At 48.6% G+C, this 134774-nt stretch overlaps 28 protein-coding genes across 28 annotated transcripts; 14 read left to right on the top strand and 14 right to left on the bottom strand.

The window, feature by feature from the left end:
• Nucleotides 1–28567: 28567 nt before the first annotated feature.
• CkaCkLH20_11861 (chaperone protein) lies at nt 28568–29218 on the bottom strand (the record flags this gene model as incomplete). The annotated part of the gene is made up of 1 exon (XM_038894575.1): nt 28568–29218. The coding sequence occupies one exon, from the start codon at nt 29216–29218 to the stop codon at nt 28568–28570; it is 651 nt and encodes a 216-aa protein (XP_038740220.1).
• A 565-nt stretch (nt 29219–29783) lies between these two features.
• On the top strand, nt 29784–42789 carry CkaCkLH20_11860 (uncharacterized protein; the record flags this gene model as incomplete). Its single annotated transcript, XM_038894574.1, has 4 exons — nt 29784–31624; nt 33600–35526; nt 41402–41603; nt 41654–42789. The coding sequence occupies 4 exons, from the start codon at nt 29784–29786 to the stop codon at nt 42787–42789; spliced, it is 5106 nt and encodes a 1701-aa protein (XP_038740219.1).
• A 218-nt stretch (nt 42790–43007) lies between these two features.
• CkaCkLH20_11859 (Glutamyl-tRNA(Gln) amidotransferase subunit A-like protein) lies at nt 43008–47208 on the bottom strand (the record flags this gene model as incomplete). Its single annotated transcript, XM_038894573.1, has 3 exons — nt 43008–45024; nt 45876–47031; nt 47094–47208. The coding sequence occupies 3 exons, from the start codon at nt 47206–47208 to the stop codon at nt 43008–43010; spliced, it is 3288 nt and encodes a 1095-aa protein (XP_038740218.1).
• Nucleotides 47209–50085: 2877 nt separating this feature from the next.
• Nucleotides 50086–50988, bottom strand: CkaCkLH20_11858 (uncharacterized protein; the record flags this gene model as incomplete). The annotated part of the gene is made up of 1 exon (XM_038894572.1): nt 50086–50988. One exon carries the CDS (start codon nt 50986–50988, stop codon nt 50086–50088), a length of 903 nt encoding a protein of 300 aa, XP_038740217.1.
• A 1328-nt stretch (nt 50989–52316) lies between these two features.
• Nucleotides 52317–54470, top strand: CkaCkLH20_11857 (uncharacterized protein; the record flags this gene model as incomplete). The annotated part of the gene is made up of 1 exon (XM_038894571.1): nt 52317–54470. One exon carries the CDS (start codon nt 52317–52319, stop codon nt 54468–54470), a length of 2154 nt encoding a protein of 717 aa, XP_038740216.1.
• A 1703-nt stretch (nt 54471–56173) lies between these two features.
• Nucleotides 56174–60857, top strand: CkaCkLH20_11856 (nonselective cation channel; the record flags this gene model as incomplete). The annotated part of the gene is made up of 5 exons (XM_038894570.1): nt 56174–56373; nt 56432–56460; nt 56516–56617; nt 56672–58219; nt 59839–60857. The coding sequence occupies 5 exons, from the start codon at nt 56174–56176 to the stop codon at nt 60855–60857; spliced, it is 2898 nt and encodes a 965-aa protein (XP_038740215.1).
• Nucleotides 60858–61435: 578 nt separating this feature from the next.
• CkaCkLH20_11855 (xylosidase arabinofuranosidase) lies at nt 61436–64884 on the top strand (the record flags this gene model as incomplete). The annotated part of the gene is made up of 5 exons (XM_038894569.1): nt 61436–62117; nt 62184–62642; nt 63754–63901; nt 63967–64713; nt 64773–64884. 5 exons carry the CDS (start codon nt 61436–61438, stop codon nt 64882–64884), a joined length of 2148 nt encoding a protein of 715 aa, XP_038740214.1.
• A 672-nt stretch (nt 64885–65556) lies between these two features.
• Nucleotides 65557–67217, top strand: CkaCkLH20_11854 (putative FAD dependent oxidoreductase; the record flags this gene model as incomplete). Its single annotated transcript, XM_038894568.1, has 6 exons — nt 65557–66075; nt 66142–66304; nt 66358–66547; nt 66615–66797; nt 66857–67049; nt 67104–67217. The coding sequence occupies 6 exons, from the start codon at nt 65557–65559 to the stop codon at nt 67215–67217; spliced, it is 1362 nt and encodes a 453-aa protein (XP_038740213.1).
• Nucleotides 67218–67317: 100 nt separating this feature from the next.
• CkaCkLH20_11853 (uncharacterized protein) lies at nt 67318–68389 on the bottom strand (the record flags this gene model as incomplete). The annotated part of the gene is made up of 2 exons (XM_038894567.1): nt 67318–67792; nt 67845–68389. 2 exons carry the CDS (start codon nt 68387–68389, stop codon nt 67318–67320), a joined length of 1020 nt encoding a protein of 339 aa, XP_038740212.1.
• A 456-nt stretch (nt 68390–68845) lies between these two features.
• Nucleotides 68846–75346, bottom strand: CkaCkLH20_11852 (major facilitator superfamily transporter; the record flags this gene model as incomplete). Its single annotated transcript, XM_038894566.1, has 11 exons — nt 68846–69332; nt 69381–69530; nt 69583–69760; nt 69813–69914; nt 70049–70115; nt 73626–74323; nt 74391–74620; nt 74708–74851; nt 74926–75011; nt 75062–75088; nt 75155–75346. 11 exons carry the CDS (start codon nt 75344–75346, stop codon nt 68846–68848), a joined length of 2361 nt encoding a protein of 786 aa, XP_038740211.1.
• A 1243-nt stretch (nt 75347–76589) lies between these two features.
• On the top strand, nt 76590–79957 carry CkaCkLH20_11851 (male sterility protein; the record flags this gene model as incomplete). Its single annotated transcript, XM_038894565.1, has 6 exons — nt 76590–76823; nt 76876–77621; nt 77680–78697; nt 78757–79443; nt 79496–79850; nt 79902–79957. The coding sequence occupies 6 exons, from the start codon at nt 76590–76592 to the stop codon at nt 79955–79957; spliced, it is 3096 nt and encodes a 1031-aa protein (XP_038740210.1).
• Nucleotides 79958–80453: 496 nt separating this feature from the next.
• Nucleotides 80454–81004, bottom strand: CkaCkLH20_11850 (uncharacterized protein; the record flags this gene model as incomplete). The annotated part of the gene is made up of 2 exons (XM_038894564.1): nt 80454–80665; nt 80737–81004. 2 exons carry the CDS (start codon nt 81002–81004, stop codon nt 80454–80456), a joined length of 480 nt encoding a protein of 159 aa, XP_038740209.1.
• Nucleotides 81005–83144: 2140 nt separating this feature from the next.
• CkaCkLH20_11849 (uncharacterized protein) lies at nt 83145–84002 on the top strand (the record flags this gene model as incomplete). The annotated part of the gene is made up of 1 exon (XM_038894563.1): nt 83145–84002. One exon carries the CDS (start codon nt 83145–83147, stop codon nt 84000–84002), a length of 858 nt encoding a protein of 285 aa, XP_038740208.1.
• Nucleotides 84003–84382: 380 nt separating this feature from the next.
• Nucleotides 84383–85931, bottom strand: CkaCkLH20_11848 (major facilitator superfamily transporter; the record flags this gene model as incomplete). The annotated part of the gene is made up of 5 exons (XM_038894562.1): nt 84383–84505; nt 84557–84841; nt 84905–85161; nt 85211–85680; nt 85741–85931. 5 exons carry the CDS (start codon nt 85929–85931, stop codon nt 84383–84385), a joined length of 1326 nt encoding a protein of 441 aa, XP_038740207.1.
• A 568-nt stretch (nt 85932–86499) lies between these two features.
• CkaCkLH20_11847 (l-carnitine dehydratase bile acid-inducible protein f) lies at nt 86500–87678 on the bottom strand (the record flags this gene model as incomplete). Its single annotated transcript, XM_038894561.1, has 1 exon — nt 86500–87678. The coding sequence occupies one exon, from the start codon at nt 87676–87678 to the stop codon at nt 86500–86502; it is 1179 nt and encodes a 392-aa protein (XP_038740206.1).
• An 814-nt stretch (nt 87679–88492) lies between these two features.
• On the top strand, nt 88493–89695 carry CkaCkLH20_11846 (uncharacterized protein; the record flags this gene model as incomplete). Its single annotated transcript, XM_038894560.1, has 1 exon — nt 88493–89695. The coding sequence occupies one exon, from the start codon at nt 88493–88495 to the stop codon at nt 89693–89695; it is 1203 nt and encodes a 400-aa protein (XP_038740205.1).
• A 1652-nt stretch (nt 89696–91347) lies between these two features.
• CkaCkLH20_11845 (uncharacterized protein) lies at nt 91348–91770 on the bottom strand (the record flags this gene model as incomplete). The annotated part of the gene is made up of 1 exon (XM_038894559.1): nt 91348–91770. One exon carries the CDS (start codon nt 91768–91770, stop codon nt 91348–91350), a length of 423 nt encoding a protein of 140 aa, XP_038740204.1.
• Nucleotides 91771–92629: 859 nt separating this feature from the next.
• Nucleotides 92630–93666, top strand: CkaCkLH20_11844 (uncharacterized protein; the record flags this gene model as incomplete). The annotated part of the gene is made up of 2 exons (XM_038894558.1): nt 92630–92999; nt 93059–93666. 2 exons carry the CDS (start codon nt 92630–92632, stop codon nt 93664–93666), a joined length of 978 nt encoding a protein of 325 aa, XP_038740203.1.
• Nucleotides 93667–94898: 1232 nt separating this feature from the next.
• On the top strand, nt 94899–95889 carry CkaCkLH20_11843 (uncharacterized protein; the record flags this gene model as incomplete). Its single annotated transcript, XM_038894557.1, has 5 exons — nt 94899–95102; nt 95149–95278; nt 95338–95536; nt 95593–95749; nt 95809–95889. The coding sequence occupies 5 exons, from the start codon at nt 94899–94901 to the stop codon at nt 95887–95889; spliced, it is 771 nt and encodes a 256-aa protein (XP_038740202.1).
• Nucleotides 95890–96275: 386 nt separating this feature from the next.
• On the bottom strand, nt 96276–98250 carry CkaCkLH20_11842 (bilirubin oxidase; the record flags this gene model as incomplete). The annotated part of the gene is made up of 4 exons (XM_038894556.1): nt 96276–97103; nt 97163–97549; nt 97606–97951; nt 98003–98250. The coding sequence occupies 4 exons, from the start codon at nt 98248–98250 to the stop codon at nt 96276–96278; spliced, it is 1809 nt and encodes a 602-aa protein (XP_038740201.1).
• A 3834-nt stretch (nt 98251–102084) lies between these two features.
• CkaCkLH20_11841 (uncharacterized protein) lies at nt 102085–103693 on the top strand (the record flags this gene model as incomplete). Its single annotated transcript, XM_038894555.1, has 4 exons — nt 102085–102345; nt 102413–102732; nt 102784–102997; nt 103055–103693. The coding sequence occupies 4 exons, from the start codon at nt 102085–102087 to the stop codon at nt 103691–103693; spliced, it is 1434 nt and encodes a 477-aa protein (XP_038740200.1).
• A 451-nt stretch (nt 103694–104144) lies between these two features.
• CkaCkLH20_11840 (endo-beta-xylanase) lies at nt 104145–105005 on the bottom strand (the record flags this gene model as incomplete). The annotated part of the gene is made up of 4 exons (XM_038894554.1): nt 104145–104306; nt 104364–104567; nt 104645–104687; nt 104743–105005. 4 exons carry the CDS (start codon nt 105003–105005, stop codon nt 104145–104147), a joined length of 672 nt encoding a protein of 223 aa, XP_038740199.1.
• A 2648-nt stretch (nt 105006–107653) lies between these two features.
• Nucleotides 107654–108358, top strand: CkaCkLH20_11839 (uncharacterized protein; the record flags this gene model as incomplete). Its single annotated transcript, XM_038894553.1, has 2 exons — nt 107654–107714; nt 107775–108358. The coding sequence occupies 2 exons, from the start codon at nt 107654–107656 to the stop codon at nt 108356–108358; spliced, it is 645 nt and encodes a 214-aa protein (XP_038740198.1).
• A 2679-nt stretch (nt 108359–111037) lies between these two features.
• Nucleotides 111038–111405, bottom strand: CkaCkLH20_11838 (serine endopeptidase; the record flags this gene model as incomplete). The annotated part of the gene is made up of 2 exons (XM_038894552.1): nt 111038–111253; nt 111301–111405. The coding sequence occupies 2 exons, from the start codon at nt 111403–111405 to the stop codon at nt 111038–111040; spliced, it is 321 nt and encodes a 106-aa protein (XP_038740197.1).
• A 1065-nt stretch (nt 111406–112470) lies between these two features.
• On the top strand, nt 112471–113415 carry CkaCkLH20_11837 (arylamine n-acetyltransferase 1; the record flags this gene model as incomplete). Its single annotated transcript, XM_038894551.1, has 2 exons — nt 112471–112799; nt 112851–113415. 2 exons carry the CDS (start codon nt 112471–112473, stop codon nt 113413–113415), a joined length of 894 nt encoding a protein of 297 aa, XP_038740196.1.
• Nucleotides 113416–113532: 117 nt separating this feature from the next.
• CkaCkLH20_11836 (uncharacterized protein) lies at nt 113533–115200 on the bottom strand (the record flags this gene model as incomplete). The annotated part of the gene is made up of 5 exons (XM_038894550.1): nt 113533–113587; nt 113642–113802; nt 113857–114255; nt 114307–114556; nt 114749–115200. 5 exons carry the CDS (start codon nt 115198–115200, stop codon nt 113533–113535), a joined length of 1317 nt encoding a protein of 438 aa, XP_038740195.1.
• Nucleotides 115201–117101: 1901 nt separating this feature from the next.
• CkaCkLH20_11835 (C6 zinc finger domain-containing protein) lies at nt 117102–118354 on the top strand (the record flags this gene model as incomplete). The annotated part of the gene is made up of 3 exons (XM_038894549.1): nt 117102–117891; nt 117949–118137; nt 118305–118354. The coding sequence occupies 3 exons, from the start codon at nt 117102–117104 to the stop codon at nt 118352–118354; spliced, it is 1029 nt and encodes a 342-aa protein (XP_038740194.1).
• A 10375-nt stretch (nt 118355–128729) lies between these two features.
• CkaCkLH20_11834 (uncharacterized protein) lies at nt 128730–130121 on the bottom strand (the record flags this gene model as incomplete). The annotated part of the gene is made up of 1 exon (XM_038894548.1): nt 128730–130121. The coding sequence occupies one exon, from the start codon at nt 130119–130121 to the stop codon at nt 128730–128732; it is 1392 nt and encodes a 463-aa protein (XP_038740193.1).
• Between the last annotated feature and the right edge of the window lie 4653 nt (nt 130122–134774).

Raw genomic sequence — 134774 nt, 5'->3', positions numbered from 1 at the left:
TTTAGACTATCTAATCTATTATTTATTAAGTTCCTTTAATATTATAAAGTAGGTAAGGTTCTTATAATTAGTATAGACTTTAACTTTATACTTTATTCCTAATAGTTAAGGTCTCTATTCCTTAAATACTTTAATAATTACTATAAGTTCCTTATTATAAATTTAGTAGTTAAGTTTTAAGCTATATAGCTTATATAAGAAGAAGGTATATAGGTATAGCTATCCTTTATTATCTTATTAGCCTAGCTATCCTCCTATAGTATAGTCTGAGGAGTTGGTCTCTACTTTAAATAGTTTCTTAGGATTAGGTATAATAAGTATAGGTTCTAATATAACTTATTACTTAATCTTATTAAAGGCTTATTCTTATTTATCTTCCTATTACTAGGGGATGTCTTTCTTTAAGAGTCTTATAAGAGGGTTATTTTTATCTAAGTATCCTTCTAGAAATTATTAATAGTAGTTTATATATCTAATAAAGGATTATATATCCTTAACGTTCTAGGGTATTAGCTAGTTTTATACTACTATAATTTTATCTTTTAATATTTTGAGGATTCTAGGGGCTATTATAAAGCCTAGGAATTTAACTTCTTAGGTATAGAATTTACTCTTTTCTAGTTCCACTAGGAGTTTAGCTTCTTAGAGTTTCTATAGCACTTAATATATATACTTCTTATGGTCTTTTAGCGTCTTTAAGAAGATTAGGATATTATTAAGATAAACTATAATAAATATATCTAGGTATTCTTATAGGATATAATTAATTATTATTTAGAATATTATAGGTATGTTAGTAAGTCTAAAGGGTATTACTAGGTATTTATAATATCCTTAGCGTATTTAAAATGCTATTTTCTATTCTTTACCTAATTTCATATATATTAGGTTATAGGCTCCTTTTAAGTTAAGTACTATAAACTACTAGGCTCTATATAGTAGGTCTCTAAGTTTTAAGATAAGTAGTAGTAGGTAGTAGTTCTTAATTATGATATTATTAAGTTTTCTATAGTTAATATAGAGTTATAGTTTGCTATTCTTTTTAGGTATAAATAGGATTAGATATCCTACTAGTAATATAGAGGGTCTAATATATCCCTTCTATAGGTTTTCTTTAAGGTAAGCGTTAAGTACTTCTATTTCTTTCTAATTAAGTCTATAGATTACTTCTAGCTTTAGCTCCTTTCCTTTTTTTAGGGGTATCTTATAGTTATAGTTACTATATTCTAGTAGTCCTATTTTAAGTTCTTTAGCAAATAGCTTCTAGTATTACTAGTATTCTTCTAGAATAGATAGAAGTTAATCTTCCTTATTAATATCTATTACTAATAACGTCCTAGCGTTTATATCCTTAATTTATAGGTATGCTAAAAATCTCTTTACTTTAGGAGTTCTAAAAGGTTTATTTAAGGCACCTCTTCTAGGCTACTACTTAGTAACTAAATCCTAGTCCTAATAGAGTTAGCTAGTTCTCTAATCTATCTATAGGTTACTATTATATAACTATAGTCTTCTAAGGATGATATTATATTTATCTCCTATCTCTATAATATTAAAGTTTAGTTGCTTATTTTAGCTATAGATCTGTATAGGGAGGTGCGCTATCTCTACTATAATACGTCCTCTACTGTACTAGACTTATTCTCCTTTAATAGTGCTAAGTTTATAGTAGTCTTTTATTGCTTTCTTCTTCTAAGTTATTTTTTATTTATTTACTATTTATAGTAATATAAAGTTTCTTTAGGCTCTATTATCTATTATTATAATAGCTAGTCTTCTATTAAGTTATATCTAAACTTAGATATACTTATATTGTTAAGCTAGGTATACCCTAGTTATACTATATAGGGACTTTATCTTATCTACCTATTATTATCCCTTGGTTTTAGTAGGCGATCCTAGTTTTTTAACTAGTTATCTCTATAGTAGGTAATCTATTTCCCTTTGCGTTATGCTTTCTAGAGCTAGCTCTCCTTATACTTTACTATAGGGGGGGTTGCTCTATTCTAGCTAAGTTACTATACTTTAGCTTTATTTTCTCTATAGATTATATATTTATTTTATTAGTAATCTTACTGTTACGACCCGTTGGGCTTAGCTACTAACACAACCCCGCCAGGCTCTCGGCGGCTAACGTGGATATATGTAACCTAGTGACATAAGGACGGTTAGGGATCCTCAGAAAGGAAGAACTATAGTGTAAGTCACGTGACGATAAGATAAGGATTATTTTGGATTAAAATAATCTAGATAGACTTAGGGGCTAAAACGATTATTCTTAATTAGAATGATCTAGCTCAACCTAAGGTATAAAGAGCATGTACTAGGAAAAGGACTTGTATATAGGATGGACTTAAGCTTGGCTTAAGGACAGACTTCTATAGCTCTTTAGTAATTAACTTATAATTATTACTTATAATACTTTTAGCTATACTTAAGTAATAATTACTCTATAACTCTTATTAAGGCTTTAACTAATTACTAAGACCTTTAAAGACCTATAATTACTTAACTAGACCTATAGAATAACTTAATACTATTTATAGTTCTTAATCCCTAACTTACTATTAATATAAACCTACTATTAGTTAGCTAGCTATAATACTTTAATTGCTCCTATTTAGTAAGTTACCCTTTAAAAACTACTAATAGTATTATAATATCTTTATAACTCTCTAGAAAGACCCCTAGCACTGGATCCTCCTCTGGCGCTAGGAAGGCCCCCGTTAAGAAGAACCTTGCTTAAGAACTTAGGGATTAGAGAATAAAAGACAATAGCAATAGTGATGATAATAATACGCTTAAGGAACAGCTTAAATGAGCTAACTATAATATCTAATAGATATAGGAAATATTTAATGCTAATGCCTGCGCTACTGAAGAACTTTAGGCTGCTATATGCCTATCTAACTAGTGCACCTAAGAGCTTAAATAGTAGAACTATACTCTTTAAGCTACTGCTAATATTATTACTACCCCTATTATAGAAGGATGAGAGAAGCTTTAACTTAACTCTCCTAATCCTTTTGATGGATCCTTAGGATAGCTTAAGGGATTCCTTATCTAAATTAAGAACTACTAGAATTTCTATTATAGTAACTTTAAGAATAGAACTAAGAAGGTTATCTATATGTCTACCTTCCTTAAGGGATAAGCCCTCTAGTGGTTTGAACCCTTCCTTAAAGAGTACCTTAATAAGGAAATACTTAACTACTATTCTACTGAAGTTAGAGATATTTTTAGTAGCTTCTAGGGCTTTAAGTCCGCCCTAAAGTCTCTATTCTAAGACCCTAATGAGAAATGATAAGCTGAATGAGACTTGCTTTGCCTTAAATAGACTAAGTTAGCTAAGGACTATGCTATAGAATTCCAATAGATCTATGCCTAGCTGGACTTAACTAATAAAGGTAAGATCTTTATATTCTATAATAACCTTAAGGATAAAGTTAAGGATAAAATCATTAAGGTTAATAGACCTAAGGACTTCCTCTAGTATATTAAGCTTACTATTAAGATTAATAACTAACTATATAAGTAACGTAAGGAGAAAGGTAAATAATAATAACCTACTAACTCTAGCTGTAAGTACTAGTAGCAGCCTAGATACCATAATAATAATTAACGTAATAAACGTAATAGCACTGCCTATAGACACTATAGCGGACCTATAGATCTCAGTGCGGCCTAGCGTAATAATAATAATAAGGGTAATAGCTAGAAGAAGAATATTAAGTGCTATAACTATAATAAGAATAGATACCTTATAAAAGAATATAAAGCACCTAAAAAAGAACGCTTCTAGTTAGTACTTAAGAAAAGATAAGTTAGTGCTGCTATTAAGGTAATCCCTTATAAATAACTTAGTTAGACTACTTACTTTAATAATAACTATAGAGTTCACTTAGACTCTAAGGAATATATAGGATGGTACCCTAAGAACCCTAGCAGAATGGGATATAATACTACTAGAGTAAAGAATATTAGTGGACCCCTAAATTAATAAACTATTGCTATAGGATATAGAAGTAATAGCAAACTTAAGCGTAAAGCTTAAGAACAACTTAATAGCCTCCTAGAATATAGGGCCCTTAAAGAAAACGGATAGTTTGAGATATCTAAATATATTAGCCTTAAATAAGAACTAACCTATAACTTAGATAAGCCTCATAACGTTGTATAATAACGTGCTTAGACGGTAGCTATCTATAGGCGTAAACCTAGCATTAATAATACTAGCTCTAAAGAGGACTCTAATGATGAAACCACTAGGGCTAGTAAATACCTTTAGTACTAGAAAATTGATCCCATAAAGGACGAATAGACACTTAAATTCTTTAGCACCTTAGGAGAATAGCGTAATAGAAACTATAAACCAGAGTTTAGGCTAGATAACTACCTATATTTATATATAGAAAGTAACTACTACTAATACCTCTACTAGCTGTAGTGCTTCTTTAATAACTATAAGGAATATCTTAGAGATAAGTATATATATTAATTCTACCCTAGAAGGTATAACTAAGAACCTATTAAGAAGGTCTATTAAATTAACTAAATATATAGATAGGAACTTAAGCTATTTAATAGATAAATTGTAACCTTTGGACTAAGCTAAGAATACCCTATGAGATGCCTCTATAACATCAATATAAGCTAGTAAGATTGCTAATAAGATAAATATATAATCCATAGAGAAAATAAAGCTATAGCATAGCGACTTAGCCAGAATAGAGCAACCCCCCCTATAGTAAAGTATAAGGAGAGCTGGCTCTAGAAGGCATAACGTAAAGGGAAATGGATTACCTACTATAGAGATAACTAGTTAAAAAACTAAGATTGCCTACTAAAACTAAGGGATAATAATAGGCAGATAAGATAAGGTCCCTATATAGTATAACTAGGGCATACCTAGCTTAATAATATAAGTATATCTAAGTTTAGATATAACTTAATAGAAGACCAGCTACCGCAATAATAGACAGTAGAGCCTAAGGTAACTTCATATTACCTAGTATAGTAAATAGATAATAGATAACTTAGTAAAGAAAAGCAGAAGGAAACTACTATAAACTCAGCACCGTTAAAGGAGAATAAGTCTAGTACGGCAGAGGACGCATTACAGCGGAGATAGCATACCTCCCTATATAGATCTATAGCTAGAATAAGCGACTAAACTTCAATATTATAGAGATAGGAGATAAGTATGATGTTATCCTTAGAAGACTATAGTTATATAATAGCAACCTATAGATAGATTAGAGAACTAGCTAACTCTATTAGGACCAGGATTTAGTCACTAAGTAGTAGCCTAGAAGAGGTGCCTTAAATGAACCTCTTAGAACTCCTAAAGTAAAGAGATTTTTAGTATACCTATAAATTAAGGATATAAACGCTAGGACGTTATTAGCAATAGATATTAATAAGGAAGATTGACTTCTGTCTATCCTAGAAGAATACTAGTAATACTAGAAACTATTTGCTAAAGAACTTAAAATAGGACTGCTAGAATATAGCAACTATAACTATAAGATACCCCTAAGAGAAGGGAAGGAGCCAAAGCTAGAAGCAATCTATGGACTTAATTAGAAAGAAATAGAAGCACTTGACGCTTACCTTGAAGAAAACCTATAGAAGGGATATATTAGACCCTCCACATCACCAGCAGGATATTTAATCCTATTTGTGCCTAAAAAGAATGGCAAACTATAACTCTATGTTAACTATAGAAAACTTAATGATATTACGATTAAGAACTACTACCTACTACTGCTTATCTTAGAACTTAGAGATCTACTATATGGAGCCTAGTGGTTTATAGCACTCAACTTAAAAGGAGCCTACAACCTAATACGCATAAAATCAGGTGAAGAATGGAAAATAGCGTTCTAAATACGCTAAGGATACTATAAGTACCTAGTAATGCCCTTTGGACTTACTAATATACCCGTAATATTCTAGATAATAATTAATTACGTCCTATAAGAATACCTAAATATGTTTGTTATAGTTTATCTTAACGATATCCTGATCTTCTTGAAGACGCTGGAAGACCATAAGAAGCATATATATTAAGTGCTATGGAAACTCTAAGAAGCCAAACTCCTAGTGGAACTAGAAAAGAGCAAATTCCATACCTAAGAAGTTAAATTCCTAGGCTTTATAATAGCCCCTAGAATCCTCAAAATATTAAAAGATAAAATTATAATAGTATAAGACTAGCTAATACCCTAGAACGTTAAGGACGTATAATCCTTTATTAGATATATAAACTACTACTAATGATTCCTAGAAGGATACTTAGATAAGAATGACCCTCTCATGAGGCTCTTAAAGAAAGATACCCTATAGCAATAGGAAGAAGAGCAAGAATAAGCCTTTAATAAGATTAAGCAATAAGTTATATTGGAACCTATACTTATTATACTTAACCCTAAGAAACTATTTAAAGTTGAGACTAACTCCTTAGACTACGCTATAGGAGGATAGCTAGGCCAATGAGACGACAAAGGACAGCTACGCCTATATGCCTTCTTCTCACATAAGCTATATAGCCTAGAACTTAACTATTAAATCCATAATAAAGAACTTATAGCAATTATTAAAGCATTTAAGGAATAGAGACCTTAACTATTAGGAATAAAGTATAAAGTTAAAGTCTATACTAATTATAAGAATCTTACCTACTTTATAATATTAAAGGAACTTAATAAATAATAGATTAGATAGTCTAAATTCCTCTTAGAATTTAACTTTAAAATTATCTACTAGAAAGGCAAAGAAAACGGAAGAGCAGACGCTCTCAGCAGGAGACCGGACCATAAAGTACAGGTACCTAAGGAAACCCAAGTTATCCTCAAGAAGGATAAGGAAGGAGACCTTGTGCTAGCAGTCAGACTCTTGATAATGGCCAGAAGAGATAGTACCAGTACGACTGGAAGAATGTCTCCTGAAGCTATTAGGGAGGTATACTCTGCACCTGCATATGGCCACTAAGGCGTAACTAAGATATAGAAACGCATTAGATAATACTATAATAAAACGGCTATATAATAAGAAGTATCTTTAGCGATTAGGGACTATAAGGTCTACGCAAAAAGCAAACCTAGCTAATACTAGCCTTATAGTAAGATATAGCTGCTCCTAGTACTATAAACCGTATGGGAATCTATCTTATTAGACTTCATTACTAAGTTACCTAAGTCCTAAGAACTAATAACTAAGGTCTACTATAATAGCATCCTAGTTATTATTAATAGACTTATAAAGTACTTATACTTTATCCTATATATAGAGTCTAGCACTATAGAAGACCTCACCTATAAGTTTCTATAAGTAATTATTAGCTAATATAGAATGCTAAAGGAAATTATATCTAATAGAGATAAGTTATTTACTTCTAAGTTTTAGAGATTACTAATCTTATAGCTTAGATCTAACTATAAGATATCTACTACTTTTTATCCACAAACTAATAGCTAGATAGAATAAATTAATTAGATTATAAAGACCTATTTATACTACTATATTAACTACTAATAAGATAATTAGGTTTAACTACTACCTATAGCCCAGTTCGCCTATAATAGCGCAATAGGAGAAAGTATAAAAGAATCACTATTCTATCTAAACTATAGATTTAACCTAATAGCCTATAGAGAACTATAATAAGGCCTAGCAGCTCTAAAAGCTATAGTAGATATTAATAAACTTAAGGAAATCTAGTAAGAGCTACCTAGAGAACTTAAATTTATATATAAATAAATATATAAATATGCCAACACCTTAAGAGTTAAGGGACTAACTCTATAGGAGGGAGATAGTATATACCTTCTCTACTAAAACATTAAGATAAAATAACTAAGTGATAAGTTAGACTTTAAGAAACTTAGACCTTTTAAGATCATAAAGAAGGTATCTAATATTAACTTTAAACTTATACTACTAGATACTATAAAGTATTATCTAGTCTTTTATATTTCACTTCTCAAAAAAGCACTAATAGGTTTATATATAGAAGACCATATCATTATAGAACCACTAGAACTAGAATATAAAGTTAAATAAATTATTAACCACTATAAAAACAACGGAAATACAGAATACCTTATTAAATAGAAGGGGTATAGATATAAAGACAACTTATAGGAACCCATCAAGAACCTCCAGTACTCCCAGCAGCTGCTATAGGAGTATCACCAAGTAAGGGACCTAAGTCCATAAACTCCTCCCTAATCCCAAACTCAGTCCAGGAAGGGTCATTCTCAACACCTCTAGCCTAAAGATCCTCTATAACGTATCGCTCATAAGCATCCAATATAGGAAGAACGTCATTAGCCTCCTTAAGTTCCTATATCCCCTAAGCAAACGTCTCTATATAACGCTCCTTAATTAACTTCTAAGTTATATAAATATAAGCTAAATAACTAGCTATATTAGCTACCTCTAATTATACCTAAGTAAGCTTCTTATAGAGCGCTAATAGAGCATTACTAGCTTACTCCTCCTTTTCCTCCTACTTATAACGCTAATTACTAAGATGCTTTACTATAATAAGTTAGAAGTAGCCTATAAAGAAAGATATAATAGGACTTATAGCTTAATATAATAACTAGCCTATTATAAGGACGCTTTAAATTCTTATACTTATAATAGACCTTTAAACCCTCTACTATATAATAAGGACGCTTTGCCTAGAAATAGTAAGTATAGGGCATAATATTAGAAGAACTAAAGTACTTAAATACGTTATTATAAGTAGAATAAAGAATAGATTTTAAATCTTTTAATTTTTAAATATAACCTAATATAGTATTAGTATTATAGAGATTAAGAAGTATAATTAATACCTCCCCAACCTAAGAGATACTACCTACTTATATTAGTCTAAAGGACTAGACCTTTAAAGAGGGGACCTAATATTATAACCTATTAGGTATAACTAATAAAGGACGCCCTATTAGGATACTAAGTAGTTATAATAATATATTTATATATAGGATCATAGGAACACATAAGGATCCCTTAGGAATAGAAGAACTATAGTATAGGTTACATAATAATAAGATAAGAGATTAGATCCATATAATCAAGATATAGCATCCATATTCCAGAAAGACAGAAGCCATATATCAAGGATATAGGAGCCATATAGGGCATATACAGCACCCAGCAATAGGACTACCTAGGACCTATATATAGGATAGACTTGAGTCTACTTAAGGACAAACTTCTATAGCTCTTTAGCAATTAACTTATAATTCTCACTTAAGACTTTTAGCTATACCTAAGTGATAATTACTCTATAACTCTTATTAAGGACTTAACTAATTACTAAGCCCTTTAAAGACCTATAATTACTCAACTAGACCTATAGAATAATAAATAACTATTACTATTATTATTACCTAACTTACTATTAATATAAACCCCACTATTAGTTAGCTGGCTATAACAGTATAATACCCTATAGGGGAAGTAGCTATTTATAATATTAATCTAGGTGGGAGGAGACCTATAGGATACTACTATATAGCTATTAGATATAAATAGGACTAATATAATAGGGTATTTAGATTAATATAGGTAGTCCTTAAGTATATAGTCTATAGTTAGGACTAAAGTATAGCTTATCCATATAGATAATAAGTATTAATAATAATATATAAGGAGAGGTTAATTATTTATACTTACCTTTAGGTTATTATAGGGGAGATATCTATACTAACTATAGAGGGTAAAGTTTTAGATATTAATTAGATAGTAAAAGTTAGGCTTTTTAGAGGGCTAAAGCTTATACTAGGGAAACTAGATATAGATCTAGAGGTTAATAGCCTTAATAAAGTTAAGCTATTTATTACTATAGAAAATAGCGTTATATAAATAGATAAAGTTAGCTTAGTTAGTAAACTACTAAACGTTAAGAAGGTAATACTTAGTAAGGTTACTAAAGTTAAAGGTATTACTTACTACCCTAAAAGGAGAGACCTTTAGAAATTACTCCTTTTTAATAGTAATAGTATTAAGGAAATTAATAAACGTCTTAAGTATCTTATAGTTAGGGTTATTATAAGAGAGAATATTAAGCTTAATTAGTATAAAATAGATAGAATAAAGTATTATTTCTTTAGCTAGCTTTTAGTTAGTTAATAGCTTAAGATTTACTATAGTAGTAGATATCTTATCTAAGAGGTAGTTAGTAGTTCTTAGGGAAGAAAGCTTTAGATACTTCTCTAGTAGTTAGGAGTAGTTAGTATATATAAAAGTAAGAGTAGCTAGCTTAGCTAGATAATAAAGATGGTTTTAAGGGATATAAAGAAGGAAGAGTAAGTAGTTTTTTCCTATTAGTAATATAGAAGTAAAAGAAGAAAAGGGGCTAGATATTAAATTACTAGCTAGAAGGAGGAGCCTTAAGAGCTACTTAGCCTTAAAAGAGAAGGAGTAGCTTAAAAAGAGGGAAAAAAATAATAAAGATAAAATAGCCTTAATAAGAGGTTAAATAAAGGGGGTAGTAACTAAAAAGTAATTAGGTAATATAGTATAAAAGGAAAGAGAAAAACTAGAATTATAACCTATTTAGTTATTTAGAAGAGAATATAATCCCTTAGTGCTTTTACTACTATAAGTATTAAGCTTTATTTTTAAAATCCTACTTACCTATTATAAGTATTAACTAATTAACTATATATCTAGACGCTTTAAATACTTTATATTAGCTATAAGATATTTAGAATAATAGATTCTTCTTTTTTTATAAAATTATTCTTTTATTACTTTTTTACCCCTCTTTATTTTCTCTTATTTTAAGTATTAAAGCTAAATATATTAAGAGGTTAATAACTATAAAACTCTACTTATTTAAAATCTATAATTATAACCTTACTATTTTCTCTCTTATATATAATATTATATAGCTCTATATCTCTATAAAGGATATATAGCTTATAGATTTCTTTATAAGCTATAGTAACCTTCTTAATTATATTAGCCTTAGTAGTTTATTAAATAGTCTTAAATAGAGGTAGTTTAGCTTAACTAAGAAATAAGAAGTATATAAAGATATTATTATTATAATAATAGGATAGGACTAGATCTACTCTATTAAGGTATATAGATATATATATCCCCTAAATAAGCTATAGTTAGTTATAAACGTTATTCTTATATTAAAGGCGTTTAAAATTAATTATCTTAATGCTTTTAGTAATAAGGGTATAGCTATAAGATAATAACTATACCTTAAAGAGTACTTTAATCTAACTAGATAAATAGAGCAGTATAGTATCTAAATTATAGCTATAGTTTTATACTAGCTAAATATAAATAAGCTAGAGGAATTACTCTTATTTAATATATTAATATCTATAATCTTAGAAATTTAGATAGGCTTTATCTATTAGTATACTATATACTAATCCTTAGAGGTATTTTAGAGTATAGTATAGGTAGTTTTATATCTTATATTACTTCCTTTAGCCTTCTTTTCTATCTTAACGTTAGCTCTATTTACTAGCTAAGTCTAGCCCTATTAATTAAGTAATATCTACTTAATTAGATTAATTTAGAGTTAATAAAGGCTAAGTATCTTCTTTATTATCCTTACTATTATCTTAGTAACTTATATTAGTATTAGGTTACTTATAGTAAGAGTATATCTAAATTAGAGAGTACTTAAAACTTTATTATTATTTTAGCTTATAGGGAGAGGTATAAACTTCCTTATATATAGATTTAGGGATATTTCTTAATATATTATTAAATTCTATAGCCTAAGTATTAAGGACTATAGCTATATTATACTAGGACCCCCTATTACGCTAACGTTTAGAATGCTAGAGGAGGTATACTCTAGATATATAATTTTAGTACTAGATATATCTATATTTAGATAGTCTTATTTAATATAGGTTCTAGCACCTACTAAACGTACCTAGGGTTATAGTTTCTAGACTAGCTATTAACTACTATAGATAATATAATATTACTCTAGCGCTTCTAACCTACGCTATTATCCTTAGAGAAGGTTACGTTAAATATTACTATAAGCCTAAATACACTACTATTATAACTATAATAGTTAAAATACTAAAGTAATAGCTAGTATCTTACTAACCTTAACACTCCTATATCTATAAATATGTCTTTCGTTAGGCTGCCCTAGTAAATTCGTTATAGTAATTATTTCATCTTAAGCAACCTAACTTAAGCTTAACTAGAGGTAGCAATAAGGTTAGTAGGGGTATCCTTATCTAGGGGATTATATACTTATTATATAGATATAGGGTTTCTTCCTATAGCTATTTATTCGTTATAACTACTCATTAATATATATATAACGACCCCTACCTATCTAACTGCTGCTTAATATCTTTTACTTTATAAATTAACGTTAACTCTTCTTCCTACGCCTAAATAGACTCTACTAAAGCGTTTAACTCCTTAGTACGCTCCTAATTATACTAAATAAATAATATATTAGGTACCTAGTACTTCTTATTATGAAAATAGGCTGCATAATTTAATAACTCTAGGTTTTACATAAGAAATTTATTACATAAAGCTTAGATAATAGTTACCTATAAATACGTCCCCCTCACTTAAATAGAGACTAATATAATAAAGATTAAGTATTAAGAGAGTGTTCTTATATAGTTAGAGCAGCTATAGTATCTTAATAATTATATATTTTACTCTAATTAGAGTTAAGGCTCAAAGATAAAGGGCCTAAAACTACATATTGGGACTTAGTTAGTTAGGAAGTTATAAAGATAAACTAGCTGTAATCGTTAATTCTAATAGTAAACTAAATATATTAAGGAAACGCTGAAAGTCAGCATAATAACGGCGCGGAATAGGGCGTTGCGTTTTATACTATTAGTAGTAGCGGCCTTTACTATATCTAGGTTAAGAGGAGCGATAACCTAAACCTAGCAAAACCTCATATTATTGCCCAAACAGCGCTTTAATACTAGATTAGTCATAAGTTTACAGATAAATAGATTGACAAGTTCCTTATTAAAAAAGGTATAGTACCTAATTGGGCGGCTAGAATAGGCTAACTTACCTATTCGTCCTATAACTAGAACTATCTTAGTCTTAAGAACCCTTAAGCTAATTAAAGGCAAAGCCGTTACTTATAAAGTAGGAGCTTAGAAGACCTATAGGTCTAACTACGCTTTTCGTTATAAAAGCTACTAGAGCTAATAATAGCAGATAGAAAGGATAGAGATGAGGATAGAAGGGAAAGAGAAGAGGAGAGGAGGGAAATATAGGAAGATAGGAAGACGTTTATACGGCTTTTAATAAGATAGAGCAGGCTCTATAATATAGGAAACGAGCACGGAAAATGAAAACTAGTTTTTCACATTTAAGAATATTCCTAATTGCCCTTATATATAATATCTTATATTTATATTGAGAATTGCTATTTAGTATAGCCTGTTGAACTTAATGGACAGTCTGATGGAGATCTTGGGGAACCTACCTTTTGCAAGCGATATACCTTTTCTTGCTATTGAACGTCCCTAGCTACTATTTGCTACTTTTCTATTAAATAGGCGCCTTTTGCTTATAATTTCTACCCTTAGCTAGCTAAACGCTTTTAACTATAAAACTACTTGCTTACCCTTCTGTTTTAAATCCTACTTATAGTGGGTGGAGTGGGATATCTAGTTCTCACTTATTATTTAAATTATAGTAGCGCACTAAAAAACTACTAATTAACGCTAAGAAAGAGAGAATAATATAAACTAAGTAAACGCCCTTATACTTATAATTGTAAGTAGTTAGGATTAAGGTTTTATAGTCCCTACTAGGTATACCCTTAAGAGTTAGAATAAACTCCTTGCTATTATGTGTAATTATCTCTAGTAGTTTGTTTTAAATAAGACTAGTCGCTATAAAGCTCTAAAATATAGAGGAACTAATATTTATACTAATAGCTATTTTAAGTATATAGAAAAATAGGTATAGGGTTGTGGCCTAGCTAGAATAATAAGCTGCACTAACGGCCCTAGTAATAAAAGTCTAGGCATTTAGGACTAATCTATAGCCTAAACTACTAATAATAAGGGTGCTTACCTAGAGAGTAGGAGGTGCCTTAATCCCCTAGGAAATAAATAGTCTAGAGGCTACTATTATTATAGCTTAGCTAAGCTACATAGACTATCTATAAGCATTATATTAAGAGATAAGAATGCTAGATATAATTAAGCTAGGTAATAGGTATACTAAAATAGGTAGTATAGCTATTTTAGTATAGAGAGGGCTATATCCTTTAATAGTAATAAAGTATAATGGAATATAGTAAAGCTGCCTATATAACTGATTTTAGTTAGTAGTAGGTCTCTTTTAAGATATAAGACTTATAATAAGGCCCTAAAGAAGTCTAAGAATATATATAATAATCGCTATTTAATTAGAGAATAGAATAACTTTTAGGAATAGCTTAGTTATAAACCTCTACTTAAAGATACCTATTAATAAAATACTTATAATGCTGAGGATTATTAGGAGAAGTATTAGAGGACTGGTCTATGAGAATTAGTTGCCACCCTAGGATACTCTAAGTAAGAGGGAAATAATAGAGAGAGTAAAGAGAATTATTCCTTTTTAATTTAGCTAAATAAGACTATAGTGGAAACTGATCTCTAAGGGCGTAATTAGTAATAAAAGTAGTATAGTAATAAGGTAATAGCTATAGACTAGAAAATTTAGATAGAATATCTACCTCTAAGTTGTTTATTATGCAATTGCACTACTAATAATAGGTCCTATAAGTAAGCTAATAGCTTAGGCTATTTGTCTTTTACTAGGTTAGTCTTTTAAACTTTAACTACTATTTAGAGGAAACTAATATAATACTATAGAGTTTAGGCTGGGATTAAAGGGGAACGATATTAGTAAAGATAACTAAAGTTAGGATATATATACCTCCTAAACTAATACCCTAAATAATATAGCCTATAATAAGGAGGCTAATCTATAATAATATATAGTATAATCTAGTACTAGATGTGAAAAGGATTATACTAATAAATATAATAATTAGCTATCTAAATAATTTATTAGTAGAACTTATAAGAGGTATATATATAGCGTAGCTAATAAGGTAGGAGGTATTAACCTAAAAAGCTTAAGTTAATATGCTACTAATATCTTAAATAATAGTCTAGACGTTATAAGAATAAATTCTATTTTACGTAGTATATATAAATCCTTATAGTAAGCGTTATAACTATAACGTTTATCTCTAAAGCTATAACTAGAGAGAGAAATGAGAGGGTGCCTATAATTATAAGTTCTTAGTGGGAGGCTTTCTACTCTTTATATTATAGATGTTTAAGTTGCTAAATTCCCTCTATGCTATTTAGAGGGGTTAAAGAAAGAGCTATACTTAGTATAGGAGAGTTAAGGATGTGTACTATGTTGTCGTTACTAATACTACTGTGCGGTGGTGCGCATTAATATAAGAGATAATATATTCTATATATATATCTAACTATAACTAACGTTATTAATAATAATGCATCCTTAGTGTTATTATTAAGATCTTCTACTTACCTTCCTTATATAGTAATATTATAGGAAGCACTTTAAAGCTAGCTAATATAGCCTCTTACTCTATTTCTAAGTAGAAATAAGGTCTAACTTTTAATAAGGAGAGAGGTATCTTAAGATAAGTGGTAACTTATCCTCTATAACGTCCTTAAAGTAGTCTAGCCTCCTTTAATATAGTACTATTAATGCCTATTAAGTTTTATATAAAAGGCACTAACGACTAGTAGTAAGATATAGTATATAAGAATAGAATTATATATTAAAGCTAGTTATTTATAGTAGTTTAGAATAATTTAAAGAGTATCTCTTAATTATAATTATACTAGACTTCTAACCTACTATACTGCTCTATATATATATCTAGGGTTAAAGCCTTAGCTATAAAAGATTTTTAATTACACTAGTATAGATAATTTCTATATATATATACTTATTAAAGTTTACTAAATTATAAGCCGGTCTAAAGTTATAGGTATAGTTTATATATAGCGTAAAAATCTTATTTATTATAGAAATGAGGTAGTAGGCTTTATTAATATCTACTGCCTTCTACTGTTTCCCTAAAAGCCTTATAACTTTTGCTATAGTTCTTAGAGGTAATTAGTAGTAGATTAGCTCTAAGAGATAAAAAATAAAGTTATACGGCTTAATATATTAGAAGTTAGGTGAACGTAAGCTATAGGGCTATTATTTAAAAAAGGCTATAAGTAATTAATAAGCCTCTTTTAGAGTAAAGGAGTTAGAGGTTATTATAATATAAAATATAATCTTTAGGGGAAGAAGATTAAGAATAGGTTGCTCCTTAATATAAAAAGCTTCCCTAATAAGATATAACGCTACTTTATCTATAGGGATGATATTAAGTTTAGCCTAGCGTTAGCTATCTATAATATAAAGGATGCTAGAAGTAAAACCTATAATAAAGCTACTAAACGCTACTTTACTATTAATCTATCCTAGTATGGGATATATCTAAGATGTATAGATAATACTAGGACGGACGATAGTTAATAGCACTAAGCTATACTATTAGATAAGGAGATGCTCTACTAGGCATTTAGATAGGCTATAGATATTTAGGTGCCTAGTAAGTTTTATTACTTCTAACTTATTTAGCTTGCTATCTATAAGGTCTTTATAAATTTGCTTAGCTAAAGCTAGCAGCACTAGTAGGCTTTTATTAATAGGCTTAGTGCTTAGGGCTATAGAGTACACTATGCTAGTAGTAATAAGCCTCTAAAGAGATTTATAGGTAAGTGCTAAATAAAGATATTTAGCGCACTTAGAATATTAGAGTGTATAGCCTTAGTAAGACTTTTATTAAACTTAATGTAGCTAGCTATATGGATAATATGGGTAATATGTTCTAAGATCTATATATAGTCCTTATCGTTAAGACTATAGTTCTCTAGGCTAAGGTTACCTTTAAAGACCTTAATAGCTTCTTACTAATTCTTAGGAAGTAGAGAGAAGTAGTTTAATTTAGTAGTAGACTTAAAGAATTACTCTCATCCGCTAAGGCTATTATAGCCTCTAATAACTAGAGCGACTTTAGTAAAGGTAAAGGTATCTTACTAATAGAAGAGCTCCTTAACTACTACTTTTCCTAAGAAACCAGTAGCTCCTATAATAAGAACAGTATTTAGGCCCTAAGACGATATCTTTATAGGAGAGGTTGCTAATTTTATGGGAAAGAATAAGAAGAAAGAGAGCTTTAGGAGCTTTGTCACTAATAGGCTTAAGTTAAAGCAAGACCACAGCTCTCTAGCACTTTATACTCTTAAGAGTCCTATTACGCTGAGCTAGAAGTATATATAGAACGTTGTATAAACTTACTGTTCTTAAAATAGCAGTCAATACTAACACAAAGTCCCTAATGAGACTACTAGAGAAGTTAATTTGTTAGTAATAGTTTCCTAGGAAATAATTAACCCTCTAGTCTATAGGCCCATCTACGCCGTACTGATCTAGGGTTAAACTCGTTGAGCTGTACTAAATAAAGTATTAGTTAGAATAGGGGAGGCACTTTCCTAATTTTATTAATTAATGTAGCTGTGAAGCTGCTTGAGGTTATATTTCTAAAAAAGGAAAGGATCTTATATAGGTTATCTTTGAAATTTAATAACCTTGAGATAAGACTTGCCGCTATCTCCACACTCCCCCTTAATGGCCAACTAAGAGTCCCCTCCTCAGTTGTAAACGGTTGATAAGGGTCTCCCACCTTAGCTAGTGTATTTAGTTCTAGCTGTCTCTTCCTTTAAGAAGCATTCTTGCTCTTTATTTATAACTCTAACTATCAACTCAATACCTCTCAACAACAGCTACACAAGGCCTCTTTACAACATATCCACATATAACTATCACCTTAAACTACACTAGCTCATATCAAACCACAATTCAGAGACCAACCAGGTCACTATAGCGCAGGAAATAGAGGATAATAAGACTACCACAGAGTTTTACAATTCACTCAACAAAGACAAAAAGAACTACCTATAAGAGATTAAGCGTCTTGCCGCAGAAAACCGCTACTTACATAGTACTCATACTAAGCTTAAAAATCAATTAGACAACATCTCAACCTATATCACAGATCACAACAAGGAGATTGAGATAAACACCGCCCTACAGTTTGAGATCAAGTCTATAATAGCTCATCAGCAGGAGCAAAAGCATAAGGCATTCAGCAGTTTTCACAAGTTACTTCATAGCCAGAGAAACTTAGAGGATCTTAAGCGTTCAGGTAAATTAATTCAAGGAGTTCTAAGTCATCTATTATCCATACCTAATTAAGAACTAACAACTTTAGAAGAAAAGATTGCTAGAACGTAGTTCAATGCCCTTCCCCTAGGACAGCTCTACAGAGTTTAGAGGAGCTAACAAGAACATCATGTCTAGTAGTGCTGATAATCATATGTCAGACGAATGCCAGATATATGACAGAGGGCGTAATGAGGATACGGATGATGAGGAGACCGACAACCGATATGGATACTCAGTGTAGGGCTTAGCTAGCATACCGTATGCTACAGTAAGGTACTGATTGCCTTGTTTTCTACTCGTTCAGTGCTCCGATTACGCTGTACCCACATGCTGACCTCCCGTATCCACATGCTGACCTCCCTGTACCTGCGGACTTCCGATGCTGAGTTCTCCGGGCTACCTAGCGACACCCGCATGCCCTCTAGCAACGTAAGCAATGAACACTTCAAGATGCACGCGGTCCAGGTCGTCGACATATTCTCTTTTCATATAGATATACACATCATCCTCCCACAACAACCTCTAGTAATAAAGCTGTGCTAACCTCATCTACAATAGTCGCTTGTCATACTGAACCAGGATCTTGCCCAGCTTAGCGTCAACTCCCTGCTCATTCAACCAAATATCACCGCGATATGGCCGTTGGTGCTCAGGATCTGCCTTCGATGCCAATACTTGCGAGATGCCTTCTGTGAAAGCGCGACACCATTGGGCCTCCTCAGGCGTATCCCAGTGCAGCTCGAACCTCACTAGAGTAGACCCTAACGGCATGGCGCAGGCTTCCTGCAGTTCCAACATGCGACCGCCTCCATGTATCACAAGCGCATACATTCGTTCTCGTCCTGGCAATGTCTGGGCCGACTTCAATACACCGTACAGTCCCAAGAGCAAACCATCGCAGTCTAGCACCACCCACTGGGAAACAGAAGTGAAGTACAATCTGGCCATCTCACGCCAAGAGGTCAGCTCCTTCCAGTACGTGAGCGGTCTGTCCTGCAATTGGACAGGGCACATCTCCTCAAGGGCCCCAGGGTTCTTTACAATAAACTCTAAAGCCGGTACCAACCTCAGATCTAGGAGAGTTTTCTCGTCACAGTTAGATAGGTCGTGCACAATCAACGCAACCTCCAATCCAAGATACTAGCTAAGGACGAGGATTATTTCACTCGCACTCAGGAGGCTGACAATGTTGAAGGAGCATATGGGCTCCAGATGGTCTGTCTCAAAGAAGAAGCAAAAGGAGACGGAAACGTCATTTAGGAGCGTTACAGCTCTAGCGAAAGCTTTATTAGCTACGCAGAAACGCAGCTGCTCCTCGCTGATGTGGGCAAACCGCCAGGTAGCGCGGGCTAGTTCATCAATCAACCGCAACTTGATCTCAGTCACCACGCCTGCCTCTGCCGCTGCGCCGCCACGCATAGCGTACAGCAAGTCTGGATAGCTGCAATCGTTGACGTCGACGACCGAACCATCCCAGAGAACCAGCCGCCCCCCAATAACGGACTGGCATCCAAGTCCATATCGCCTAGCTAGGAGGAGATCCCAACCTGCCGTAGTGAAATGACCCCCTGCGCCAACCCCGAAGCAATCGCCGTGGGGCACCGCTTTACGGTGTCGTGCCAGGGTTAAGGCAAGCGGGCCCAGCAGACTACCAGGTCCGACGAAGAGCACATCATTTATGATACGCTTCTCCGTCATCCGCCCCAGATTGAGCATGACCCCTGCACAAGCAGCACCGTTGTGGTACCCATGGCCGCCACTCTTGACAGAGATTGGAACCCGGCCATGCAGCTTGAGGTCGTTGAATAGTCTTAGGGTCTCACAAACGCCCCATTCGCTGAGGGGGGAAACGATGAGTGAGGGGATCTCAGCTGCTCGATCGTGCATGGCGGCCTCTGGTGGGCAGCGCCCATGGGTTTTCTGGGCTTGGATACCACGCTGGTTGAGATGACGGAGAAGCGTGTCAAGATCTCCATCATGAGGACCCAACGAGGGCCTGGCAAACGCTTCAGCGGATGTAGGGCTCTGCTGGACTGGCTGATGGGCGACAGACCGGTCAAGCTGCCGTGGCGCCATGATTGACGACAGAAACGACACGGAGAATTGAAGGTTCTGGAATGGCAGCATTTTGCGGCCCAAGAAAGTGACTATCTGCGAGCTTGATGGAAAAATAATGTTTGATACAGTTCAACGGCTGTTCCTGATGGTGACTGCAGTTCGCGTCGTTTTTCACCATTCTTATATAGCACCCTAACCGTGTTTGCGTCGCCTATTTTGGTTTGCGCTCAACGGACAGTAGCATGAAGCCCAGTTGACCTTGCAGCTTCTCAATGGCCATTTTAGTCACAATTGCACTGACGTATTGCATGCCACCATCACAATCACAACGGAACATTACTGCAGAGTCCCAAATTTCGTCATTATGATCAGATTATCAACTTGATTTATCAGCATCTCAGACATTACACTTCCGTTATCGCCAGATAATGAAACCAAAGCTGAATTAGGGCCAACAAGAAACCAATGGATAAGACTGGCTGGCACTCGGGCAATCGTCACCAACAGACTTGAACTTTCTTCAAGGGGGCTGGGCTGTAGGATGTGTGGGCCCAAGATAAATCAGGGTATGCGGCTGCAGGCCGCAAACTTGGGGGATCTTGTCGAACTAGGTCAGAGACGCGCGGCCGTCTTTCAACAATATTGATAGCTCTGAGCCTTAGTGTATTGCTACCCTAGCACTTTGTGCCAAGACTGTTTGTGGAGCAGGTGGGGCAGCTATCACGTAGTGAGATTCTTTTGCTTCAGACCCGACAGTCTGGGAAGGTTTCAATAGTCCCATAAGAGGGTGGTGGGGCTGCCATGCTCAGCCCTATCGGACAAACGGCGGTCCCACATCACGCTTAGCCCGTGCGAGAGGGGAGGGAGGGGGGTGGCTAGCCCCTGTCATTGGATGCGCTTAAGGATGCACTTAGGGAACCAGAGTTATCAAGCTTGTCAGATGCCACACCTTGTTGGTTCAGGCAATCGCCGAGCTGAGGGAGAACTTCACACACACGGAGAGCCATCAGAGGAGACATTACCGGCGGAGAACTACAAGTGCAGGAAACACTTTTATGTGAGAGTGATATAGCAGTAATGTAGCAAAGCAATTGATCAAACTATTCTGCAGTAGCGACAGACAGACCTCCTCAGCTTTCAGGTAGGGACAGACATAGACAGTACATAATCGGCCAATCCGTTTTTCCAGCGGCTTCCTCAAATGTTTGCCTCCTTTAGCTCCTCCAAGTCACCAAAATTGTCTTTCCAAAAGCGTCGCTGGTGATGTCCTTCTCCTACCTTCGCTATCTTAGTCATATCATCTTAGGTGAGTTAAAAGCCCAGAACATTGCGGAGAATGGTCTCCATACGCTTCGGCTTGGATATGGTTGTAATCGTTATGAGCCCCTGCTCAACTGGCCATCGAAGTCCAACGTCGGAGATAGTCACCTGGTATTTTTGGGCAAGGTCTTGCCAGACACCAACTATGGCGTCGTCGGCCTCCCGAGTCAACGGAAGTAAGCAGCCATAGGCAGCAATGGCAATATTGTGCTGCTTATGAAACCGCAGGAGATGATCATCCTGGATATAGGGATGATATTCAATCTAGTTGATTGCGGGAGGGACTGTCGCGGTTTTCAAGATAGCTCGCAAGTGTGAAAGCTTAAAGTTCAAAACGCCAATGGATCTGACGCGACCGGACAGCTTTAGTTCTTCCATGTGAGCCCAGGCACATTAGAGTTCCACATCTAATCGTGCGTTAAATAGAGCATAAATCAGATACAAGTCTACAAACTCGAGACCGAGCCTGTGTAGGGACAACTCAAACGATGCCTTTGGATTGGTCATATCCCAGAGCTTAGTCGCCACGTATAGCTCTTTTCTAGGAACTCCAGAGGTTTTAATAGCTAAACCCATCTCGACCTCATTCCCATAGACTAAGAATACATTAGCTGGGCACGATCCAAATGGGAATGCGAATATACCCTCGGCGCCGTCCAAATGTCGAAATCCTGCCTAGATAGCGTTTTTCGTAGCTTCAACAATCACATAATCGATGGGCTCGCTACTGGTCTTGAAGTTCGCAGTCCCCATTCCATAGGCAAGCTAAGTTTGGAGGTCAGTAAGAGCTCTTTAGACCAGGGACGATCACATACCATAGGGATGAAATTGCCATCATTCAGCTTTAGCAATAGGGGGGGAGGGTTTTAGCTTAACTCATCACAGGTTGCTTTAACATCTCCAAGAGACCCCATCTTGGTCGTAGATAGAAGAGGTAAAACAAGCGTGGGAACTGAGGGGAAGGAGTTAATACCTAAACGTCACGTAAAAGTAAGCTAGACGGCTTCCCTTGCTACGTAGGTCAAGCATAATTATTTATACCCAGTTTCAAGCGCATTATCTTGTCTCAGCGCATGCACTACACAATATATCACGAAGCGACTCTTAATGCATCCCCTGTTGGGATTGGTCGCCTGTAATCAAGGCATCTCCTACTCTCCAGGGACACAGAACGTCGCGCGCAAAAGATGTAGCAAGCAACCCCTCCCTCGCCTTTCCCTTGCCCCTCCTACATCTGGAGGCCTCGGAAGACGTCTTCCCGCACATCAGCTCAGAGGCAGTTAATATAATACTTTTAATTATAGGGACCATTTTCAGACAAACTAAGTGATAATCTTCCTAAGTTCTAGTGCTAGGGTCCCTGGAAAGGCACAGTAGCGTGGCGGACGGAAACGACTTTCCGTATATATAAGCCCCTCTTCTCTAGTTATAGCAGACACAAAAGTGCCGCGCCTTGCAATTTCCAAAGCAATGGATCCACAGAATCAATCGACTAATAGCCGCCGCTTACAACGTAGTCGCAAAAGGATCGCCCTATCCGCAAGTAACAACGATCCCAACCAGCCCATACAAGCGCCAAAGCCTCTCGGCCACAGAAGACTTATTTTTAACATAGAGGGGATTAAAGCCCTTAAGAAAGGAGACTCTAGCACCGCAGGTGCTTCTCGCACAAGCCCAGTCGCTATACAGACGTGTAACCCAACCGGGCCAGCCATCCATTACACCCTTCTTAACGATTTTAATATAAGCCTTTCGTATTCAGAAACTTTAGCAGAGCTGACTTTTAGTAGCAAAAGTGGAAAGTCTTCCATAATGCATTCAAAGCATACTTCAGAGATACGCCGCTCTACGAAGCCTTCAGTTCTACCATTCAGATACATAGTATACAATACAGAAGAGTGGTTGAGGCACAAAACAGGCTGATAGAGGATTTAAGCTCTACACAGGCGGCGCTGCATGAGGCCTTAGCTAAACGCGATGAGGTGCTGCTTCAGATGAATAGTTTCCAGCGTGTTATGCCACTCAACGTCGTGTCTAGTGAGGAAGGGCCGGCACCCATGAAAGGATAGAACCAAAATAGATACGGCACCGAGATTGCAACTACTAAAAATAACAATTTGGGTGGCGCATTACAGCGGGAAGTAAACCCTGTTGGCTTTATCAGAAGATAAACTTCGGAATTTCCCTAAGTTATTGAAAGCTCGCCAGGATAGACAATCATAGATTCACAGACAGTCTCTACTTAAATGCGAAAGATTCCCTTCAAGAGACACTCTAATATCAACCCAGTTTAACCAAGCATTATCTTACTTCAATCAGATCAATTTCTTTCATAAGAATAAAACGTCAATATAAAGCAGGCCAAGGCTAGCAGGAAGCGCTCAAATGCTATCGTTAAGCAAACCGAAATAGCCCCTCGGCCATTGCCTCAACTCAGCGTGCAGACGGCACCTATGAGAGAGGTTATCATAAGTACACAGATATCCTTCAGGTTCTTGGCTAATATCACTAGCCCACCATACCCGCACATGTTGCCCATCAGCAAAGCTTCTCCAACCAGCTGGATTATCAGTTGTAGAACATAGGCCAGATCATCAACATCTGCCGCGCTGAGCGGAACACACGCTTCCAAGATCTAAGCCGAGAACGAGAAGCCCATTCCAGCCTAGAACAGACCATATCTCAGTTGCATAAAGAGCTTTCATCTACAACTTCAAAGCATTTAGGCCTTCATAACCAATACTACCTGCTTAGCAAGAAATACAACAAACTTCAGTCGTCATCTAGTCTTATTAACGCCAAACTTCACCGGGAGCTTTCTGCAGCAAAAGATCTCTTGGAGAGGCAGAGAGAACGCATCCATACATACGAGATAGATCTACATCAGTTTCAGCACAAGGTTAATGACCAGGCTCAGTTAGTGAAGACACAAGAGGACATCATCAAGGATCTCTATGCTCGCAACCAAGGCCGCACCCCACCTTTCCGAGACCTTGTCACTTTACCTAAGGCCAACTTTTTCAGCGTCTCACCCAAGATAGAGGACAAACATGGTCAGACCAGAGAGGGAAATGGGGATTCTCAGCATGTCGCCAAGCGACAAAGATCACAGTGATCTGGTCTATTCAGAAAGTTTGGTACTTAGTCATGTCATTATTATTATTAGTCTGAATATCACGTGCGCACTAGTTCATGCAGCCTGAAGGTGGATGCAACGCTAGTGAGTAAGATCCTGCCCTACCCTTGGACTCGTGCCACATAGAATGGGTCGCTATATCCCGCCACCCACCTTACCTCGGAATTTGAAGTATTCCTGAATTTCTTGTCGCATAGTACATCTCGAACAGGTTCGTAAAGGGTTGGCAAGGGGATCCGCAGACAGGGACACGATTCATAGTAGGGCCGAAAGGTTGGCGATTTCAAATGATCTCTACAGCACTCAGCTTGCCATAATGTAACTGTGACTGACTTCACCCATGGGCCAAGGAGGGGTGGCGCGGGGAAGCTCCCGCACTAGGGCGACTTCGGTTTCAGAGGTTGGCCAATCCTCTGCTCTTTCTAGCCGTCGAAGGGCGTTTACTTAACCAACTGCTAATCAGTGACACAACGTAGCGAGTAGCTCCTAGCCGCCGTTTTCGACGCTTTCGACATCTTCCCAGATTTATTACCGCGCAATTACGCCTGATTCACTCAGGCACCAGCTTACTCAGTGCAAGTCAAACATGTCGCTACCCTCGGAACTAACCGCTGCTGTCCAATGCCTCGGTCGACATTTGGATACAGTTCGACAGCGCGCTTATAATAGAGAACTTTTAGTGAGAGCCACATTAGATTCTGAGAGAACTGCACTTCAGCACAAAATTGCAGATAATCAGAATCAAAAAAAAGAGGTGGAAGCATTACTTGAGATTTGGGAACTTAAAAATGCCGATGCTTTCCAAAAGCTCACGCATCTCAAAGCAAGCTACCATAATTCACTTCAGAGGTCGCAATCACTGGAAGCTGTCCCGGATTACCAACATCTAGTGAGTGCTGCTTCTATACTTTCGTTGCCTTCAGCTAATCCTAGAGATGCAGGTCGGTTTCATATTTGGCAGCACTTCTGTTCCAGCTAGAACCTCCATGTCTCTGTCGTATATACATACCCAGAACGCTGCAATGACGGACGAGATACAAAACGAGCCCAAAGACAGTAAGCCAGCAAATCCTAATACAGTCATACAGCAAAACATTAAGCTCTCAGAATCCGCAGTTGCTTCTCTACAGCGTCAAGTAGCAAAGAGAGTAGCCCAAAATCGGTTCAGCAAAGACCACACAAACAACACAGGCCAAAGCTCAACCAAAGTACAAAAGTCAATCGATTTCAAAGAACTCTATAAAAGTGGAAAAGCCAAGTACAAACACAGAATTCTATATTTTAAAGGGCAGTAGTATATACTCAAGTATGATAAGCATAGGATACACTTTCCATACCGATCTGCCTCTGCAGCAGGTTCTCATCTAAGAAGCCATTAGCACAGAGGTTCAGCCTCGAATTTCGCAGCCGTTGTCAAAGCCTTCGGTGTTAGAGTGGAGAACTACAATAGTGAGAGGGCCGACCAAAACAACAAGGAATTCCTATCTACCTTAGCCGGTGGATATTGCGTATACAAGGGCACACGCGAGACTCACAAGAGGCAGAGTACTAGTAAGATCTGTTTTGAAAGCACTTACATGAGCAAACTTAGTTCATAGACGACGATTCGGTTGCAGAAGAAATCATTATTGCGTGCGATCCTCACTTAACCCGGGATTACGGGGACCATTTGAGCCAGCCCTCTGGTCCTTTAGCGAGAGAGTGCGACAATTCTCAGCCGCCCGCATCTGGTCAAGATCTAACCCCTCCAGGTCATAATGAAATGATGGGACTCCGGGAAGACCTAAAGGACAGTCAAGAACAGGGAGGATTGCAGGAGCCGACGAATTATAGTCAATGGTGGCACGTTGTGAATGACAATAGCTAAAGCGGGAACGGTCAATAGTACCAATGTTTAAAGTAAGCTACGAACGAGAGACTATAACAATAAAACCCAAAAATTTCTATAGAGCCGGCTCTATCTCGTGAGAAGCCTTTCCATAATCTTCCTATTCTACGCTCTCTCCTCTTATCTCTCCTTCCTATCCTCGATCGTCATTTCCAGCAGCTTTTATATAGAGAGGGCTACCTGCTGCTCCAGGTTATAAGCTGTGCCACTTCTAAGTAGACGACTTAGGGATTGGATTGCACGTGGATACGCAAGCGTCAAATAATTCCGGTCATACGACGGATATGTCAACTGTCCGTACGTCGGCGCCCAGCTTGGCCTCACTCCCGTTTTCACGAGGAATTCGTCAATCTTCTTATCAGCGAGCTTGTGGCCAATCCAGACTCGAAGTGCCGTTCGGGACAAGATGTGGGCTTTCTGCGGGTTGGGGTCGTCTTATCGGTCGACCCAAACGTAGCAAATGCTGCTGGTTCCTAGCCTGTAGGAAGCAACGCCACGTATACCCACGAAAAGGTTAGGTCTAACGTCTTTATATACTTTCTCCATACCGCGAATATCGTTCTTCTGCTCTTCTGGAAGTTCGTGATAGAGGCGGACTGCCTCGTACCCGAGCTCGCTGCCCTGGACCAGCTTAATGGGATTGGCCTCGGGGACCTCAACGACGAATCGCCACCCCATAGGTGATTTCTACCCCATGACCTTACATTTGCGTTCGAGAACCCAGTAGCCCAGGATTATGTCCCCTAATAGTATTCTGCCTACTTGCTGCAGTTGCGTCTCTCTTGGGGGTTGTATTTCCTGTTCCATTTCCTCCTAGTCCATGTCGTAGTCAACATCTTCGTCGGGGCCGTCGGGAGAGACATACTCTTCGTCTACGTCCATGGCTTATCCCATGCCTACACCATGCCCGAGTACAGAAGCGGAATCACCAGGAGCATCTTTCATATTGACTTCTTGATCCACGCGGCTGCTATTTTTATTGCCCTGCTCGCCTTTACGTTTGCTAGCGTCTTCCTTGGGCTCGCTAGGGTTGTATGTAGTCAGCGCAACCAGCCGTTGGTCGGCAACTTTACCGAAAGCATCTAACCATGTCTGAGGCCATTGGTTATATTCATTCAAGCATTGCTGGTGGAAAGTAGTCTTAGCGTTTTCAGCGTTCCATTTAGCCTCTTCGGGCGTCGTTTTGTTTTAGATAGAGTTCAACGCATTTCTCATAGAGGTTGCAATGCCCTCGCTCATCTAGTAAAGTTCCCCTCATCTTCCCTTCTTCTCGTTAGCCTTCTTGATTCTTTTATTCATTTTCTTAATATCCTTAGTATCAGCTCCATTTAAAAGGTACGCCATAATACCATCTGCGTATTTGCTGTGAATTTCCTCAATTTCTTGGTCTTTTTTGGGTATCTCGTCTTCATCGTCGTCAAGATCTTCGTCAGAACTCGGGTTATCATCCCCGTTCTTGCCGAAGGCGCTATCATCAAACTCTTCGTTAACCTCAACTATGTCAGTTAGAATCTTGCTCTGTTGGCTAGATCCCCTGAGCTGGCGGTCATATTCTGCTTTCTTTTATAGATCTGTGAGCAAAGCCTTCACTTCATTCACTTCTACAGATAGTTTATTAGACTCTATACAGCCGCCGTATATCGATTGTACTTACTTTACATACAGAGGTTTGCCATTTTATCTTCGTTTTGGTCGGTATGCACAAGCCTCGCCATCTTTCTCGCAGCGGTCTTGATCTGATTGTCGCTAGCAGTGCAAGGGATCTCAAGAATATCATAGTGAGTAGCGTTATTATTTATCAGCTGCAACATCTTCGTGACGGCAGCCCATCGGTTTCAGTCGTTAAGCTAGGACGCATTGGATCTAGACGTCTCTTCCTCTTTAAGGCAATTCACAGCAGCATTAAAGATGACGTTGAAGAGGTCCTCTTTTTTGTCCAAAATGAACAAATCAATGTCTGTGGCGCGGCCATCCAGCTCGGAAACAGCCTCAGACTTTTTAACTTTTGTAGCCAGTTCACGCGCAAAGTTAAGCTCATAGTTCTTTGCCATTGCATCCTTCTTGGCTGTATAATCATCGCCTTTCATATCGGCAAGGCGCTTCTTCAGGAAGTTGACAAAATTCACAGCCTCTGCATCAAGGACTTTCCTGATGGACGGATCTGTGAATTCAACCGTGATCGCTGACCGACTGGACTTGACTTGGCGCTCGGGCTCATCGGGTTCTTCCTCAGGAGGCAGGTACTGGTCTCTGGAAGTAGCCGTTGGTGGAGCAGCGGGGACCTCTACATGGCTTGAGGTAACGGCTTGGGCCTTTGGCTCCGTTGAAGATGGCTCTATGTTGGAATGGGCCTGACCGGTAGATACAGCGATTGTTTGATTGGCTGGTTCTGGGAGAGGCTTTTTAGCCCGACGGGTGGGATTGTCCGAATCATCCTCCGACTCTACAGAGGGGCCGGGTGGGGGGAGACTTGGAAGCTTGGGATTATCGACGGACATTGTGTTTTTTTTTCTGATGAAGTGATAGTGAGTTCATGAGCTCCGTCAGCTGTTATATAGTGCGCTTGGATTATTATTAGAAGGAATCCTGAAAAGGCCGTCATGTCAAAATCGGCCGGCCCACTTCTGGACCATCACGTGACCATCGCCTCGATGTCACCGTTTGACCTTTGTTCTGTCCTTCGTGGCCATTGATGAGGAACACAAATTGCCAACTACTTCCAACGCTCCATTGCCTTTGATTCGAGTTGCGTTCAGGAAAGGCTACATAGCAAGGATGCGCAGAAGCTGAACGGTTACGAGCGGGTCGTGATCCGTGGTCCAGCAAACCCTGGTCAGGCGTTCCCCACAGGTTCGCGCCCAGCGCATCCATGTTGACGCGAGGGTGAGGGTGTCCCCCGCTGCTCGTCGACCAAGGCGCAGGCAGCAAACATTCGGAGCCAACGCTCTCAGGGACAGTGCGCTGTGCAGGGGTAGACGGGGTATTTAGTACCTGCCTCTGCCCGTGCACGAGAGAGAAACAGAGGTTAGCGGTTGCACTGTTCAGACGAATCGAACCAGTACAATGGACATTGCGTCCAAGCTCCGCGCGTTGGAGACGAAGCTCCAGCAAGTCGACAGAATTGTCTCCGCGCTCCAGCTGTCAACTCCACACGCTGGAAGGAGGACCCGACGCAACAATCCCCGTCAGACCACCAAGCCAACGTCGGATCTGGATATGCTGAAGGACCTCCTCACGGGACTTCATGCTGAACTACAGCAAATACGGGAAGAGGTTTCGCGAACATCCGAGCAGCCTAGCCAAGAGACTTTGCCTGCCCATGCCGCATCGCCGAGCTCAGCGCTCTCTTCCCCGCCGCCGTCTGTCGTGCCGGACGAACACTCGGACCCACCCGTGGACCATCCGGCGCCCTCGCCGCGAGTGGTCGATCTGCCCACCCACCAGGAGCCTGTCCCCAGTCCACTTCCGGACGCCCCGGACGCCCCGGACGCCGGTGGACCCCGCGCAGACCTGGAGCCGCCCACGGCGGCTGACTCGGACTCTGCGGCACTATCGCCACTTTCCAATCTGGGCTCCGACGTGGAATGGGCTTTGCAGCATGCAGGGTCGCTCTTCGAAGCGCAGGGCGACTCGCCGACCGACCCGGCCCCGCCTGAGCCTGCACCGATTACGACTAGGCCTAAGTTCAGCCTGACGATTGAGGAGATGGGTGTCAATTTGGTGCCGAACATCGCCAAGATGGTCACCGACGAAGACTTTACGGGCAAGGTCCAGATTACAAACCTGCCTGAGATTGACTGGGCCAATTTGAAATCCAGCATTGGGCGGCCTAAGGATCGCGAGCATCTAGGAAACGTGTACACCAAAGGTCCCGATGGATCCGGATACGCGTTTCTGAAGCTATCACCGTCCACCAAGTTCGTCTTGCCGGACTTCTCTCAGATGCCACAGAAGCCATCGGAAGGCGAGACCACGGCGTTTCTCGACAACATCGCCAGAGACCCCCCCAAGGGATCCATACCATATTATGCCGGGCCGCCGCTGACGTCCAACATCAAATCGTTCCTCCACCCAGGGGACGCTCTTGCGTCCATGGAAGCCATTGCCGGCGGGAACTCGCCGTACACTTACATCGGCGCGAGATATTCCGGCACCGGCTGGCACGACGATGACGCTCTTCTCTGGTCATGCAACTACGTCAGCTTCGGTTGGAAGCTGTGGCTTGTCATTGCGGAACATCACAGGGCGAGGTTTGAAGCCTTCATCCGCCGACACTGGAAAGCAAACCGATGTGCGCAGTTCGTCCGCCATCTGTCACTCTTCATCGGCCCGTCAAGGCTTCGTGAGGAAGGTATTGACTTTGCTGTACACTGCGCAGGGCCCGGCGACATGGTCATCATCCGCCCCGGTCAGTATCACGCCGTCGTCAACTACTCTTCATGCTTTGCCACGGCAATCAATTTCTCGCTGCCCGGAGACCCCGCCATGCCGCCAGATCTCGCTGTCTGCAAGCAATGTGGGTTATACCCTCTGCACCTCCCGGACTTCCGCGTCGTCTCGCCCCCTCCCTTGGACCCCGTGCCAGGCGTGGAGACAGAACATGTCAGCATCGCGGCGAGGACAAAACTCGCGAGACGGCCGACGGCGCGGCCACAGGATTCGCAGCCGGCTAAGAAACCGAAGACTTCCCGGCCTCATCCAGAGTTAGACGAGATTATCAGCCACGTTTTAAAGATCGACAAACTCTGCCATGTCCCTCGTATCGACCCCAGAAATCCACCAAGCCCCGAAGTTTTGAAACTAGCCATGGCCATTGGCAGCCGCCCGGCGATTCAGCAATTCTGCGACCTCGTCCGCAGCAGACGAGAACCGAATAACACACGACTTTGCCTCTCCTATAGCTTGTACGCCCGCATCAAAGACCGGCTCGGGGTTATTTCTGTATCTCAACGGCGAACGGCGTTCGAGAAACTCCTAGTTCGCTTGAACCAATACCACCTTGCTTGCGAAATCAAGCAGGCCAGAGATGGCCGCATAAAAGCAGACGGTGCGGTTCTCGCCGAGATTGCCAAAAAAGCCGGCTGCTCAAAGGACACGCTAGCTTATCACCAGAAATTTGGCAACAGGTTGATGCGTCTTTGTGGTGACCGGCACCAGTTGCTGTGCCTAATCTTCTTGAACAGCAAGAATCCGTTTGAAATATCCCCAGACGCATTTAATGGGCTGGATAACGCCCAACTCAAGATGCTACACGACCTACTCGACCAGCCCTACTTGGCATCGATATGCTCGGCGGCAACGCTCTTCATTCGTTCGCTCGACAGTTCCGCGGAAGACGTAGACTTTCGCTGGGAACATAAGTCCCTAGTCACGGCGGATCTTCCAGAGGAAAAACTGCTCTCGCTCCTCCAAGCTATACCTTCAATCTCGGAAAATTTATACGACCCGACCAAACACCCACATTGGGCACCTCCACTGGGCTGGCCTGACGATTATCCCTGGCCGGTTGATCCAACCGCAATTCTTGATTCCAGCAGCAGGAAATGCGATTTATGTGATGATGCGGCCTGCAATTGCGTGCGTCGATTTGTCGAGGACCAGGGTCCGCGTTGCATGCCCCGCATAACGCATTACGGTACCCTGGGCCGCGGACTGCAGGCTGTCGCTACGGAACCCGGGCAAATAGCATATCGGAAAAACGAAATCATAGGGCTGCTATTTGGTGAGATCGTGCCCGCAGGGACATTCGACGATGGCCGCACGCTGGACTTTGTGAGACCAGACCTTCAAGAAGAACCCATCGTTTGCCAGCTTCGCTGTGCCGACGTGGGGAGCCTGTTTAGGCTGTTGAACCACTCTTGCCGTCCATGTGCTCATCTTGTTCAGATGAGGATGAGTGGAAAGTATGTCACTACTGTGCAGGCTGTTCGAGATATTTTCGATGGCGCACAAATCACTATTTCGTATGGCAAAAATTGGAAAGGGGATAATTGTCTTTGTGAAGTGTGTTGGTCTTGATGTTGGTTGCCGTGCACGGGCCATGACTGAAATCAATTTCAGTTGTGGCCCGTGCACGACCCGACTTTTCAGACTCAGCAAAGATATTTGATTGGTAGAAACATAGCTGTGTAGTATATAAGAATTAGGCTGGCTTCGAACGGCTTCACTCGTTACTACTGCGTTTCCCACGCCGATACGGTCTTGCCACCAGATTCTCAGTTCCCTTCTAATTGAAGTCGTTCCATATATCCAACTCACTTTACTTCTTGGCCCTGAACAGTGTAGGATAACATACTGTCTCACGACAGACATACACAGGATCAAGCCCTTGTCTTTCTGTGTGGTAAGGGTCCCCCAGTTCGCAACTGGCCAACTTATGTTAGAGGGTGTTCATTGTGGAGGTGCCCTGAGAGTTGTGCCTAGGTGGGGACTCAAACGCAAGAAGTCCTCCCAGCTCCCGGATCAATCAAAAGGTGGGGTCGAACGGAGAGTGGGGTTGGTTTGTGGGACTGACTGTGTGCTGAGCTCGGAAAATCAATTTCCCGACAAAATAACCGCCAATTTCGACAACAGTCCCCTGAAACCCGCAACTAACTTCCTTCCTCCACCAACTGGTCGATCACTTCCAATCCGCCATGACCGATCGATCAGAACAGATCAGACAAAGTCCTATTGGAAACAGCCTCGATGCTGTTCGCAGCACTTTTGAATCCATATGCAATGGTGCAAAGACTCCTTGTACTGTCGACACTATAGATCGACTCGGTGCAGAAGGTGCGATCGCCAGCTTGTGTTGCTTCACCTCTCTAATTTATATCTAGATCTTCGGAATCTAACTCTACCTCTCCTTTTTGCGTTGCAAAGCCACATACTTTCAAGATCCCTCCCTTCGAAATCGGGCTCCAAGAACTTCCAAAGCGACCTCCTCCGGCTTATTTCGGCCGCTGCCTCCGATGATTTCGAATTCGATCGCGTCAAACCCCTCCTGAAGTCGGCCCTCTCTAAAGTCGATGATTTCACCATCTGGGATCAAGCATACAGCGCCGTCTCCGAAACCACGCCACCCCCCCGAACGATAGCCTCCTCACTTCAACAAACACCCTGGCAACATAACACGAGCAGTTTCGCCAACTCGTCCGAACACCGTCGATATGTTGACGATATACTGAAAGAGGAGCTCGGCACTATGTACGTCGGGCTTCCCGGCTTTCGAGACGCATATTTTGGAGTTGTGGTCGGACTTGAGGCTGCGTCCAAGGAGTTCTTCAATCAATGCCTTAATGGCAGCAATCCTACCTTCCACGACGACGACGGCTGGGAGGGATGGCCCCAGGACGCAAACGAGAACAGCGTCCTGGAATGGCTCGCCACGTTCGTGAAGAAGCTAGTGGTATTCGCAGATACCCAGAAGTCGAATACGACACATCAACGAAAACTCCTAGCACAGCCCAACACACCAATGCGGGGTTCCACAGCAAATCGCAAACTGGATGTTGGGTTTGTCGACAAGGGCGAGACTGCCAAAGATTCTCAATACCACTGGAAGCAAATACTGGTACCTGGAGAACTTAAGAGCAACCCATCTGCCAACATAGCCTCTAAGGCCTGGCTTGACCTTGGAAGGTATGCAAGGGAAGTGCTCGCTGCACAGGACACCCGACGCTTTGTCCTGGGCTTCACGCTCTGTGGATCTTTCATGAGGGTGTGGTCCTTTGACCGGCTGGGAGCCATTGCCTCAGAGCAATTTGACATCAATAAAGACGGCCTGCAGTTTGTGATTACAGTACTTGGGTTTCTTTGGATGGACGAGGAAGCCCTAGGGTTTGATCCAACAGTCAAGCTATCGGACAACAAGCGCTTCATCAACATCATGCGGGATGGTTCCACGGAGCGGATTGTTATTGATGAGCTCCTAGGCCGGGCACGCTGTGTGGCTGGCCGGGCTGCGACTTGTTGGAAAGCCCACCCTGAGGGACATCCAGAGACGCCGCTTGTCATCAAGGACTCATGGCAGTATCCCGAACGTGATGAAGAGGGTGACCTCCTGCGGGAAGTGACGGACAAAGATGTTGTGAACGTGGCCCGGTATTATCACCATGAAACGGTCCAGGTTCACGAGACAAACGACGACATTTGGAATAATGTTCGACACGGCCTAAATGTCACAGCAGCAAGTAACTACCGGCCAGGACGACAGATGCAACCAAGCAACATGGCAAAAGATACCATGCGGAAGGGCCGCAGCAGCACCAGCAGGAAGCGTCTATCCAGCCAAACTGATTCCATCCTTCCCCCAAGCAAGCGATCCTGCTCCGCGTCTCCAACGAAGGCTACAAGCATACCACCAAATCGGGTTCATCGGCGGATTATTCTTCAGGATTATGGCAAGCCCATCTATGAGGCAAGCTCTCGATCAGCACTACTAGCTGCCCTAGTGGGCTGCATTGAAGGTCACGAGTCTTTGTATAAGGCAGGCATTCTCCACAGAGATATATCCATCAACAATCTCATGATCAACGAGGATTGTGGCAACCCATCATGGCCTGCGTTCTTGATTGACCTTGACCTGGCAATTTGGGAACCACGAGAGAGCGCTTCAGGTGCTAAGGGAAAGACCGGTACCAGGGCCTTCATGGCAATCGGGGCTCTGCTAGGTGAGCAGCATTCCTTCATGCACGACCTCGAGTCGTTCTTCTGGGTGCTCTTCTGGATATGCATCCATTACGACAAGAATGGCAAAGACATTGGGCCAACTGAGTTTGACTGTTGGAATTATGAGAGTGACACGAAGCTCATTCTATCAAAGGTTGGTACCATTGGCGACGAGAGTCTATTCCTTAAGATCACAGCCGATAATTTCACATCATACCATCAACCATTGATCACATGGGTCAATAAACTAAGGAAGCAGGTGTTTCCAAGCGATGAGAGGTGGAAGATGTTGGAGCCTAAGCTCTACTCCTCAATGAAGAACATCCTTCACGATGCACAGAAGGATCCAGAAGTGCTAGCAAGCACACAATGTTGTGTTGTATAGCTTTCCGTGAGCTCAGGACTACTGTATGTTAATGTATCACTAATAATTCACCTGCGTTGACTTCATTGCGCGAACTAATTGCACACAAACTGGCTGTGCGTGGGAACGAGCCCCTTTTTGGTAACAAGAAGCCTGCCGTTTGATGCAGTTGACCTGTACCTGTGGTAACTGCCAAGCGCGTCGTCAAGCTTGAAGTCATCACGACCACGGCAATTGCCCCAAAGGCTACAGTACAGTAGAATTTCCGACTTCTGATCTCCTGTGATAAGGTGCCTGTTAATCAACACTGGTCAGAGTGCAATACCCTGAGGTTCATGCCAGGAGTAGGTAAGTAGGTAAGCCTCCCAAAGGTCGTGATCCAAATGCTGGGTTCAGCAGTCCGGATTCCGCATTGCGCGCTCCCACTTGTCTTACTCGTGCCAACACGCGCAGCCGGAGATGGCTGTCGCGGTGATTCTGCGGAGCCAAGGAGCTAATAAGGTCAGAATATACGCAAAGAACGAGTGCTATTTTTGGCTGCTTTTGGGTCGGCATTGATTGCAGCTGGCGTCTGGCTGTGGCAGTTTCATTTTGAATATCGGTTGTGGAAAGGTCGTGCAGATAGCAAGGCAGTTGAACGTTGGTAAATGCAGAAGCTTTCGGCAACTGGTTGAACGCCAATGGAAAGGTTGCATATATCGTTCGAAACAAAACAATCGAGGATGCTTCTTATGATATGTCTATTGCAAAGAGCTTTTTGCAAGCGTGTTGTCATACGATTTCAACGGTTGAAGCCAAAACGGCGTGGGTCTCAGATGTGTATCGCAGGACGGAGCCTCAAGACGCATCTTTTGGGCGCTGCGTTCAGATCATGAGGCAATGAAACGGACATCGCGGTAGTATATTGTCGCTCATCTTCGTTGTCTATATTACATTTCTTACTGGGTGCCACCCTTCTCCGCCGGATGCTTTACCACTTCACCTCTTTTGTGTCACTCCTTGATCCTGCACATTCTTCAATATCCTCGTTTGGTAGGCTGGTAGACGTCAAACCACGGGTTCCGAACAGGTAAGCTAAAATTTCCCATGTAGTATACTCGACTAGGACAGGTTAGAGCAGGTCTTTCATAAAGGAGGTTAACGACCTACGCAGCCCAGTACTCAGTGGATATGGTGATATCTCGCCGCCAGTCTTGATGTGTTCCGTAGTCCGCTCGTAGAATGCCAGTTCGAGAAAGCTTTGAGGCTATGACTCCTAGAAAGCAGTCTTCACTATTGAGCGCGCTGCAAAGTTGCTCTGAGAGACCGTCGTAGAGGAGTTGGCCATCGGTGTAAATCTGATACACCACGTAGTGGCATATCTCTGGCATCTGGGCAACATCTCCTTCCACGAGGGCCGTACCTTCTGCAAGGTCTAAAAGGCTCCTCCTTTCAGAAACTTCAGCAGCCATGACTGCAGGAGGCAACGAACTAGACGCAGAGCCCGCTTCGTATCCGGGTTGTGTATCGTAAAGCCGCGGCACCGAACAAGGCCGAGCCTAATGTGAGTGGGAATGTTCCGGTCTCGACGAATCTAAAGCACTTATTTGGCCTGCTGGGGAACATAACGCCGTCAGACCGGTTTCTAGAGGTGGAGTTGCTTTCAATGTTTCAAGCTCACTGTCAACTTCAATCGCACAATGGGTTGGAGGCTCGGGCTGAGGCGAATCTTCAGGCTGATCTCCTCCGTCTTCATTAGGCTGGCCTGTTTGTATGATCTGCGGGCTTCTCTGGGGATCCTCAGCGATGCACTTTGAAGTCTGTAGATATCAGTGTTACTTAGTGTTGGATTCATAAAAAGAGGCTTCTTATTCCATACCACTTAGAGAAGCTCTCAAGGAAGGTTTGACATAGTGACGCAGTCAACCCAAGTCGCGTGCATTCAGCACAAGGCCAAGCCTTTCCGCAGCGGCTTTTGGCTTTCTTACAGTGACCGCATACCTGGTATCGTCAATCAATGCTTTGTAATATGTCGTATAAGCTTACAGTTATAGCTCGAGATTTGCGGGACAGCGCAGATGATTTGTGAGTTTCTCTATGGCTCCACAGCGTACTATACGTTCTGAAGGGTTCGAAGCAAGTTTCGCACTCGAACCGCCTGTTCTCAACGTGACTTTTTGTGTGTCTCCGGAGGAAGGTAAGCTTATCAAAGGATCTAGAACATTTCAGACACTGGTGAGGCCCAGGATGAGAAGATTCGTGACATTCGAGGTCTTTCAAGAGTTTAAAGTGTTTCCCACACTCTAAACACAACATAGGCCAAGCCCTAACGCGTTCGCTTTAGCTTTAGGCCGTCAGTAATACAAAAACATGCTTATATATGAGAGAGACCTACTGGCGGATGGCGTATTCATCATAGTGCTTGCCGTAACTCATCTCCTCAGGTTCTCGCAACGCGTATGGTGTGGGTTAGAGGAGCCATCCCAAAGTGCGCAATAGGGGGCTTATATAGTTGGGCGCGAACAGGGAACATGGCAACCCATGCTTATCAGCTGGTAGGCTTTTCCGAATCAGGATGGATCCAAGAAGGGCGACTGATAATCAAACTGGAGCAGCCCGCAAGCGCTTTAGTTAGGCCGAACGGCAGTGATTCACCATACCAAGATGATGAGCACCATTTCTCTTTGCTTTTGCTATTTAGAAGTGATAACCTCGGTCTCAAAGCGGCAAATTTTGCTGCAGTCTCAGAGTTGATTGATTATGGTGTTGGAAACTTCGTCTCAGTAGTGACTAATGCTAGCGACGGACCACCTTCAAGCCTACTCTTCCTTCAAAACTACTCTCCAAGATGTTCCTTCCAGTACCCCCAGTACTTTCCCTTAAGATCCAGGAGATCCGCGTGACTTCCTCACTCGACAATTGATCCTCTCTCGCCGAGCACAATGATTTCATCAGCGTTCCTGACTAAAGATAAACGGTGTCTAATAACATTAGGATCCAGCTTCTCCAAATAGTGCGGTAACTTACGCCACAATTATCATTATACTGTCTTTGAACCTTTCAAAGAAGCTTCGTTTGATGCGGCCTTCTGTGTTTGCATCTAGGGAACTGGTGGCTTCGTCAAGCAATACGATTCTGGGCTCTTTGAGAATCAGCCGAGCAATGGCTATCCGTTGGACTTGGCCACCTGAGAAGTTCCTGGTGAAGTCAGTTATTTGCAGTATATCCATCATCTGGTGTTACTCACTTCCCTGCAACCCCACATGGAGTATCATAACCTTGTTCACGTTGCATGATATCGTCGTGCACACATGCCTCCAAGCAAGCGGCATGTAAGTCTTCGGTTGTGGGCGTGCCCACCGAACGAGACCATCAACCGTCCACCCCACCTCTTCCCCCTGCCTTGCAGAGCTGAAGTCCAATTCTCGGTCTGTGGGAACCTTTGTGTGCAGCTGGAAGCTCATCCCACCACATAAGATCCAGGCCACTTATTTTCGTCGTTGAACCTGACAATAAGACGACATGGTTTTTTCGAGGCTCCGAGATAACCCGATTCATCCATTGGCTGCATTTTAGACGGATACAGCTGTCGCTTCCTCTCATCATGACCGGCCGAGTCTGGCCACCACACGTATTTCACAGCCGACGGGAACTTTCAGACGCAAGATGCAGGCGAGGTTCATACGTCTTCTTCTGATGAGATTTTTTGTCCAGCTTTATCTCAGTCTCCTGCCGATAGCATATCTGGGTGAGCATCTTGGCGGCAATCATCCTTGCTCAGGAATATCTAGAAGATGACACATTTGAAACGCGGTTTTGGATCAATCATACTGGAGTGTAAAGTGCGGCAAAGCTTTGAATTATACATGAGTCTTGTGGGTTCTTGAATGTCTTTTGAGATCGGACTCCCTGCGAAATCTAACTTCTAAGTGACAACAATCCGAGTGTGAACACTTATACGGCAGGTGATGCGTGTTTAAATGACGTCTTTGATCATGCCTTTGTAAGTTATTGATGTGGGCAGTTGACGAGAGCGATGACGTACCGAGCTTCGGTTGCGCTGGGTGTACTATTCATGCAAGGGAGATATGGACAGTAATAAACGACGTCAATCGTGGAAGGAGGAGACGCTACCGAGTCTGTTGATACGCTCTGGCTGACTTGCGTGTGTACGATAGCGTTATCCGTGTTCGGCTCGGCATGTTGGCCAGGCGTGTCTTCGGAGCGGAACCAAGTTGTTGTCGGTAGCGCCGCAGGTTGCGACGGAGTGGCATACAGTGTTGAACTTATCGATGCGCTTTTGGAAGTATGCTCGGGTATGAACGTTTCTTCGGTGCGGAACCAAGTTGCTGGAGGAACTGTCGAGAGTTGCGGTACTAGAACTACCGATGCACTCTGGACGATATGCGCATGTACGAAGCCGCACTCGACACTAAACTGAAAGTGCCGGTCAAGTTCGTCTTTAGAATGGAAGTTTGTCTCCATACATGCGCTATTAAAGCACTGAAATAGATAGGTGTCATGCGGGAGAGAGCTAATCTGGGGTCAACGGCTGTTATTAGTGGTCGGACAGGTTACTGACCTGAATCCGGAAAACGGTGTTTCGTCCTTGAGCTCAGAAACCTTCTCGTCTAAACACAGCGAGGCAAACTCGGCCGGCGCGTCCCTGTTTTTCTCAAAGAGCAGGCCAGCGGACAAGGTCATCTCGTTCCTCTTCAACACAGGAGACCCTCGCTTCGGACGAACTGCTAGCTGGGGCGGTTGAGACGGTTGGAGACTTTGAGGTTCATTGTCGTCGTCGAGCTTCGCCCTTGTCTTTGAACACCGGATTGCCTCGAGTCGCATCTGAAGCTCTTTATTGCTTGAAGGGACGGTCGGCCCCAAGCCAAAAAAACTAAGCAATTTGGCAGATAGAACTGACTCAGAGGTTGCTCTGTATTGATGGTACTCCTCAGTCAACGCTTGTTTATATATTGGACTAGGTAGTAAGCTGGACCAGACTCGAGCAATACTTTGAGTGGGTTAACGATAATAGAGAATTGAATCCCTCAACTAACTTACATCTGGATCCTTTGAACTCCCCACTTAGGCAGGGCCTGAACAACCGTTTGGATCTCACCAGCAACCGTGTTCTCAATTAGCGGCTGGATGTGTGTCGTCTCGAACCTTTCCCACGCGCTTGTTGGACAAGTTTCCCGTGGGAGAAACACGGGGTGGGAGGAAAGGGAATGGTTGGATTTTCCACTCGTGAAGTCATAGATAATATAGTCGACAAGACGAGCATGATGAATCGCAGTGCAGTTAAGGTTCTGTTCAGCACAGGTTTGGCACTGCAGAGGACGTGGAACGAAGGATTTTTGGGAAAGAGTTGCTGACATGTTGAATGGCAAGGCGATTGAAGATCTGGTCTTTGGGTGATGATGGATGGGAAGTGCATTTTGGGGCTAAATGCGACTGAAATATACCCGCAGGCCATAAACATGGCCAGATCTGGCTGCTGCGACTCCTTGACGTTGGGGCAAGCGGGGTATCGAGATGTGCATACTACCTCCACTTTCCTCTCCCGATCCAAGCTTTGCGGAGAGCGGTCGAAATCTCTTAGGCAGGGAGAAGCAGCCAGGTTACGGAAATCTTGCGCCTAATTGCCAGCCATGAGAGCGTCGACCCAGTTAGGGATCATTTGCAGGCCATTCTGGACTCGTTCACTCACCACGGCCCCAACGGACTGCACGCGTGTATCGTCAGTACTCCTGCATGGGCTACCATAGCCCAGAGCCATTTCCGACGCGATCACGAAATGATGTTTCCGTTGGAGTCGGCTCGGTGTATCATCGCACAGCTCATCACGGGTGTTGCGTCCTTGCACTCCGCAGGAATCGTCCATGGAGGTAAGAAGCAATTGCTTCGGAAATGCAAACTTTACTAATTCAATGGCCAGATTTGCATACCGGCAACATTCTTCTGTCACTCCCCCGAGACCGACTTATGGACCAGACCATTGAAGAGGTTTACAAGAGACACGGACGGCCGACGAAGATTCCTCTCCACCTGTATCAAGAAATGACACTTCGAAAACCCGCCATTCCAGCCAATGCGCCGCCATACATCGTCAAGAGCCTGGATCTCGGAGGAGCATGCGACACCATCAAGCCAGCCGATGCTAAGGTCTTCATCGGAGACTTCAGCGAATCATGGAAGCCATCTTCGCAGACAAAGCACACCCTCTCGACGCAATACCCGAGCCGAGCACCCGAATTCATGTGCGGAGAGAAGCTGAAGATTCCCATGGGACTACCGTCAGACATCTGGTCTTTGGGATGCCTGATTTATCGGCTTTTAGGACCCAGGAACATTCTGGAGTCTAGGGCACCCGATGATGATGCCGTCTTCGCGGGGATTGTTGGCATGCTTGGAAAGCCTCCGCAGGAGTGGTGGAACGCTTGGGACAATCGTGGGAAGTACTTCGACGGCTACGATGCCAAGGAGGTTGCCCAAGACATCTTAGATGGCAATGGAAAGCCCGACCAGAAGCGCGCGTCGTTACAGCGCCGTGTGCAGGTCTGGCTGCCCGAGGACGGACGTTCGAACATCTCGAGCGAAGAGCAACGAGACCTGCTAGCTCTTCTGAATCCGATCTTCCAATGGCGTTCTGAAGATAGACCCACGGCGAGTCAGCTGCTGTCTTCATCTTGGATGACGAAATGGGGCCTTCCAGCTGTCAAGGCCATGGAGCAAGCTTCTGTTCAGACGGTTAACAAAGATGCGGACAAAGGAGATCCAAAGGTCAGTAATGATCCAGACACCGAGAGTCAGAAGCTGGTACAAACAGAGGTTGTGGACAAAATGAAAGATGGAGAGAAGTCGAAGACGGGAAACAAGTTGCAGGAAGGAAACAAGCCGGAGACTGGAGGGAAGGAAGAGATTGGCGAGAAAATGAAGGCAGGCAAGGCGGACACTGTTGAGGCGAAGACAGACGAGACAAAGATTGGCAAGGCGAACACTGGCGGCACGAAGACACAGACGACGTCGACCGCAAAGGTTGTCCCAGTGAAGCAGATTGTCGGAAAGAAGTAGGACAGAGAGCAACATGCCGCCACTTGAACCATGGCACGTGTCAGAAGGAAGACAGATACAGTGGCTTGTATGGCAGAACCCCGCGAGCAAGATCCTTCAGTACAGAATGGGATGATTTTAGAAAAGAAATCTCAAAGCTGAATCGCAGAGTGCTCCTATACAAGACTTGAAGTCCCGAATCCTTCTCAAAAGGAAATTCCCACCTCTCTATTACCCCTTCAAACCAATCCAATTGAGCCCGTAGGTCTGGTGTTTTCAGCAGCTCTGGCCAAGAGGACAATCATAATCTTATCGCGAGCAACAGGAGCCCATGTCTTCTCCAGTCCCTCCCTCTTGACTGGCGTTGGGGCCTTCGCCCATGCCTTGAACGAGAAACACGATGTGCCTTCACCTTCATGGCGCACCAGCTTTATACACATGTTGGCAGAAGGAATCAAATCCCCATCAACCATTAGCTCCACGGCGGGAACACCCTCAACCGTCGCTGATACCTCAATCGAGCCACATATAGTCACATTCAAAGTCGATGAAGCCTGATCATCTTCGTCCGGCACGACTTCGACCTTTGAAACCGTCAACTCCGGCCGTGGTATGTTGAAATCAACATGCCGATTAAGTTGAATCACGTCGGTGTCGAGAGGGGGCGTATGAGGCGGCGGAACGCGGTGCTGAGTCCTCGTCTCAAATGCATTCGCCCACTTCAGCAACTTCACATCGTCGTATGCTCGACCAGCAAAGGTCAGGTTCATCGGGACATCTTTGTCTGCGAGTATCCCCATAGGTACAGACACCGTCGGAATGCCCAAGTGACGAATGGCTCTGTTGCCATTGCTGTAGTGAACACCGTTCCGCCAAGCCAGGTCAGCACCCTCGAAGCTTGAATCCGCGTTGGCAGGCCCAACATCGCCGGCCGCTGGGAAGACGACGAAATCGCAGCCCAGGCTTGTCAGCCAATCTTCCAGGAGCACCTTGCGCATAACCTCCAAAGCTTTGACGGCTACATCGAGTCCTTCGACGTCGTAGATGGTTCCTTTGCCGATGTAATCTACTAGATTGTTGTATAGGATGGCGTTCGGCTTGTCGAAGTGTCTCAACTCCGGCTCGGTTCTCAGTGAGTCGGGATAGATGTTGAAAGGGTCAACAGCGGATAAATCCGGAGTGTTCGGATCGTTGAAGCCCTTCAAGAAATCATTCCACGCGTGCGCAATGAGAGCACTTCGTTCCACGGCAACCCAATCTTTTGGTCTTCTTAGACAGCCCTCTGGAAGTAAGTCGTCGTTCTCATACGCCGTGACAACCGGAAAGTCGGGAACCATGACAACCTCGGCGCCAAGCGTCTCAAGATCCTTTCGTGCCTGTTTCCACAGTTCGATGACTGCCGGACTGGTTTCCACCTTCTTTGCTCCCTTGGGAGTAGGGCCACCGACATACATCTCCGGAACCGCAATCCTGAAGCCTGAAAGGGACTTAGAGGAAGCAATCTCCTTGAATGAAGTCGGCTTGTCTTGCCATGGGTCCGGGAGAGGAGCGAAGGTCTGCTCTTGCCAAAAGTCACCTGCTTTCACCAGGTCTTCCGCGGCAATAACATCAAGAAGAGCCAGCATGTCCTTCATGCTTCTCGTGTGGGGAACGACGACGTCGCAAGTTGGATATAGCGGCCAAGTCCCTCGCGCGGAGAGGAAGTTTCGGGATGGCGTATACGCTACGAGGGCATTGTTGGACGCAGGAGACCGACCGGAAGAGACCGTCTCGCCGCCGAGGCCAAATGAGGCAAACGACGCCGCTGTCGAAACACCAGATCCGTTCGATGAGCCCGATGCGAATCCTGCAGCTAGATATTCAGGGTTATATGGGTTTTCGGCTCTGCCCCATATGCCCCTCTGCATCCCGCCACAGGCAACAGCTGGCATGTTCGTACGTCCGACCAGTATCCCACCAGCTTCGCGGATTTTCGCAACAATAAAGGCGTCCTCGTTGGAGATGAGATCTTTGAAGGCAGGTGATCCTGCTGCCGCTACCATGCCTTTGACTTTGTAACTGTCTTTGACAGTATAAGGAATACCTTCGAGAGGTCGTACCGGGCCGCCGGAAGCACGTCTGTCGTCTGACCGTGCCGCTTCTTCGAATATGGCATTGTTCAGAATCGGTATTGAGTTGAGGGCGGTGTTTCGACAGTCATATGTGCTGATACGGCGCAGACATCGAGCGACCAGTTCAACGCTGGTGATGCAACCGCTGGAAAGTGCATGCTGTAAGTCTTCGATAGACGCTTCAACAAGATTCAATTCTGCCATAGTTGAAAACTTCGGGGAGCAGACCCTCAAGTTGCTTAGTATCGTGAAGCTGCTTTAAGTGACACTATTGTCAACTATTCCGGCTACTTGAGTGGTGTTGCGAACCAATCGTGCGTCCGATGTTCGGTTCCTTGTCACATCTGCGGGGGAACGGCATCTTCTGATAGCCTGATAACAACAAAACACCGGAGACTGAAGCCGGTTGGCATATCTTCGCCTATCCACTTCCCCGCTCGCCGGCAGATTCCCGATCGCTAGCAGATTTCCGAAAGCCCGACACTGGATTAAACTTGGCTCATCAAGAGCCATGGTGAATTTGCCGATCAGCATAATTGCGCTGAGATTTCATCGTTCACACTCTTAGCGATACATCTTCCATTGGTATCATAGTCTGCCAAGCGAAAGCCGCCAGGGCAGAGATCCATAGAATGGCGTTTTTGCTTCAGCTGAAATAGTGAATCAAGCAAGACATCGATTTGATGATTATTGGGACTATGACCCCGTATGATGATCTGTAACCAACCACATGATTTCTATGAACTTACAACTCTCTTCTACACTCAATGAGTAATTGTGACCTTCATTCAGGTAAAGAACCTGAACCTGGGCGACTTCTCTCCATCATGCAGTTCCGAAGTATCGACATCTTGTGCGCGAAGATTCACACCTTGCGCCTTATTTCTTCGGGGATTTTCCCACTTCATCCATCCACCCAGTATCAAAATACAAGTCATCGCAATGACGTTACTGCAGCAAGTCACAATGAGTGTCGGGATATACTTGGGCGCATACTCTGTTCGAAAGGTTGCGGCAGACATGATGCCAGCAAAGTTTCCCATACCAACCAGCAGACCAGTCGTCGCGGCGCGGCTATTCTCGTTGAGATTGTTGTTATTATGCCAGGACTGGATAAGACAAGAAGGTGTGTAACTGCCTGCAGCCATCAGAAACGTTGCGAAGTAGGCGACCCCTCGGTTGTTGAGAACATCGACAGCGATGAGAATAATCATCCCCACAAGCGAGATCGCCAACGAAGTGAATACGTGAAACGTCCGCTCGTGGAAGTAATCGGAGGACTCGGCGAATATCAGGAGAATGACGAATCCGACTGCGTTGGGTGCAACGGTCCAAAGGTTGGTTTTGATGACGCTGTACCCAAGTCGCTGCACGATCTGAGGCAGGAAGTTGGAAGTGGTGGCGAAGGCGACTGGGTAGGTGAAGCTGATCATGCACCAGAGCGCGAACTTCCAGTCTTTCCAGAAGGTGAAGCATTCTTTCCAGCTGAACTCCGACTCGACTTTGTTTGAGCCGTCGCGGAGGGTACGAGCCATGGCCGCGGCCTTCTCTCTTTCGGTAAGAAACCATGCAGTCGAGGGAGAAGCCGGCAGCCACCAGAATGCGATGACTCCGACGATGACAGTCAGGAGGCCCTCTATCAGCATCAGCCATTGCCAACCCTGGAGCTTCGTGCCCTGGATCTGGAAGACGCCGTATGAGATGAGCCCGCTGAAAGCCGCAGCCAAAAGGGCGCTGCCGAAAAAGATGGCAACTCGAAAGCCAAGCTCGGATCTTCGATAGAATAGCGTGAAGTAGAAAACCACGCCGGCGAAGAAGCCAGCCTCGCAGGCTCCCAACAAGAGCCGAAGAACCAGAAGACCAGCGAAGTTGGTCGTTGCGATCTGGACAGTTGCAATCCCGCCCCATACAACCATCAGAGTCGGCAACACCCATCTAGCCGAGAACTTTTTGGTGAGAAGATTGAGGGGAAGGTCAAGAGTGCCGAAAGGAATGTAGAACAAGAGAATCAGTAGGCTGTACTCGTTGCCCTTGAAGTTGAGATCCTGTTCGAGCCCATCGGTCTTTGCGTTGCCCAGGTTGGAGCGATCGACGGCGTTGAAGAAGTACATGAGCGAGAGAAATGGCAGCAGGAAATAATCCAACTTTCTTACTAATGCACTGTTAAGTTCTAATCATGTAACGAGGTCTGAACCACGTGAAATCATGACTTACCGTATGAACGCTCACCCTCCACATCAATGACTGCAGTATTCCCAACTGCATGGTCGGAAGCGGACTCGGGGTCGTTTGAAGAGCTCCTCTTCAGGTGATCTTCTGACTTTTCCATCGTGACTCTTCGCACATTTGCCACACTGTACGTGATCTATCATGAAGTGAACGAGAACCATGGAGTTGGCAAGGCTTTGTCTTTTTATATCAGAATATCCCGAAGATCATAGACATCCTTCAGATGCAGCTTGATAGGCCACCAATTCGCCTTACTAGAAGCACCAACTTCAAGAATGGGGTACCCTGTCTTGATTGAGTAGGTTTCACCGAATCTGGACCTTGCGGGGGTACGCTCGAAGAGGCTATCTGCCTTATCATGCAGCCATGATCCTGGGAGATCAGCAACGCCAAACATCATTGGTCCGGATGTTATCGCGACTACACTGTGGAAATTTTCTGCGAAGTCGGACTCTGGACGATTGTCATCTGCAACTCTCTGTTGGACGCAGTGCTGCGTCAGACACGTCCATGATTGTGCTCATCCACGTATCGTGTATCTGCTATTAGTCATTGATACCACAGACCCCTCGCCCAACTCCGCAAGGCATCCCGATATCAATGAGCAACGTGCCCTTCTGACCCAGTACCCCGAGTACCCCGGACTAAGCGACAACACCCGAGCGATGCGGAAATCCACCAAAAATTCCCGAGGACGGTCTTTTGGGGGCTGCCTGACGTGCAGAAGACGCAAGGTCAAGTGCGACGAGGCCCGCCCTGGTTGCAATCAGTGTTCTCGCTCCTCGCTGGCGTGCGGTGGTTATGAGGCCAAGATACGGTTTGTGCATTATGCGCCTGACGGGCGGAGGCCACCGAACGATGCCGAACAGAATGACCGCGGCCACAGTCGTCGGATACTATTTACCGGTAGGTGGAAATATTTGGGACTCATCTCAATTCACAACCCCTAGCCGAGCCTAAGCTCAGAACGCTTCCTGTGCCTATTATGCTGACAGCACGAACTGCATAGAATCCGAACAAGCTGCAATGTCTAAGAGAATGCAGGAAACCATTACTGAACGAGAAGTGGACGACCTTCTGAAGCAGCTGGGTACAGATTCATATCGGCTTGGCGAAGATACACCCACAGCCCCATTCTCTTTTTTCCGGACCAGTGGGCTCACAAATTCGTGTCAGACGGCTCCGTCTCCGGCGATTCCGCATGTCTCCACAACTCCGGGCCCGGAAGACTGCGCGGATTCATGTCCGGATTCCCGAACTGAGCCGCAGATTGTTGTAAACAGCGATGGCTATTTGGAAAATTGGCAAACATCAGGACACATGTTTCATGGTGACACCTTGGATTCATCCTTAGTTGATGCGGTCTCCATACTCTCGCCTCTCGTCGCGCAAGAGGCCATCTCATCCCCACGCTATCTTCATATGAGTGATGTCACGAACAACAACCTGCAAGTATCAGTATCCACTCATGCCCATTTCCTTTTGGATCACTACAAATCTCAGATGGGGAGGCTTTTCTCACCCCTCCGTGTCCGAAAGCCCCCGTGGAGTATACTGCATTTCCCGCGTGCTCTGTCGGCTCTCTCCGAGTTGAGCATATTCAAGAAGGCAACACATGCTCATACCTCCCTGTTTTACTCAATACTCGCAGTCAGTGCCTTCAATTGGTACAATGTGCAAGTCGACAAGAGTGGGAACACGACTTACTGGCGCCATGTCGGAGAAGTCTTCCATCACCAGGCGAAGAGGGAGCTTGAACAAACTTGCGAAACCGAGTTGATGGAGCGAAAGACATCAAAGTACAAAGATGCTCTCATGGCAATATTAACTATGGTCACCATATCTGTAAGTAAAACGGACACACGCAAGACTTCTGGCGGCTATAGAATACTGACTGGCCACGAAGGTTGTGACTGGACAGCAAGAAGAAGCGAGGTCTTTTCTCCTGAATGCAGAAATGCTGATTTGTCACCGTGGAATCTTGAAAGCGAACAAGTCCAGAAAGCTCAAACTTCTTCACTCCATTTACCTCTTCCTTCGCGTAATCGAGGAAAGCACTTACGTCTATCCGCCTGACAAACACCGAACCATCGCTCCATCTCAATCCCTAAATCTCATGCATTTCCCGTCTCTGAGAACCCATAATATGTGTCTTGGACGCGATCTAGATGACATTTGTGGTGTCAACTTCGAAGTCGGGCTCTTCAGCGGACAAGCTGCTGACCAAGAGAAAGACGAAAAAGTCTTCGGAGAAATATACGGATTTCCACAAAAGCTGCTCTCTTTCATATCGCAAGCAACGCACCTGGCGAATGAAATCGCCTTCCTGCGGTCTACTACTCCTGGAACTTCCATGACTTCGGAGCTCGAGGCCCATTCTAAGAGTCTGGAAGATGAGATATGCGCATGGAGCCACAACGGAAGTGTTGTCGAGAGCGATACTGAAGATCCTGCCTCGGTATTCGCAAATCGGGTCATTATGTCCCACTTTGTCGAGGCTATTCACTCGGCTGTGATCATCTTCTTCTATCGACGAGTCCGACAAACGAATCCTCTACTACTACAGACGCACGTCGAACAGACTATTTCCAGTCTCGAACTGTTCGAACGAGAGCAAAAGAACTTTTCGCTCGTCAACTGTGGGATTGTCTGGCCAGGGTTCATTGCAGGTGCTGAAGCTTTGGACAGCAATTGCCAAGCACGGTTACACCGGCTTTTGACAGACTGTGCCAGGACGAGTGGGATGAGGAATTTCGAATCTGCCGCTGAATTCTTGAAAGTTCTTTGGGAATCTCGCAGTCAGCAAGGGAACCGGCTAATGACTTGGATGGATCTAGTCAGACGCCAACAGACCGCCTTGATATTGACATAGCCATTGCTATTTCGTCTTATGTTGTACATAAGCCAGGCAATCAAAATACATGTGGCACAAAGATTTGCGTTTGGAAAATTCCAGATGTGGTCCATAATTTCATGGCTAGTTACGGAAGTCCCCGTTGCTCAAAGCATCTTCCACTTCGAAGTCCGGCTGGAACTCACGGTACAGACTATCAGGACTTGAAGTCATCCTGAAGGTATACTCTGCTACGTTATCCGCAATGATTCTCTTCGGGATGCCATTTGCAGCTGCAGCCTCCGCCAAGAGCTGAACCTGACAGCTCTTCTCCATAAGTGTGAACAGATATGCTGCCTCGTCAACCGTTTCTCCCACCGTAAGCAGCCCATGACTGGTCAGAGTCATCACCTTGCCCTCCGGTCCAAGCGCTTCTGCCAAACGCTTCCCTTCCTCCTCATCAAACACCACGCCACCAAAGTCTTCATAAACAGCTTGCGCCTTTCCGTAAAAGATGCAAGCATCTTGATTGATCATCTCCAAGGGCCTGCCAAAGGTCGACCAAGCCTTTCCGTACACGGTGTGGGCATGGCAAGCTGCGTTCACGTCAGGCCTCGCTTTATGGAGAGCACTGTGAATGAGAAAGCCAGCCGCGTTCGAGGGCAGACTCATGTTCCCGCCAATGGCGTTGCCGCTGTAGTCGACCAAGACCATATCGGAAGCCCGGATCAACTGCCACGGACGACCGAGTGGGTTGGTCCAGAAGGTGTGCAGGTTCTCGGGATCGCGGACTGAGATGTGACCGGCCATACCCTCGTTGAACCCCTTGCGAGCGAAGATGCGGAAGGTCGCGGCCATGTGCTCGAGGATGTGCGTCCGATGTTCGTGGAACGAGGGAAATGTTGGGATGCCGGGCAGAGGCGTGCCCTGCGAAAGTGCCTCGAGGGCAGTTTGTCCCTCCTTTCCATGTGGGTTCCAGCGCTTACTTTGCGCGAGAACTCCGCCATTTGTTGAAGAAATCATGTCGGTGTTGGAATGAGGGGCCATATTGAGGTCGGGAAACGCCGAAAAGAAGCGATTGCTGTCTAACAGAAAATAAAATTCAAGATTCTCGATTGAAAATTTTGGGGGTTGGGAGTTTTACTTTTGCTCTCTCCTGAGTCTTTTATCCAGTTATGAAAACGGTGATACTAGCCGAACGATTTCGGGATGAGTTTCCAAACCAAGCCGCTTGATTACTTGAGTCAAGATTGCTTACGAGATTGAAATTCGTGAGACGAAGCGGGACCCGGTCACCTACGGCCCCACCCAGCCGATATTCACGGCCCTCCGAGCCGAGATGTGGAGCGCCCCTCTCGGAGGCGGTTGTGTCTCCTAATCATTTTGCCGCAGCTTCCTCAAAGAAACGAAGGTTAGTTTTCATCGCACGCGCAGAAGGACTGTCTCGAAGAAGAAGGCGAGCTAAAGCTATGACCCCGATGATTACATGTAAAATTAGACAGGAGCACTGTTCCGTAGTACTAATAGGCGCCACCGGCGCACTAAGACGGGATCTTTTGAGTTGGTGCTCACACACGACGATCCCGCCGTTTAGAAACGGGGCTCTAGGAACGCTTCTTCGAATGCCGACAGCCACGGGGATTTCCAGAAATCGTGCCGCCTAACGCATAGACACTTTATCGACGGTACGCTCCCCGAAAGAGGAAACCATGAGCCCCTGGCCACAGACTTCGCCACGCCTTGTTTGGGATCTGACGAGCGCTAGGTCAACAAAGTTGGCATCAAGCACTTATGGCCCTGAATGAGGTAGCAGAAAGGATTCTGTCGAAGACTCTCATTGCATTAGGCCAGCAGGCGCTCACGCAAATGAGATCAGGATCTTCGAGGCACTGCTAGTCTTACGGGAGATTACGTTCATGGTTAGATCATGGAAGAAAGGGTCGCAACTTACCGAGAAAATAAGGAGAAGCCACCGAAATGATTAGTGCATATGGCCGACAATGTATAGAAACTCTGACTTCCCTCAACTTCCCAGGTCGAGCATGTCAATCACCCTGACTTGGCATCACGAAGTCAAGATGGCCTCAACGAGTACCTACCCGGGGTTTTACTCAAAACCAGAGGGTATATATTCTGGAGAGGGCTGGGCTGAACCAACCACAAAACCCTTCCTCGAAAGCACTACTACCGTCGAAGAGGTGAAGAGCGTTTTCGAACACGACGACGACACGCCAAGAAGACGGAGATTCCGAGGGTTTGGACACAAGGCCGGCCCCAAACCGGTAATACGAGGGACTGCAAAACGATTCTTTTTGAGATGGCTCGTACACGCTCCGGCCATTTCTGTTACCTGCGTCATTATCTGGATCAGCCACATGCAACTGTTCTGGTACCCCGAGCATGGAGTCGAGCCTTTCAGCACAATCCGAGTCAAACTCAGCGCCACCGTTATCAGCAACCTGCTTCAACTGGCTTCGAAGATACACGAGATCATGATTGTGGCGTCACTTGCCTCCATATCCGTGGCGATGTTCAAACGAAGGCTTGTGGGCAAGGGTGTCCGTCTTGGTTTCCTTACCGGCGGATATCGTGTCGGCGATTTGGAGTATCTTCTTAGCGGGGCGTTCTGGAAGCAAGGCAAGGACGTCAGGTTGAACATTTGGGAGGTCGGATTGGTGGGGTATCTCGTGTTCGCCACGATCATGTCCACCGTCGTCGGACCGGCCTCTGCGATTCTTCTTGTCCCGAGTCTGGGTTGGTTCGACCTAGATGGTGCTTTTCAGAACGTCAAGATGCCTCTCAGTTACGGTGCGCTACCTGAGGATGCGTGGCCCCGAAATCTTAACGGCTCATCACTTGATTCGACTCCAGAATGCAACACGACCGAAGCACTCTACACTTACTGGTGCCCCGTCGGCGGCTTCTCGGACATCTGGAATTGGGCGGAGGGCTTTCGATACGCCGGACTCACCAACAACCTCACTTTTCAGCATCCTTCCACCGAGCTTCGCCGACGTCTGTCACTCTCAGAGTATCCAGCCGACCGAAATGGGTCAGTACTAATGTTTACGACCCCGTCAAGCTCCATCATGACAACAATTGGTCTCTTTGCGAACTACATCGCCCGGAAACCTGTCCCAATTGGCACCGTCACAGATGCAACGAGATATCAACTTACGACAACGACGCCCTTACAGCAACCGTTCGTCCACGGCAAATGCGTGCTGTACGATCGCGACCAACTTCTCCAGGAAAACGGTCTTCCGTACTTTCCGGTTTCAGCTCTAAACTGCTACGGTGATGCGGGCTGTCTCCGAGTCCAGAAAGATAAACCGACTTTCAAGTCCAGGACATGGAACGACACAAGCACTCATCCAAGAATGACCTATAACCTCCACTACTACGACAAGAAGTCTCCCGGGGGAGCGATGCTCTGGGCTGGCACGATTCCGTACGTCGGCGACAGCACGAACACCAATCAAAAGCTTTGGGTATACACTTGCAGCTTCATGTCTCGCTGGGTCCCGGCGTCTTTCACCATTGACTCCGGTGATTCAAGTATGCTTCTGTCAAATTTCAGCTCACTGGAGGACATGAGCCAGGCCTTCGAGGATTCGACGCCCCAGCCAGATCGAGTGGTGCAGCCTGATCCCAGCTGGGTAAGGTTGATCGACCCAAGCTTCAACATGACCAGAATGATGCCAGGGACGCCTGAAAACGTGGCCGAGGTCTCGGAAACGTCACCGATCAAGTTAATTCTCAACCAGTTCCTGGACAGTCGCAGCAACAACGGGACAAAGGTCACGTATATAGACACGGTCGATGGTGATCAGAAAAGCACCGAGATATTCCTTACAAAGGTGTTCGGGGTGCTGCTGACCGATAGTCTGGCCCGGACGTCCTCGCACGAGAAGGCCGCATTGATCCTGGATGAGAGTCCAACCTCGATGAAATGGATCGACCTCAAGGAACAAAGCGGGTATCGATCTGGTATTCACACGGTCGAGGCCACCAACAACCAGACATTCCCATCGGTTTCATATCTGAACGACGACAAGGACCGTACGCCTCTCGACATGTCCGTCGAAGATGCCACGCAACAGTTCCGCAACATGGTACAAATTGATTTCGACACCCAGCGCTACGGGTACGGATCCGGCCAGTTCACAAAGACCCTGCAATTTGCCCTTATCATGATGTACATCTATCTTGGCATCGTGGGTATCTACGGCTTTACCATTTTCTCATCACACGCTGCTGAGCTATTTGGTCAGTTGCTGGGCCGCCGCAGGTTTCATTTAAGGAGTGTCGTGGCCTGGGGAGATCTGGCCGACCTGATGTTGCTGGCTTTGAGGTCGAACCCGCCCAACGACCCAGAATTAGACCACGTTGGCGCGGGCGTGAGAAAGACTCAAGGTGTATGGAACAAGGTTGTCAAGGTCCGCATAGACGAGGACAACAAAGTGCAGCTCGTATTACATGAACAAAGGGGCGTGGGGCCGCCGAAGAGAAATGTTTTGTATTCCTAGGGACTGAAACAGAAGTTCTGGATCGCAGATGCCGTACATAAAAGCTTCCAGTTAGCTGAAATGCTAAACATTCCAAGACTAGGCCTGGCCGTCAATTCTTCTGAGCCGAGTCGACTGATCACATCTAGTGAATTGAGCAAATGATATATACTAAAATGGCCAGGATCGACAGCTGAGATGGTCAATGAGTGCTCGATCTTGACTTTCTTTCAACGTCTCACGTCCAATTCCTGCAGGCCGGTCACCGATATTCGGACTCGGTCAGTCTCGAAAAGACCTTAACGGAACGAGTAACTTCATACTCACCTCGAGTCAAATATCCGCAGAGTACATACTTAAGCAACCAACAGGCTGGTCGAGTATGTTGAACATGATAGGTTTCTAGTAACGTATTCTGAACAGATTCTCAGTTTCTCGGCTAAAAGGTCTGGTTCATCACCCCCCCAAAGTCAGACGAAATGAGCATACCTCAATTTCCACTTCTGTGGCGCCGTAGGTATGTCTTCAGCGAATGCGATGACTGTCTCAATATTGCCGAGCAACAAGGCCTCGACCCAGCGGAGTATCAATGCATTCCCTGTATAAGTAACGCGTGGGATCGACTTTGTCTGATGCCGGGTTTCTTTGATCGCCAGAAAACGTACGTTGACGAAAGTCTAGACGTCGAAATGACCGACGCCCCGCCCCTCGAACAAGAGGATATTCGCCATCTCCTGTATCCGCATATCATGGCATGGTTGAACTCTGCATGTCCGTAAGTTGATCAGATAGCCGGCTCAACCCCACCTTTTCGGTCCTGGAACCGGGGTTGAGCTGAGATCCACGGCTTTGGACCCTCTTCTTCTGCTGGACGGACTGATTGCGGTCCAAGCCCTAATCAGTCAAGCTCCATATTTGCAACTTTCTGCGAACTCGTCAACAATCTGTTAGAACATTCTGACCATCTGGAAGGGTGGCCGAGTTGGTTATGGCGCCAGGTTAAGGTCAGCTTAACATCTGTTTCCTGGTGGGGCAACCCGCGCGAGTTCGAGTCTCGTCCCTTTCAAATTCATTTTTGCTTCCTGTTGTATGTAGTTGACGATGGGTTGGATTTGATCATGAGACCAACTCCATTTTTTCACCTAGATTACTGGGAAACGTAGAGAAGTACTAAACTTTGAGATAACTAAGCATATTTAGGATTTTAACAATCGGCGCCAAAGCAGACGCGTACATTCCTGGTCTTATAATTGTCTGACTGCAAGATAGTTTGAATTTGTTAGTTGTCATATGCAAAAGTTCGCTCACACCGGACTCGGTCAAAGTTAGAGTTGTCGGTGAGCCGCATATTCCCGCAGTGTTAGTCCATGTACATACGTCAGGTGTCCGGGCGTGGCAGTGCATCCTATCGGATCGCGTTAGTGCTGTGACACTTGGTCGAGTCAGGGGGATGAACGGGCGCTGTCATTGTCAAATAAACCCCTCACCGGGAGGCAGCCCGAGCTTGTGATGTTTGCGACATTTACATCTCCCCAGTATCGACTTTTTCAACATGTCCAATACGAACGATTGTTTCCCCATCTGAAGCGCCGCGAGCTAGTGAGGGCGTGCATCGGTCTGGGTTGGTGGAAGTGCTGCAGAAGGTTGCCCCCCCGAAACACCGAAAGCGCCATCAATAATACTCCGAAAATCATCAGCATTCCGATCCCGAAGCTTGACGTCAGATGGAACAAGCCGAAGGTCCCCGGACCCCGGATCTCATCGACTGGTCTCGACCATTATCACCATGGGGTGATGGAGATGCAGAGGCGCCTGGCGCCAGCGGCATCGACCCTGATTTAGAAGCAGAGAGGCATATTTCTGCGAGTGCTACAGGTAGCATTAGTACGGAAATACCGCCTTCTGTGTACTTCACGATTCATCGGTGAGGCTTTCTCGGCATTGTCCTGTATCGCACACCTTACTGATCTCATGTCTCGAAGAATCCGACGTCTCATTCTCGCAAGTATAGGTGAGATCACCTCGTTCACCCTGGACCTTTGAGTCGCCGCTGACTGTCAACATAGATGACCCGTACACGTTGGATCAACTCCGAGAGCCACGGATGAACTCACTCGTAGTGCGTCCACTGGTTGACCGCTTGTATGATCCCGATGACCCGACAATAGGTATGCCTCCGGTTCCTGATGTCGCTCACAACATGCAAGCTGACGCGCAAGAAGTTTACTGTCTGCTTGCAAATCGCATCCAGTTTCTGAGACAACACACAAGCACTGCTCACCAGACTGTGAACGTCTCTCGCGCAGCCCTTTGTGAGCTTGTTGCCAGTCGTGTGTTGCGTCGATACCATGAAGATCACCCGGGCCAGATTGGCCTTCTGATTCTGGCCCACATCCTGGTTGAGGGCTTCGATCCCTTTCAGGGTGCTCCCGAAGAGGTGGAAAGCGAATGCCGCCAGCTCCAGTGGCCGATTCAACGACGTGATGGTCATGAGAGAAAGCTTACGGCGCTCGAACTGGCGATTATTTCAGAAAGCAAAGTCTTCCTCAGCTCTTCGGCATGTCAACGGCTAGTCGATGCCGTTTACCAAGGTGTCGTAACGTATACGCCTCTCTCTTTCGTCGACATCTTACCGGATCATTACGAGTTCATTTCCGTGTCACTCTACGAGCCACATCGGGCACCGATACTCGACGAAAGGCGGATGATCGTTCCCTGGATCAGACGAGTGACGGAGTTTTGTCAGTTTCTCACCCTTGTGGCCTTATACATGATGACAATGGTGAACCGGAGCAGCCCAAGTCTGAGCGCATGGGAATGTTTCTTCGCCGTCTACACTGCTGGATGGACTCTTAATGAGTTTGCCGCAATCATCGAACATGGATGGGCGGTTCACTCACAGACTCTTTGGTCGTTTCTCGACATTACGTTCTGCTTCATCTTCAGCTGCTACGTCTTCGCCCGAATCTACGATGTTCTTGGGTACGGAGGGGTCATTGCGGATGGATACGGCGTACATATCCTGTGTGTCGCAGCTCCGGTACTGCTCACCAGGGTGGCCTTCACTATCATGCCTGACAATATCGTATTTATAGCGATGCATGCCATGATGAAGGACTTCACCCTCCTCACATTCATCGCGATCTGGTGTTTCGCAGGCTTCCTCCTTGCACTGCAATGGCTTATAGGTAGCAACGCTGCAACCTCAGGAGCCGGCGACAAGACACCTCTGACATGGTTCGAGACCTGCAAATGGCTGATCTGGACTTGGTTCGGACTCGACGGAACTGGCATCGATCGATCGTCTGATTTCCACCCAATTCTTGGCCCTGCTCTGATGATTGCCTTTGCATTTCTGGGCAACATACTCTTCTTGACTCTGCTGGTTGCACTGTTGAGTAACACATTCTCCAAGATTATCGCAGATGCACCGGCCGAGATTCAATTTCGACGCGCAGTCATCACTTTCGCAGGGGTGAAAAGCGACTCGATTTTCGCATACCCGCCGCCATTCAACCTATTAGCACTCGCAGTTCTGCTACCACTCAAATCTGCCTTGTCTTCTCGATCTTTCCACAGCCTCAACGTCACACTCATTCGCGCCCTCAATGCACCGGCATTGCTCCTCATCAGCGCACTAGAACGGCAGAGAATCGCTCACCCCCGACGAGCGCGCTCACAATCGGTCTTACATTGGAACTTTAGCGGCTTCAACCCTCACGGCGATATTCAAGCGGTCTTCAAAGCTGAACCTCCGCCGGCAGTCGAACGTGAGCTAGAGGATATGGACAACTTGAGCGACGTTGGTTTCGCTGAGAGCGAGCTGGGATCAAGAGTGGGATCATGGGACGTCAGCAGACGGCCGCGATCAAGACGCCGTCCGTACAGACGGAGGGGGCCGGGAAGAATGGGGTCGCCCATCAGTATCGTGTTTCCCTTGCCCAGTGTACAACGAGTTGGCACAAACGACTTTGAGCCAATGTCGGGTTCACCTGCTCGCCGTAGTCAGATGTAGCTCACCAAGTCTAAGTGAAACAGACCTCGAGATGAGAAGAACGAATTCTCATTGTCATCAAATAAGCTTTTGCGTGAATATTGTCAGTCTAAGTGATCGATTTCAGCGCCGTCGTTGCCTCCTCTAGGGCGACTCATGCTGAAGTTGATTTGTCAACGGAAGCGAAGTTCGCCGGCACAACCGAAACCCAGTCCAAATGGCGGCTCGACAACTCATTTCCATCACTTCTCTTTGCTTGAGATTAGTAACCCGTATGCGAGCTTTCACTGATTACTTTTCCGGATTTTCTTTTCACTATTTCACGAGTTGAGAACACAGCCTCCCGGAGGGTTAGTGTCCTATCTGTGGATTCACAGAGGTCTGAGCAACTCTGTTTGGAAACGTAGATCCTGGTTTATCGATATTGAGGGGGAGTTTCAGGAAGCTCCACAGGTTCCCGAACAGTCCGCCAAGAACTCAACTCAGTCCTCAATCAGGGGCAATGAGATGATCGATATAAACCAATCAATTTGCCTTTCGTGAAACCATCTGATCGCACCTCTCTCATAAATGATTCGGGGTCCGGCCACGCTTTCCGCGGGTGGGCAACGGGCGGCCTTTCTCATATTTTCCGAACACGTCTCAACTTCTATGTGGCCAGCCGAGGTGCAAGTTGAAGCGGTGTTGTTTCTTTTACGGCGTCGTGCATTGGTATGAGGTCGCCAAAAGAAAGAGCTGTAGCTTGCCATCCTGTGACCATTCAAGAAGCGATAACGTGGCGTTTCTTGATAGAATCCGTATTGGTGGCATATGCAGTTCGCGCAACCGAGGATCATCTCCACCAATGGTCGGAGTTCTAGAATTCAGCCGCCGTTGCGAAGCTTGACTCGCGATGCTTTCTCAGGTTTAGACTCGTTTACTCAGGCCAAGAGCCGCATGGTGGCACCTGTACAACCCGGACGATTCACGAGCGAGAAAAATGAATGGAAAAGACGCTTGTGTTTGCCATTATGGACAGAGACCATCATCGTCATTGGCGGAATGTGCTGTCCACCGCTCCGTCTTCAAAGACTTCGGTCCCCATGTACTCCGCATTTGAAGCCCTGTCCCTGCTCCCAAGTGCCGTAGCCCCAGCTCTGTAATTGAATACTACCCTATTGACAACATTCAGATGAACTCAACTGGATCCGATGCAAGGACATGCCCTCGTGAGCATCTCGCGGAGTGAAAAGTGCAGGACCGGATCGGCGGGATGGATTGACGCAGATTTGAAGCGTGGGCAATAAATACCCGGCCATTGGGGACCTGACTCCGTCTGATGTTGCGGTACCGAATCCAACCTCTCACTTTTACACTCGTTCAAAATGGTTGCGCTGCTACGTTGTCTGGCCTTAGCGTCTTTGGCCGCTGCTGTCCCTCTGGAAGTGGGTGTTAGTGTCGATGAGGCAGATGCTCGCAAATGTGGCGGCAAATTCGCAGAGACTCGCCCTCCCAGACACTCTCTGGTCGTTGATGGTTCTGGCAAAGAGCCCGATAGCTTTCCCACCATCAACAAGGCCATCGCGGCCTTGAAGAATACTACAGAAGAGCAAACCGTGTTCGTGTTCCCTGGCACGTACACCGAGCAGGTCTACATCCCCAACCATGCGGGCCCAATCACTATTCAGGGTTACACATGCGATACTCGCTCATACAAAGCCAACCAGGCCACTTTGACGGGCAACCTGTCTCGTCAAGTGGCCAACCTGACCAGCAACGACCAAACGGCCACCCTACGCATCTGGTCAGACAACATGAAGATCTACAACCTCAACATCGCCAACACCTTTGGACAAGCTGACAAAAACGGCCAAGCTCTCGCCGTCAGCGCGCAGAAGACGAACTTGGGCTTCTACGGCTGCAAGTTTACCGGATACCAAGACACCATCTACGCCAACGAAGGACGTCAAATCTACGCCAAATCCTACATCAACGGCGCGGTTGACTTCGTCTTCGGCCTCAGGGCCTCCGCGTGGTTTGAGACATGCGACATCGAGACGATAGGCACTGGTTACATCACCGCCAACGGCCGCGAGGCCGCCAACAACACCTCGTTCTACGTCTTCAACAATGCCAAGGTCAACGGTACCAGCGGCAAGGCATCCACCTTCTTGGGTCGCCCGTGGAGACAGTTCTCGAGAGTCGTCTTCCAGAACAGTGAGCTCGGCGATGTTGTGAAGCCGGCGGGTTGGTCGATCTGGGACAAGACGCAGAGCACCGATAATGTTTTCTACAAGGAGTTCAACAACAAGGGACCTGGAGCTGCCGGTCCAAGAGCCAACTTCAGCTCTGCGCTTGACAAACCTATCAGCCCGGTGACTGTATTGGGCAAGGGATTTGAGAAGGAGTGGTGGGTTGATCCGAGCTACTTGTAATTTCTCAGTTGAGACGAAAACGGAAAACATTGAACAAAAAACGTTAAGAGATGTATGTTGACCTCGTCAAGATGGTGAATATTGTTTGCTCAACGACCTGACGTCATACTACGGCTGATCTGCTTGAATGCTACACTGCGTTGCAATTTACCGACCTCATGGTTCCGGTTGAGATGTTGCCATTGCCAAAAACTCCACTTGTGATCCGGCTCGGTTCGGCCCCGCGCTTTCGGGTCGGCTGAGTGAGTCTACTCCTCATTTCAAGGTCAAAGAAACATTCTGTTTCTGATTATAATAAATGAGATATAAGTCCCGAAGTCAAAAGCTGGGTTCAATGTATGGTCTGGGTCATCCCGTGGCATGAAACACGAAACAGTCCCTTCGTTCACGGTTGCAGAGGCGGCGGCAACATGCGCATAGGTTTCTATTTTCCTTTGGCTTTCATGCCATTGGGAATCGTCTGCACCTCCTTCAACACATCGTACAACAACCCGATTCTACCAGGATGGCATTCGGATCCCAGCTGCGCTTTCGTTCCGGAGTGGAACAACACGCTTTTCTGCACAACCTCTACCTTCATGGCATTTCCTGCCAACCCCATATACGCCAGCAAGGACTTCGTCAACTGGCGGTTGGCCAGCAATGCTGTCAATAGGGTCTCTCAGTTCCCCATCATCCGAAGCGGAACTCAGGGCAACGGCGGAGGCATGTTCGCGAACACACTGCGCTATCACAATGGCACATTTTACCTCATCTCAACCTGGGCGAGTGAGGAACTGGGAGGGCCGAGGTTCGTCATGTTCACATCCAGAGATCCGTTCGACGACCTTGCCTGGTCAGATGCCATTTGGCCGCGGACGCCTGGGTACACCATTGACCCTGACATTTTCTTCGACGATGATGGCTCTGTGGTTGTCGCCTCGGCCGGCGCTCCAATCATCGCGGCCTATCTCGATCTTTCGACCGGAAATACGAGTGAACCATGGGAACTATGGGGAGGAACTGGAGGTGCAAGCGCCGAGGGCCCGCACTTGTACAAGAAAGATGGGTATTATTACCTCCTCATTGCTGAAGGCGGGACGCAACTCAACCACTCCGCGACCATCGCCCGATCCATGAGTCTTCGAGGTCCCTGGGAAGCAGCACCTGCGAACCCATTGGTGTCGAACAAGAACACCGACGAGTACTTCCAAACCGTTGGCCACGCAGATCTGTTCCAAGACTCAGAAGGAAACTGGTGGGGTGTTGCGTTGTCGACTCGTGGGGGACCACAGTTGTATAAAGACTTGATCTACCCAATGGGCAGAGAAACTGTCTTATTCCCAGTCTCTTGGCCTGAAGGGTCATGGCCTATCGCTGACCAGGTCAAGGGTCAGATGAGCGGCCCGCTCCCAGAGAAGTCCTCGATTTTTCGGGGTCTAGGGCCCTCCGTAGGCGAAGCGGACATCGTGGACTTTGAGCCAGGGTCCGCGCTACCTTCGCACTGGGTCCACTGGAGAGCCCCTTTCGATGCGAACGATTTCGCGGTCTCACCGAAGGGTTTCGAGAACACACTTCGACTCACGGCTTCTCGAGCGAATCTCACCACCGATGCCAAGTTCAACGCCTCAACCGAAGGCGTGACAGCCGTATTCCGACGGCAAGAGCATACAATCTTCAACTTCACAGCTGACATTCATCTCGGTTTCGGCAAGTCAGCCGAAGACGAGGTCGGCGTGTCCAACTTCGGCACGCCGAATCAGCATGTTGACGTTGGAGTGGTATACCTGGAAGCCGCGTCTGACAGTGGGCATGAGCTTAAGCCTTACTTTCGCCTTCGGGCTTACTCAGTAAACAACTCTTCGGTTCCGAATCCAAATTTGATGCCGGTTCCTTCAGAGTGGTTGGTTACAGAGGGTTGCGTAACTGCTGCGAACTGTGCAGCTGCGGTTGTTCGACTCCGAATTACTCCTATCAACGAGAGCCAATATCAAGTTTTCGCTTCTTCGGTCAGCCATGGTACTACGGAAATCAGTATCGGGACGTATAGCACGGCACTTCTCTCTGGGGACGGCGCCGGTGTTGGCGGAGTTCTTGGTGTATATGCAACTACGAACGGTGCCGGTGATCAGTTCTATGGCCATGTGAGTCGATGGCGATATATACCTATTGGCCAGAAGATTGACAGTAATACTATCATCCCATTGACATCGTAATCATTAACTTTATTGTATGAAAGATAAAAGAGCTACGCAGGGTGGACGCTGAATATACTCTATGAAATTGTCAAATCTGTAACTTCTGCTCTCGGTACAGTGATCTGCCGGGAAATTCATGGCAGCTAAGAAAAGAACAAAACTCATTTTATTTACATTGGATGCCAGACAAGGCTCCCAACGACTAGTTCATCAATGCCTATCATAATTCTATATCAGTGTACCTCATGTTGTTTCATCGTCGAGGAAGCGGGCAGAGTGCGAAATACAAGGTCAAGAAATAACAGGAGCATAGTCCCTGAATTGCCGAAATCTTAAACTGAAACGAAGTTGTAGATCTGTTATCATTCAAGTATTCACATGGAGATTTCATCGTTGAAATGATTGTAACAGTCGTCGGTGCTCTCTCAAGTTTCTCGGGGAGGGGTAAACGCCGAACCCCGGAAATGGTTGTGGCATTGATGCCGGTCCCCTTGCGCAGCCCCCCACCACGGAACAAGACATGTTTAAATATATAGAAGAGCCCCGAGATCTCTCTTCATTTCAGCGCGAGGACTTTTCGTCAACATCGCCAGTTTTCTCCCTTTTCGCGAAAGTTTCAGCTGTGATATTCCGAAGCCATGGCGGAAACAATAGAGTGGTTCGGTTTGTGATATTTCCCAGCCCGGACCTTCATCTTGTATATACTGACTATGTATCAGGCGCCACAACGTTCCGTTTACGAGCCAATGGGCTGGTAATCTTCCTTGATACGTGGCTCGACAAGCCCTCTATCCTACCAAAGTATCTGGACATTGATGAAGTTACGGAAGCAGACTACATCTTCATTTCGCATGCTCACTTCGACCAGTATGTCTGCAAGCTTTCCCGCTCATAACATGCCTTGTAAGACGTGTCTAATCAAATCTCGATAGCCTACCTGGTGCCGATCGGATCGCAAAGAAGACGGGCGCCATGGTGATTGCCAACGGCGAAGCCATCAACCTTCTGCGATCTGCAGGTGTTCATGAATCCCAGCTGCTCCCCGTGGCCGGTGGAGAAAGAATCCCGCTGTTCACTAAGGCCGACCGTGATGCTGCAACGGCTGGTGAGATTCCTCTCACCAACGGACCTCCCGGGGCACCGCCCAGACCACATCATTCTCGCGCCGTCATCTCCGCTCATGTATGGCCGTCTTTACATGCAATGATGCCGGGAAGTGGACACCACGACATCCCTGATGAGATCGACACTGGGACCGAATACACTGGAGAAGCGACGCCGTACGCCTGTACACTTGATGTCACGATGGGCATGAAGTACGGGCTTCTAAGACTGAAGGATATCGTGCCACCGGAGCACATGGATAAGGGGATGGTCTCATTTGCCGAATACATAGCCGATCGAGAGCGCCACGTATTCTCCCACTACGATGGCGGCCAGCTTGCTTTCAACTTCCTCATCGGTCCCGGGAAGACCCTCTTCTGGAACGGTCATCTGGGTGGTTACGAGGGGCTGATGAAGACAATTGAGCCGGCCCCTGACGTCGCCATACTTGCCATTGCAGGAAGAGCAAATCTCAACGGTCGACCTTACAACGGATCCGCAGCTTCGTTTGCGGTGGAGGAAATTAAGTGGCTGTCGCAACCGAAAAAGGTCATCTGGTGTCTCCACGACGAAGGGTACGTCTCCATGATTGGGATCAGAAAAGTGTTGATGTCACTGACCGGCTGGTGTTCAGCGCGATTAAGCCCTTCAGAGTAAACACCGCCGCTGCCACTGCCATGGTCCATGCAGAAACCTCGACAAAGGTGGATGACCTGTCCTTCGCGACTCCGGCACGACTATTCTAAGTCTTTAGACAAGGCGGTGGATATTGAGAACGTGTAGTCTGGTTAGTTTCGACAGGGGTTTCGACGAATGAAAGGTGGTTTTAGTCGAGTACGGAGAGGCTGTAAATACGAAAAATCAAGAAGAAACTTCAAGATTGGGCGCTTTACACGGCATCGGTCCGAATGATTCAGGTCATCGAAGTTCATTGAATCTTGCTGACAGTAGCTAAGGTCCACAAGAGATGCTTCGCGGCCCACCATCGTTCAACCATACGGATGGAATTGACCATTCACCGGCCTCCAATGCTTGCCGGGATGATGAATTTGGAAATCTCGGGCATCTCAGAGTAACCGACGGGTATCTAAAAATGACCGAAAGCCTCGAACCGTAGTAGTAGAGGGGCACGGTGGGGTATCATCCCGCGGTGGAGGCGGGGGGGCTTGCGGGGAGATGGGGGTTCATGGAACTCGGTCTCGCATCTGCGTCTTGCTCAGCTGTTCGTCTTATGCCGACTGTGAGTGCCGAAACCTTTGGATGACACGGAATCCTCTGAAGTCCGTTGTCGCCGACGGTGATGGTGATGAAGATGACCGAGCACTGTCTTCTATGAACAGATTTAAAATCCATCTCGTCACTCATAGCTATCGATATTGTTCTACAATGAAATTCATCGCAAAACTGACAATCACGCAATGGCTGCGCCTTTCAAAGTCATCATCGCGGGCGGAGGTCTTTCCGGTTGCTTGCTCGCCAATGGCTTGATGAACAACGGTGTCGACGTGGCAGTCTACGAGAGAGACTCGGCAGATGTCAAGAGAGAAGGATTCCAGATTCGACTGGGCGAAAGCGCGATGACTGGATTCCGAGCTTGTCTGAAGCCCTCCGAGATCGCAACCATACAATCGAAGTTCAGCCAGATGTCCACGACAGGACTTACAGCCCCGGCGATATGCAACACTAAGTTCCAGACCGTTCTCGACCTTGGACAGCTACCTTCCTACAGCGCTTCATGGGGAATCAATCGAGTTGTTCTTCGTGACATACTCGTCAACCCTCTGATCGAAAGAGGCTGCATCCACTTCGGCAAAGCATTTGAAGGTTATGAGATTGTTCGTCGGAGCGATGGCCAGGAAAGTGTCAAAGTCCACTTCGCAGACGGAACTACGGAGTCATGCGATGTGTTGATCGGGGCGGATGGTAGCGGGTCAAGAGTACGAAATATCTTATCATGGCAGCACACCTTTGACAGTTCATTGTTAACTAATATGATCGAACAGATCAACAAGCAAGTGGGAGCTCGTAACCTGGTACCTGTCGATAGTCACGTCATGATCCTCACGAAAGGACCCCTTCCTTCGAACTGGACTGAGAAGCTACCTCCGCGATTGCTCAAGAGTCCGATACTCGTTTTTGCGGGAGGAATTTCCATGTACTATGCATGTGAGTGTCGGCATAACTCAGTTACAGAAACAGCAGCTCACGATGGTGTCTAGTATTCCTTCCTGCTGCTGATGAAGCACCCGACGGCTCGAAAGACGGACAAAGATTCAACACCAAAGAGGCATCTTTCTACTGGGGGTTCCTCATTCCCAAAGATCGTGTTCCGACAGACAAGAAGTTTTCGGAGATGAAGGACCCGCTTGGGGTATGCCTTGAGGTAACCAAAGACTGGGCACCAGAGTAGTAAGCACGGCGACTCCAGCATCTTAACGTTGTTCAAGGCCATGATTCATAATTAACAAACTCTTAGCCGTACGATGTTGGAGACAGGATCAGAGGACAAGAACAGAGATCAGGTTACCGCTACACAGATCCGAGCGAGCAATAGACTCTCGAAGAGCTGGAGGAAGAACGTCAAGAAAACCACTGGCGACGAGGGGCATCCGCGGGTGTGGCTCATTGGTGATGCGGTGCATGCAATGCAACCAAATAGGTCCGTTGAGAGAAACATCCATGTTAGGGGTTGCGCAACATACTAATCTGATCCAACAGAGGCATGGGGGGCAACCAGGCATTCCATGACTGCGCCGATGCACTGCCCCGACTTCTCGAGCTGAAGGAGAAAGCACAATCTGGGTCGAAACCTTCGACAGAAGACGTCAGTGTCGCATGCAACCGTTATGAAAGCGCCATGATCGATCGGGCTTTCCCATGGGTTAGTAAGAGTGGAGGTACAAGTGTTCCCGTAAGTCGGTCTTCAGCATGGAGTTCAGTTTCCCCGCTAATCTTTGTTTCTCAGACAATCAATCTCGATGGTATTCTCGGGACAATACTGTGGGCCGTTGGCACTTTCTTGGTTTCTGGTTACGTCTTCATGGCCCAGCTTCTGAAATCTGGAGTAAGAAGCTCATAGATGACAAGAATCACATGAACTCGGGGAGAGTGGGCAAGGATTCTATCTATTGCTCTGCATGTAGAGCCTCAGTTTATAGCGTATGGTGCGTCAATATCATTCAGCTTCCAATTATCTCACCTTTCATGCAAACGGTACTGCCCTTCTCTACCAATATCTCATACTTCCTGTCGCCATCAATTGCCGCTGTGCGAATAGTGTACTCATCTCCGGCATATAACGGCGACATAGCCCTGTAGCCAACCTGTCGAACTTCCCTTCCGTCATGTCCGTAAACATCTCGCCAGTAATCTAGCATGTTGATCAGGTTCAGCGGTCCGTGAACCACGACTTCTGGATGACGTTCGATGTCCTTCGTCCACGGTTCGTTATAGTGAATCATATGTCCGTTAAAAGTCAGAGCAGAAAACCGGAAGAGACCGACAGGTGACCATCGCAAATGCCGAATCACGGTGCCATCCGCGCTTTTCTCGTCCGTGATGCTCGAAGGTCCGAATGCCGGTTTTCTTTCGGCGCGAGGCGGGGCGGTCTTTGCAGCTAACGAGACGTTGACTTCCGGGCGGAATATCCATGATCTGAGATTCCATCAGTTCGGGAGCACATCCAGTTCAGTTGAAGACAACACACCTTTGATCCTTAACGACAAGCCCGTCCCGTCCCCAGAACTCCTTCTCGACATCAACGAGAACCATCTCGTCCCCGCTCTTGCTCTTCTTCGGCGTTGCTCCCACAAGTCTCGTGCGCTCCTCGACTTCCTCGCCAACCTTCAGCGATGTACCCTCGATGAACTGCATCTTGCCGCCGGCCCACATCCTCCGTGTGAACGGGGCTGGCGCGTTGAATGTCTTGTCGGTGCCATCCATTCCCAGTTCACTTTCAACACCCACTGGCGTGAAATACACCAGGTGGTAACCCGGCGGAAGTGGTGTGCCTTGGGCAGGGGGTTTATCGGAAACGTCGACTCCGGGATGGAGGTGTTTGCGATTGAGCGTTAAGCTGAGGCGCTGCAGTTGATTTGAGTCGAAGAGCTGCTTGCGCGTGACATCTTTGCCGGCGAATGTCTCGAGTAGTTTGGATGCAGCATCAGCCGCGTTGGTGGTGAGACATCGTGCCTGGCCTCGAGCCGCATTGCGCAGTACTGATGGGCGTATTTGGTGAGCTAAGATGGCCATGATCACGGGAGATAGATGGCTTGATTTCTTGTGTCAAGACGCGAGTTGTAGCTTGGGATTCAGAAGTCCGCGAATCCCATTGGATTCTTCATGGATACTATGAAGGCCTGCGGAGATAAAGCCGAGTGCTGCATCTCATTCGCGGTCCATCTTCAGACTCGGCGAATGACGCTCGGCATGTTGACGCCGATAGACCATGCCACTTGGGGTATGGGTCGAGCACTGTGTGACGATCCCATGGCCTGTGGGGTAAGCAGGCTACTCGGCTATATGCTTTCGGCTTCTTGTTGCCGATGACATGTGGGATGAAGTAACCGAGCCCTTCGGCTCGAGAAGCCGAAGCCGGCGACTATGATGCAATGGTTTTCGGAATGCCCCATGAGAAAGGGGCATAATAAGCCGACTTGTGGACGAGTGCCCTACTGCTGGCTCATTGCACTGACCGTTGACGTAGTTTCATAGACACCGTTGAAGGAAGTTGAGTCCTTCAACTTGCATCGGGCCGTTGGCGTAGAGTTGAGGATCTAAGAACAAGCCGAGATCTCCAAGAGCATCTTCGCCCTCCCAATTCGTGCGCATCAGGTTGAAATATTGATCCTCGATGACACTGGTCCGGCTTTGGTCCGCGGAATCGTTAGCTAGACTTTGAGAAGTACCTCTCGTCGGATCAAGTGGGCTGATGCCCGATGCATGTGGTGATGTTTGATCCCCGTTCAATGGCGCGGATTCCGTGTTGTCGTTATTTAGTCTCTTCGCGATAGACTCATCGAGGTACTGGAGAAAGAGATCGAGGACGTTGTTGTTGATGCGCCAGTATTTCTGGATCTCTTTCAGCCCTAGCAAGCACATTTGAGCCCGGTGCTCGGCAAGTCTGCGTCCAATTCCATCGGCGGATCTGATGTCTATCGCGTGAATGCATAGCGCCGCAAATAAACTGGTGAGCCTAAAGAATCAATATATTTCATGATGCAAGTTCGCCGAATGAACTGACAAATGCATTTGGCCGTATTGCAAAGTCTTTTGCGCAAGCATGTCTTCTGTGATCCTACTAATGCGACAAGCTGCAGCAAGTGCTGCTTTCTTATCCTCTTCATCGCGATTCCGGAGCCAGCCGTTTCGATGAACGAGAATGCGCAAGTGGCTTGATAAGCTAGGTCAGTGATTTGATCGATCCAGAGACTCGATGAACTCACTTGTACGCAAGATGTATTAGATGAGTGAGGACCGATGGCTGGCCCTCCTCAGGCCCTCTGCGCATATCATCAGGCAGGCTTTGTTTCCACTGCTCAAGTTGCTGCTTCAAATCACGCACTTCAGCTGGTCCTGGAGGACCCCTACCCGGTGCAAAGTGCGTGTCCATGATTCTTCCAACTGTACGGATGGTTAATAACCATGCAAGGCACAGGCGGCTTCGATAACTTACGCAACTGGGCGATGTCTACCATCTTGATGACATAGTGGATGTGTTCGGCTTCTGTGGTACCAAAAGCAGTCTCTTGTTGCTCATCTGTATCGTGTTCCAAGTCTGCAGCGGTTAATGGTTCGATGTCACAGTCTTCATCGCGTATTCGGCAGGGTAGTCCAAGGGAGATTGCTGCCTGCCGTTCCCGCACCTTGTAAAGGTCAGTCAAGTTCTCGCAGAGAAAGGGAAACACGTACATAGATAGACCACCAAACTCTTCTTCTCATCTGGGCGAATTGAGAATCCCGAGTGGTGAACCGAGTTCTGTGAAAACTGTTAGCAGCATCGTGCAAGATTGTTACGTGATCCGAACGTACGATCGATGAAGTCCATGAGTTTGGGCCAGAGTCAGGACGCAACCAAGCCAGTACCTCACATCCCGCCAGTCTGTTGGACCGCCCCTCCAGAAACTGCACAGAAAGAGTGACTGGATGAGGGTAAACTCGTCCTTTTCCCAGTTGGAATGAAACAAGATCCTCGCTCGAGAATAAGTTACGCTCTTTGCTTCTGACCGGTCTTTGAATCCCATTGCGGTAATGGTCGCTTCATCGCAGTAAGTCGATCCGATAAACAGCATTGCCTGCAGCAGCAAGGGTGAGATGTCCATCATGACAAGTCGTCTCGCAATATCCGATCGGTTCAGAATCGGAAAGCACGGATGAAACCATGTGAAGTATGCGCGGAGAGCCGGCAGACAACTCTGCATGTCAGGGAACGTCAAGGCCCCTTCGTCTCTCAGGTATCGTTCTGTCGCGGAGCTGATGTGATCGGTATTAAATGGTGACGCGCCCAGACCTTGAGATTGCGGCGTCTGGGGAACTGGAAACGCCAAACGACCTTTCAAGCCGGCAGGTCCTGATGGGTTATCCAGACCTGGCTCAGCGGCCCCGGGTACAAGGGTGAGAAAGTTGGACTCCCCAAAGAACCGACTACTCCCTGTGCCGCTGGCTGAGTGTGACGACGCGGGCGTTTCGACATGAAATGGAGTCTGAGACGAGACCGAGTTGGAAAAGATTCGCGACGGCGAAGCGGTGCTCATGGAAGCAAGGGTTTCTGCCACGGCCGACGTGAGCGCCGACGGCGGAGCAGGTGTTGTGGGCTCTGGAGTCGCGGCCGCGGATGAAGCTGAGCCGACTTGTCTTTCTTTCTTGGATTTTCGAGGATATCTTCCATGGGTCAACATTGTCTCGGAATATACCATGGAAGAGGGACTCATTACTCACCGTCCTCTTCGTGAAGGAAGAATCTCGCATGCCGCGTTCGAGTTCTCACAGTTTGAGCATGGGAGGCGTTCTGTGACGTTGCAGCGGATGCGTCGAGAATTGCATTCTTTGCACGCCTGCTTCGCGCGCGGTCTCTTGAGTCCTTCCGGCGGCATGATGAGAAACTTTTTATCTGTTGCTATTCTGATTCGTTCCAGAACAATTTGATTACGATGCGCCGCTCATCATCATGATTCTTCAGATTCTATGCCTTCAATGTTAGACTGTGTTTCTGGGAATATGAGACCAGGATACGCGCTTCCAGGTTTAGTGCGAAACTCAGACTACAGTGTGGCTTAAATGGCACTGTTAACGCTAAGCTGGGGTTTTGAGGGAACTTCGGCTGTAGCATCCGACACTGATTGCACCTCATGAGCGTGATTGCAACAAGTGACTGAAAGCGCCCCGTGAGCATTGGGGTGAATTGTATACCTATGAACTGAACGAAAACGTGTCCCAGAAAGAGAGCTACAGCTGGGTTTCTACTGCCCATATCCGCAGGACTGTGGAAATTTGGAGCGACTGGGCTAGTCGAACAGTCACAGCGATTGACAGAAACCGACTCAAACTCTTAGGAATATCATTTGATGACTTGGTAGGCTAGAAACAGCGAAGTACGCGTGAATAAATTCAGTCGAAACTCAACTGTGCTAAGCGTCGAAGAAACTTATCACAACCGTCTAATTATCTTGGGCGTGTACCAACGTACTGGGTCGGAACCAGAAGCGATCCTGTCCCACCTCGTTTGATCGAACTCTTCAGTAATCCCTCGCTTCGCATGCTGTGCGGCAGCATCGGACCACACACGGGACACGCCCTCGTTTTCCTCGACCTCCCATGATGACCAGATCAAGATATTTGCCTTGCCGCCTATCGCAAGGTACTTAAAGATGAAACCTTCGTTATTCTGGGCACACGAAATCTGAAGCATTTGCAACATGGGCATGCTTAGTGCCGCCTCTCCTGCGGCCGTAAGCAAGCTGTCGACGTCAGGTTGTGCGAATGACCCCTTCAGACCAGTAGTTGTCAGTTCAAGAAACTTAAGCCGAGGCCAATACAGCTTCTGGTCCCCGTCGATTGAGGTTGAGTTCGGGTTTGAGTATCCTGCCATCCGAAAAAAGGATTCTGCGTCCATTCCGTGGAGCGCATAAAACACTTCCAGTTGGGGACTGGCTTTGATGCTTGCGAAGCAAAGACCCTCACGACCTGAACTGACATCGACCAATTTCGGCTCCTGCCACGGCTCTAGTAGGGCAACATGGGTCACCGAGGAAGGCAAATAATGAAGCAAAGCTGCGCCGCAATGACGACGCCCTCTTTGCATCGCCGCGTCATCGATGCCCGGAGTCCGACAAATGACATACTTCAGGCCACGCAGGCTATCAAGCAACTTCCTCATAGACCCCCGCGAGAATGACCTGACTGACACGCCGTAACCCCCAAAACGAAGCCGTCGAAAGATAGAAACTTGGGGCAGCGCTCCGACGTTGAGCTCAAGAGGAGTGCCCAATTCTCGTTTTTCGGCGCCGAGCTGCGAGAATGGCCTATCCCGGGGTCGAGCCGCGATGTACTGTCTGTGCAAAATCTGCCCATCGGGTGTCGAGTGCATGGTAGTACTAGGTGACGCTGCTTTTATTTCAAACTCGAGGTCATCGTTTGTCATCGAGTTTTCCCAAAAAGATAGGATTATAAACAATTTCCACATAGCTAGGGTGAAAATTCCATCGTTCGTTTGGATTGTTGCTTTGTCTTCAGCCTGGTCGCAGAACTCGCAAGAATATTCGGCCAAGTTGACTTCGAGACGCAGTTTCTTGAGGAGTTTTCTTCGATGGCCTTTGACCGTGCGATCCAGATCACAGAGGTCTTTCATGTTTTCGGAGCTTTGGACGGTCAACGAGTCAAAAGTCGTCTTCTCGAAGAACCGTTGCCATTCTGGACAGACTGAAGCCCAATCGGCTCTTTGATACTTTTCAATGTCATCTTGCGAATCGATGAAATCTAAGATCGTAAGGCGAATTTCGACTGGCAATGCCTCCCATTCGAGGGTGGCCTCGTGGTTGTCGTCATCCTCCATACTGCTGATAGTCATGCTGCCACAACGAACGACTGCTGCGTGTCAGCATCAAGAGCAGCCGATGGTTCGAAGAATGGTCTGCTTACCTGCTCAAAGTTTGGTGTTTCTGGCGTGCCCATGGGGAAGCATTGGCGTGCGAAGGAGGAGAAGCTTTTCGTGTCGATTGTGTGTACGGACACAGTTATGTACTGATAGTCGTGTGTGTTGCAGCTGCCAAACCCTCGATTATCAAGGTGCGTGTCACATCAGATCCGCAAAGTCTACCAACCCATCGTTGTTCTTTCGCCAAACTTATTTATGCTTGTGACCTAACGAGCCTTGCCTCTCAGGGTGGGATGAGGCGGACTAAAGACATAAAATGTATAACTAGTATGCATAGAAGTTCGTAGCCTCATCCTGTGTGGCCCTTATCTTCCGGTTCGTTCGAATCAATATAACCTTCATCAGCCATGCAGTTGCCACCACGCCCATTGAAAAGCCAATACTCGCAAGCATCGCCATCCGAAACAGCGGGCTATCGCTATCAGGCCAAAGGTAGGGCGTGTACACGAAAGAAAGGTTTCCCAGGGTATTAACCATGGCGATAGCGGCTGCCTTCTTCTCATCGGTCTGTCCAACCGTTGCGGTCGTCCATGCTACATTGATGTTGTTCACTCCATACGTTGCCCCGACGAACAGCACCATGGCGAAGTACCTTGCGCCGATGTTCATAGTGCTGGTTGCGACAGCGAAGCCGATGCTGGCGACAATCTTCGACATGGTGACGTGCCAAGTTCTTTCGTTAAAGTACCCTGAAGACCACGAAACAAGTACCGAGGTGACACCAGCGACCAGATAGGGTGGGCATGTGAGTACCAGTGTGATCGTCGTGCTGAAGCCGAGGGACTTCACGGCCGTGGGCATGTAATTCTTGAACCCGTTAGCCGATAAGTGAAGGTTTCCCATTAGTGCAAAAACCCAAGTTCGATAGTCTGTCGCTGCTTCCCAGAGTCCGGACCATGCACTGGTTGCCTGTCGCTTTTCTGTCGTGTCCCTCGCGACACGGTCATGAGCTAGCTGTCGTTGTTCGGGGGTCAACCATCGAGTTTGGAGAGGAGCGTTTGGAAGCATGAAGAAGGCAACAACTGCGACTCCCACTGCACATCGTGTTAGCGCTCATAATAACATGCCTTGGTCTGAGAGAGATCAAACAATCTGACGTACCAGTGACCACGCCTTGGATGAGAAATAACCACCTCCAGCCAGCAAGACCATGCTTGCCATCAAGACCAGCGAAAACACCCGCTGCGATCAATCCTGAGAAGGAGCTCGCAAGCAAGTTCCCGGTGTAAAACACGGCAAGTCTCGTCGCAGTTTCCTTCCGGGTGTAGAAGAGGCTAACCATGTAGCAAGCGCCGGAGTAGAAGGGGGCTTCCGTAATGCCCAGCACCAGTCTGAACACGTCCGTAGTTCACTGTTAGAATCGTATCTCGAACTTGTGCGCAAAGCTACCAAGCTGTATTGGGGTTGTGAGATCTTACCTGCAAGCAAGCATGCCGTGATAATCTTTGACCACACAGATCAGAGTAGAGACGATTGCCCATGCCATCATCCAACCGGACATGTACCAGGCCGGCTTGACACGAGTGACGAGCATGTTGGACGGGATCTGACCTGTGATATAGCTATAATATCATGAGCTTTATGAATGAATTTCTTTCTAGATTTTTCATACCCAACGAAAAAGATGCTGACACACGTATTGTACTGTGAGCCAACCATGTTGAGGTCCTTGTCGAGATTGTTGAGCTTCCCGTTGACGATCGCATTTCGGTCGAGGAAATTCTAACACTGATTAGGACATGTTCATGAGCTGATGGGAGACGAATGCTCACAAGAAAATACATCAGCCAAAGGATAGGCTGTTGTGGTTGACTGTTAGCAGAGCAGGTTCTATGTCGAGGGTCGGCAAGTGAAGGCCAAAATACCATGAGATACATATCCAGCTTCTTTACCAGTGCAATCTCCTTCGGGTCAACTTTGGCCACTGAGCCAAACTTGTCGGGCTGTTGTCCGGTATCTGTGGGCTTGGGGTCTTGCTGGTAGTCGACATGATCCACTACACAGGTCTCTTCATCTTTGACAGAGTCCAAGTGGAAGTGTTGTTGATTCACGGCCATACTTAGATCGCAGGAAGTTCGAAGATAACTGTCGGCTGAAGGTTGTAGCGAGAAATGAAGACTGAAATGGTTGACCTCAGAAGCTCGATACAAGTTGTAAGAATTCCCTGCTTTTATGTCGTGGAAGTGCTGATTGCCGAATGAACGCTTAAAGATGGAAACAACAGCATTTCCGACAAAAGCTATGAACGGATTTGCTCGAGTGAACCTCCTTCATTACATGAACCAATCACATATAACTCTATGGTCTTCTCGACAGTATGAGCCATGATGCAAGTAGGCAAATTTGCCTACTCAAAAAGACTGCCTGGGGTAGCAAAGACCTCGAAGTCCGGGGTGCATCTCTAGCATCTTGGCTTCCCCGTGGGGTATACGGGACCCATCGACGGCCCATGGCCATCAAATGCGTGATCGCGGGGTATGAGGTCTGGCGGTTGCGACGTAATTATTTCTCCCATCTGCAGCCGCCGAAAACGTGCCGTCTACAGCCGAAGGTCCGGAGCCACGGAGCTGCCCTGTCTCCACATTTCGGACAAGAATCCTCGTTTGAATAGGAATGGCAATTGAAGCCCGATGCACATCATCGACAGGCTTACCGGTTCTTATCCATCTCGGATATCTTCATCTTTGACCCAACTTGCAAGTCCGGAATCCCCATTCCGAGAGGCCTTCCTTGCAGTTTGTATAACGCCGGAAAACGGAGTTCTGATCGATAATCGAGCCTGTCTTGTTTCCGGAGTGGAAGGCGAAACACCCGAAGTGCCGCTGATTTATGTTTCATTGGATGAAAGAAACTGCCTCCAAGTCTCCTTCAACGTACATGATCAAAGCAATGCCATTGCTCACGAGCTTGTGCGCCATCTGTAGCCGCCTGATCCATGTTCTCAGGGAGTTTCCGCCAACCTATCATCATCGCATTTTCGCTAAACTCAGATAACTGACCTGGTTGATGGAAAATACATCTATCAGCATGAGCCGCCCGCCAAACGGCAACAGACGTCTCTAGCAACGGCGACATTCCATCTCCCCGATCGAAGGTCACTGCGGAAGCCGCGGGGTTCGCCCCGGCCCCGGAGCATGCATGCCCTTGCATGCGGCGGGGACGGAATTGCAACGGATACGTCCTGCCGATCGAGTGGGGGAGCCAACTACATAAATTGGGGCCAGGGAGCTTCAGGGTTAACCTCCCACACGACACAGACTGGACGGTGAAGATACCGTCAAAGTCAGCAACTCTTCGACAATGACGACGCAAACGACGACCGAAGCGTCGAAGCTGACAGTGTCGGAGCTGGATCGCCCAATCTACACCATCGATGAGCTCATCAGAAGACGCGCGCTTGAGCTCGGTGATACTCCGCTAATCGGGTACCCCAAGGAGGGTCTCCTTGATTTCGAAGAGCACAGCGCTCGCGCACTTGATCAATATGTTGATGCCGCCGTGCAAAAGCTTTTGGAGCTGGGGTTGACTTCGGTGGTAAGCTATTATCTTAACGTCTCATCTAACCTACCAATACTGACATACCTAGGACTCAACATTAGAGGAGTCTCCCGTCGTGGGCATCCTGGCGCAATCCGGCCTTCATGTAATCATCACGATCATGGCCCTTAGCCGCCTGGGCTATGCAGCATTTCTGATCTCAACGCGACTGGCCAGCCCGGCCATCACCCGTCTTTGCGAGTTGGCCAATTGCACCGCAATGCTAACAACTCCCAACTTCCACACAGTCTTATCGGAAGTCCAGCAGCAGCGCCATCTCGATGTTCTCCCCTTGCTGGAACACTCAGACTACTACGGGAAAGATGCCCCCAAATTCACGCGCGCGTATGACCAGGAGAGAGAGAACAAGAAGATCGCCGCCATCATCCACTCCTCCGGCTCAACGGGCCTTCCAAAGCCTATCTACCTGACACACCGCAGCTGCATCGGCGCTTTCGCAACGAACATGGGCTTGCGCGCATTTATTTGCTCGCCTCTGTTTCATAGCCATGGGTTCTATGAGATATTCAGGTCGATATACTCCAGACTGCCGATCTACTTGGGCAACTACAATATCCCTTTGACGAGTCAGAATCTGATCAAGATGCTCGACTATGTCAAGCCTGACATCTTTCACGTTGTTCCTTACGTGGTGAAGCTTCTCGCTGAGACCGAAGAGGGAATCCAGGCCCTTGCCAACGTCAAACTTGTCCTCTTCGGCGGCAGTAGTTGTCCGGATGAGCTTGGAGACCGGTTGGTGAGCAAGGGTGTATACCTTGTCGGAAACTACGGATGGTAGGTCTTCAGACTCGTGCAGATACTTCATCAACGCTTACTAACACACCTGTTATAGCACCGAGATCGGCCGCGTCATGAACTCAGTGCGTCCAGCAGGCGACAAGGCATGGAACTACATGCGCCCACTCCCCGTCGCAAAGCCCTACGTCTTCATGGACGAGATCTCCCCCCGCATCTTCGAATGCGTCTGCCTCGATGGGTATCCCGCCAAGAGCACTTCAAACTCAGACGACCCCCCGAATTCCTTCCGCACCAGAGACCTCTTCAAACGTCACCCCACGGAGCCGGACTGGTGGAAGTACATCAGCAGACTCGACGACAGGTTCACCCTCATCAACGGCGAAAAGGTCCTTCCCATCCCGATAGAAGGACGCATTCGGCAGGAGCAAATCGTCAAGGAAGCCATCGTGTTCGGAGAGCAGCGGGACTACCCCGGCGTGCTCATCGTCAAAGCTGACGGCGCTGCTCACATCCCGGACGAGCAGTTCATCGAGGAGATCTGGCCTGCCGTCGAGGCTGCCAACGCGCAGGCGGAATCATTCTCGCGGATCCCCAGGGAGCTCGTTGTCATTCTCCCACATGATGCCGAGTATCCCAAGACGGACAAGGGAACTTTTATCCGGGTGCCGTTCTACCAGAAGTTCGACAAGGAGATCCAGGCCGCATACGACCGTTACGAGAACGAAAACGAGGTTGGAGGCTCGCTTGCTTTAGAGGGCGAGGAGCTCGAGAACTGGCTTCTGCAGCAGCTCAATGAGAAGTCCGAGAATGCGCTCTCGTCAGTTGATGCGGACTTCTTCGCTTCGGGTATCGACAGTCTCCTCTGCATCCAGATGTGGAGTCTGATGAAGAGGAAACTTGATCTCGGCGGACGACAAGGTCAGCTTGGCCAGAACGTGCTTTACGAAACTGGCAATATCAAAGAACTCGCTCGTCATTTGGAAGGACTCAGAAGCGGTAGGGAAGATGCTGCCAAGGATGAGTTCCAGAAGATGGAGGATCTGATTGCCAAGTATTCCTCATTCAAGACTCATGCTGCTGGATCCGCCCCCAAGCCTGAGAAAGACCTGATTGTGAGTTTTACAACTGAACCTCCCTTTGACTTTCATGACGGCTGCTTACTATTTTCAAGCTCGTAACCGGTGTTACTGGCGGTCTGGGCGCCCATATCCTCGCTCAGCTAGCTACCTTCCCTCACGTCTCCCAAGTCTGGGCGGCTGTTCGCGCGTCCGACGACGAAGCCGCCGCCGCTCGCGTGGATACATCCCTCTCCTCAAGAGGCATCAACCTGACCCAAGAACAGCGCGCGAAGGTCATCCCGTTGTCAATAGACCTTGGTCGCCCGGACTTTGGTCTAGGCGCCTCCCGCTTATCAGAGTTGAAGTCCAAGTTGACCCTGGTAATCCACAGTGCATGGGCCGTCAATTTCAACATCCCAGTCCAGAGCTTCGAGGACCAGCACATCAAAGCCGTCCACAATCTCATCCAACTCTGCCAGTCCGTCGAGACACCCAACTCGGCACGCTTCTTCTTCTGTTCCTCCGTGTCTTCGGCGGGTGGGACACCAAGACCTGGTACGGTGGCCGAGGGTCCTGTGCCGACGCCGCGAAACGCTCAAGGTACGGGCTACGCGCGGTCCAAGTACGTGTCTGAGCATATAACTCGGAACGCGAACAAGAGCATCGGCGCTCCGGCTCGTGTCCTGAGAATTGGACAGCTGGTTGGAGATAGCAAGGTCGGGGAGTGGAACACTACCGAGGGAATACCGCTGATGATTCAGACGGCGGTGACGCTAGGTGCTTTACCCAAGCTTGACGAGGTGAGATGTCCTGGATGTCTTCGCTGGATTGCAGTCACTGACTAATTTCTAGGAAATGACTTGGCTGCCCGTCGATCTTGGCGCGACCATCATCATCGAGATGACCAACGCCGACCGGGGCAAACCGGCGCAACAAGTCAGTGAGCGGGATTCTGACCCAGACCTCGTGTATCACGTTCTCAATCCGACTCGGTTCCACTGGGCTAAGCAAATGCTTCCCTCCTTATCTGAGGCCGGCCTCAAGTTCGAGGCCCTTCCGACTGACCAGTGGATGGAGAGACTGCGAAAGTCGGAGCGAGACCCGAAGAAGAACCCACCCATCAAGCTTCTGGACTGGTTCGAGAGCAAGTATGGCCATGGGGCCGGTGCTGCCGGCAAGGGAGTCTTGGAGTACTTGACTGAAGAGAGTAAGAAAGATAGCTCCACAATGAGGAACTTACCAGATGTGACGGACGTAGCGTTTGTGCGATTAATGGTGGACAAGTTGAAGGTACGATGGGAAGCTGGTAATTAATCGAGCGAGTGTTGCAGAGCTTAGATTCTTCGAGCTAGAGCTAGAGCATCTTACATGGCCGGAATACCTCTAGAGTATAAATCAGTTGGAATCGTTACATCAGCAAACTTGTCTTCTGTTCAATATTTGTAACTGAATATCCACCGTTCACCTGGAAGTTGAGAAGTGAGCAATATTTTGTTGATGAAAACCGCATCGAGAAATCTGTAATTCGATGCTAGTAATGGTATATACCAGAGCAGCAGCAGAGCTGCCCTGTAGCAAGAATCTCGAAGAGAACGGCCCGAAGTCGATGCCGATAAGCCCCAACCCTCCTTCATCATGATCGTCCGACCGAGCCCAAAGTCGTGAAAAGAATGTCTAAAGAGGCTCGCCTGCTTCTAGACCTAAATGCAAGCCGTGCAGGTATCCATGTCCATGTCCCAAGTGATGTGAATCAATCCGCAACCGATAGCGCCAAACAACAAATATGTGAAAATCGAGTTTTGTTCGCTTTTTACAACATGGCGGCACCCAGGATGGCGGCGCCGATCATGCCGAAGCCCATTTCCGGGCGACCCGCGGCAGCGGGAGTGGCAGTGGCCGAAGCGGCGGCGCCGCTCGCCGTGGAGAGGGCTCCGCCGACGAGGTTCGATGCGGATGCGATGGCCGAGGCGTCGGGGTTGGCGGCGACGTTGGCGCAGATCTGGGGGGCGATCTTTGCGGCGGCTGTGAAGAATCAGAATCAGCAAATTTGGAACAACAGGCATATCAGTAGGAAGGGAGGTGGGTAGACGTACTGCCAATCTCATCAGTAGAGCATCCCGCCGTCAGGACGCAGGGCGTCAGGGTCGAGATGAGCTTTTCCTGGCTGTTGCAGAGGCAAGTGAAGTCTGTGGCAGAACACCCGATTTCGCTGGCCGCGGTGCTAAGGCAGCCGACTGCGCATGTCGGGAGTTGGCTGACGAGGCCGGCGAGACCGGTCGAGCCGGAGGCTGCTGCGGAGGTAGTGGCCGATTGAGCGGCGACGAGGCCGGAGAGGAAGCCGAGGGCGATGGTGAACTTCATGTTGATGGTTTTACGGCTGGAAACTCGATTGTTCGGTGGATGAGATCTGAGATCGGCAATCGAGGAGATCTTGGCTTGGTAGGTGTTCGATCAACAATGTCGTGTTCTTGTCGAAGTTGGGATTTGCGATGTTGATGAGGGATGGCACGATGCGAAAGTGAGATGAAGACGCAATTCTAGACCGGGAAAGCAAGCAGGGTAAAAAGTGGTGCTTGCGGGTATCAATCTTGTAGTGAAATCGAGCGAGACTGAGAAAGAACCGACTGAGAGGAAGGGCAGTAGCAGTGGATAATAAACCAGAAACGAGAAGCTGCTGCTGGTAATCTCGCGACCAAGAACAATCTGCAGGGAAAGCTGCGCCCAGACAATACGAGACGCGGTCGCACCACCAAGAGATTCCAGGGGGGGCAAACAAGCCAAGGATCTAGAAGTTGGCAAATACGACGGGCTGTCTGAGTTGTTGCTGGCGCTGTAAGATCACCGACTGGAGCTCCGGTTTTTCTCATGGTTGACACTGCCTCGATGCCGCGCGGTTTACTCTTGGCATCCTTGACGGTAGCTGGGGATATCATGGGCCAATCTGCGTGGATTATTTAGCATTATTGGGGCCGCGATGGTGATGGTCAGTTACAAGTTGAGGACATTACAATGCGGCGGGAACTAGAGTATTCAGCCACAGCGGCTGGCCGTTAAGTAACGAGTTGATGTCAAGTGTTGAGTCAGTAGAAGAAGTAGACGATGAGCACCAAGTTACGGATCAACAGTTCGTTTGAAGTCAACGTTGGTTGTTGCATGACGCGCTGTTCGGATGAATCTCTGTGCAATAGACGACCCGAACAACATGTCGTCTCAACGATTCTAGACTCTCAATCGAACATTCACCACTCGGAAGCTGTGGAAAACGGCCCCCGTTTGAATTGCACATCTTCTCCTATCTTGCGTCGATGTCATGTTCTTATTTTAGCGTCTTGGACCCCTGACGTGGCCCCCGCTGAGCCGCCCTTGGCTAGGCCGGTGTGGGATGGCCATGATTCCCCAATCTCCAGTCTCTCCTCGTCTTGTCTCTCATCTGTGACAGTGGGCGTCGTTTGGCCATTGCATTGCCTAGACCTTCAAGACGATAATCGTCAAGGAGCCGTGACCAAGTCCAGCTGAGTACCAAGCTTCGACGCGTCGAGATCTGCTGCGTAGTCCACCGTCCGAGCGAATTTTGGCGAGGAAGCTCGCCCCCTGATGTTCAGGGGTTCCGTGGCTGATTGTGTCAGATTCCTCGCGGGCCGATGTTTCCGTCCCGACTGTAGGGTTTATTCTGTTTGAAATGAGTGCCGAAGAGTTCCAATAAGCTTGACTTTGACAGCTACCGGCAGCATGAAAGATGGGGGTCGTCTGAATCGCTTAGCCGTTTGTCTGAAGCTGAAGCCAAGCCTATTTGAAATCTAGAGGGCTGAGCATCAGACTCGACAGCGGAAAATTGATCAATCCATCGCCGAAGATGGCTGCCTAGGCTGAGCAGCCGCAGAAGTCATTTCGCCAAAACTTTTACCATGGTCGTGTGTGCGGTGAGCTCAGGTGAGGCTAACAAGGGACTGGTGAAGATACGCGCATCCTGCGGGCTGATTCACCATTGTCTGATGTCGGAAATGCATGCCGAACCAAGCTCCAGCTCAAATGAGTTAGTGAGCCTTTTCCAACGGGTGCAACGTGCAACTGAGAAAGCATGGAAGTAATTGAGGTCCAAGGTGTAAGAATATTTTGCTATCGCGGCAAAGTCGAGTTCCACAATACATTACAATTCCTGGGCGAGAAAATATTCGAAATGCATTGCAGAATAAATATCGGCAACGATATCACCATAGCTGGTCGGCGAAAATGAAGCCTAGCCGACGGGCAAATCCCGCGATTCCCGAGCTCTCCGGCGTCCGTGTCCGCTAAGCGCCCCACATCGGCGGAACCTCCGCGTCTTAGACGGTGCCGATGACTGTCAGCCGGCCGGGAAGCAGAACGGCGAACACTCAAATTCACCCGATATCATCAGTTCTACAGCATATAAAACAAGTTCGCTATACTTCACATTTCTTCAACATCGCTGACGAAAATCAGATTTCAGAGTTCTTGACTTCGAATATATTGCATCACAACGATGGCCACATCAGACTTATCAGCGAGCGGCGCGCAGCCAAGCCCGGAGCTTGTATGGGAACAAATCCCCCTTGTTATCTCCAACGTCAACATCTCAATCTCAACATTTCGACGCCGAGGTTCTCTGGATCCAATCCTCTTCCTCCACGGCTTCGGCAGCACCAAAGAAGACTACACCGACATCAACCTCCATCCCTCCTTGTCCCAGTACCCAATCATCGCCTATGATGCACCGGGAAGTGGTTCCTCCACGATCTCAGACTACTCCGTCATCTCGATGCCCTTCCTTGTGACCGTTGCCGAAACCATCCTCAAGGCCTGCGGCGTAACGAAATATCACCTCGTCGGACACTCCATGGGCGGCCTGACCGCTCTACTTCTTGCCCAGCGCAACCTTGGATCCGTCTTGAGCTTCACGAACATCAAGGGAAACCTCGCGCCTGAGGACTGCTTTCTCAGCAGGCAGATTCTCGACTTTCCAGCCGAAGATCCGGAGGTATTCGTCGAAGAATTCATCGAGCGGACCCGCCGGTCTCCGTTCTTCGGCAACGGGATCTACGCAGCCGCTTTCAGGGCCAAGGTCAGAACAGAGGCTATTAGGCCCACATTCGAGAGTATGGTGGAGTATTCGGATCATGGCGGCTTGCTGGATATTTTCGAGGGCTTGGCCTGCCCTAGGATGTTCATGTTCGGGGTCCAACACGCTACGCTGTCATACCTTCCTAGGATCTCCGAGGCTGGTGTCGAGTTGGCCGAGATCCCCAGAAGTGGCCATTTCGCGATGTACACAAACCCGATAGCAATGTGGGAGCGCATCGAGAGCTTTCTAGCTCGGACTCAGGGCCTTCGCGAGGTGTAGAATATTTTATTTCATTGAGTCAAGCACTTTAAGTTCATCAATTCACATAGATATAGCCCAAAAGAAAGGATAGATTAGGAATATACAGCCGCCGCATCTTTCTCATTTGAAATCTCAACCGGCTGTTGCTGAAGTCTGCTCACAAAGTGTATCGGTATGCTGGGTGCCGATGACCCAAGAGATGGACACTGTCTCCAACAAGTCGGTGATCACGATCTCCTCGCTCCCTCTTTATGTTCTCCCATCGGCAGTAAAACATCTGCGCGCAAACGGTAATGAAGCATAAGATGAGAGATCCTAAGCAGACGGAATGACCCAGGACATAATCAGGTCTGTTTCACAGTTAATAAGACGAAATGGGCATGGACGACAGCGGAAACTTACGCGTTCTTTTGGAGGTAGATGAATGTGGCGGGAAAGGCAGCCATATTTGCCAAACCGATAAGCAGTCCCACGCCGGTTGCGCGGACATAGTGAGGAGCCAAGTTGTTCGAAAGCCATCCCTGATACTGTCAGCGAGTCATCCCAGAGAAGGCAGAAACAACACGACAAACCATAATCATTGCTGAGCCCGGATATACGCCTGTTGCGATGAGAAACGTCCCTCCGTATCGCACACCATTCGACTTCGAGGCCAGGATCATGATGTATCCGCACAGAGCAACTAGATTTCCGACAGCCATGATCGGCCCTCGAGCTTTGATTCTATCCGACAGAGATGCGGTTAAAAGCACGACGACGAAGGCGGCCATGTTCGGCGGCACGGTGAGCAGCTGAGCGTGAGTGGTGTTGCGATATCCGAGACCTTGAATGATTGACGGTAAGAACAGTGAAAAGCTCTGGGATGAAAGCCGTCAGCGTTGTTGAGGGTAAAATGAGACGTTATTACCAGCCGGTCTTACATAAAGAGGAATCAGCAAGAAGATCCAAGCCAGAGCGCAGAAATATGTTTGCGGTGCGAGCACTGCCATCCTGACCCAATGCCAGCTGAAGCGCTCGTCGTTGACATCCTCAACTTCAGTGGCACCGTGGGAGTCTTCTTTAAGACGTCTCATGGCCTGGATACGCTCGTCCGGGGATAGAAACCTCGCGTCGGCGGGCGTGCTGGGCATGAAGAAGAAACAAGTGATTCCGAAGACGGTCGTGATGGCCCCCTCAACTGCGGTGCGTCAGCGTCTCACTCAAAAGCTCTGAGAAACAATTCTCACTGAAGAATATCCACGGCCACCGGTTGTATCCCCCATACCGGATGCTAGCCAGACCAGTTGCCAAGAGGCCACCGAAGGCTCCACTGAGAGGTGCTGCGCAGTAGAAGAGACCGATTCTTCTGAGCATCTGATGACGCCGATAGAACATCGCAAGATAGACCACTATTCCACCAAGAAGTCCTCCCTCGAATAAACCGAGGAGCAGACGGCAGACAACCAGACCAGCGAAGGACTTGGTGAAGCCCAGAAAGGTACTGACAATCCCCCAGCAGGTTATCAACGTAGGGAGATATATCCCCGCGCGAACCTTTTTGACGATCCAATTGCTGGGAACGTCAACGAGAATGTATGGGATGTAGAAGACCAGAAGAGCGATGTTGAACTTTGTGCCAGTGGACATGTTGAGGTCTTCCGTGAGACCGTCGATCTTGGCGTTGCCAATGTTACTTCTATCGATGAAGGCGAATAACCTATTAGGTGAGACACGTCAATCTATGTAATCTCATTGTGAGAGAAGGATATTAGATTACCATATTCCGAAGAGCCAGGGAACTATGTGGATATCGAAATTCCGATCGAGCTTCTTGCTCAAAGTAGGATCGATCTCATAATGCTGCTGGGTCCGCCGGATACTTTCGACATGGCCATCCGATGGCTTCTCAATGGTGAATTCGTCGTTTGTGTCGACTTTTGCCTCGTGGGGTGTTTGTTCCGCCGTCATTCTGATGGCTGTCAAGTTCTTTGGAAGGGCAGTCTTGGAGCACTTTGAAGATAAGGGAGAGCTGCTTTAGGCCGTAAACTTCGTCGGCAAGATCGCTGAAAAATGAAAACAGACCCTCAGCGAGATTCTTACAATCCACGAAACTGAAGATGATAGACAATTCCGGAACGATTTGCACATGATACCTTATATACATCTTCAGGCCACCATTTGCTTATCTTACTCCTCAAAACAAGGGCCAGACACGACCCTGGACTGTCACCACGGGAATAGCTCCCCGCATCCATTATCCGTTCAATCACCCGCTCGTCATCACCCCATGGGGATCAAATGCGGGGAAGGCATGGATGCTGCGACGGATACTTTCCAATAGCCATTTTGACATTCGAGAACCCGAAAGGACTTCTGCACGTAGCAGCAGGGAGATAGTCGCCTTACATCGGTTATCTGTTGATTCCTTTAGAAACCTTACCACGTAGGACGGTAAGTTTGATGAAATCAACAATTGTAGTGTCTTCAAGCAAAGACTTAGAATCCTGAGTTTCTCTGTGTATTCTGTTACAGAAAATTATGGCTCAACCCCCAACTCCCTGAAGATGGCTTCGTTATGCTCCCCTAGTTCGGGTACTTTGTCCATCCTTGAACCATCTACACTCTCAAATCCTGGCGGAATTAGAGCTGGGACCTTACCACTCGGCGTCTCGATATCAGTCCATCGGCCTCTTGCCTTGAGTTGTGGATGTTCCCAAACTCCCTGCATATCATTCACCTTGGCATTCGCAATCGCCGCCTGATCCAGCTTCTGTAAGACCTCCTCGGCAGAGAAATTTGCGAAGACGCCGCAGATGATCTTCTTCAACTCGTCGCGGTTCTTCGTCCTGAGAGTGTTGCTCACGAACCTCGGATCTTTTGCCAATGCCTCATTGCCAAGGACACCTCGGCACAAGTTCACCCATTCCCTCTCATTCTGTACGCCAAACATGACTGTGCCCCCGCCGCCGGTCTCAAATGGGCCGTAAGGGTAGATGGATGCGTGAGACGCGCCTGAACGAGATAGCCCTGGAGCTCCGTTGTAGGTGTAGTAAAGAGGGAAGTTCATCCACTCAACCATGCTCTCCAGCATAGAGATATCTATCCTTGAGCCCTTGCCCGTCTTACCACGTTTCAATATGGCTGCGAGAATGTTGGAGTACGCATAACTTCCGGCCGAGATGTCCGCAATAGAGATTCCTGCTTTAGCCGGTTCAGGACCGTTACCAGTGACCGACAGGAAGCCTGCTTCGCTCTGAACCAGGAGATCGTATGCCTTCTTGTCTCGGTACGGCCCGTCTGATCCGTAGCCAGAAATATCGCAGACAATTAGGGAGGGGTGAGATTCTTTCAGAGTAGAGTAGCCCAGACCAAGTCTCTCTGTTGCGCCGGGTGCTAGATTCTGCACCAGGACATCCGACTTGGCCAGAAGCTTCTTGAGAACCTCGAAATGTTTTGGATTCTTCAGGTCCAGTGCAAGACTCTCCTTTGACCGGTTGGCCCATACAAAGTGGGACGCCATGCCATTGACACGGGTGTCGTATGCCCGGGCAAAGTCGCCAATGCCGGGACGCTCGATTTTGATCACTCGGGCGCCCATGTCTGCGAGTTGACGGGTGCAAAAGGGCGCGGCGATGGCATGTTCGAGACTGACGACAGTGATACCTTCCAGTGGCAAAGGATCTTTCCTCAACTGTGATGGTGGCGTGGTTGCCATGCTTCTTCGCGAGACGCTGAATCTTGGCGGTCGTGAGACTGAATATGCCAAACTTGGCGCACATCGCTGTGATGTTGCAGGGATTCCTCGTGTACTTCTAAAGGAACAGGCTGTGAAAGCCAAGGAATGAAGGGGACTCAGGGTAACCCTTCTTGCAGCCATTATGACGACTAACAGAAGTATTGTGGACTTTTCCAGAGGACCGCTGAAGTGAAAGAGGAGTCTCAACTCGATTTGTCAATCAAAAAGGCCTGTAAAGGTAACTACGATAAGATATCGAGTATACTGTATTGATTTTAACTGTTCCATGTATGCAGGTGACGTTGATGACCTATCCTAAGCGCGCCGTCTCGACCTCGGCCCCGGCAGAATGACGGCGCAAATGCCCCGCGCCAGTTGCTTAGCTTTGAGTCGGCTACTTCACCAACGATTCGGCTTTATGCAAGCCGGCGTAATCGCCGTACGCCGATCCCTTGCTCTGGTGTCGTCACTTTAGGGGCAATGACCCGGGAATAATAGTCGCCTTCGGATTCATTTGCCGAATACTCAGTTGCACTGGGATGTCTTCAAAGAGTACAAGTCGGCTTTTACAGTCAGTCAAAAGCTGTCGAGTTGGAATCTGAGATCTTCTCAGTATTCAGCGCGTCAAGTGGTCTTTGCTGCCTCCGTTTCTTTTACCATGTCTCAATCTAGCATGCGGAATCTGTGGCGTGTTGCCCGACCGTCTATCAAGACCGCGGGCTGCTTGCGCCCAACAACAACGCTCCCGAGAGCTAGTCAAGCAGCGTTCTCAACGTCACCATCCCGAAGAATAATGGAGACAACCGGCTTCACTGAAAACCAGTTGACAGTCAGAGAAGCAGTCAATCAAGTCTGCGCCCAGTTTCCCAACACTTACTGGCAAGAACGAGATCAAACCGAGAAGGACCCGAAGGAATTCCATGCCGCCCTCGCCAAAGATGGCTGGCTCGGTATCGCCCTGCCGGAATCGCTCGGCGGCTCCGGCCTGGGAATCTCGGAGGCAACCATGATGATGCAGACCATCACCGAGTCCGGCGCGGGAATGGCCGGCGCCCAGTCCATCCACGCCAACGTTTACGCGACACAACCTCTCGCCAAGTTCGGAACCCAGGAGCAACTCGAAAGCACGATACCCAACATCATTTCAGGAAAGTGGCGTGCGTGTTTCGGTGTCACGGAGCCCAACGCCGGCCTCGATACTTTGCGCCTTTCTACCACGGCGAAGAAGCAATCCGATGGCTCGTATCTCGTTACGGGTCAGAAGATTTGGATCACATGCGCCCAAGTCGCCTCCAAAATGATTCTCCTCGCTCGGACAAAAGCGCTTGAGGACTGCAAAAAGCCGAGCGAGGGGCTGTCGCTCTTCTGCATCGACCTCGACCGATCCCAGCCAGGTCTCGACATGCGCAAGATTAAGAAGATGGGCGGCCGCGCGGTGGATGCAAATGAGGTTTTCTTCGACAACTACGCCATTGCTGCCTCCAGTTTGATCGGCCAGGAAGGTCAGGGGTTCAAGATTATCCTCCACGGCATGAACGCCGAGCGCTGTCTACTTGCTGGTGAGGCCTTGGGTTTGGGCTATGCTGCAATTGCCAGAGCATCCGAATATGCCCGCGATCGCGTCGTCTTTCAAAGGCCAATTGGTCAGAACCAGGCTATTGCGCACCCTCTTGCCGATGCTTACATGAGACTGGAGGCTGCGAAATTGGCAACTTACCACGCTGCAAGGTTGTATGATGCCAGCAAAGAGGATTCGACCATTCGTCAAGATGCCATCGGAGTCGCATGCAACAGCGCCAAGTACATGGCTGCTGAGGCCGCCTTCACGGCTTGCGAGAGAGCCGTGCTCACGCATGGAGGGATGGGATATGCTGCAGAGTATGACGTGGAGCGGTATTTCAGGGAATGTCTCGTTCCGCGTATCGCTCCTGTCAGCAGAGAGATGATTCTGAATTACATTGGGGAGAAAGTGCTTCAGTTACCCCGAAGCTATTAGACATCTTGCCAATAAATTGACAATATCCAACCGAATAGCAAGTGTCGCGGAAGACGCGACTGTTATTGTGTACTTTTTCAAGGATGCATATCAGAGGGGAATGGTACATGTATCTAGACTTACAGTAAGGGGCTTTGGTCTTCCGACACTCAGATTCTCACACACATTTTGTGATGGCAGAGCTGTAGATCGGTCATCTTACACCGGGCTCCATGCATGATGATGATCCACTTACCGCGGGGAATAATCACCGAAAGCTTATTCAAAAGTTCTTCCTCGTGGACCACATCGTTTTATATCTTGAATCATGCAAGCAAGGCCAAGTCTTCAGGTTGTCTGCGGCATGAAATGACTTCGCTCCGGGACTGCTCCTGGCGCAAAAAGCTATCATCCATATTCCCATGCGTTGAAGTAATGCTAACGTGCCAAAACATGTGCATGAAAATAATAATTCAAGATGCATGGTCACACTGTCTTTGAGAAAAGATATGGCTGAGCATGAGCGGTTGTTATACTCCTCAGCATGACTTCGTAGTTTCACTGTGTCCCTCGTGTGATCATCCTCTCATTTAAGTTCTTACTTAATTTCACTGTCATCTTGAAACTAGGAGCCTTTGGTTACATCTACCTCTTCAACCCTAGCTCATTGCAAAGCTGTGATCACGGGGCTACTAATCCACCAAATGTTGTAACTCAGCCCGCAATAGACCTCGCAACTAATGAATCCTGAAGGATTGTGCAGGAACCACTTTGACTCAGGGAAACAAACTAGGAGGGGCCTGAGGTAGATCATTTGTGGGCATCGCAGCGGTGCAGTTTGAACTCGGCCTCTTGTTTCCCGAGCGGCCGCCGTTGCATGTCCGTCGATGAAAGGTTCTGCCTAGAAGAGGACTTTTGGCACAGAAGCCTCTTTACCGGTCAAGATCTGGTTTTGCGGGTGTAGTCAAATGAGGCTTCAATCATTGAGATCGACAGGGCAGTTCAGGGTTTCGAATCCCTTCGGCAGTGACCCTGACTGCCGGCGTAAGCACGGGAGACGCTCAGCCCGATGGATCAATATGCGGACACCGAACACCAGTCTGTAATAACCAATAAATCATCACAGATGATTTGAATTCGGACGATTTCGGCGGTGAGCGAGTAGGTATCCTTCAGCGGCCGCTCGCGCGCCTACTTCAGCCCCAGAATTGCTCCAGAATTGGTTCCACAGCGGCCGCCGGCTTGGCACGGTAGATCTCTCCCGGTTATCGCATCCTGGTTCCGGCAAACAAGGGGTACGTTTTCCATCGCGGGTTGTGGGATCAAATTGCATTGACCACATGCCAGAAATGTCCGTACATCAAGTTGAATATGGAGTCAATGGAAAAGTGAGAAAGTCCCTTCAGACGCAGAGGGGATGTATTATTATGAGGGCCTCATGCTCCAGCATTAACGCGGACAAGCTTTGATGTAGAGCACAAAGTGAGAACTTCACGTCTTACATTCCAGTCAAATAAGGTTGAAAGAATCAATACAATATATTAGGAGTACATTAAACTTGAAGTAAACCATCCGTCCTGTTCTCCTAGAAGCCCATACGACCCAAAGCTCAAGCCCTTTCGCGGGTAGGGCTGAAAGGGTTGAACCAACAAAATCCGAACATCTTCTACCACCTAAGTGTAAACGATGATGGCACCAACTTTCTGGTTGGACGGGACGGTGAAACATCCGTCACCTTCGCCCATGTAGATCTGAGTAGCGCAATCGTTGGTGCTGAACAGTCGCCACTTGAAGGTGCGGCCGTCGTCGGGGAACAAGAAGCGCACCGAGGCAGAACTGGGCGCGTTGGGGTCCGAGAGGCCCATGAACTTGGAGCAGACCGCGAGTGTCGATTCATGGCCAGTAAGGGAAACGCCGTTGCCGTTGCCGCAGCCGTTCGGGTACCACTCAGCGAGGTACAGCGAGTTGGGAGGGATCTCAGAGGCTTGACGAGTTGAGATTTGCTTGCCAGCGTCGGAGGAGTTGTGGAAGACTGGCGATGCTGAGACAGCGAGCGCCGAAGAGAGGACGGCGACGAGGTTCTTGACTGAGACCATTTTATAGGATTTTCTCCTGAAGTAAAGTGGTTTAAAGAGTGAATTTGGTGAAAACGAAGTTTTCTTCCAAGGGGACTGATGGTATCGTAGTGAAGGACTTTGGAGACTTGAGAGACTTGTGTGACTTGGAGTGTTCTGATCAATCAACAGGCCGTCCTGACCCTTTGGCTATAACCTTTCCAACTTGCACGGTTGCCTGATGAGTTCAGAGTTCACGGTCATGGTTTCTCTACACAATCAATCAACTCAACGAAGATCTCTATGAAGATCAACGTCGGAACAAGGATCCAGAAAGGACTTTGGGAAACTGTGGACATCGTGAAGGCACCAGCCTCAGGCTGAGTTCCCGAGTGTGGGGTTTAGGTGGCCGAAGCTGTAGCCTGATGCAACATTGGCTGGAATTGTGGTTCGCGATCGACAACAGCCTCAGTATCCCAGATTCAAACAGTGGGGTTGCCGATGGATAACACAAGAGGGCCTTTTCAAGATTCAATCAGTCAACTCCTTTCTTAATCCAGAAACTGGGTAGATTTGTAGGCTGCGATCAACAGGAACTGTCAGACTGATCCCAGCCCTGGTGGAGGCCGAGATATCAGAAGGCTCTTGAACCTTGCTTTGAAGGAAGCCTGAATAACAGCACGGACGTGGAGTCCAAAGAAAGCACTGTCGATAGTTGAGCAAGTGGACTTTGGCGTTGATCAACAACTCCAGGCTTCAGGAATTGTCAACGGAAACTCCTATAAAGACGTCCTCTGATAACTCATGTTTACCAAACTCTCATCATCATCCTCAACACACTCTCACAGCTCTCACACCACATCTCTCATCAACTCAACTTCTCGCAACTACAACTTCCACCATGAAGCAGTCATTTGTTCTTCCCGCGGCCTTGGCTGCTATCCTCCCTTTCGCCACAGCCGCGGATGTCTCTTGGTGCAAGTCTGAAGGCTGCGACGATTGCCCCTCCTCTATCACTAGCAGTGGCCCCGGATACCCTGAGTGTGTCGTCTATGACACCAAGACCGTCTTCGGCGGCCAGGGTTTCAAGGAGGGCACCGGCAAGGTGAAGCATCTCGTCTGGGGTAACTTTGCCGACCCTTGCGGCGGCCAACCCGGCAGCTACATGGTTCGCTCCCCGGCCAGTCTGGCTACGACGGGCTGCGGTGATCTCATCTACCATACCGAGAACGCCGAGTGCTCTACGCAGCTGCGCATGGAAGACACTTTCAGTAAGTTATCCCGACAGCTTTCTTGCTGTAGTATGGCATTTGCTAATAATCATATGAAGTGGTCCAATTCTGCTGTGGTTCTGGCGACTGCAATGCCGCTGGAGTTCCCTGGGGCAAGCGTGATGGCAGCTCCGGCTGGCAAAGCGGTGTTCTCAAGTTCGCCAACGGCACCATCATCGAGCCCCTTGCAATTGGCTCACCCCCGAAGGACAACACTTTGAAGGCCACCGAGTCGCGCCACGAAGCCCGCTGCAGCGGCTTCAAGAAGGACTCCTACGCCGCCAACGGCGAACCCTACCTTACCACCTTCGACACCCAGATCGTGTCTGGATCCGTCCCTGCCGAGGAGGAGGACCGCACCATCACCATCACCTACGACCAGTCCGTCTCTCGCTCCACTACCTTCTCTGCCTCGCTCGGCGACCCCTGGGGTATCGTCTCTGTCTCTGTTGGTTTCGAGTTCAGCGACTCAAACAGCAAGGGCTTCCAAACCGAGTTGACGGTCTACGCTGGAGAGACTGGCCGCGTTGGATTCACTCCTGTGTACCACTGCACCAAGGGAACTCTGGAGACCTGCAAGGGCGAGCGTACGTCTGAGGGCGAGACCTGCACGCCTTGGATCTTGAACGGCGTTGTTCAGGGTGACTACCGCGTCATCCAGACATAAGTTGAAGGCAACATGATTAGAGGTAGTTGAGGAATGGCTGTTAATTTATTCCTGGATTGACGGGCATCTTTGATACAGCCGCGGTTGCAATCTTTTCTTCTTAGTAATATCTTTAGATGTATACTTTTTTTCATACGAATCATATTCCAAAAATTCTATACTTAAACGTCTGTACTTCTCCCTGAGATGTGTCGCCAGTGTGAATGAAAAGTGATATGTAAGTTCTTCCTGAAGTCAGTGTTATTGAGTCTGCTGCAGTTTCATATTACCTTTTAGAATATGTGAAAACTTCAGCTAAGCGAGAAAGTAGATAAGAGTTTGACTTTACAAAAACCTACATGTCTCAGGGTTAACTTCATCGGCTATGACCGGCAATAAGAAGCGACTATTCTTCGCTGGTTCTGAGAACTCACTCTACCTACCTTATTCAAAGGTTCAATTCTTAACTTACAATATCAAAACAAAGTCTCATGGCAAGTATGCACGCGGATGAGCACCAACATCTCTCCAAAATCAAATCGGTACATCTGCCTGAGTACTCTCCCTTCAGCATCTCATTTGTCTTCTTGAATCTGCTTGTTGGAGTTGAACTGTCATTGACTCAAATCTGCCGGGTGGGATGATGGTATTTTCTCCACCAAAGCCCCTGGAATCAATCTGGGGCAGAATTTCGCCCGCCGACCTGATGCAAGCACGGTCAAACCCTGCCAAGGCCCCATTCCCCTCAATAAGCTTCATACGCATCTAACCACATCGAGGAACTTCAGCACACCCTAAGTAATTAAGCTCACACCGTTATCCGTCGTTCTACCAATCTCATCGCTTCAAAGAGTTGACGATCCGCGCCATGGGGTTTATCCCACCAATCCGGGCCATGCTCGGAACGACTCCGACAGGCCCATCATTTACATCGCACGAGAGACTTGGCATTCAACAGCAACAGCGCGTATGAGTGCCAAGAAAAGTCCAATCACGACTGACCTTGTGGTGGACTTTCTGCCTCCGAGTGGGACGACAACAATCTCAATTGTCGCTGTGAACGATGTTGAGATGGACAAGGAATGGTGGTTGCAACGCGCCAAGACTTGATAACGGAGTCCACCAACCAGGAGAACATGGCCTTCTCGAAGAGTACTTAAGAGATTGAAGCCAAGCCACTTCTGAGCTCCCGCCGTTGGTTGCTCATCACAGCTGGCCTTTTGTTTCAATTCCATTCGTTTTCAACCATCACAATGAAGGTCACTTCTGCAACAGTTATTTCCGCGCTGGCCGCGACGGCTTCAGCTCACGGCTTCGTGCAGCAAATCTTCCTCGGAGAGAACATCGTCGATACTTGGAACCCGTACAAGGACCCTTCCAAGAAGGTCAACAAGATCACTCGCAAGTTCAAGGATAATGGTCCCGTGACCGATGGACTCTTCGAGGTATTCTTTAGTGTTCACATTCTATCATCTTTGGTTTACTGACTCCCGACTTAACCAGACCGACGCCATCACCTGCAACATTGGCAGTGACAAGAACAACGTGCCGTCCACCGAGACCGCCAGCGTTGCCGCGGGCAGCACTGTCAAGTTCATGTGGACTGAGTGGAAGAGCGACCACCCCGGCCCGAGTAAGCACCGGCTCCCATACGATTCGAACCTCAATCAGGGAATACTCACGCGTTGGCAGTCATGACCTACCTGGCCAGTTGCGGTGGCAAGTGCAGCGAGTTCGACGGCAGCAAGGGCAACGTCTGGGTCAAGATTGACCAGTCCGGCTACGACGCCAAGGAGGCTATTCCGTGGGCCAGCAAAAGGCTTCCCGAGAACAACAGCACCTACACCGTCAAGCTTCCTTCCAAGATTACCCCCGGAGAATACATTCTCAGGTCAGTTCGGAGATAAGTGTGATTTCGACGTATGATGTGCTGACCTGCGTCAACAGACACGAGATTCTCGGCCTGCAGCGCACCAACAAGGACGGCAAGCTGGCCCAGTTCTATCCGGGATGCCATCAAATCACCGTCACCGGCAGCGGAACCACCAAGCTTCCCGAGGGCATTGCTCTCCCTGGTGCCTACAAAGCCGACGATACCAAGTCGGTAAGTCACCAGAATTCATACACACCAACGCGAGCGACAATATGCTGACAGCTTGTTAGATCTTCCTGGACTACCGCAAGGTCACGGAGTACACCCCTCCCGGTGGTCCTGTCTGGGGAGACGATGGCTGGGCCCAGTAAAGCCTATGGATTCGCCATGTTAATCGCATACCTTCAATTGTTCTGTACATAGTTGACGTATTGTCGTCCAGTAAATAACCCATTGCAGCCCACATGCAAGATTTTGAAGCCCAGGCTCTGCGCACAATCTGATGTTGCTATTAAACACAATTACAGTATTACATCACGTACTTGAATGAAAGCTCGTACCAAACCCTGCTACTGCTCTTCGTGTATTTATGTGGCTTCTGCGTTACTATATAGAAGAATATGGTTCGGAGATATGGAAAGACAAAATGAGCTGTTTCCGACGGATCGCACCAATGAAAGGAGAAGAGAGTCATGTTGAATCTTAGCATAAGACCCATCAAGCCCCCAGAATGAATCGTAGCGGTTCTGTTTGCTCTTTACTGCGCCGCCCAGTATTGATCAAGGGCGTCGTACACATCGTCCACCTTGCTGTAGGGATCAGTGGAGGCCATGAATTTCACCGCCTCTTCAATAGCCGAATCGGAAAAGGGGCCAGCTCGAGTTCGCAAATCCGCCATCTCGTATGGCTTCGCTCTCCAGCGCTCTTCCATAGGATCAATGAACTTAGTCTCGTTGTAGCCCCAGTCGGGAAGGGTGGTGACATTGAATGCCGCCATCATGTCGCTGTCTTCGTGGATGAGGTTGTGGCAGTGGAACATGTAGACTCCGTCCCAGGGAGCGTAATGAGCCTCGACGAGAACTGATTCGCCACGGCCCAGCCAAACCACATCCTTCAGACCTTCGGCCTCGTACGGCATGACGCCACGATCTCCGGCGCGTGCAATGACCTTGAAGTCGACGAGGTGAACGTGAATGGGGTGCGACCAGCCACCGGAGCTGTTCTCAAGTTCCCAAATCTCCACAGTACCTCTAGGAACGTTGGCCAGCATCCGGTTCTCGGTATCTGCAAAGCCGACACCGTTGATGCGCCATTCGCCGTTGGTGCGGTGGAATCTGAAGTGATGGTCGATGACGTTGCCAGTGGACGTTGGAAAAGGCACAGAACGGAGGGTCTCGGGGACGTTTGAAGTGTCAGGCGATGTGGTCGTCGTACCGACGATGAATTTCATGACCTTGTCCGTGTTCAAGTAATCGTCTTCGACACCAACTCCACCGGCCTTAGGAAAGTTGCGAATCTCAAGTTGTTGACCGGCATACTTGGAGAAGTCGATGACAATCTCGTATCTCTCAGCACCAGACACATACTAGAAGTTCGTCAGTTTCAATTGAACAAGGAGAGGCACGTATATTTGTCTGAACTTACGAGATCGGAGACCTGCACCGGCTTGGTCAAAAGACCGCCATCTGCTGCAATGACCTGGAATGGCAACTTTGCATTCGGCGCGTTGGAGTTGACGAGGTAAAGAGCGAAGGCCCTCGAGACTGATGCATCCAACAGGCGGAACCGGTATTTGCGAGGCTCGACGTTGAGAAAGGGCCACGGCTGACCATTGACGTGGATGACGTCTCCCCAAAGACTGTCTTTCTCTCCAACGGTTGAGAACAAAGTTCCGTCCTCATTATATTGCTTGGAAGTAAGAATCAGGGGGATATCGTAAACGCCGTAGCCAGAGGGCAAGTTCAACGCGTTCTCCGCCTCGTCAATGATAAGATAGGCGCCAGCTTGGCCCATGTAGGCGTTCTCGGCAGTCTGTTGTTGAGAGTCGGCAGTTGTTGGGCAGATTGCAGTGATCTTTTATAACTTACGATATGCATGGCATGGTCGTGGTACCAGAGCAACCTAGCAGACTGCTGGTTCGGGTAGTAGTAGTCCTTGTACTCTCCAGGGTTCGTGATGTCCTCAGCCCAGCCATCAAAAGCCGCCCGAGAGTATGATCCATGAAGATGGACTGAGTTACCGAGGGCAGCGTTGTTGATGAATCGCACAACAGACTCAGTTCCGCGAGGAATAATGAGCGTTGGGCCAGGGGACATGCCATCATATCCAACCAGAGTGGCAGGTCGGAGATTGGGGTAGACAGCGTGGGTGAAGGGCTTGATTTCCAGCTCATAGTACCAGATCTCTTTCTCAGTGACGGGGCTGATGACCTTCCTGTTGTGATGTTAGACATACAGCTTCAAATGTTTAGGCGACTAGGTTTACCTTGTAGGCTCCTTCACCGGCGGGATAGGCAAAGCAACTCTGTAGATCAGAGCGTACTCCGGGCTTTCCCAGTCTTTCTGGAGCTTGAACATGTCTTCAGGATTGTCTTCAACAATTTGTGAAAGAGCAACAGCTTCTTCCTCGGGGATTTGCGAAACATGAGTTTCGCCGAAGGAAGAGTTCTGCGCATTCACAGAGCTGATGTGAACGGCCGCCTGAAGAGCGGCAATTGCCAACTGAAACCGCATCGTTCAAGGAGTGTGACGCTTTTTCAAGAATGAAGCTTTTAAAAGTATGCCCGCAAAGACCGAGACTAGAGAATGGTGGTTGTGAGGCCGTTGATGCCGATGAAGGGTGCTGATTAGAGCTGAGAGTTGGAAACGCAAGAAGCCTTATATCAGTGAGCCAAGTACAGCATATCGGCCAGTGAGCGGAAAAGCGAAGCTGAGTTATCGATATTGACGGAAAAGTACTCCACCTGATTTCAATCACAGCAAAGTCACATTCCATCCTCAATATCATCATCCGGCTGAAAGCACCGCAGAGTTCCCGACATCCCCGAACACCTGGAGGCCATCCCGCGCTTTACTCGCTCGCGTTTCTCAGTTAGGAAACCAATGGCCGCTGTGATCTCTGCACGTTCTTGCAGATATTGCACACAGGCATTCGGATGCCCCTTTCAGGCCTTCGTTGTGAACCGCTGTTGCTGTCGTGATGGAGTCATTTTGGCCACCTGAGAATCCGCCATCACTCTGCAGCGTAACATCAACGATCCGCATGTCATGGCAGTCTGATATCATTGAATTCCACGCAATACCAGCGATTTGCTATCTGTTTTGGGTGCCTTGGGGAGCTATACATGTATAACAGGAGGGACTGTATCACTGGGATGGGGACGAGGGTGTATCTTGGCGAGCGGCCTGCTACGGCACGGTAGCATGGACTAGTAATGGTTGACGAGATGATGTCTTCAGGAAAGTGGAACATTCAAGGCATGTTACCGAAGAGTCAAGCAAGACTCACGGCTCCATTCTCGCTGCTTTTACTTGGCTGATTCTCGCTGTCGAGATGTACATTATGCTACGGTACACGGCTTGGAAGCACGCAGTCAAACTTTCGGGGTCAGATATCTTTGACATCAGACCAGTTATCTTCTTGAATACTTTCAGGCTTCTAGTTGTAAGTCTTGTCATTGGCTTCGACTGAGGGGGTTGGACATGCGAGTCAATCATCAGTTATTGGACTGTAAAATCGAACAATGAATGAGTCGCACGACCTTCCAATCACTATCACATAGTCGTTTCAACGTTCAAGAACATAGACACAACACTTCGGTCTGTCAAAAGACTTTTACTACACCTGTATTCATCGACAGAAAATACCGCGGTTGAAGTCGGGTTCGTACTCGTCACGAGTTCACCGTACAAGGGCTTTTGCCTCCTGCCAAGATGGAGGCCTGCCGCTGACAAACCTACACCATCCCGTGGGAATGTCTCCATAAGCACCTTAAAGAGACGATGAACCATCAATCTAGCCAATCAATAGTGTAGTGTCCGGGGATGGAGGCGGCCCGGATGGCATCCTGCTAGCTACCCTCCCTCAACACCGGCGGTGAAAGGGGTTCGAGGATGGTCGTTAGCGTGTGGATGTTTGTAGCCGCTTCCGCGGCTATCCACGCGAATCTAAATCCCGCAATCCTCGCCGCTGCAAGAGTCATTAGTGCTGTTCTAGGTGCAAGGATCTCGGTGCTCCTTTCTAACGTCGAATCGCATGGTGCCCTGCACGGTTCAGGGGGCATCCAGGAAAGACAGTTCTGATGAAATCTGGATCGAGCCCAGATGGCCCGGCCCTCTGCCCTTAGTTAAGGTTCCGTCAGATCAGAGTTCTGTCAGCGTTCATAGTTGGCTTGAATTCTCCGAATGAAGAGCTTCTTTACTTCGACAAAAAGCTGGCAATAATCGCATCTACAAGTAGAGGCATTACCCAAATGCAACCACTTGGCTGCGTCCGAATCTCTGTCACAACAGATAAGAAATCTTGGTATTGTTCAAACACGTGCTTGAATAGCAGCACAGGCTGGGCGCGTGAAAACTTGCCTCCTGACTGCCAAGCACGTCCATTCAGGTGAAGATTGGGTCATGTCATGCATCTTCGTTGTAACAAGACCACGCCTCTTGCGGGCCGTGCCCTCACTCAATCCCTAGCGAGAGGGAACAAAACCCCTTATGGCATGAGGAACCGAACTCTATATCTTCATGGGCTTACGACGAGGCCTTCAGAAAGGAAGGTGGTAGAGCAAGCCGCCATTTCGCCACAATTCAGCGGTAGTTCTTGGCGGGAAGGGGACAACGGTCCCATGCTTGCCCACTCGAAGGATGCGGGGAGGCTCCAGATGGAGGGTCAACGCGGGGAGTTTTCCATATTGTTTGCGTTTTGCACCCACAACGGGATGGTGGACACGGAGAAGCCCATTCTGGCCCGCTTGGCTCCAATACTTCTGTCAAAACGTGCATTGGAGGAATATCGCGTAAGTCTCAGTCATGATCGAAATGAGTCGTGATTAGTCGTGATTAAACAAGTATAGAAATCACGTAGTAAAGAGTCGTTGACGAAAGGAGATGACGAAGAGGGATCCCTTCATGGTAGTAGTTGCCAAGATGTGACGTTCTGACCGACGGCAGGTTTTAACTAGCGACAGATCCTACTTATCGGCAAAACCTGCGGCTGAACATGTGAACAGGAATTACAGGGTGAAAATCGTCTACGGCAAGGATCGCAGAAGCCTAGGCTTGATACGAATATTGTCTTGTAAATAGAGGCGACTGCTTTCTCATCTGATCAATTACAACAGTTCTAACTCGGATGCCTTGGCCGAGTAGCAGATATGTGCACAAGTGTTCAAGTTGCAAACTTGAGCCAAATATGGCTGAGACACGTGTGGCTGCGCATAGATAATACAAGTTTTGCCTGGCACGCGAAGGTTTAGGCGACTAAATGAGACCAACAGATCCCTGCCTCAACCAATGAGGTATTATCCATTTGTCTCCCAAGATGCTCTTGGAACAAGGGTCATCAGGAGCCTCCTTTTTCACGAGCCTCTTCCTGCAAAGGGCAGCAATGACCAGCAGTCTAAGGTGAGCCAGGAGGCTAGGTTGCATCCCCCAGGCAATGCGACCCCCGCTGCAGGGGTTCTTGAATCAAGATCCTAGGCAGGCAGGTTTTGACGACTCGGCTCCCCCTTCTCCCGAGAACGAACCCGGCATAAGTCGCCAATTATAGACAGCGCGCGGCGCGGAGTTGGTCCCGGTGACAACTTCATGCGGCAGCGTTGTGATGAGTGGGGGCCTTTCTAGGGATTCTCGCGATACACGTACTGTTTACTCCGACAATGTGAGGGCAGAGTTCCGTTCTTGAAATCCATCCCGTCAAGAACAGGCTTCATCGGAAAATGGCTCACCCAGGTTGGTATTAATCCCTGCTTGGCAGAGGGGTTACGCGATAAAGAGACAGTTAACATGGGTTTCGCAAGAGGGTGTCTACAATCGCCCCAACCCGTTCAGAGACAAATGGACCGGGTACGAAGAGCGCATTGGTCAAGTGCTCCGATATCGAGTCCTGATGCTCTTCACCGGTCTCGGGAGAAGTCCAAGGCGTTCTCCACACCGGTATTTACTCCGGGCCTTCCGGGCTCAGAACGCCGATATGCATCGTCACGTTGCAGGGTCTCATCAAGCGCCTGGCTGATTAGCTACGAGAAACTCTTTTCCGTTCCGTTGAAAGCCAAGACGGTTCATCGAGCATGGCAACTGCGCGCAATAGTTTCCCTTGGCAATGGTCAGTCACGCAGAAGCGAGATCATTGTCTAGCTTCAGTGGCATTCGAGATACCTTTTGGGCGAATCTCATTAGTAACAATCATGTAAATTCGGACTTGAGGTCAAGAAGGGAATGCGTAGTTGATTTGAGCGGATAGAACATTGACTGACCATAAATGAGTCGAAGAGCCCGTAGTCTGTAAACGAGCCTCAGCATCTCCATCTTCATCTTCCATCAACTCCTTAGTTTCTTGGTTACCGGATTGCAATGCGCTACTTCCAGTTGTTCGTCGCCCTTTGGGCTCTTCTTCTGACTTCTGTGTGGTCCCAAGAGTCGCCGATCTGGGTTCAAGGTGGCTTGGAAGATGCCACTGTCACAGATGCTACCTTCAACTCCGGTGGATCCATCGTGGTCAACGGTTTTACGATGAACGTTCCCAAGAATCTCCTTGTGCAGTTCCCTGCTGCCTGGGTTCCTTGGAAGGAGTTTGTCGCTAACAAAGCTGACTTTGCTGGCTACGAAACTTTGGTGAGTGCAACCAAGAATTTGAAATCTCAACTGGAAATATCAAGCTGACTTTCAACTCTTTATAAAGGTCATTGGAAACAGTATCAACGGAGAACCCCGCGTTGCGCAAGTTCAGCTATACGAATTCTTTGAGGGCCTCAGCAGCGGTTGGGTTGAGTCAGTTGACTTCGCAGATGGAAGTCTCAAAATTCAGAATGGGCCAACCCTTAGAATCTCTGACCCGAACGCTGTCTTCTCCAAGGGCTTCACCGGTGCACCTCTCATGACCGCTGATGACCAGAGTCCCAGTATCACTTCCTTCTCTGGATTCCCAATGTGTATCCCCAGGAATGATACTGACCCGCTTTGCCCTCTCACCAACCGTCCATTCACTGGTCCTGGCGTTTTGTAAGTTATTTGAAATCGTCCTCGTACAAAACACTTGACTGACTTTCATAGCACTGCCCCTGATCCTCTTGTCATGGCGCCTTTCCAGGCTGGTGACTTCATCACGTTTTCCGGTTTCCGCCATGGAAGCGAGGTGATTGCTTTCAGCATTGTAGCACAGAATGTGCAAATCAACACTCTTGGTGACATTGTCTATGTCCGGATGGAACTGGGTCTTCTTGGAATTGACAACCCCAACCCCAACGCTGAAATCGCGGAGTCACGGGTATGTTGACCGACGAACTTCTCATATCTTACCCCACTAACACAACATGTCCTTCAGTTCATCGGTTTCGTTTCGAACAACCGTGCAACGGTCTCGCTCTACGCCATGGATGTCGATCCCTGCACAGGCACCACGTCTGACCGGATCATCGCCTCCATGGGCCTCCGCGGGGGCCGCAATGCACAGAACAAGTTTGAGTACCGCAACAACATTCTCTTCAGGTACACTCGGGAGTACCGAGTCACTGCTGAGATCGACGGCGTTAGCAAGACTCGAGTCACCAAGAACGGGATCACAGCCGGCACATACGTGCAACCTGTCAACGTCTGGGTCCCCGGCGAGCAGGACGTCCCGGGAGTTCCTCCGGTGTCTTACGATTTCTCTCAGATGGAGTTCTTGACCAAGGGCGTTGGCGCCGATGATGCAGGCAACGTTTGGGGCCCCCTGGAGCCATTCCCCCAGACCGGCGTCTTCATCGAACCTCCTGTGTGTGCCGCTCCTCCCGCGGCCCTTGCTGTCCGGAGCCCGAAGATGCAGAAGCGGGGTCAGATCGGCCGTTGGTACGGCCGAGCTCGTGCCGATGCCATTTCTCAGGCCGAGAACGTCGACACTACGGAACCGGTCATCGTTGTTGCTCCTGAGGAAGCTGCAGCAATTGCTGAGAAGAAGAAGGAAGAATCTGATGAATCGGCCTGAATGGTTGTTTTACAGGGGTCAGCAGTTGAAGTGCGCTCAGCTATTAATTGCTGTTGAGAATCTTCCGGTTCCTTATGTGGCTTATTCTGGTATGATTTGTGCTCAACATCTCAAACTTGTCTGCCAGTCGACTTTCATTTGTACATTCTATTCCCAACATAACTCTTTGCACAAATCTCAATTCAAATATTTTATTTGCGTCTGATGCAATGATGCGACGTGGGGAAAAGAACGTGAAACACAGTTGAGCGACCCTGCCAGCCTCCGTGGAACATGCCGCGGGCCGCGGGCTCCCTACAAAGACGATCGCTTCCCTGTGGGACTTGAAGAACGAAACAGATTTCTTGTGCTCAACTTGAACACTTTCGACCTCGTCAGAACAGTGCCCTCGAAAGTTCATGGGACAGAATTCGTAGAGCGCCTTTGAGCAATGGCACATGTATATGTGCACTTAGGGAGGTGTGTTGACAGTGATAGTGGCCGAGCCGCTGCTGAAATATCCCTCGGTAGCCACAATCATGTAGTTGTGAGTTCCAAGGTTCAAGCCGACCTGAGCCCAAGCTGCAAAGTGGTTGCCAGTTGTCACCGTACCTCCGGTTCGCTTCTGGGTTCGCTGAGGAAGTCGGTCAGTTCAGACATCTCACATTGTTCTGGATCAGTCACAACTCACAACGGACCAGTACTGCTGGAAGGTTTTGGTTCCTTCGATGCTGGGCTGCTGAACACGTGTGCTGACGTAGATGTCGTAGGTGCCGCCGTCACTCGTGACAGATCCCTTCTTCGTAGCACCCGAGCTGGGATTGTATGTACCGAAGTTCTCCACGATGTAGTACTCGATCAATGGGTTTTGAGTCCAGCCGTAAACTGCAAGATACTGCACGTGCAAATGGTCAGATGGCGTCTCAATTAAATTGAATTTCCTTTCTGGATTTCTCTTTTTATTGAACTTACGCTGTTTCCGTTGGGATTGTAGGTGCCGGAGTATTGAATCGTTCTGTAGAGAATTTGTCAGTCAAGGCATTTCAAGAGAGTTGAGCCTTGAGTCTTACTTGGCGCCTCCAGGATTCCAGCCCTTTCCACCGACGAAGTTGCCACCACCGCCGCCCCAGTTCACGCTGTAAGAACCACCAGCACCATTAGTGTAAGTGACTTGAGAGCCGCCATCAGTCCACCAGGAGTAGTAATAGCCGTTGTGGTAGCCGGTTGAGCTGGGAGTTGACTGGCGCTTGACAAGTTCGTTGCCGTTGGTGGGGCTAGCAATGACACCCGCAACAGCCGCAATGGCGATGAACAAGTTCGAGAAAGAGACCATGGTAACAATGCAGGTTCGTGAGACTTAAGTTGAATCTGAAGATAGTTCACAATCTCAAGCGGCGATTGAATCACGGCTTTATATCCACAGTATTCACGACTTCAGGACCACGCGCTCTCTGTCCGGCTCAACTTCATGTTCCGATCGCGATATTCTCACGAAATTGCGTAAAGGGGCAACTGTTTCTGGCTAAATTCACATTTTACAAGTCGCATCTTGATTAACGCGCATCGACGGGCTCCAAGCCGGCTGTTTTCCTTGGTTCCCTAGCTCCGAGGTTTGGTCCGGGTAAATTCAAAGACTACATCACTCGGCAGACAGAATCTGGGGTAAAGAGAGCTTTATCCCCATTGGCAAATTCTACTGATGATCTGCATTCTGTCCCGCCCTTGCAGCGGTAAAATTGAAAAGTGCCGTTTAACCAGATGTTCTACTTCCGGTATCCAGCATGGCAAAGCTTGGCTCAGCGCAACTGGTCCTGCTTTGCACATGTGAAGTCATAGTAAATGAAGGTGAGTTCGTGATGAAGATCGATCGCCAGCAAAGTCAAGAAATCTTTTCGTTTTCTATAACGTAAGAAATAAATTTCCCATGACGGAACTACGATGTCTGCTTTTCTGGCTAGAGGTTTTCGCGGAATACGAATCCGCTCTTACTGTGCCTGACGTTATCTTTTCCACGAGGTTCCACGAGGTGGCTCCCCGATGTGGTCAGACATTAATTGTAATAACATGACTTGTTGAAGTCTTTGGCAACGAGCTAAAGTGTCACGGACATTTTTTGTCGACTGACCAGCACACTGATAGTCGCAGTCGATCTTTCATGCAGTGTTGGCATCCACGTAGCTGAAGAGATTGCCTTACATGCCCCTGCCGATGGACTGGGTGCTGTAAGCAGTAATGATATTCCTGTTCCTCAATTTGCTATTGAGCAATTTTGTTATTATCCATGCCAACCTTGACAACCAGGAGATGGAAATGCTCATTCCACGGATAATCGTGCCGTGGTTTTACAACATCGGTCAGGTTCATTGAAGTCATGAGATGAAAGTAGATGAACCTTTCACGTGGAGCTCCTAGCACGCAGTGAAATGAACTTTGCTAACAATAGAAGAAGCAGAGTCACGGACATTCCCAGATACATACTTTCAGATGATCTTCAGATCGTGAGCCAAGCCCGAAGTTCTTACCAGATCATGGCACAGATGGCAACTCATCTGGCCTAGTCCGACGTTGGGCGGCGATCTCTTACTGTCCCACGGCAAAACTTGCCGCGAACTTGATACAGGCGCCGGCGAGACTATCATTCCGGGCAGGGATGTCTACGGTCCACTGATGACGGCGATCAGAAAGCTGTCGGGGCACATGTGCCCTGGAGTGACAGCACAACCTGCGATGTCAGCGTGGTGATGGTGTCCATTCATATGACTCGAGAATGGTCGAAGCTTCATCTCAAAAGGTGCTCACGGGGCTTTGATGCGCCGATATGAGGGCATTAGTGACGTCTCAGTAAGTCAGCTTTGGACGATCTGCTTCAGTAGAGACATGAAGGATGAGATGAGAAAATTCGCTACCAGGAAAGGAAGGCGGTTGGATGTGTATGATTCGTTTATCGAGGCAGGCGTTTCTGATATTTTTATCCTGGTTCCCCTTAAACAAGAGTCCCAAGGTTACCCGAGTCATTCCGTGACAAATTGGTAAAGATCGTGGGAAACTCGGCGGCCGGCGGCACCGATGGCTGCAATACGATGACTGATCTAGGCCTGCCATGGGTCGGAGAATAACAATGATTAGCGCATGGCATCTGGGGGAGCCCATTTTTCTGTTCATTCTTGGCGAAAACAAGTCTCCAGTCCAGTCCAGACCTACAACATCGCGTGTTTGAGAGAGACTCGGGTTCTCATCCCTGCCTGGCCAAAAACAAGCATCAAGTTATTCTAATAAGGGTACGAGCAAGCTTAAAAGGCGGTTCCATCATTCATCCCTGTGGAGTTCTTCTTGTCAAGAGACAAATCATGCGAGGCAAAAGTCAGAAATGTGCGGAGGCTGGTGCGGCTTGAGCGTCCGGGACCCCGGAAAAGTGTGCCCATCCACGGCCCAATTGAACAGTGTGTTGCATTAACTTTAAAGCTTGAAACGGCGCTGCGGACAGTTTTTGTGGCAAGATTGGTCAAGGTAATCCGACATAACCGAGCTTCGCGTGTGCCGTAGATCCGGGGCCATCCCGGTCTGCGGCACAATAAGCCTCGTTTGAGCTAATGATGTGACGGGATGATCAGGCATCTGAACAGGTGCCTGTTGCAGGATGAGGCTCCAGGGCTGTCATCTCGAGTCAAAAAACTCATCCTTAGTAGAGTTTCTGGTATTGACCAGTGCTGAGGCTCAGGTGACGCCGCCATCCGGAGTTTCAGGGTGTGACAGCAGTGACCGTGAGGTCGAGATGATATAAAGACTCAATGAGTTATTCGTCTTCTCAGGTCTTGTCTGTTCCCACTTTGAGCGTCTATTCGGATTACTCCTTGACCTACTAACTATTACTTTCTTTCCGTGCTGCGCGCGGCTCCTTTTGATCGAGCGAACTTTCATTAAGACCTGGAGTCACTCTCTCACTATTGTCTACTCGTGTAACATCCACACACATCAGTCATCATGAAGTTCTCCAGCGCCGCTCTGCTTGCTCTTGGCCTTCTGGCCGGCAACGTCGTTTCTGGTATGTTCTCGGATCCCTATTTCTCCGCAGTTTGTTTCTGTGGCTAACAACTCAAAACAGCCCCCACCCTCCAAACCAGCGACGTCGCCCTTCCGATCGAAGTCCGAGCCGAAGACTTCGCGGCAAACGATGCCGCCCACCTCGAGGCCCGAGCAAGGAAGAAGAAGGGCAACGCTCAGGTCAATGCTGCGGCCGCCAAGGGCAAGGGTGCCGCCGGCAAGGGAAAGGCCAACGCCAACGCCGCCGCCGCTGCGAAGAAGAAGAAGAACAACAACGGCGGAGCTGCTGCCGCTGCCAAGAAGAAGAACAACAACAACGCCGCTGCGAAGAAGAACAACAACAACAACGCGGCGAAGAAGAACAATAACAACAACGCTGCTAAGAAGAACAACAACAATAACAACGCCAAGAAGAACAACAACAACAACAACAACAACAACAATGCCAACGCAGGAAAGGGCAAGGGCAAGTCTCAAGCGGAATTCAACGGTCTGGCATGCACTGATGGCAAGGGTGCTGGTTCTTGCAACGCCAATGGACAATGCGCCGTCAACGGAAAGACCACGGCAATTGCTGGCCAGTGCGGCGTCGCGGCCAAGAAGGCCAACAAGCGTTTCGTCTCAGATTTCGCTCATGTTATCTAGATGAAGAGATCTTCTTTTTCTTGTTCCTTCTTTGGTTGTGTGGAGTCTCGGGGCTTGGGTGAATAGCGTACTTAGTTGATGACCTCATGAATAAGGGCTGGTGGCCTTGGAGTAACGCCGTTTCAAAATTTCCATAATGACAATGAAATATCAGTACATGTAAGATTGGTATGAAATGTCAGGAGTTATCATCTCATGTCGTCAAGCGTAAGTTTATCAAACCTCATAGTTTGGGCTTAAGCGATTCCAGTTTCATGCTAAATCTATGAATACGATCGAAAGCCAAACCTATGCCTGGTAATATGCAATTCTATCGTCCATATGTAACTACATTCACTACTATGTGTCATAAGAAATATGATCACAATACAAATAATAAAGAAGTTGCCTCCGCAGTTCTAATGCTTGCGCTATCTTCTGCGGTGCCATCACAACTCCTGAAATCTGGATCTTCGACTATCCGTAAAGACTCCCGCACGAAGCTTTTCGCGAGGCCAATTCTCGTCTGGTGCCAAGAGATCAAGAATGTAGGAAGTGACCGACAACAAGAGCAATCGTGGTGGGCGTGCTGCAAGTTGACGCCTCCTGAATCAACCAACTCCTGCCAGAATGCAACATCCCGCTGGTCGGCGATCTCCCGGATTTCCTGTGAGCCCTCAGCGTTCTTGAGTGCCACTGGTAGATCACGAGCCACGTCGTCTCTCCTGGTTGCGATAACTGAACCAATAATGAGTAACCAGTCTAACTCGGTACCTTTGAAGCCTCCCTCAATCAGAATGAGTGCGGCTCCAACGTGCCAATTTCTGGCAGCGGCTATCATGGGTTTGAGATGTGTTACTGCCTCACCAGGATTCGATGCGCTGCAGAGGCTCCCGACGCTCCTAACATCAGGCCCATATGGACTAGCACCTTGGCTGAGCAGAGAACGCAGCTCATTCTCGTCTCCTCGCTCTGCTGCAATTTCGATCGAGAATTTGGCGGCGTCGGGTGTCGAATCGTTGTTCGAATTGGGCAAACCCCAGAACTTATCCCATTGACGGAAGTAATCACCTCGCATGTTGGGGTGAATCAAATCCACGATGAGGCCGAAGATCTCCGCGTGGCCGTGGAAGAGAGCTTCTTCCACGGCTATATCGAAAACATCAATTTGAGGCCTCGGGTGTTCCCAAATCCGTAGCGGAGGTCTGATGTCATCCACTGGTAACGGGCCGTTCAGAAGGAGCTTTGCTGCTTCTGGCTGGTTATTGCAAACGGCCTCCATGATCAAAGGGAAATATTCTGATCGCGTCATTTGGCGACGGCCCCCGGACTCCATAAGGACCAAGAACGTTTCCAGATCTTGGTACTTGAGTGCAAGCTGGCAAAAGAATGGGTCGTAGTATTTCTTCCCCTTTTTACGCTTTCCTTGTGGTGTCTGGGTTGACTTGTCCCGTGACATATCAACCTCGTATTTCATGAGAAGAGCTGAGAGATTCTGGTTTCCACTCCGGATGGCGGCTTCCAAAAGTGACCCAAAAAGTGGTTTCCTCGTGAATGACTTTGAATTTCCTTTAGCAAGAGGGTCGTCGTGAATAGTTGGTCTAAAAGTGGATAACAACTTTGGTCCGAGTTTCAAAATCATGGACAGAATAGCGCCTTCGACATCCGGTTTCTTGAGGTATATCTTTGCAGTGAGGACAAGGCTTTCGAGCGACTCCTTGGTGATGATGGTTTTGGAAGCGAAGAGGAGAGACTGGATGTGAGGTTGAAAGATTGTCCAAATTCCGCATTCATCTATTAAAGATGATGGGCCAGGCTGCTGGTAGCGGACCGCATGGTGGCAGAGACCGCAAAGGTATGTGATTCTCTCAGCACCATCTGGATTCACGCCATCCTCTCTCATGATAATGTTGACGACTGAGTTGACGACAGAGGAAAAGCTTGAATTCCAGGGAATGTGACGCCATGGTTGTATCATGATGTAACGAGCCAAGAAGCTGATTGCGTTTTCTTCAGATGAGATTCTGCAGTTGTTGGAGACTGAGGACACCTTGCTGTATGCTCTTTGACGGAGAAGTGTGACTTCGTGGTTCTTGCGCATCTTTCGCAACAGCTTCGTACTGGATATGGCTCGCATCACTTCAGTTTCAAAAAGCTCTGTTTGTTGTTAGCGCTTTGAAACTTGTCATCTGAACAGAGTCGTAAGTTTCTTACTGCAAACTTGGATGAGCCGAACCGCGTCTCTAAGATTGGTGAGGCTTTGGTCATCGTATTTGACCGACGTGTTGATTATTTGACGGAAGCATTCGATCGGAAGACCAAGTAGTCCACTCGGCGTCTCTGGAGTCATGGTCGGGTCTGAAGTGGCGCTCTGCTTCATAGACATGAAGGAGCGAAAATTATAGGAAATTCGGAACAGATGCTGACGAGAAGCCGACGAAAGATGAGATGTTCAAGTTTTCTAAGAACCAATATTATGAAGAAAGTATTGACCTGATTATTTGATTCTGATTTCATTTATACTCGAAAGAAGCGATCACCCACAGCGTCGACTCATTCCACAGCCAATCGGCGACGAGAGTTGGCTGGTTCGTTCAATCCCTGCACTGAGGCCAAATTTCTCGCGGCGCAGCATCAAGACCCGCAAAGCTGCTGGACCTTATCGCAGATGCCAGATTTATATGCACAACATGTGGTTTCTTACTGCGTTGGCTTTGAATCGCTGAGATGCGCCAGCATACCCTCATTCCGTGAGGTCCAGACGTTGCCAACATTTGGAAGCGCTCGCAAAGTGTCGAGATTGTGGTTGCCGGTTTCAATCACCACACCAGAAAAGATTGCGTGGTCGAATCGCTTCACGATCTTGGTCCTCTCGTCCGTCGTCAGTTTTCCAATCAATTCCTCCCTGTCTTCGGCCTGAGAGGCAATCGTCAGCTCATGGAACATTCTCAGAGTCCACGCACGCGGTCGGTCAAGCGCACCTTGCTGCTGCCGAATTCAACGATGAACTTCTCGCCCATGATGGCCGCCGCAAAAGCTATGAGCTGAACGACAAATATCACTCGCATTGATTGAGGCTGATATGAACCCGTTTTCGAGGCGACTAACGGGTGGTGTTGAGGTGAGGTTGCGTGTCTTTTTTTTCCAGAGCGGCAAGCGATTACGTAGTGAGATCACCCCGTGGTACCATCCCCGAGAATTGACACCTTCCTAACTAGGATCGGCACTAGAACACCTCAACGAACACTTGAGTATCGCAGAGAGTGTTTTCAATCAGTAAATCATGAAAAAATGTTCTAGGGCCGTGAAATATGGCGCTTTGGCTCTCATTTGAGGGTTCGGATGGCCTTCGAATGACTCAATGCACGACATCTGTCATTGAGGCTGCAAGGACGAACTCATGAGAACAGCCAAACCTTCGTCATGGCTACCATCCCTGCCATGTGGATGCTTTCATAAAGTTCGTCTTGTCAGGCTGGGCGGTTGCCGGATATCATCAGATTAGGATGGTTGTCAAAATTGACAGCGGACGGCGCGAAACTTAAAGTGAGACCACGAGTCAAGATGATTATTACACTGTGGATGAGAGTGAGGAAATGAAAGATCCCGAATTCGATGGCTTTAATTGATCTGAAGCGAGGGGCATCCTGACAAGTAAACAGCCCGAAAGATTCATGCGGTAAGACCATCAACTGTCACTGTCCTCGTCCGGGTCGCTACGAGTATGTCAGTTTGAAGCTTTTCAACACAAGTTACGAATAATAGGTCAACGAATTTACAACATATCAATCGCGAGGCCTTCATTGCAAATGTCAAAACTTGCCATCCTAGCCTTCGGTTTTGTGGCTCTTAGTGACTAATTCCGAGCGTTGCGGAGTTTCGCAGGCCGACGGGAGCGCCACGTCATTGGGCAAAATCACTCAAAAGGCGCGAAAGACATTCACGCACAGGGACTTTTCGCCGGAGAAAGACTCTTTTCAACCGTGCATCGCGAACAGTCCAGAGCGCATCCAGTCAGATTGGTAAGCTCTGAGTATATATCGCTTCTCATTTCACTATTTCACTATCACGGAGATTGCTCACAGCCTGGAAACCCTCAGTCTCAACCCTTTGCCGACCGCAATTCGCCCACAATGTTCTACACCGAGGAGCAACTCGACCAATACTTCAACCACATCAACTACCCGCGGGAGCAACATGCGAAGGATCCGCTGCAACTTCTCACGGAAATACAGGCGCATCAACTCGCGAGGGTTCCTTTCGAGAGTTTAACGCTTCACTACTCGAAACACAGAATCATTTCTCTGGATCTCCAAGACCTCTTCCGCAAAGTTGTCGTCGAGGGTCATGGAGGATATTGCATGGAGATGAACGCCTTCCTGGGTGCAGTCCTGAAGAGCATGGGTTTCACCGTTCTCAGCGTCGGTGGGAGGATAAAGGGCGACGAACGATTTGGCGGATGGTAGGCTGTACACCGAGAACTTGTTCGATGATGATGACTCACACATAGCAGGTCGCATATGCTCAACCTCATCACTATTGACGGCCAGCGATACATGGTAGACGTTGGCTTCGGTAAGGGAGCAGCCATGATTCCGGTGCCCTTGAAGAAAGACGGTGGTCACGAATTCACCACCATTGCGCCTCTGAGAGGCAAGTTGGTCTATGAGAAGCTGGATCAGCACACCGACCCCGATCAGCGCATGTGGGTGTACTATTCCACAGACAGTGCCGACGGCCCGCTCAAGCAGCGCAACTGCTTCACCGAGTTGGAGTTCTTCCCCGAGGACTTTGAGGTGATGAATCTCTCCACCATGAGCAAGCCGACGAGCTACTTTGTCAAGACCGTTCTGGCTATGAGAACGATTCTCGACCCCGAGACCAGGAAAGCTATCGGAACTATTGTGTTGCACAAGGACGAGGTGAAGCGGAAGATCGGTGACCAACTTGAGCTTCTTGAGACTCTCAAGACCGAGGCAGAGAGAGTGGCGGCTTTAGAAAAGTACTTCTACATCAAGCTGAGGCCTGAAGAGCAGAAGGCCATCAAGGGACTACCAACAGAGCTGCTGGGAAATTGAAAGGTTCAATGTTACGATCTAGACCAGAAACCATAAAGCACTGACAGCATGGTAGGGCGCTTATTATAGACAATTATACCACAACATGTTGCAAAAGTCGGCAGGTCGCAGTGGTATCTACTTCATCTCAGCAGTCTCTGCGTGCGAGCCCTCAATGTTCTTCTCATGCAACCTGTTCTCAAGGTCGCGCGCATGATGCCGCCGACTTGTCTTGCCTGCAACAAACCAATCATTGCTGCTGAAAAGCTCGTTCATTTCTTCCAAAGGTCGGCCCTTCGTCTCGGGGAGAAGCGCCCAGAAGAAGATGGCGTTGGAGATGTTGCATACGATGAACAGAAAGTAAAACTTGTACCCGACAGATTCCATAGCCTCCGGGGTAACTTGGCCCTGCGTAATGGTTAGAAGCTGCTCGAGAACAAGAGCGAAGTGCTTTTCACTTACAATCATAGTGTTGAAGGCGAATGACACCATGGTAGTAATGCTGACACCCTTGGCGCGTGTTCGCGTGTCGAATACCTCGGCGCAAATGATCCACGACAACGGCCCGCATGTCGAACTGAAGCTGAAGTTATACAGCCAAGTGACGACAATGAAGCCCCACTGTGCGCTGAGGTTGGTGGACTCGCCAGGAGGAAACTTGGCCAGGAGAATTGCGGCAATGATAAAGGTCAGGGAGTTGAAGACGTTGCCGCCGATAAGAGGCCAACGACGGCCAAGTCTGTCAACTAATAGCATGGCACATATCTGAGCCAGAATGGCTAGTCCATTGCTGATTCCTTGATATTTCAACGTATCGTCGGTAGCGATTCCAATTTGCTCAAAGATACGAGGAGAGTAGTACTGAGGATTTCGTTAGGAGTGTGTTTGTTCTAGAGGTGGGTTTAGGCAGACCTGGATGGCGGAAACGCCAGTCATCTGAACTGATGCTTGAACGGCGCAGCAGAGAAACAAACGCCGGAAGGAACTCTTGGATCGGAAAAGCTCCATGTAGGACTTCGCTTCGTTGTGGTGCTCGTGAGAGATAGCAGCCTTGATTTGCTCATATTCGGCCCGAACGAAAGGGTCGTCGACATTGTGGTTGGAATGCAGTCGTGCAAGCGTCTTCAACATGTCTTCGTCTCTTCCCTTATCACCGAGCCATCTATATTCACAGTTAGCTGGTTTCTACTAGAGCAGAGAATGGGCTACTTGCCTGGGGCTTTCAGGGAACAGGAAGGTCAAAGCAGCTAGAAGAATGGCAGGAACGTTTTGTATAGCCAGAGGTACACGCCACTGAGCACTTGTCGTAGTGAGATTGACGAAGCAACCCCATCCAACCCAGGTCGCAACAAACGCTCCAATTCCGATCATGAGTTGCTGCAAAGCAGTGACAGTCCCACGGATGCTTGGGTGGGCCAGCTCAGCCTGGTAAAGAGGCACGATCATGCATAGAGCTCCAACACCGATTCCAGAGATGAACCGGCCCGTCCACATCATATGGATATCCCGGGCTCCTGTCTGAAGACCTCCCCCGAGCAAGAAGAACAGAGCTCCAGTGACGATGGTACCTCGTCGGCCGATGCGGTCACCAAGAGGGCCGGCGGCTCCGGCACCGAAGAAGGCCCCAGCTGTGAACATGGACACAACCAGTCCTTCGGTAGAAGTGTTCGGATCAAATGCATCTTTGAAAGTGTTTGATGCTACAACTGCGGCGATAACACCAAGGTCATAACCGAAAAGAAAGGCGCCGAGGGATGCAAAGACTCCCACGAGCCACTGGTAAACTTTTGGAGAAAGAAGTGCCATTTTGGACGAAGAATCCGCCGACGTCTGAAACGAGAGAGCTCAAATCGATACCCGCCTCTTGATATCGAACGCCGTCAATAACTCGCATCTCCTCTTATACGGCTGCCGATCCGGGGAAACATGGCCAGCATGTCGCTGTGGGGCAGTGCTCCGTCTCCGCAATTTCGGTCGCTTCGGTGAGCCGACAGCCCGGGGACGCTTCTGGTTCGCGCGGCTCTGAGTACGGGTCTTGGTACCCTGCTTGGCTCGCAATAGTGACGCAAACGGCCAAGAGCTGGCGGATTCGCGTCTTGGACGAAACCTTGCAGTACCTAGACCACCTGACAAATCAGACCACGGTGAATTGGAAGAGATGGAGGCTTGGGGAGGCTTCAGATGGGTTCAGTGCGCGACTTGACGTCGATACTTTCCTCATGGGATCTCTCGGCCGGGATGTCACCCGATCTCACGGCCCCTGTCTGCGCGACGCGGTGGATCGGGCGTTGAATGAAAGGCATCTGGCAACAGCAGCGCCAATCCGGATGAAGTATATTGCCAAGAACCTGAAAGTTTGCTGAGTTGTCGGGCTCATGTCGGCTCTCTGGAACAAGAACCGAGACTATTTTGTAACTCGTAGGCAGCAATGCAGCTAGACAGATGTTGAATACGAACCGTGTTAGCCGGCCGTCACCGGCGTCATGCCGGCCGACGCTTCTCCGGGATCCACTTTATCGGCCTTCTAGTCCGGCCCAAGATTTCGGTTCCTCTGCATAAGCAGGCCGGGAAAAACATGGCAGCCTGTTAAAGAAAAACGTGACCTCGTGTCACCAAATGCCCCGCACGCGTTGGGAATTGTTTCGGAAGTCCAAAACGCGTCCAGCGGTACTATGTAACAGTTGCATGTCACGCGTAAACAAGCCAACCGACACGCCGGCAATCTTGCCATTGACATACTTCGCATCCTTCGTTTTATTCTAAGTTTATCCATTTACAATGGCCTCTACTGAGCCTGAGACTGCTCCGGTCGACGAACGGTCAGCACGCAAAAGGAGAAAGATCCGGAAGGGTACTACCAGCTGTTGGGAATGTAGGACGTTCCATTTCCTCGATTATCAAGATTTTGGTCATGTTCTAACAGCACGTACGTAGGCAAAAGACGTAAAGTTCGATGCCAATTCGCGTCCCAGTCCCACGAAATCTGCGAAGGCTGTCAACGCCGCGGCACGGCTTGCCTGACCCAAGACTACGACAATGTGGGCAACGACGAGATCACTGTCGATAAACATAAGGACACGGAGGAGAAGCTCAAAAGAGCGGAAGAGTTGCTCGAGGTGTTTACGAAAGTTGCATCTCGCTTGACCCCAGCAGTAGAGCATCAGTCATTAGAGTCGCGGGCCGCGTCACCGCCTGGAATCCAGGGAGAAAGTCACGGACGACAGCACCATCTGTCTAATTCAGTATCTCCAAGTGCTGCTTCTTCAACTAGGATTCAAGTGTTCGACAGCCTTCTGGTAGGCTTCTTCCACTCCTCACTTCCACAGCCTACCTGACAAAACGAGTAGGTCGACGAAGGCGTCTGCCTACCTGACGATGCCGTTCACGGCGTCTCAGCAACGACTTCATACCGGCACATCGACCTAGGCCAGCAGCTTTACGCTACTTTACCTCCTCAAAGCGATGCAGAATTGATCATATCCTCAGGAAACACGGCCGCGTTCCTGCAGTTCTTCACCCTTCCCTACCGGACTCTCTTCAGTGGCAACTTGCGGTCAGCTTCTTCACTTTCTACATTTCCTAGTCCAGCAAGTCACCCGGTTCTTCTGGCAAGAACTCTGTTGTACCTCGCAAACGGTCTTCAGAATCTACACCCGTCTACGTCCAAAGCTCGTCAACTACGGCTCGGTCGCCCAGCAACTGAGTTAATGAAGGAATATCTTGAAGCCGCTTCCCTGGTCACGAGCAATGATCAGCTCCTTAATTCTCTAGAGGGTCTCGAGTGTCTCCTGCTCGAGGCAGCCTATCACACCAATGCCGGGGACCTCCGTCGCGCCTGGCTTGTTATCAAACGAGCCGTTGCCCACGCACAACTCATAGGACTCCACCGTGGTCACCCCGCGAATCCCGTTGTTCTCGATCCAGAGACGCAAACATCGCCTTCCATCATGTGGCACAGAATCGTCAGCGAGGATAGGTACCTGGCTCTCATGCTAGGCTTGCCTCCTGACACATCTGCTCGAGCTGTGCCTGCGAACATGTCCCTGGCCGCCGGGGAGTGCCCAAGCGAGTATCTCGAACGAATACACGCCCAAGCAATGGGGCTCATCGCAGCCAGAAATGTCGAAGACGACGCTTCTGGCGACATTCTCGCCACGCAAGAGATTGATCAGATGCTACAGCAAGCTGCGCGTAGCATGCCTGACAACTGGTGGCTCCTACCGACGGCAAAGAGGCGAAGCGAATCCAGCAACATCGGGAACGTCGAGAGCCTTGAGAATGTTCTCCGAATACTCCTCCAGATCACCCACTTCAACCTCTTGGTATTATTGCATCTTCCGCAAATGCTGCGTCGCGTGAGCGTACACTCTCAGAGCTATAGCAAAGACGCCTGCGTGAACGCAAGCCGGGAACTCCTCGGCCGCTACGTCAAGTTCCGATGCATGAACCAGATCTCCTTCTGTTGTACCGGCATTGACTTCGCTGCGTTCACTGCCTGTTTGGCTCTACTTTTGGCTCATCTCGAACGGACGTGTCGAGGGTCTGATGTGGCAGACTTCCTCGGCCACCAACGGCTGAGCGATCGTGCCACGATCGAGGAGGTGGTTGACCTGATGTTGGAAGTCAATGGTTCCAGCTGCGATGAGCTGTTAGCCCAGACTGCTTTCATCTTGAGGTCCTTTCTGGACATTGAGGGTGATGCTGCCGCCGATGTAACCGCATCTGCTGGGCAAACAGTGAACAGTGAGGGATACGAAAGCCAACTTGGCAAGCGTTGCTTGCGGCTGAATATTCCCTTCTTTGGGGCTCTTGTTATCACGCATCGTGGTATTCATCAAGATTCTGCAAACTTATCAGCGGTAAACTCTACTTCGAGAACGGATTGTCACCGTATTGTACACGATCCGCAGACTCAGCGAGACCAATCCTGGGACACAACATTCAATACCTTCCCGCATAACATCCTTTCATCTGAACAGATCTCTCAGCTCACAGCTTACGATACTAATCTGAGAGATGAAGCTGAAGATCTGGCGCTTCAAACTGATCATGGTACTCTTTTCAATCAATTACCATGCGTAGGAGATGGAATCATCGAGGGAACAACCAGCGGAATGTCCTGGGGGGTTGACGAGTTCACTGTCAGGTTTTGAACCATTCTATGTCTTTCATTGAGTCCATCGATACTTGACATAGAGAGTAACTGCTCTCGCTGAGAGGTACTCATAGGCTTTCAGACTTGAATAATCACGATCTTGTCGCATTCATGAACTCACAATGCACCAGCTCATGGTTAGGAGGATAACTCTTAGCCCATCCGAGTAACTCTAGTCTTCAGAAAGGGACACTTCCTGACTTTGTTCACCTATCCAGATTGCTGACTCCCGCTAATGTAAGTCGTGTTTGCCGTCTTCCATAGTTCTTCAAAAATCAGCGAAATGCAGAAGGTACGACAAGTTAATTAAGCAAGAGTCAACAGGTAATAATTATTCATCGAGACTGCGAGTAACTCCTTCAACGTATCTTGAGCCTCAGCGACATACTTCAAGTTCATTTAGACAATACGTATCAGATACTTTGATAAATTGCGTTCTTTGCGTCTCAGTCCATCATCGTGCGTTGAATACCATCCGCGTCAGAAGACCCGATTCAGTCAGCCAGTCCCGAGACACTTCACCAACTTCTCGCACCGCCGGCATCTTGGCTTCCAACTGCATTCTCGGTCTAATCAACTGCAAAGCATAAAAGAAAGATTTCAACAGCCTCCAGGCTACAACTTACTCTCTCCAACAAAACCCGAAGTAGAGACCGAGAACGAGAACAGCCAGCCCTGTAAACTCAGCCTTCGCGCCCCAAAGTCGTAAATATCGGGTTCAGTCCATTGATTGGCGCCTTGCATTGATGCTTGAATTAAGCCCATGCCTGGATGCACGCCCCAGATGATCCGATCAGGACACTTTAAACAGGCCAAGCAGCTGCATCCCACAAAGGCGGGCAAACCATACCATGACTCGACCCCGCGTCCGCCCGCCTCCTCTTTCCCTTTTCTCAAACGCGAAGAAATGCCCCCAAGAAATGATCTTCACGTCACGTCGCAGCAGGTCTCGTCTCAAATAACCGCCAAGGCCGTACGCACACGTATGATCTGCGCCCGACAGCTCGCTGGCTCGCCAACTCCTGCCTCCTCCCACCCCCGCCCTCGTGTCGCACTAACGTATGCTTATAATAGTCTAAACCGCACTCACCCTTGATCCCGTCCCGATTGAAGGCCCTCGTTGGAACCTTCAGCGTATGGTTCGCGCAAGTCCTCGGCGCAATCTGCCGTGTCCTTCTGATACTGAGCCTAATGCTTACCGACGATATGAAGATCTTGATAACCGTCTAGTCATGGTGGCTGACGGGTGAGACGAGAAGCCGAGTGTCGACTCAGAAGCTTCACGCATAGGCCGTCCCCGGGTAGCCTCGTCGTGTTAATTTGTCAAAGACTCCAGCAGTGGCAAAATCCAAGGCCGAGGAGCCGGTTAGAGTAGGGCGCGCGCGCGCGATGATCAAGCTCTCGTCCCATGGCTGTAGCCTCAATTTGGTTACGGGCACCATGGGGATCCCTTCCCTCGCGCCCTTGGCCTCGAGCTACCGAGGAAGTGTCAGTGATCAAGGTCAGCGTTAAGGTTAATCCCTATTTTTCGGAGAGACTAATCTGAACTGCCGAACTTGGAAAGACTTTGGAGAAACCGAATCACGTCGTCAAAAGCCGTTGTGGGATTAGACGAAATTACTTCATGATTATGAGATATTCATAAGTTGTTTGTTAAGCCATTAACTGAGGTATTAAGACAGCTTAATCGAATCTGACGGGTGTCACGGGAAACCGAATCTTTGAGCTTCCGATTGCATGGCGGCCACATGAACCGCCGTATAGTTCGCCTCGCTAGCTCGAAAGGATGATTCCAACGATAGCGGTGCCGACAGCAGCGACCTCTTGATCGTGGTTTCCGTCGACCAGGGCCATGCCCCCTTGGACGGGGAACTCAGACACTTTAGAGTTACAAGGTTGACATTCACGTTATTCTGGTTTCAGCAATTCAAGCATATCTCGAGCCAGGCTATCCCTTGACCCGGGGAACGTTATCAATCAGAATCACTCTCGCACTTGTCCAACAGCACTGTGACCTGCCAAGAGAGTCTTTTAGCATCGAGGACCATGTGCCTCCTGGTCCCAGGCACGCCGTAATGCCGTTGATAAGACGGGCACGGGGAGGCTGAAGTCAAGACCGGCGCTTGGCACATCATGTGGCCTCTCGATGTCCGAGTGAAAGTCCCGGTCGCTCGGATCAAGCGTGGAATCATCATCAGTCCAACGGTCATCCAAAGACGTTCTGGAAAATCGAGCACACAATTCACCAGACCCGGTTGGACCTGCACGGCCGCCGCGGGCGAGCGAACACCTTCTTCCTGAACAGAGTCGCGCGCCCACGCGGAGACTCCGTTAAACTCGGAACCTTCCAAGGACAAGCGCGACTGCGATATCAATGACGAAGACCACCTTAAGCTCTAGACTAACTCTAGACCAACCTTGACGGGAACCTAATCCCGTATAGCCTTTCGTAATTACGAACCGAACCGAACTCTTTTGCGTGCGTGTGTTTCCGTGCGTTCGATTGCGTGTTTCTCCAGACGGAAACTCTCATCGAAACAAGGTATTGGTGTTCGCGCAACTCAAGACCTGTTTAAGGCCTGATCATTTTTTCCTTGCTCAGTAGCCCAAAAGCCTAATGAACCACCAGCCGTGACAACCGCAAGGTTAACCTCAAAAACTCTCTCAGCCTCCATCTTCGGCTCGCTCGCACCGAATAGCCCCCTCCGTCGACCTCGAGGTGGGAAACCTGTGCCGAGCAACGGTCGTCTCAGAAGACTCAATTCCCGTCCCATCTGATGACGCAAAAAAAGGCAAAACCCATCAACCACCTTAATTCGTTTTAGCTTTTCTTCCCAAGTCGGGTTCTGCACTGGTCTTTTCTTTACAAGGCGCACTCCCCCCTCCATCCCACACTCCCGGTTGGTTCCCCCTGCAGCCAACGACCTGCGACGCAAAGCTGCACACACCAGCAGGAGACACGACGTCCGCACGCGAACTGTCTCGTCTATACATGCCCTCTATATTTAGCCTCTCGCCCTGGGTCCTTTGAGGATTTCCGGCTTCGCGAATTCATGCCGTTTGGGCAACTTGCGCGGCACTCTAAAAGATCACCCGCATCGACATGGGATGCCATCCCAGCATTTTGGGTTTTTCAGAACACCAGAACAGAACAGACCAGACCTACCTACTCCTTTGTACCCATCACCATGGTCGCAAGGGGTGTGGACGTAGATTGGGGGCCGCGCGGAACGAAGAACCTTACCAAGCGTGAAAGAAGGAGAGTGTCTCCACGCCGTGGACTTCACGGTGTCACGAAAACTCCGAGGGACAGATTGAATTAGATGCGTTTGGCGCCGAGCATCTCGGCCCCAAAGAGCGATAGGGACTGAAGATCTCCTGCCCCCCTCCCTCCCCTGCGTCTGCAGTCCATCCAGTCCCCTTGAACCAACCGACGGGTTGTACATAGTAGAAACTAGCGCAATGAGAGTACTGCCAGCCGGGACTGGACATTGGAGACGCGCGTAACAAAGTGACGAGTCCGGCGCCGTCCTGGGGCCATCATCGAGCCACCTGAGGCCCCACCCCCACCGGCCCGTAACCAGAGCCCGGCGCCGGGCTCCGCACCGACCGAGAATGCGTGCTGCCTCCGCCAACCGCTGGACTAAGGGGATATCGAAGGGCACGCATTGGTTCGCCCTTGGGACATGTCACATCTTGGCACACATAAATCGCTTACGACCGCCTGGTGAGAGTGGATGAGATTGAGGAAAAAAGTACCCATGTGCCCACTAAATCGGATTTTCCGGTGCTCCAGCTCAGCTGGCTACCGCTTGCTATGTCTGATCTCAAACCACCCCTATGTAGCCAAGACATCGTCCCCCCCAGAGATCACGGCTCAAGTGGGCGAGAAATCTCTAATTTGGAAATAGTCGCATCGGAGGTTGTTTATTTTCCCCTGCTAGAGGCCTGCTAGAGGCCTGCTAGAGGAGGATTTTAATGTTCGCTTCCACGTGGTTTAAACCATTCCTGGATAGGAGTTGAGTGAGGCTGTGCAAAACGCGCAGCTATCTCCCCGTCGTTTCCTCGCGTCGCCGTCCGCTTCATTTCGGTTGTTGCTTCTAGCTATTCGCATCTCCGAATCTCACATTCTCCGTACAGCGGACATGGCGTCGAAACGGACATCTGTAAAGACCATCTTCTTGCCCCGACATCACTCGATAGTGTGTGGGAAATGGGACCACGTCGGAAGCAGGACCCGACCTGGACCACACAGGGGGGCAAGCAGACTCGAAACGAACTGCGATCCCATCAACCGGGCCACCAAGCCTTTTCGACGACCCTCGGCTCAACTTTCCCTCTGGGCCTCTTTGGCTTTCTGATCCATGCTGTCAAGATCTCACGCTTCTTTAGCGGAGCACGCACCGCACCGCAAACCGCAGACCTCTTGAACACGTCCACTGTCACATCTCACCAGGGCCCAGGGAACGACGGAAACACTTAGATTGCCATGTCGACGCCCTCTTGGACCTGTAATCAACGGGCCCTGCCATGGCTTGCGTGTCCCAGGCTGGCGTCCCGCCGGGGATGCGACTCGTCAGCCTGTGCGCGCGCCTGTGAAGCTGCTGCTTCATTCAACCACTCCTCCTCCCATACCGTTTACCGAAAGGAAGCGGTACAAGGGCCGGTTGGCTGTGGGATTTTTTTCGGGGGCCGTGACGGAGGAGAGCAGCTCTTTACGGCTTCGACCGCTCGCCTTTTCTTCGCTTCCAGTGCTCGTTGCGGCTCCCAATCTCCACAGTATTTCCTTATGCAGTAAGAAATACGGCAGCGTGCCGTTCAAGGGGTTTCATTCTGATGATACGTTAGCCACTCTCGCTTGAGGAGATGGAAGAAAAAAAGACGAAGTTGGCAACGCATGTACTAGATAGGGCCAACGAAGCGCATCGCTGACTTTCGATGTCACATCACCGAACTGGGTTGGCTGGCGCCGGTTTGTACCGATTGCGAACTGCAACGCGAGAGTTCCGTCACGAAAGCGATGACAGGTGTGTATCTACGGGCGACAGGTTCCCATATTTTCGGGCGAAGCTTTGAATAGACTCATCCGTCAATGGCGATGAAACCGCACATCAGAGACTTGGCATTCTCAATCCCGTTGGGGAAGTCGTTCAATTGGAATTGGAGGGAGGGAGCAAGTTACGAGGTTCTTGGCCCGGCGTCTAGCAAGCACGAAGTGTGTCTATCACAAACCAGCGCCCAGTCGACGCCAGTCGACGACTCGTCGAACAAAATACCAAGAAACGAACAACGAACCAGCCCCCGAGAACTCCCCTGGAATGTTTCCAACACTGACAATGCTGCAACGCAAAAGGCGAACTCTTCCTTGGCAGGCCCAATGGAGAGAGGCCATCACCACCAACAGGAATAGCAACAATGAGGTTAAATCCACTCTTCTCCCCCTTCTCAGAGGGCAACATTTCGCGACGGACCATGCCCGCCAAGCCTCCTTTATTTTCGAAATCTCTCCTAATCCTTCCCTCCAAACGCCGTCCGTCCCGCGCCATTCGGCCCGCCAAGACAACCCAAATCCCTCCCCCCTCACAATCTGAAGCAAGTTTACCCTGCCCGCCCCCTTGCCGATCCCCGCCCAACTCAAAACGCAAACGAGGCAAGCTTTGACGAAAGAAAACGCTCTGGCGGGCGTGCCAATCCGCCGGCCGACCGTCGTTGGGTAGGCAGCGCGTGGCAGCGAGCGAGCCCCGGCGGGGGGGGCAAAAGCCAAGTTCTCTCTTACCTGTAGCCAATTGATTAAAAAACAGGACCCAGGGGAAGGAATTGACGATTGACGCTCACTCACTCCAGGTCTCAGGAGGGCGAGCGCAGGCGAAGAGAGAGAGAGAGATCCACGGCGGCTAGCGCACCTTGCCCACGGAATGCGACGGTGGACAAAGCTGCCAGCTCGGCTTGAGTTGCGCATTCTCTCAAACAAGCTAACGACACGAGACTTGGCTCCGTCCAGACTTCTGGGTCTCTCTCGCGTCGTCCTGCAGTTTTTGGAGTGTGTCTGTCAAGATGCCCCAAGATGCGAAATACTGGGGACGTCTTAAAGACCACCAAAAAAGAAGTTGATGATCATGGCAACTGGGGATTTTTTTTCTTCGTGCGCTTGAAACGGCGCTTGTAGGCACGGAACCCTTGAGTCGTACGCCTCATCACCGAGTAGCTTTGGGCGTCGGGGCCTTGCGAGACGATGTCTTGATGGAGTTGTCTGCCCGGGCATCCAATCCGCTTTCTTTACATCGTGACGGGTTTACTTGGGAATATGTCGAGATGACCGTGATGGAATCACGCCCTTGTGTCTAAGTGATACTTGGCAGGAAGGCCTTGCTATTCATGGCTCTACTGAGGCGTCATCGGGGGTCTGATCGCCTGCAGAGCTGGTGAACGGCAGATCCATTTAGCGCTGTGATTATGCAGACAGCTTCAGGCGGTGGCTCAGGGCGGTAATTTTGGAGATTACGTGTATATTGAGCATGAAGATAGATGAAGGATTTTATGTGGACTGACAATCACCTAGGCTTCTAACTCTTTGGAGATTTGTACATGATGAGTGTCGCTGAAATCAACCATCTCGCTCAGCTAATGGAACATTGCTGGGCAAGCCGTTGCAGTGAATATCCAGTCGATGAACAGCACATATTCTACGGTTCAACTTCAGTACACAATACATACACGTAGTGAAGAGGGGGCTTCTATTGTGTGTGCTGTAGCCTCCAGTTGCTTCTGAAGCTGCTTCCCCTGGAGGCAGAATCACGTCGCCAGGGGCAAACGAACACTGTAACTGCAATATTTAAGAGCAAGATACATATCAAGAATTATTTCAATATACTGATAATATGGCAATGATGTTCCAACTCATAAGCTCATCTTAAAAAAAAGAGTTGTACGGAGAACAGGAAGCAAATCGTCGTTTGGCGCAAACACAACTTCAGTGCGCTGGTATTGCTGTGCAATGCTTCCATGTCCATGACCCTCAACCACTCACTAATACCCTGCAGATGTTACAGCCACTCCTAGCCTAACATTTGACAATCAAGATCCCTTCAGACCATCCTCAGCACTCCTATCAACCAAAACTTCACAACTGTACGAAGCTCTCCTGTGAATGCAGAATACCCAATCGTCTTAATCCTATCACAACACCACACTTCAACAAAGTAATACGTTGTCTCCTCGTGTCAAACAAAGTAGCCGCTACAACTAGTCGTTACAGCTCATCACCATCCTAGCGCTCGAGTAATGCCAGTACTATGTATGTCCACCTAACGCACGACCACCAACATCTTACGTCGGAACACCTCCACACGCACAATACAAGCATCGGCAAAACCTCCCAAACACAGGATAAACAATACGCCAGCGGCCCCAACTCCGCGGCACGCTAGCCGGAGACCACCCGCCGAAACCTGCCTACGGGCTGCTGCTGGCCCAGTCTGCAACGTGCTACGGCTGCATGGCATGGCATGGCATGAGCCCGCTCAGACCAATCAACCGAGAAACCAACTCGCGGCACTCCGTCTTGAAACCCACGAGATCCTGCCTGCCCCCCTTTGATAATTGCTGCACTTCACACACGACGAAAAGATCGGCAAAAATGGGGGAGAGTAGGAGGAGAATGGCCAGGGGGTTTTGTCAGCAGCGATCGCGTGTGCCGTCGAGTCCGTGTAGTGGACTGATGTGATGAATGCTTGCGTCGGCCGAAAATGTGCCAATTGCTGGAGGTGGCCCATCTCAAGTCCGATGGGATATGGAACCGAGCCCCTGATATGTGAGACGGACGGAATACCGCAAAAGCGTCTTCTCCGCGGGCATCACTCCAGACTCAGTGTATGATATCAAGTAGCTATGATGGTCTCCGTCACAAACTTCGACTTATGCTGTTTATGTCCGCAGTCGTAAAGAGCAGTCCATTGACGGTACCCAGAATGCAGCGGGAGTAGATCTGCCAAAGAACAATAAAATCATCAACTATACATGCCAAACCCTCAAGGACCCCGGAATATGCGTAAAAATAAGGTCCGCTGCGCCTCCCCGAGACACAATCCAAACCACACCGCATACCTGCCAGCGGGACCTTGGATGATGGACGGACAGCAACCTCGAACAAGAACAGGCATCACTTACTCTCACCCAGCACGCTCTCACAGTTAACGAAGGGGGAAAGGAAAAGAGAGAGAGAATCAAGCTTCCCGACTGACACAGCCAGAGTGGATCAGGTTCGAACCCCTTGACATGGAAGCTGCGCACCTGGAACACGATGTATTCGTACGCTCTCTTTTTTTACAGATGCCTTTGTCATCAACGATATACTGCCGCACGTTCGTCCACAAACGTCTTACTCAGCGGGGGTGAGGTAGGTACGTTCCCACACACGTTTCTCCATCACCGTTCACTACCTATGCAGCAGAAAAGATACACGCTGACGGAAAGACAACGCCGTTCCGATCCAACAAGCAACATCCTACCATCAACCTCCCCATATCCATCTTCATCCCACATCCAAACGACGATCACTGATGCCATACCGCACACAGAAAAAAAAGAACTCCTTCTTTTTCTTAACACCCCAAGCGTTGATCATCCAAATCCTTAAAATCGGATCTTCGCCGAGGGGGGGACATGGAGGCAAAAAAAGGACCAAACTTTACATGCAAGATAGACCAGACCACACACATGCCCGCAGATCTCCCCCATAAGATCCCTATTGTAAGGTACTTAGTCTGGCGCATACGACATGCTCGTATCAAAACTAGAACCCAACCTCGAGCAAAAAAGAAACAGCTGAAAAAAATCCCGTCCAAAACCAAAAGAGAGCCCCAATGTGCTCCTAAAAAACGGTCACACAACTAAGCCGCCCATATCCCTGCCTTTTGCCTGCCGCCGCCGAACGGTCGTTCATCCATCGCAGTAGCCCCACAAAGCAAAATTCCCACACTTATCCATCCTATCCCCTTTTTCCCACACGTCCCTTTTCTTATTCTTTCCCACATTCGATGTGGGAAAATGGTCTCTTGTCTCCTCTGTATGGACCGTACGCAGTAATCCGTATCAAACCTTTTTTCTCAAGAAAAAAAATGTCCGCAGCTCGATACGACTGTCTACCTCGGCGCTTCATCATTTGCGGAGATATTTCCTCTCTGCTTTTTTAGAATTAGTACACCTACCTTACCTGATTAGAGTCAAATCCTCACCAGAACCGTTACACGACCTCACCTCCCAATCCACCCATCCACACCTAGACCCTCGAACGAGAGCCCGTTTCATCCACGCGTCTATCGGCAGTCGTCGTCGGTACACTACGCCGCCCAACCTCACCTTACCTCGCCTTACCTAAGCTCTCCTACCAAAACGGTACCTCCACACGGCGGCCGCGCGCCCATCTCGTCCCTCGGCCACCGAACCAGCATTGGCATTCTGCATCCCAAGCCCAATCCAAACCATCTTGCTTGCTTGCACCAACAAGAGACCGGGGTGGATGCCGACATCATCCTCCCCCTTGACATGTTCCCCCCAGGCCAAAAATTCGTCTCATAGGTCCAACCCTGCCGTTGCACGCGCGGTTGATGCTTAACGCGACCCTTTTTCTCTCTAAAAACCTAAACCGCGATCGACGTGCGTGGGCATGCTCCGCCTGTCAGTTCGCCTCGGTTTCCGCTTCGTTTTGAGGTCTTTTTATTTCTCTGTTCGCGGTGGGTTCCTATCGAAACCGGTCTGCAACGTTGGTACCTTAGTTGGCTAGGAAACATATCACCAAGACGCAACAGAAAACGTGATGTTAAGTTAATGCCAGTCTATTTCGCTCGGTATTTTCCGGCGTCGAGGCAGTGATTCTGTGGAAGCTATGTACGGGTAAAAAGTAATGACTGTAAAACGCGCGCAAGACTACTGGTGATGGAATACCCCTTCCCCCCCTGATTTTCTGTCCATGATGCAAGTCCAAGTGTCCCCGTGCAAACAAAAAAACAAAGACCGATTTCGTGATCGGTGATTCCGATGATTCCCCTGATGGAGACCGCCCAAAGCGGCTGGTCTAAACGACTCCCGTACGCCGTGGCGATGCAGTAAAATAACAAATCAGGCTAATATAACAATGCAATGGTGCGTCCAAGACGCTTGGCTTCTCATACTGCGACGTCCGCTAGATGCAGAACTTGCGATCCAGCAGAGACAGCGCCTTGGCGTCGTGGCTCATGCCCGCGGGACGGTCCATCGGCGGCGGCAGGCCGGCGATGGCACCTCCTGTTCTCGGGGAGCTGTTGGCGCTGTTGACGCCGTTGGGGTTGGCGCTGCTGGGCTCCGAGTTGGAGGGGGTGGGGTGCAGCAGGAGGGCCGACAGGCTGGCCTTATTCGCCGGTGCGGCCGTGACGCCGTTCGTGTCCGAGTGAGTGCTCCTAGGCGGCGAGACGGAGAGCGTCCTGTTGGGAGGAGTGTGGGTGATGGGGTGGCTGGTGGAGGGGGGACCAGAAACGGCGTTGACTCCTGGCAGGGGCCCTTGAGAGCCGCGAGCACCCTGCATTCTCGGGTCGATCAGGACAGCCTGGGCTGCTTGGGCCTGCAGGTGCGAGATGCGAGGAGACTCGGAGGCGCGCGGGGCCTGGATCTGAGCGAGGCGAGGAGACTGGTGCTGAGGAGCGTAAGGCGCCAGAGGCTTCTGCACCGCTGGTGGAGGCAGGGGCGCTCTGTCGTGGTAGGGAGAGAGGTGGTGAACCGGCGGTGCGTGGGAGTAGTGGGCAGCCGGGGGAGGCGCGTGAGAGACCTGAGGAGGCGGCAGGTGGTGTTGAGGCGGTTGTTGAGGAGGGTAGGGAGATGTGGTGTAGTGGCTGTAGGGAGGTGTAGCCACGGGCGAAGGAGGCCATGAGTAGCCGGGCTGCTGTTGGGCGTACTGAGGAGGGTAAGGCTGAGGAGCCATCTGTTGTTGGGGATGTTGCTGGATGAAAGGCGGCTGGGCCATCATAGGACCTCTCGTCAGAGCAGGTGTAGGGTTGCTGTCGTGGAGGCTCGATTCGGGGTACATGCCCTTCATGGGGGTGATGTGCCTGAGAGAAGGATCGGTGCTCGGTTGCTGGAGCTCCTGTTGGCCGTGTTGCGGTCTGGAGTAGTAAGAGATGAGGTGGAGGTGCTGGCCAGTCGAGGTGGTGATGCTGAATGACTGCTTCATCAAACCGTCCGCCTTGTATCTGTAGCCCTCGGGCTCGCCATCCTCCTGGTCCTCGTCGCTACCGCGGCCGGAGTCGGGAGTCTTTCCTGCACCGCGTCTGCCACCGCCGAAGCCGCTGCCACGCTTGCCCTCCATCTCGCGGTAGGTAAGGAAGCTTCCCGATACCCTGCTGGCGCTCCAGGACTTTCCGTCTGTCCACCTCCTCATGCCTGCTTCCCTCTCGTCCCAAACAAAAACCGAGCCGGATCGGATGGACTGGCGTTCCTTTTCTGATAACCTGCGCTGGACGCGAGGGAGGAGGCCGAGTCTGCAAGCCTCGAAGAGCTTGATAGCGTCTGCGGGTGTCCGCACAAAGCCGTGGTATGTTTCCATTGTGATGAAGTGTTGTGAAGGTGAAGTGAAGAAAAGAAAATAAGGCTACCAAGAACCTTCGATGATGGGAGGTGATGGCTGGAGGGAACCTTTTAAGACGAGAGATTGTCCGAAAGTAACCTTCCGGTGGTCCTCCACGGCGGCCCCACTGGGTTCGTTTGGGGCAGGGATAGTTCGAATTGGAATCGGCACAAGTTGCCCTTGAGCCAAAATGATCCCTGACAAGGTGCGCCTTATGGGAGCACCGGGTAATCCGCGGGCAGAGAACAGAGTTAAGCCGTTGCTATGGTTAAAACCCTTTTGTCCCGAGGAAAAAGGTGTCGTCCGTCACGCCAAGAGATTGTCAAGGCAGGTTCAAAGTGAGACGTCTCGTCGGGTTGGTCGACGGCCCAAGCTTGCCGTCTGGTGATCGCTTTGGGAAGCGTTTGCAGCGGTGGTGAGGTGGGCGCCGCGGATGAGTTGCCGACAAACAGCTTCGTGGAGAAACGGAGGTTGCGTAGGCTAGATGACGCAAAGCGAGGTGGGTTAGCTCCTCAGGTTCGGTTCGGCGTGTGAGGGCGAAGACGAGGCTCTCGACGATAGGACGAAGGTGTTTCGCGGGTGGTGATGAGAGGTGATGACAGAAGCTTATTCACAGCACGACAAAGAGATGGGTTGAGGCGCATTGAGTCGCACGTCAAGCTTCGAAAGGGTGGATCTCGACGAAGGGAATGGGATGTTGAAGATGGTGAAGAGCGCTTGCAGCAGGCTTGCGAGACGTGCCGGGTATGAGTCGAAGCTGTCTGACTGGGCTGGAGCAGCACCTGTACCATATATATCCTGATACAACACGCGCAAGCCCACACTAGCAGTCGCACCCCCCAGGCAGGCCAAGCTTTTACCGACAGGGGAGTCTGGGTAAGGGAGGGTACCAGGGTAGACAGGAGGGGCAGGGGGAAGAAGAAGGGCGTGTGCGAATAGGGGCGTGTGAAGACGAAGGGGGAGGAGGAGGAGGAGAAGGGGGGGCGTGGCTGACAAGTGACTTTTGGACTTTGGACTCTCTCCTCCACTCGCCAAGTCGAAGAGGAGGTGACCCGAGTGACCCAAAATTCCTTCTGGAATCACCCTGCGCGCACACACACACACTTGCACATGCACTTGCGCCGTCACAGCCGATCCACTGAAGAAGATGACGGGGACGAGGGGGGGATTAACTCTCGACTAAAATTGCCTCTTGGACCATCCCTGAGCGGCTTGTGTAGAGAGGCCGAGATGACCGATGGCCGAGTCGCACTGGGCCGACCATGGGAAAAAAGGCGATGTGCATGAACGCAGAGAAGCAGACAACTCTCTGAAGACTTGGGACGACGATCAAGCCGTCGGAGATATGGGAGATGTGCGCTGCTTAATGTGCTGAGTGATGCTGACCCGAGCCGATAAGCACCGGGGGAGGAGCACATCGCTCAGCGTATGATCTGCTCTTGACAGCTCCCTCGTGCGAAGTCTTGGGACGACTGGTCCCGAGTGTACTGAACTCATCACGGTGACTGAAAGTCTACCTCTCCGTCTCTCGCCTGGCGCCATGCGACGCTGGTGCATCAGATCCAAGTGCCGTCTAGCCCCTGCAAGGCTGTCGTGGCCCCCAAAGTCGCTCAAGATGGCTGACAAGACGGGAGGGTGACACTGGAGACGGTCGAGGAAGACAGACGTGACGTGACGCAGGTACTCAAACAAGGAGACAATGCGCCTGATGGACGACGAAGCTTGAACAAACCGAGGGAAGAGGGGCCGAGATGGAGTACGACGACGATGGATTGGTAATTCATGAATGAAACAACGAGCTCGTACGTACCTTTTTGGTGAGAGGGAATAAAAAAACGAGAATGGAGAATGCCGTTCTGAATCTAGTGCCTGCCGGTGAGGCTCGATGGGGACTGGAGACTCGCGGTGCGGAATGGTGACCACGATGATGGCGGCGGCGTCGGCGGCGATGTGGGTGCGGGTGGATGCGTGCGTCAATGTCGTGTGTCGGATCGTCGTCCAAAGTCCGGCACACAAGGTCGATTTTGATGGGCGTCAAGTCGCGGAATTGAAAACGGGGTATCTTGACACTTGTTATAAGAGCCGGGAGATGAACGACAAGGCCCTAGGTATGCGTACGTGTGGTTGAGATGAGATTGGCTGCGGCGAGCCAGGAGCTTCCGATTGCGTGGGCTTCTTTATGCTTGATCCAGTGCCGAAAGAGCGAGTTTGTCGGCCGGCGGTTCTTTGGCTCCTCTGGGCCTCTGGGGCAAGGTGACGGCCCAAGGTGACGGGGCCACAAAGTTAACGGTTTTCAGGGATACCGCCGCAAGTCAGAGTCCAGCGGATCGGGGACATAGGACAGAAAAGGTTGGGTGCGCAATGCCGCTTTTGGGTTCCCTGCTGGACCGTGTCTGGGATGTGACCTCGACCTCGACCTCCCTCGACGGTACCGTACGGACACAGGCCGGTTGGGTTTACGCGGCAGACAAGCCGTTGGCTGTTGCTTTGCGGATTTTTGGTTTGTCTGCGGTAGATTTGGGTTGGTCCGTTGGTTCGTTGGTTGGTTGGCCGGTGGGTGGTATCTGTAGTGGTGACAAGCTTTCAGACGGGTGGCCGGTGGACTAGCTGGTTGGACGGAGTCGTCAAAAAGGCCGAAGGGACGGGAGTATTACTGCGTAGAGTAGAGTTAGGGATTTCCGGAGCTCCACAGTAGTCAAGTTTAAAGGACACTTGTGCAAGTGAAGTGACGGGTCGACAGTAGCGTAGGGGAGTGTGGACGGGAGGGATGACGACGCCAGACGGGCGCAGTTTGGGACGATTTGGGGGAGTACGATGTTAACGGTAATATGTGGGAACGGAGAATATGCAGAGGGCAATGATTGACTGCGGGAAAAATTAAGGTGAGAATGGGACTTGGGTATGCCATCGGTTGGAGGCTCAGAGAGAGTCTGGATCGATGAGTGCTGCGTCGACATTGATATCGGGATGTGGGAGGTGGGTAACGTGAAGATGGGGGATCTCCCTCTGGACCTCGCCGTCGACTCGTCGTCGTCGTGGCCGCCCGTCTCCAAACACAAGCCCCGACTTTCCCGCGGCCTGAATGAGCTTGTTTCTTTGAGGCGGCGGCATCTGTAGGGCGCGATGTGATGACGGTTCAGGGGAGAGCCAGGCTGGGCCGCGGATGGGGAGAGGGCTGCGTACGTCTTCGGGATGCGGGAGGTTTTCGGCAGCGGAGAGGAGAGGAGGGAGGGGGCACGGCGAAGACGAACTATGCAGTGTCTTGTGTAGAAAGCATGGTGTAGCGCGTGTGGCTTTACCTACCTCGGACGATATACCAGCCAGTCGGACTGGTCAGTTCTTTTTTTGGGGATATGGCGCCGGGGAAGAGAATGGGGTCTCTACCTGACGGATACAAGACCGGCGTCGGGATGGTGAGGCTGACGATGACGACGAGGGTACCGGCGTACGTAAGTCGAGGGTCGTTGTTAATTAAGCGCGTGCAGGTATGCCTCCCTTATTTTTTGCGTGTTGCCTGCTCAGTCTCCAGTGCCTCGGCCGGTGAGAGTGAGGGTGACGGTGGACCACACTTGTACGCTTGAAGTTGCCGGGTAGATTGAATTTTCAGCTGTCTACTGCTTCGTAGAGACTAGGGACTAGGAGCCGCCGCCACAGTCGGTAGTACGTGGTGGACTGCGGGTATTCGGAAGGGCCAACGGCACGGATTGATGACAGGAAGTATTGGGGCTCCCACGGGAATAAGCTAAAATCGATAGGCTCAGGCGGTATGATTGCCTCCCAGGGTCTGGCGTGCCGAGTGATCCAGATGGCGCGGTTTGGGTTGATTTGGGTTGGGTTTGCGGTGTGGTTTGCGGTTGTGCGGTTCTGTGCCGCCTCCGTGCCGCCCTTCTCGGTCTCCTCAGTGTGATCGGGCGGGTTTAATTCCCTCGGACCTGGTCCTGCTGCTCGGATTGCCTCCACAGCGGTCTGGCCACTGCGTGTGGTGATTCCTCCCACAATGGAAGAAAGCTGACGACTCGTTTTTTTTCTGCCCGGGTGGCCCTCGCGTTCTCGCTTTTTGGAGATGGAGATGGAGAATTGGGGGTGGTTGATGGACTCCGCCGAGCTTGTATCTTGTATATTCCGTGGACCCAGGCTCCCTCAGGTGGTTATCATCGTGGGTATCAGTCGGGGTCGATCAAGTGGTTGGGGAGAGAGTGGCGCCAAGAAGATTCATGCAGCCGTCGTCGATACGATGGCGAGGGCGAGAAAACTGGAGAGCGGCGAATGGCGAGGAGTGAAGGTGAAGGCGGTGCGAGGATGAAGAAGGATGCCGGTTGATTCTTCAAAGTCGAGAGATCGGCCGTAATAAGGTAATATCTCTCGGATCGGAGAGTGTCAGGGCCAGAGTGGTGGTCTTGGAGAAAAAGAAGGCGTCCGTATGTGTACGGTGTGCGGAGTGAGTGACGGCGAGGTTGAAGGCGAAGAAAAACAGTGAGAGACGGATGCCGATCACACTGTAAAGACGACGAGATACGCTTCGGATGCCGACTCGAGAAATACCAAGACGCAACGTCAAGCAAGAGCCAAGGCTTGACTCTGATGCCGAGAGGTGGACGGGGTCGATGAGTTGCTTGGCTGAGGTGCGCTGGA

Source organism: Colletotrichum karsti (assembly GCF_011947395.1).
Source record: "Colletotrichum karsti strain CkLH20 chromosome Unknown Scaffold51, whole genome shotgun sequence".
Taxonomy (NCBI): domain Eukaryota; kingdom Fungi; phylum Ascomycota; class Sordariomycetes; order Glomerellales; family Glomerellaceae; genus Colletotrichum; species Colletotrichum karsti.
The sequence above is the reverse complement of the archived record's forward strand: the minus strand, read 5'-3'. Positions and strand labels throughout refer to the sequence as shown.